The 125156-nt window shown below is 47.5% G+C and overlaps 3 protein-coding genes, 1 long non-coding RNA gene, 1 other non-coding gene and 1 pseudogene across 5 annotated transcripts; 3 read left to right on the forward strand and 3 right to left on the reverse strand.

Moving 5' to 3' along the window:
* The first annotated feature begins 20827 nt into the window (after positions 1 to 20827).
* On the forward strand, positions 20828 to 40005 carry Tns4 (tensin 4). The gene is made up of 12 exons (XM_021178333.2): positions 20828 to 21254; positions 26569 to 26944; positions 28233 to 28657; positions 31683 to 31769; positions 32063 to 32188; positions 33329 to 33421; positions 33755 to 33832; positions 35295 to 35366; positions 36079 to 36247; positions 36856 to 36924; positions 37149 to 37175; positions 39421 to 40005. Exons 1-12 carry the CDS (start codon positions 20828 to 20830, stop codon positions 39560 to 39562), a joined length of 2091 nt encoding a protein of 696 aa, XP_021033992.1. The 3' UTR covers positions 39563 to 40005.
* Positions 40006 to 55941: 15936 nt separating this feature from the next.
* Igfbp4 (insulin like growth factor binding protein 4) lies at positions 55942 to 67102 on the reverse strand. Its single transcript, XM_021175598.3, has 4 exons — positions 66491 to 67102; positions 60203 to 60348; positions 59348 to 59482; positions 55942 to 57163 (listed from the first exon to the last, which is right to left on the reverse strand). The coding sequence occupies exons 1-4, from the start codon at positions 66837 to 66839 to the stop codon at positions 57029 to 57031; spliced, it is 765 nt and encodes a 254-aa protein (XP_021031257.1). The 5' UTR covers positions 66840 to 67102; the 3' UTR covers positions 55942 to 57028.
* Positions 64354 to 66484, reverse strand: LOC147001400 (uncharacterized). The gene is made up of 2 exons (XR_015044959.1): positions 65957 to 66484; positions 64354 to 64837 (listed from the first exon to the last, which is right to left on the reverse strand). It is a non-coding gene; the product is annotated as an uncharacterized LOC147001400 (long non-coding RNA).
* An 18638-nt stretch (positions 67103 to 85740) lies between the features above and the next one.
* On the forward strand, positions 85741 to 115998 carry Top2a (DNA topoisomerase II alpha). Its single transcript, XM_085829578.1, has 35 exons — positions 85741 to 85886; positions 86263 to 86353; positions 87122 to 87185; positions 89883 to 90028; positions 92267 to 92364; positions 92549 to 92761; positions 93845 to 94018; positions 94118 to 94219; positions 94355 to 94492; positions 97276 to 97414; positions 98380 to 98537; positions 99015 to 99140; positions 99472 to 99582; positions 99712 to 99817; positions 99914 to 100023; positions 100254 to 100346; positions 101588 to 101702; positions 101802 to 101923; positions 102530 to 102678; positions 104466 to 104697; positions 104859 to 104993; positions 105112 to 105312; positions 105752 to 105947; positions 107497 to 107588; positions 107813 to 107971; positions 108077 to 108160; positions 109545 to 109730; positions 110738 to 110828; positions 111791 to 111937; positions 112621 to 112744; positions 112870 to 112913; positions 113347 to 113490; positions 114535 to 114734; positions 115020 to 115194; positions 115536 to 115998. The coding sequence occupies exons 1-34, from the start codon at positions 85749 to 85751 to the stop codon at positions 115152 to 115154; spliced, it is 4563 nt and encodes a 1520-aa protein (XP_085685704.1). The 5' UTR covers positions 85741 to 85748; the 3' UTR covers positions 115155 to 115194; positions 115536 to 115998.
* On the forward strand, positions 91654 to 91775 carry LOC115032665 (small nucleolar RNA SNORA32). The gene has a single exon (XR_003838296.1). It is a non-coding gene; the product is annotated as a small nucleolar RNA SNORA32 (small nucleolar RNA).
* Positions 109281 to 109383, reverse strand: LOC115032658 (small nucleolar RNA SNORA42/SNORA80 family; annotated as a pseudogene).
* Positions 115999 to 125156: the final 9158 nt, after the last annotated feature.

Here is a 125156-nt window from a genome sequence, read left to right on the forward strand (position 1 = left end):
TCCAGCAAAGCTCTCCCACTCCCTAGGGCAGACACCTGAGGGTGCCCACTGACAACATGACCTCCAGACAAAAATCATGTGCCTAGAGCTCCTCCTCCATCACCACCATCCTGCCTCTACTGCCTCTGAGCAGCTACAGCTTTGGATCTCCCTTTTCATTTGACCCTTCACCCTGTTGTCTGTTAGCCACGCAGGGCCTTTCAAAACACAGGGTCACATCAAGGCCTATTCAGATGTTCTGTGGCTTCTCACTGATCTAGGGATAAAGCCAAGTGTCTAGCCTGGTGCTCAGGGGCTAGCCCTAGGCTACCTCCTTAGCCTCATTTCACCATTTGTGAGGTAGGTTACACTAAGTGTTCGTTCAGCTCTTAAGAGGCTACCACTTCTCCTACCTACCCCAGGACCTTTGCACATGAGGTTGCTACCACCTGCACACTCCTCCATATCTCTCTTTGCAGAGCTAACACCTACTGTCTTCGGGGTTTCTTGTTTGTTGGTTGGTCTGTTTTGGTTAGTCTGGGGGACTCCTCCCTGATATTCCAAAGTCTGAAATGTAACTTTCTCTCCAAGCTCCAAGCTCCATCACAGTGTGAGATTGTACACATTCCTGGTTGTTCTGTCTCCATCAGACCTCTATCCCTAACACCCTCCTGCAGGATGTGGATCAATACCCAGCCCCAGTCCTGACCTCTGCCTGCCAGGAGGCTTAGAGCCAGCCCCCCGGAAGGCCTTGTACCTAGCTAATCATCTCTCTCTTGTCCCAGAGACACTGAAAGGAAGAACTAGAGGTGTGGGGGCATGGGGGGGGGCTGAGAGAGGGGGGCCCACCTAGAAGGAGTCACCTAGAAAGAGAAAGCCAAGGATCATTTGCTGGAGAGAGAGATAAGATGGTCAGAAAACAGGAAATGGTAAGCTAGAGCTGTTGGCTGGGGCGGGACAGTTGAGAATCAGGGCTTCAGATCAAAGCCACAGGAAATGGTGGTTTTCTCAGAAACGGAAGAACCTGATCAAAGCCACACTTTCCCATCTGGGTGGGGTAGGCAATTCATTCACCGATTCTCTTAATCATTTGGTATTTGAAAGTATGAGAGAGCTGTTAAACAAGCATTGATTGAGCAGGTCTGGGTGCCGGGCACTATGTTATGCCCGGAGGGCACAGCAGTTGTGTAAAGAGGATTGTCCGCTACGCCTCTGACTTCACAAGCATCAGAGTCTCAACAGTGCTATGCCTCTGACTTCACAAGCATCAGAGACTCAACAGTCTTCAAGCCTCCATCTGCAGCCCTGGCCGTGAGTGACTGCCTGCCAGCCTTTGTACACAGAACAGAAGCCAACAAAGCAGTGGCTCTCAACCTGTGGGTTGCAGCAGGGGTCTCGCATCAGACATCCTGCCTATCAGATATTTACCTTATGATTCATAACAGCAAAGTTACAACGGAATCATTTTATGCTTGGGGGGGTGGGGTGTGTGTCACCACAACATGACGATCAGCATTGGGAAGGCTGAGAACCACTGAGCTTCAGAGGCGGCTCAGGCGTTAAGACTATGTCCTGCTCTTAGGAAGGACCTGAGTTTGGTTCCCAGCACTCACTACTACTGTAACTCCACTCCAAGGGATAACGATGCTCTCTCTCTAGCCCTCCACAGGCACCTGCACTTAAATGTGCACAACCCAGCACAGACACACGCACACAATTTAGAATAAACTTTTTTCAATTTTCTTAAATTTTTTTATGTGTGTATATGTATTTCCCCTGCATATATGTCAGTGTGTCACATAGGTGCTGATGCCCTTGGAGGACAGCAGATGACATCAGATCCCCTAAGGCTGGAGTCATAGACCATGCCGGTGCTGGAGAGCTAGCTAGTGCTGTTAACCGCTGAGCCAAGTCTCTGGCCCTGTGACATTCTTTTTTTTTTTTTTAAATAATAATACTATCATTCTTTTTTTTTAAGATTTATTTATTATATGTAAGTACACTGTAGCTGTCTTCAGACACTCCAGAAGAGGGCATCAGATCTCATTACGGGTGGTTGTGAGCCACCATGTGGTTACTGGGATTTGAACTCGGGACCTTTGGAAGAGCAGTCAGTGCTCTTACCCGTTGAGCCATCTCGCCAGCCCGCCCTGTGACATTTTTAAAGCTACTATGTCTCAAACCCTTTACCCATCACTCCCCCAGCCGCCCCCTTCCCTAGCAGGCCAACTCCGATACAGCCTAGAAAAATGTTCCCAAACACGGGCAGGTATGGTGGTGTATACTTTTAATTCAACACTCGTGAGGCCGAGGCAGGCAGATCTCTATGGTCTACAGAGAGGAAGTTCTGGTCCGGCTAGGGCTACACGGACAAACCCTGACTTGGAAAACAAAACAAACAACAATTCCCCAAACACACATCTTGTTGTGTCCTGCCCAGCTTGAAATCCCTCAGGCCTCTCCACACCTCTGAGCGTAAAGCCCATGCTTCGTGAACACTGGGGTGGATGTGTGCTCTGCCAGCATGACTTAGGACAAATGGCTTTCTTTCTAAGACTGGGCGCTTTCCTCTATTAGTGGATGTCTTAATCCCAGGTCCATTTCATTTCAACCTCAGTATGACTCCGGCTGGGGAATCACAGCGTGCCCCATAATCCAGCTAATTGACAGGTGGGTGGAGAATTGAAGATTCAAAGCCAGTGTAGACAACTTAGCAAGATTCATCTTTTCTTTTTTTTAAAAAAAAAAAATCATTTTTGTAAAGGCCTAAGGCTGTTGCTAAGTGCTTCTCTGGCTCAGCCTGTGGAGCCTGGAGGCTAGCAAATCCTACCCCACCCCACTCCTGACCCCCGTACCCCCAGTTGTGGTTCTTCTCTCCTGTCCAAGGTCAAGTCCCTCACATGGGTCTGTCAGAGACCCGGATTGGCCGGGAGAGTGTGGTCAGTCACAGAGGTGACCACCTAAGACCCCATGACCAGAGTGACAGAGCTTACATCAACGCCAAGGTCCGTGGACACCGAAATCCAAATGCCCTTGTCACAAAACAACACATGGGTCCATTCACTGTCCAGCCACATCCTCCTGTTGTCCCCAGGTGACCTGCTTGCATGCCTGTGGTTTGGGGTTTGTTGGAGTTGGTAGCAGTGACTGGAGCCTTGGCACTCTCCCACTGGTGAGTGGGGAGGGAGGGGGGGTCTGGGGACAAATTCTCCTTCAAATAAAATGCCAATGGTTTCCTCAGTTGAGGCGTCTGCAGAGTGGAGAACAAACAGTGTGAGATTAAGTTTCTCTGAAAGAAGTGAACTCCTCGGGTGAAGGTCTAAGTTGCTCTTGGGGCCTTCTGCCTTCCTTGGCGCCAAGCCGGACTCCCTTCTACCTTCCAGACACAGCAATGAGGCAACCCCAACTCCCAAGGCCATGTCCTCTTCCCCCTGACACCCTCTGTGACCTCAAAACTGTCACAAGAGGTTGTGTCTTTTCCTGAAATCAACTGCAACACCCTGACCAGAGAGAACTAGGAAATAGACCCTGGAACCTCCCGGGACAGGTCTACACCAGTCTTGTCTAGTAGCTAGGCAGGATTCAGGGTCAGGTTGCAGAGACCAGGAGACTTCGTGAGACTGGCTGTTTCCTGGGGTCCCCAGGTTTCAGTAGCATATTCTACTGGGACAGGTACCAAAATGAACAGAGCAGAAAGGGACAAAGAGGTAGAGTTTAGAGCTAACTGGTTTCTCCTCACACACACCCCTTACCCCCCTTGCAGCCCAGCACCATCTAAGATGCTACCGGGATCTAGCTATATTATCTTTGGTCACTCAGTCACAATGCAGGATTCACGCTAGGAGAACAGTTCTAGACAGAAAAGGCCACAGGCTGTAGATTCCATTTAGAATCAATATCCAGAATAGGTAAAGCCACAAAGACAGGGCACAGATTGCTGGTTGCCTAGACCTGGGGTAGAGGGAGAGAACTGGCTGTTTAATGGAGTTAGAGCATTTGGAGCGGGGGAAAAAAAATGTTCCACAACTAGATAGAAAATAGTGTTCACGCGATATTGTGAATGTGCTAAATGTCATCTGTGGGGGTTATGGGATACGCAGTTAACATAATAAACGGAATCATGTATTTACGGCCGTCGGCTGTAAAGGGGCCGACAACTCTGGGGGATGAGGAGTCTGTGGGTCCAAGTGGACATGCTCACCAGAGCTGTGGTCTCCTCTCACACACATTCCTCCCAATCAGGCAGGAACCCAAAGCAAGCCACACCCTGCTCCCAGGGGCCAGCCCATTGGAAGGGAGCGAATGGAATTTGGCTTCTCTGGGGTGGGCTATCCACACCTTCGAGTCCAAGATGGAAACAAGAATGAGATAAGAAAAATGAGACTTTAGGCAAGGCGTGCGCTCCAAGGGGCCAGCTGCCTCCTGGAGCAGAACTCCAGATTATCAGAGAACTAGGACCGTGACCCTAGCCTTCGAGGTTATTGTGAAGATGCATGTCATAATACATACTTTTAACAGTGATTGAGTTTGACGTAGGACTTTTGAATATTTGAACTTATGGATTGGATTCATCCTCTGTGACTTTGTAACAACAAACAAACAAACAAACAAAAACCCCATCAATTTAGTGACTTAAACCAATGCCCGAGTTGGGTAGTGGTGGCTCACGCCTTTAATCCCAGCACTTGAGAGGCCGAGGCAGGCGGATTTCTGAGTTCGAGGCCAGCCTGGTCTACAAAGTGAGTGCCAGGACAGCCAGGGCTACACAGAGAAACCCTGTCTCAAAAAAAAAAAAAACCCAAAAAAACAAACATAAAAACCCAATACCCGTTTGTGTTTGAACACATGTGTGTGTGTGAGTGCATGTGTATAAGCATGTTCATGTATGTGTGCATACGCATGTATATTCATGCGTATGCACATGTTTGAGCATGTTCAAGTGTGCATGCATGTATGAGCATGCTCACGTCTGTGTGCACGTGTGTGAGCATGTTTGTGCATCTATGCATATGTGTGAGCATGTTCATGCATCTGTGATATGTGTGAGCATGTTCATGTGCATACACTCACGTGACTGAGCTTCATTCATGTGCATGTTACACACGTGTGCAAGCATGCTAGAGGACAGCATGGCTGTCACTGGTTACTCAGGAGCCTCCATCCTTCGTGTTCACTGAGAGGGTTCTCTCACTGGCCTGGAGCCTGTGAGTACACTAGACCCTCTGGATGGAAGACCATGCTGGGAGCCACCTGGCTCCGCCTCCTCAGAGCTGGGATCACGGATGCTCAGCACCATGCCCAGATTGGCTGGCTGCTTGGTTTGTTCATTTGTTTTGGTTTTATAAAAGATATTTTGATCATGTTTTCTCCTCCCCTGCCTTCTCCCAGATCCCTCCCCACCCAACTTTCTGTTCTCTCTCTCTTAAAAAAAGAAAGAAATCAAAACAAACAAACAAACCAAATACAGACCAAAAAAATGCCAAAATGAAACACACAAGCAAAATGGAATCCATTTGGGGTTGGAGAACTCTTCCTGGGCACAGGGGCTGTCCTGGTACGGGGGCTGCCCTGGCATGTGGTTGATATACCCAGTGGCACTCCACGGAGAAGAACGATTTCCCCTTTGCTGGCAGGTATCAATTACAGATAGCTTCTTGGTTAAGGGTTTTGTGGTTTTGTTTTTTGTTTTGCTTTTAGTTTTTTGAGACAGGGTTTCTCGTGGAACTCTGGCTGTCCTGGTATTCTCTCTGTAAACCAGGCTGGTTTCTACCTGCCTCTGTCTCCTGAGTGCTGGGATTAAAGGCGTGGGTGGCCACCTCTACCTGACTCTTTGTTTTGTTTCTAACATGGGTTCTGGGGAGTCAAACTTGGGTGGGACCTCAAACTTGCAAGGCAAGCATTTTACCAGCTGCGCTGTCTCCCCGGTCTCCCCCCACGTGTGCTAGATCACATCTGCACAGGACAGAGGTCTAGCTGAGGTCACTGAGTTCCTCCATTGGCGCCTCACAAAGTTAAAAGTTGGGTGTTAGCCAGGCTGGACTCTTCTTTCGAGACTGTGAGGAAGACTCCACTCCCAGGGTCATTCAAGCTGTGTCATTCTTCCAGTCAGATGGGCTGACTCCACACCTGCAGTCCCCTCACTCAGGGTGCTGAGGCAGGAGAATCAAGTTTGAGTCCAGCCTGGACTGACAGAGCAGGAGCATGTCTTAATTAGATTAATCGATTAATCGATTTATCAGTTGACTTTTTTTTTAAGTCATTCATATCTGCTAGGCGCACAGGGAGCCAATCCCCTTCCACCCCAGCACAGCTAGGGCCTTGGCATCAGTCCTCTTCTGGATCTTCCCCAACTGGCTGGGAAGCAGGAAAGAGAGCCAGGCAAGACAGATTTTTTTCTAGAACCAAACCAGAATATAGCATGGCTTAGAGCCCTTGGATCTCATTCTCCTGGCCATAACTCAGTCCATGATCTCACCTACTGCAGAGGAAGCTGAGAAAGGAAATTTGAGTCTGAGAAGGACACAGCATGCTGGCTACCACGTTCATTGCCTACTATTACGGTTTAGATGGTTGAGAGCCACCACATGGTTTCTGGGAATTGAACTCAGGACCTCTGGAAGAGGAGGCAGTGCTCTTAACCGCTGAGCCATCTCTCCAGCCCTGTTTTTTGCTTTTTTGAAAAAAAAAAAAAAAAAGGTGGGGGGAGCATTTCTCTGTATAACCCTGCCTGTCCTTAAATTCTCTATAGAGCAGGCTGCCCTCGAACTCAGAGATCTGCCTGCCTCTGCCTCCCAAGTGCTGGGATTAAAAATAAGTGCTAACACACCCACCAGAGTTCTCTGAGTACTTATCTCTTACCTATTGTTATTGCCGTTACTGGTGTTGTGTGTGCCCACGCCTATGAGTACAGACACGTGCATGCTATGACACATAGGTGGAGGTCAGACGATAACTTTCCACTGAGCATTGCGGGGAATGACCTCAAGGCATCTGGCTTGTGCAGCAATCACTTTTACCCACTGAACCTTCTCACTTGCCTTATAGGGTTTTTCCCCCTCCAGTCCGTTCTCTTAGTCAGTGGCAGCTCAGCAGGAAGAGCTGCTCATCCGATGGGCCTAGGGCTGTGCAGGATGGCTCACAAACTGGCTAAGGACACCCGTCTGCTTCTGGCCACCACTAGGCAGACAATTCAGCTGCTTAGACCATTGCTGCACCTAACCAGGGATAGGACACAGGTCCAGATCCCTTCAAGATCGTCCCTACGCTTCCCTCAGGGAGGCTGAGGAGCCCCAGCAAGGCAGGCCTGAGGGTGACAGTTACGTATCCCTATTCCCCATCCTCACTGGTCTTTTTGTAGACACAGTGCCTGGTTTTCTTTTAAAATCTAACTCTTGGATTTAAGGATCAGAAAATTAGGTCCCAAAGCCAAGTACAAATACCCTGGTCCAGAGAGCATCTGAGCTACGCTGAGGCTGTGATTCTTGCCTGCTGTCTCAAGGCAGCAAGGATCTGGGGATGGAAAGTGTGGGCAAGCAGAACCAAGGACATACCCATCCACTCTCAGACCCACCCAGTGCTGCCCCCAGAGAACACAGCAGAGATGTCAGGGTTCTAGCCCTGGCCCCAGAACATAGCATGATTATAACCCTTTGGCCAGGTTCCTGAAGTCACAGAACTATATGCAGTGTGGGTGACATAGAGAAGAGAGGATTATAGGAATCTCACCACCTACCTGCCCCACATCCCCACACAGTGGCAAGGACCATAGAAGGCCATGGCCTGAGCACAGTTTGCCTCTGTCACTCAGGCGCCAAGGGGCCTCCAAGCAGTGTTGAACAGAATGTGGGAAAGAAAGTTAGAGTTTAATATATATGAATTTCTATCCAAAAGCAAGACATTCAGGACTTGTAACATTTGGCATATAGCCTGACCCCTGTCTTCTCCCTCTGATGGTTGGCCTGTCAACCCCCCTGCATGAGTCAGTTTCTGGAAGGAGTGAGAATGTTCCATTAGGCAGAGGACTTGACAGGCCTACCCTCCCTCTGAAGCATACTTTTAATGTACTGTGGCGTGCTGATGCTTACACATGCCCAGTTCCAACGAGATCACAGCTGCCAGTGCCTGATTAAACGAAATTAATACTCCTTCAAAAGTAAGGTTTGTAGGGTGTGGTGGTTCATGCCTGAAATGTCAGCACTCAAGAGGCTGAGGCAGGAGGCCCACTCTCAAGTTCAAAGTTAGTCTGGCCTATATTGTGAGTTTCAGGTCAGCCTGGATTGGAGAGAGAAACTTTACACACACACACACACACACACACACACACACATTTCACACACTTACTTGAATGGAGGCAAATGGCCGAAAGAGATTTCTTGTAACCAGACAGTAAGAAAAATAATGTCTCCTGCAATGGGAAGACTTGGTTTCATATCACAGGGAAAATTAAGATTGCCTATCAAGCAGGCTGTAGATTTCTCAAGTGGCATCTCTGCCAGGATAAAGATGCAGTTAGAAGATTCTCCAGTAAAGCTGCTGGGAGAGGGACCTAATACATCAGGGAATTTGAAGACAGAGTTTAAAAGCATTCTCATGAACCCACGGTTTTGGTGGCTGAAAATCACATGCATTCCCAAGATCTTTCATATCTGTCCTTCAAACCAGGAACAAAAAAGAAAAGAAAATTTTAATTTGCTTTTAAAAAAAAAGCCCTTCTAAATGAAGAGTCTGAGTGGGTTTAAAATCCATTTGCTGAAAGTATTAAAATGCAGCATTATTCCTGTTTCTTCCTAAGAGCCACTGATTGACACGAGAGAAGACGAGAATTTGCAAGCCAATTTTGAGCAAAACCTTGCCATAATTGGTGGATGGAATTGAAAATTAATGTCACGATTTCCTGAGCTGAGCCCCACAATGCACCTCGTCCGTCTGGATCTAGGTGTCTCCGTGAGGCCTGTTTTTCATCCCTGGCAGCCATTAAAAACTGAACTTTGAAATAAACCAGATTTAAAATGAGACATTCAGATCCTGGCCCTGCAAAGTGTAAAACCAAGATTTTTTTTTTTTTCAAAAATAAACAAGCATATTCTATCACACTGTTCTCATCGTGAGAGCGGAAAAACAGATTTCAGCTAAAATGAAACACCATGAAATGATTCTAAGATATTGCTCTTTTTTTTTAATTTATCGTAGTAGTCTATACAGTTTTATGATGTGCATAAAATCCTGTATGAACTTACATGTTGCATGTATGCTTTATAATACACATGTTTTTATAATGTAAATGCTTATATACATTCACATGTGTAGCTTCTGTATACTTCTATAAAGTTCTACGTATGCACATTACAAACAGACAGGAGCTGCCGTGACTACTCCACATCTTTTATTGAACAATAAACTCTGAATTGAAGGATGTTGGCAGTGCCCAAGTCCCCTCCAGTCCTGGCACCAGACTACATGGGGCCTAGCCCTGCCCTGGGTGTGGATACACATCATAAAAATGTCCCTAGATTGGGCCTGGCCTACCCTGTAAGGGCAAGGGGTCAACTAAAGGCTTCAGGCATGTGTGTTTTTATAGGTAAGAAGGTACAGGCCTAAAGGAATCAACCGAGGGCAAGAGCTGCTCATTGTAAAGCATGTGATCTCCTCCTCTAGGAAAAGAAGAGCCTGCCTTGAGGTGGCAGGCAGCTCACAGCTTTATTCCCTGCACTCGGGAGGCAGAGGCGCAGGGATCTCTGTGAGTTCGAGGACAGCCTGGTCTACAGAGGACAGCCAGGGCTACACAGAAAAACCCTGTCTCAAAAAAACAAACAAACAAACAAACAAACAAACAAAAAACCAAAGAAGAGGAGGATGAGAAGGAAAGGAGGGGAAAGACAAGAAAAAGAAAACCTGTTACTTCTCTTCCTCCCTCTCCCCCTCAAGGAGAAAGAGCTAAAGTCTGCTGGCTCAGAGGTCCTTCGAAGGACCCAAAAAATCACTGTCTTTTTTGGCACAGCGCAGCTAACTGGCAATGGAGGAGGTATGAATTCAGACAGCTTGAGACTGGGCCTGTGGCTTTTTACTGCTCTGCTGTCTGGACCTTAATGTGGAGTCGGGTCCTTGGTTACCAAGATGATCACAACAGTCTCTGCTATGAATTTCAGATGGGCATGCTGCAAATTAAGCCTCAAATGTTCAAAAGGTTAAACACCCAGGTCAGCTACAAGGACCTCTTCCCGATCTTTTAGGTCTGTCACAAGCCAGGCATAATGGTATATTGATGTTATTTCTCCTCGCTGGTGAAATGAGCCAATTCAAGCCAGACTAGGTTATATTAAAGGCAGGTTTATTGGGAAGCTGCACGGGGGGTGGGGGTGGGGGGACTCAGGGAGTGTTCACTGGCTCGAAGGACCAAGGGCAGGGGAGTTGCCATGGGAAATGGGGGTGGGTGGTAGGGGAGGGAAGAGAGAGACAGAGGAAGGGGTGTGCTCACAGAGAGAGAAGAGAAGAGAGCAAGAGAGAACAAAATGTTTGGATTATCTAGAGAGGAGACTCTGAGGGAAGGGCAGCCCAGCCCCTGGGCTTCAAAGTTCAAGGAGGGGGGCAGGGCATGCCAGGTGGGGACTGAGGGATGCTGGGAGAACCTGGAGGCCAGGTCTGCTTTGGTATGTAAACTATGTACCACAGTCTCTTGATCTGGAGTCCAAAGGGGAGGCTAAATGGAGAAGATTGCAAATTTGAGGCCAACCTGGGCTACATGAGAACCTTGTCTCAAAAACAGACAGACAGACAGACAATCAGACAGACAGACTGCACTTTTGCTGCCTATGGAGCTGCTCAGCCTCCCCTGAAGCAACATGACTTTCCTGAGGCATGGCTGAGGCATTTGTCTCCTCCCTGTGCTTTTCCTGTCTCTTGACTTTCTCAGTACTTTCATTGTTCACAGCAGAAAATCCAGGCTGCCTAGGCCAACCTATAACGGCCCATTGTTCTCTATTCCCAACCCACTGAATTCATCACCTACACAGAAAGGGGTTGTGGTGGTTTGAATATGAATAACCCTGATAGGCTCTTAGTATCTTTGAATGCTTGGTCCCCAGTTGGTGGAACTGTTTGGGAAGGATTAGGAGGTGTGGCCTGCTTGGGAGAGGTGTGTCACAGGATGGGCTTTGAGGTTGCAAAAGCTTGAGCCATTCCCAGTTGGCTGTCTCTGCCTCAAGACTGTGTCTCAAGATGTAAGCTCTCAGCTACTGCGCCAGTGCCCTGTCTGCCTGCTGCTGTGCTCCCCACCACGAGGGTCATGAACTCACCCTTTGAAATTGTAAGCCTCAGATAAACTCTTTTCTAAGCCGCCTTGGTCATGGTGTCTTATTGTGTAAAAGTAACTGAGACAGGCCGTTCCAGCTCATTTGAACAGCAAGAAGCTTTTTAAAGGTTTATTTATGTATTTTATGTATATGAACACTCTGTTTGCATGTATGCCCTCATGCCAGAAGAGAACATCAGACAGAACAGGGCTTCATATCCATTACAGATGGTTGTGAGCCACTGTGTGGTTGCTGGGAATTGAACTCAGGACCTCTGGGAGAGCAGTCAGTGCTCTTCACCACTGAGCCATCTCTCCAGCCCCGAATAGAAAGACCTTTATGCTGTTATCCTTTGCTAGAAAACTCACTGGATCCAGGTGGTGGTGGTACATATCTTTACTCCTAGCAGTCAGGAAAGAAGGACAGTCAGATCTCTCTCTCTCTCTCTCTCTCTCTCTCTCTCTAAAGAATTATTTATTTATTATATGTAAGTACACTGTAGCTGTCCTCCTCAGACACCCCAGAAAAGGGTGTCAGATCTCATTACAGATGGTTGTGAGTCATCATGTGGTTGCTGGGATTTGAACTCAGGACCTCCTGAAGAACAGTCAGTGCTCTTAACTGCTGAGCCATCTCTCCAGCTCCAACAGTCAGATTTCTAAGTTCAAAGCCAGCCTGATCTTCAGTGTGAGTTCCAGGGCTACACAGAGAAACCCTGTCTTGAAAAACAAAAGCAGAAAAAGAAAAGAAGAAAAAGGGGGGTGGGGGGAGAGATAGAAAACTCATTGGGAAGGCAGCTGCACCTGAAGCAGATCTCAGAGGAACGTGCTTGAAAGATTCACCAGGGAAGCCGCACCTCTCTGGTACTATGAGGACGCTTTCTTAAAAAAAAAAAAAAATGAGGAACTACTCAGGGACCATTGACTTCCAGAATCGTGCTCATAACTGATCAGGGGATCCAAAATCCATTTCAACAACTTTTTAGCCACCAAAAGCTGTGGCAGCCCTGTCTTCCCTTCCGACAGACTGTGACCTGGAAGAAGCAGAGGCTTCCACTCTACTAAGAGGCTTTTGGTCAGCTGAACATTCCAGCGCCCTCCCCCAGGCTGACCAATAGCAGCAATCTGCAAGGCAGAAGGAACACACTACCTCTCCCAAATTCTTACCCCCAAGTCTGTCCAGTGCATGTCACTGACTACCATAGTGGGATCCTAACAGCAAAAGAGTCTGAGAAATGCGGTGTCTAGCACATGTGAGTAGAAGGGCTCAGCAGAAGGTTAGGTGGGCACCACGTCAGGCACACATTCCCTCTGGATTACTCCCTCAGCGATTTTGGCCAGGCTTACCTGAGTTATTATACACAATAAATAAATAAATAAATAAATAAATAAATATCCAAGGCATCCCTAGAAATACCCCTCCAGTTCCAAATTCCACCTGCCCTTTTTGAACCTATGACACTTCCCATAGGTTACCCTGGGTTGAAGTTGCTCCACAGAAAATACGGTGCAAGCCACACCCAGAGTAGGCTGAATAACAAGCATCCAAAGATATCAAGCAAATCGGTCCTATCCGCCAGAGCCTTGAAATATTAATTAAATGGTGATTAAATTATGGGAGATGGAGGAGAAGGACTTCAAGGCGAGAAGAGTCATTCTGGTTTATCCACATGGTCCCAAGAAGCCAGAGCAAGCAGCCTTGTACAAGGTGGACGGAAGGGGACTAGGCTGGCAAAGAGGAGAGGAGCGGAGAAGACAAAGGCACGGGTGAAAGCGATGCAGACACAACTCACGGACTCCAGAACAGCCCCTGAAGCTGCAAAAGGCAGAGAATGAATCCTTCCCTCTGGCTTCCAAAAGCAGTATGTCCTGGTCAGCTTTGGGGCTCATGACTGTGAGGCAGTGTGCTTGGGTTGTTTAAAGTCCCTGGGTTGGTGGTGATTTGACACAGATGAAATTAATTCTGATCATCTATTTATTTTAACCCGAGAGCCACAAAGCATCGTCATTTCAACACAACACTGAGATAAAACACTGAGTCAGAGTGAAGATGGCTCTGAAGAGGGGGAAGACCCTGGCTGCCAAGCCAACGACCTGAGTCTGATCTTAGGAACTCTATGGGATAGAAGGAAAAGAACTGACTTCTGCAAACTGTCTTCTGACCTCCACATGCATGTCATGACACATTGCCCCGTCCCACCTCGCACAAGAAATAAATACACTTTTAATTATGAATAATATAGGTTGCATCGTTCACGCTAAGCCATTAACATCTGAATTACAGTTTACTCCAAACACATCTCAGTGCGGAGTAGCCCAATAGCCGTACCTGACGGATGCCTGGCATATAGGATAGTGGAGTTCTGGTCTTTTGCAGACTAGCACCAGGCTAGTCTTTCCCCTTTATGGACAGTGAGTTCCTTGGAGTCAGTAACCTTGCCCCCTTGCTTCTGTCTCCCAGTGCCTAAAGGCGGAAGTGCTTGATGGATGATAATGAGTTTAATAACGAAGTTCACTAAGACTCGGTAGATAACTCAGTAAAGCGCTTGCCCTGAAAGCAGCATGAGACCAAATTCTAACGCCCACTTTAAAACCAGTGCAGAGGCGTGACCTTATAATCTGTGCCACAGGCACAAAACCACACAGACACACACACAGACACACACACAAATACACACACAGACACAGACACAAATATACACACAGACACAAATACACACACAGACACAAATACACACTCAATACACAAACACACACACACACACACACACACACACACACACACACCTGTTCTAGTTCGCTTTCTGTCACTGTGACAAACCATTCTGACCAAAAGCCTCTTAGTGGAGGAAAGGTCCTTCACCTCCAGGTCACAGTCTGTCAGAAAGGAGGTCAAGGCAGGACCTTAAATAGAAAACACAAAGAACTGCTTCTCGCTGGCTAGCTCTCTGCCTCCCTCACAGGCCATGAGCTCAGCTCAGCTCAGCTCAGCTCAGCTCAGCTCAGCTCAGCTCAGCTCAGTTCAGCTTAGGTCCTGCCCAGGGAATGGCACCACCCACAGTGGGCTGGGCCTTTTTAAAGACACTATCTCACAGTCTTGTTCACAAATCAACAAGATAAAGACTTGAGTTGAGACTTGTCTTGTTTTGTTTTTTTCCATGTGACTCTAGCCTGTGTCAAATTGACAGTTACTAACTAGGACACACCCACACAGAGACAAGCACACAAAATGGAGTTCCTACAAGAAAAAAAAAATATAAGAAATAACAATTCTTACTTATTTAATCAAATTTCCCCCTCTTCTTTCATGTGAGGAGTGCTGGCAACATTGAAAAGAATCAGGGCTTTTTTTTTTTTTAATGTATCTTTAAACATTCTGCTTGGGATAGAAGGATAAATACAAGACAACAGCTTGAGAAATAATATGTTCAAGATTGAAAAAGAAAAGCCACGAATCAGAACATGTTGGTTGATTGACATCTATAATCCCAGCATTCAGGAGGCTGAGGCAGGAGACTGCGAGTTTCAGTTCAACCTGGTCTATGTAATAAGATCAGTTAAAGAAAGAAAGAGAAGGGGGAGGGAGAAAAGAGAGCAGAAAGAAGAGAAAAGGCTGTGAATATGTATTAAAGAAATACCACCACCATGCCTCTCAGTCTCTCTGTACCCTCAGGGAATCGGTTGGCCATAGGACCCCTCCCCTTCCATATCCAGTTTTGCATGTGTTCAAGTCCCTTATATAAAATGGTATATTCCTATAGGACCTACATATATCTTCTCACATAAATAACTGATTTGTAGATGACTTATATCAAATATAATGTAGTTGTTATGCTTAGGAGATAATGAAAGGAGTCTGTAGAGACAGTTTTGTCTAACCCTCATTATGTTGATTCTATGAGTGTGGAATCCAGGGATCAGAATTGGGCAACTGTAATTATCTCCCAAAGCAGAAGCAATGGGACGGTTCACTGCAGAACGAGGGGTAAAATAGTTCGGGATGAAAGCACACCAGTTCCCTACACTGACTTTCAGAAAACAGGCATAAGACGGTCCCTTCTGCCAGGCGTGGTGGCGCACGCCTTTAATCCCAGCACTCGAGAGGCAGAGGCAGGCGGATTTCTGAGTTCGAGGCCAGCCTGGTCTATAGAGTGAGTTCCAGGACAGCCAGGGCTACACAGAGAAACCCTGTCTCAAAAAACCAAAAAAAAAAAAAAAAAAGGCGGTCCCTTCCTGACTGTCCATGAGGCTGGCGTTACCCTAATGCCCAAGCCAAAAGTATAACAAGGATAAGACAGTTGCACACCGATAACCCTCATGAGCACAAGGAACCAACTTCTTCCCCAAAATATTATCCAATCCCAAAAAGATGAAGCAGTATAAGGAGATCTACCCCAGGCATGCAGATGCAAGACGGGAACCCATCACGGTGACGGCTTCGGACTGAGGAAGACAGTCCTACCAAACATAGACAGATACGTCATCCTGTTGGCAATACTGGCTGCGTCCAAAAGGGGGAGTGGGGAGAAGAGGTGGGCAGCTGAAACTGAAATCAGTGTTCTGGGCTAGTTAAGCTGGAGGAAGTGGCTAAGTGTGAACCAAAAATGGTTAACTGCAGAGAGAGAAAAAATTTTTTTAAAAAAATCAAATCTAGGGCTTCCTACACGCTGGGCAAGCAACAACGGAGCTACAACGGCAGAGCCATTTCTCCTCCGTGTAGCCCACCCTTCCACCCAAGAAATTCAGCAGTCTTCCCTCCTATCCGCCCATGAAGCTAAAGCCTACAGACCATGTCCACGTTAGCTTGCCACAGCTAGCCAGTTTCTTCCTTCAAGGATACATTAGGTATTCGTCAAGTCTGGCATCTGCTGCATCATATGGATACCGGAGGACGCCTTTCAATGTTACCTGTACCTCTTTACCCTAGCTTCCTCCTGTGGCAGGCACACTGGCGCATCATGGGTCTTCGGAAACAATCCAGAAAATAGACTGCAGAGCCCAACGGAGATGCTAAGCCACCCACTCTCAAGATCAGGCTGAAAACACTTTCCTCCAACCTGCTCAGATGTGGGTCCGAGTGTCCCTCACCCTGGCTGGACATTCCCTAACAGCATCCTAAGGAACCCCTGGCAGGGAGGAAGTTGTAGACGTGGAAATAGGAGAGGATGCTTAGCAGAGCTTCCTAGGAGGGTGAATCATTGAGAAGCAGGATATCAGGCCCTAGGCAGAGCCCTCCAGGGCCTTCCACTTCTTCCCTTAGGCCAGAAGCCTTGTTCCCAGGCTGGAGGTGGCCTTGCAACAGGACAGAAGGAAGAAAAGACTACGAATGAGAGCCGGGCGTGGTGGTGCACGCCTTTAATCCCAGCACTTGGGAGGCAGAGGCAGGTGGATTTCTGAGTTCGAGGCCAGCCTGGTCTACAAAGTGAGTTCCAGGACAGCCAGGGCTATACAGAGAAACCCTGTCTCGAAAAACCAAAAAAAAAAAAAAAAAAAGACTACGAGTGAGCCTTACAGAGGCATCCAGAACCATAGCATAGGTCTGGGGAAAGGTTTCCTACCCACTAGCATCCTTTACCAAGACCCAAGCTCTCCCTTCTCACTGTCTCTGCCAACCTACTGTTTCCTCCTTCCTACATGGGGTGAGAGGGAGTCCAGCGGCAGCACAACTCAGTCTAGGCATCACAGTACACGGGAGGGCCAAGCTAGGAGCTTGGGGCCCCTACACACACACACACACACACACACACACACACACACACTCACCTAACACACACCTCTCCCAGCCTATACCTGCCCCACCTGAGCGGTTAGGACACCTCTGGGGCGGGGCCAGCTGCTGTCAAGGCCACGTGTAGGGCCATAGGGGAGAAGCGGGGCGGGCAGAAGGCAGGCTATTTTTAAGGCGAGTAAGGTTTGCTGGCTCCTCCTCTTGCAGTTTACCTGGCCTCAGCACAGTTCAATCCTGAGAGTCTTGAGTGGAGCAGCGGCGACGAGCAGGTAGGTGTTTTACTCACTGGGTGGGGGTGGGGGAACCTAGTTCTGTCTGAGCTTAAACTAGAGTAAGTCTGCACCCGGGTGCACAGCTAATAGAATCCAAGGCCGTGAGAGAAAAAGCTGGCCTTGGGATCTTGGACATCAGATTAGAGCCTGGATAGACTCAGGTCTCCTGACTCCTAGACAGAGCACTAAGCCAGTCTAGGAGGCTGTCCTCTGCCTGCTGCCCTAGGTGAGGCCACATGGCTCCTAGGGAGGCAAGGGACAATGAGGAAGGAGTAGGCTCAAATGATGGGGATCCTGGGCTTGTGTGGTGGGGGAGACTGGGACTCCATCCTCTGCCTTCTCTACCTGGGCTCCTACAAGGTAAACCAGGATGACCATGAGGGCTTTCCAGCTGCCCCAGGAGTTCCCTGCCCCCCCCCCCCCCAGAGTTTTGAGGAGGGAAAGAGAAAGGAACAAGAATTAGAATCTGAAGAAGAGAAGGTAGGAGGGAGCTGTAAATAGGACAGAGATAACTGGAATCCTTCCTAAGACACACACACAATCTGAGCCCAGGCACTTCTCTCTAAGACGTAGAGCAGGGCTGGGAGGCTCTGGAGTGTATAGCCACAGCTCAGAGGAGCAGACAGAGTCTGAGCCTGAGCCCAGGGGTGACTTGGGAAGATCAAATGAGAAGGTGCAGAACGGTTTCCTGTTCTCAGCATCTCTCCCTGAAGTTCAGTATCCGCTGGGTCCAGACAGAGAATACAGGGTGATCCTGTGGGATGTTTAGAGACAAGAGTACCTCCCATGAGATTCAGGGCATACACTTGTAGCCTGGGCAAGACCCTCAGCCCTGTCAGCACTCCCCCGTCAGAACTGTTGGGAAAAAGAGTGAGGGTCTGTTAATTATCAAGTCACCATCAGACGGATAAAACCTCTGAGATCTGCTCAGAGAAGGACATATCCTTATGCACAAAGGGAGCGAGCGGCTGGGCCACCTTGAGTCCTGGTCATGGGGAATGCTCAGCTTCCAGTACACCCTGCTCGGAGTCCCCCAGCTTCCTCTGTAGGCCTGGCAGTGAATCCTGCCAGCTGTGACTGGCTCCTTGGACTCTTGGAGACTTTGTGGGAAAAGCTGTGTCTTGGGTTCTGTGTCCTCAGCTGCCCCCAAGGAAGGCGCTCAGAGGCCAGCACCATTCTACTGCCATTTGTAGATTTGATTCACCAGGCACTCCTCTCTAAGACGTAGAGCAGGGCTGGGAGGCTCTGGAGTGTATAGCCACATCTCAGAGGAGCAGACAGAATCTGAGCCTGAGCCCAGGGGTGACTTGGGAAGATCAAATGAGAAGGTGCAGAAGGGTTTCCTGTTCTCAGCATCTCTCCCTGAAGTTCAGTATCCGCTGGGTCCAGACAGAGAATAGAGGGTGATCCTGTGGAATGTCTTCTCCACACCAGCATGAGCGCCCCCTCCTCTTGTCCCCCCACCCCCTCCCCGCCCAACCCCCACCCCTGCTTCCAGGACCCAGCCAAGAAGTTGATAACAAAGCCATAGGCACCTGGGGCGGGGCCGGAGGGGAGTTCCAAACACGCCTGTTTTTTTGTCATTAGGCATACCATGGCCCTATCTCTGTGTCCCCTCTGCCTTTAAACTCCGTGTAGCTGAAGGAGTTAAGATTACAAAGATCCAAGGCCTAGATTTGAATCTCAAATATGAAGCCTCTTGGGGTTTTGTGGGTTATTTGATTGCTTGGTTGGGGTCTGAGGGATGGGGGAATTGAGACAGGGACTTATCTATCTCAAGGTGGCCTTGAACTCGCTATGTAGCTCCTCCTCCTGCCTGTACATCTCTAGTGCTGCGATTACAGGTGTGTGCACCACCCCCAACCCCTGGTGCTTTCTTGACTTCTGTGAGTCTGGGTATCTTCAGGGGCAAAATGGACCGAGACCAACCAGAGGCTAGGGCCTTGAGAAGGTTGATTTACCAGGCATTGTTGACCAGTGCCTGGCACTTGGATAGGTGCTTGGTACCTGGAACATCCCTAATGAGGAGGCCATACTCCATGAGCCCCAATTTCTTTTTTTTTTTTTTAAAGATTTATTTATTTATTATATATAAGTACACTGCAGCTGTCTTCAGACACTCCAGAAGAGGGCGCCAGATCTCGTTACGTATGGTTGTGAGCCACCATGTGGTTGCTGGGATTTGAACTCTTGTCCTTCGGAAGAGCAGTCGGGTGCTCTTACCCACTGAGCCATCTCACCAGCCCGAGCCCCAATTTCTAACTCAACTCCAGAACTGTCTAATGGTTCCTCACGCAGCACATTGTAGCTTCATGCTCTGACACGGTAGGCAGACAGACAGCAAAGCTCACAGCTTCCAGAAGGACTGGGGTTAGCGTGTCCCTATTCCACCCAGCTTTCTCATTAGGCTGTCCCAGGACCTTTTACCTCCTCCCCAACACCAATCCATGAGAAACAAGTATGTGGCATCAAGGTTGGACAATAGGAAGAACTTTCCACATAGAGAAGATTAAAGAGTTAGGACGTTTCTTTCTCTTTCTGGATGAGCCCCCAGGGGAGTGACTGTCAGTGGATAATGACACTACCCAGTTCAAAACACTCTTGTGTCTCGCTCTTACCTCTAGAATTTGACTTGTCTGTCTGCTGAGCCTGTGAGTCTTGGCAGAGCCTAGCTAGCCCACTGGCTCCACCCTATCCCTCCATCCCAAGTGCCTGTTTCCTGGAAACCTTTGACGTCCCATCTGGCCACTGGGCCTTTGTACATGCCACACTACTGCTTGAACACTTCCTTGCCTCCTCATTCTTACCCACCTTGCCCTGCTAGCTCCTTCTTTTCCACTTTTGCATGTCCCCTTCTCCACGAAGTCCTCCCTGTCGTCACCCCAACCAGTGCCACAGAATCTCTTCCTGAGTCTCCTGTGATTTTACTCACACCTGCTCTCCTGCTTGCTGATCCATTTCACCGACTGGCCTCAGAACAGGAGGTCAGACCGAAGGCGGCCTAGAGTCCAGTTCTCTTCTGACATTGGTTGCCTATGTGACGCTTGAGCCATTCTTTTTATTGCCAAATGGGATAATGTTGGTTCCTACCCCATAGGGTTGTTATAAGGACTTGAAAGGGCTTCATGAACCTGGTAGTTCCTCGTAAACAACTGGCTAACATTCGCCTAGAACTACGTGCATGACATCGTAAGGGATTACTAATCATCTCTTTAAGTCACCTAACCATCCCTTTCAGAGGCTCGGCTATCCCAGGCATTGTCCTCAGCATATGATTAGGGTTCGTTCATTGTTTAAATGAGGAAACTAAGTTGGGGAAAACTTAATTTGTTTGTCCAAACTTACACAGCCAGTGAGTGTCAAAGCCAGGAAGCCAGCGGGGACTCTAACTGAATGAGCCCATTTGTCCTTCGCTGAGGACCTAGGCAGGGGTTTCACCTCCAGAGGTCACTTCGCTCCTTCTCTCACGTTTCAGGTCCTTGGAGCCCTTGTGAGCAGGATCTAGACAGAAGTGAGGCTGCTTGGAAGCCTGGAGTAAAGCCCTGGGCTCACTGCCCCATCATGTCCAGCTCTCTGCTGGCTGGAGGTCACGTGGTCAGCTTGACTCCCTGTGAGGAATCCAAGATGGCCCTGCACCCAACCCCCAGCCCTGGCCTCCCAGCCCTGTGTCCTTACTACACCACAGAGAGCTGGGGAACCCAGCCTCTGATGGCCCCCACACTCCGCAAAGGCAGCTCCGACAGGCTCCAGCAGGCCCAGCAGGCTGAGGCCAGAGCTCACTGCCTCCTTCAGGGCCCTGGGGAGCAGGCCTCGGGAGCCTCGCAGGATCTGGAATCTTGTATTGACTTCTCCCTGGAGGCCCTCCACCAGATGATCCTAGAGATCGACCCGACTTTCCAGTTGCTTCCCTCTGGGACTGCTGGTCCCCAGGCTGAGTCTACCAACAGCATCACATCAAGGAACAAGAAGGAGGAATCTGAAGCCTTAGGTAAGGATCTGGGGCACAATCAAGAGGGGAGCTAGGTGGGAGACAGATCTCAACCAAATAAGAGCTCTTCTACAGACTCTGGGGCACAGGTGGCCCTGTCCCATGGGGAGTACTATGCAGCCCCAAACAAGCTTCTGACCTTTCTGATTTCTCTGTTGCACAAAAAATATAAATACAAATTTCTCTCACTATACAATTCTGTCTGGGTCCTGAGTTTGGAAACTGGTAGAGTCCCGTTTCGTGTTGTTTGTTTGTTTGTTTGTTTGTTTGTTTTGTTTGTTTTATGAGAACTTAAATATGCTTGCCCAGGTTAGCAGTTTCCATAATACATAGTGAGGGCTTCCTGATTGCAGAGTCCTTGGGCCTTACTTACTTACTTCTTGCTGTTTCTCTTTACAGTCTAAGTTTGGTCCCCTGAAGTTATCATAGGAGTTCTAGGTGGTCCTAACCCCTGTTTAGGGGAACATCTCTTGAGAAAGATCGAAGCTGGAAATAGTGGGGAGGGAGAGACATAGAACTCAAGAGAAAAGATGCTGACTCACTGTTGGGGAGGCTGAAGCCCTGCTTTGACGCATCTGCCAATTCCCATGGTCTAAAGTCTCCCATCCCTGGCCAGTCCCAAGCTACTAAGAAAATCAATCTCACTGTACTAATACAATAGCCATATAAACTCAAAGCATACAGAATGGTGAACTAATGGGAATGGACGTATTTTGAATGTGTCTGCTTTTGTTTTTAAAGGTTGGTTTTTTTGTTTATGGTGTTTTGGTGTTTTGGTTTTGTTTTGTTTTTCAAGACCAGAGTCTCTGTGTAGCCCAGACTAGTCTTAAAACTCCATCTCCTCTCTTGAACACTGCACCTGGTCAGTTTTGTGGGTTTTTTGTTTTGTTTTTGTTTTTGTTTTTTATTTTGAATCTAAGTTATTTCACTATGAGTTTGCAGAAAGTAATTGTTAGTAATGGCTGTGTTCAGCAACCAGCTAGACAACATCTTGAAATCTGCCGTCTTTAGCCTTAACAAGCTGATACAAGCCGACACCAGTCCACTCAGTCCAAGGAAATCTGGAAAGCCCTGGGTGCCAATTCAGTTTCCCATGCCTAGAAAATCTCAAGTATTCTGAGAATGATGGTCAGCTATCGGCAGACCTATGGGGCAAACCGACAGGTCAGGCCTCCAGGGGTCGGATAGCAGGAGCCAGGCGTCGCGGTTGGGATCTAGGACAACGTTCACTGACTGAGCCTTTACTGCATGCCAGGCCCTGTCCCTATGTTTAGTACCTTCCACAGAATCTTTTTTTAAAGACTGCATCTCATGTAGCCCAGGCTGGCCTCAGTCATCCTAAGTAGCTCCTCCTCCTCTCCCTCCTCCTCCTCTCCCTCCTCCTCCTCCTTCTTTCCTCCTCTCCCTCCTCCTCCTCCTTCTTTCCTTCTCTTCTTCCTCCTCCTCTCCCTCCTCCTCCTCTTTCTCCTCCTCCTCTCCTTCCTCCTCCTCTCCCTCCTCCTCCTCTTTCTCCTCCTCCTCTTCTTCCTCCTCTTTCTCCTCCTCCTCTTCTTCCTCCTCTTTCTCCTCCTCTTCCTGCCTTCTCCTCCTAAGCGCTAGGATTAGGAATCTTCAGTCCTCCAATTCTACCTCACTGAGATGAGAATTTGACCCCTCTTTACAGATGAACAACTAAGTTAACATGGGCTTGAATAAGGAACCCGTGTAACCTAACCACTGGGCTCAGGAGAACCTTACAATGTAAGCTGTTGACATTGCTTCTGTAGCTTGTTTCTCATCTATGAAATGAACAAAATAAGAGCTCTTAACCTGAAAGAATGTTTGTCACAAGTCTTGGTGCACTGAGCCATGGTAGCGTTGGGATTGCCGATACGGCCAGCCCCAAGTCAGTGTAGACTCTGAGATAGAAGCCAGCACAGCACCCAGGCCCTCCTGCACCCAGCAGGGCATCCTGGCCTCCGCACCGCTTCCCCTAGTCCTGCCAAGCCTATGAAAGGAGCTGCCTTCTTCCCCAACAGCCTTCTGCTGCTGAAGGCCAGTCATGGGCACATCGCTGCAGGGAAGCGCTTTAGACCTAATTACCACTGGCAGGAGCCAGCCCAGGGTTTTAATGTTCAAGCCCCAGGGCAGGGATTCCACCAGGCCAAAACCAGTTGGGGCAAGAACGGTATTAGGAGTCCACATGCATAGGGTGGGGTGTGGGGTAGACACCCAACCAATGTCCTCCTCCACTGAAGGGAACAATGGTAAGCAAATGGCAGAGGGGTCCCCATCCTCGGTTTTTTTCGGGTACAGCCTGTCACTATAAGCATGGGTCGGTCCATCCAACTCTGGGGAACAAGGAGTATAAAAAAAAAAAAAAAAAAAAAAAAACTGGCAGTGGCCAGAAAGCCCTGATAGTCCTCTGCCCTGACCCCTTCTCCCTCTTTTAAAAACAAAGTCTTGCTCTGTAGCCCAGGCTATCCAGCAACCAGGCTACCTCCAACCCATCTCTGGAGTGCTGGACTAGAGGCAGACCCATCTCCCTTGTTCTTTTTGTTAGGTGGTAAACAATCCTTGCCCCTCAAACCTCAGAGCTCCTTCCTCCTAAGACAGTGAGACTACAATCAGCTCCCCTTCAGGACCTGGTCTTCCCCCTCACCAAGAATGGCAGGTGCCTGCGCCAAAGGCCTGCTATGCCCTTCTCAGCCTCCCCAGACCCTCTTGTGGGCCACTGTTGCTGGTGAGAAAAAAGGCAACCCCAGGCCCAGGGCACACAATTCTGGGTGAGATTCCTTCCGTCTTCACGTCCTCGACCCCACCCCATGCACGTCCCATCCATCCTCCTTTGAGGGACCCTGTCCTCAGGAACCAGCAGAGGCTCCCAGTCCTGCTTCTCCTCCTGGTTGCTGGATAGCCTGGGCTACAGAGCTCAACTGTCATCATCCTCGAGCTTGGTCATCCTCTCTAGACTTCCTTTTGTGAGGATTAGCCCCTGTGATGTGTGTCCCTGCGGCTGAGGGAAATCACAGTGATCTCATTTTACAGATGTGTTAACTGAGGTCGAGGAGGGAAGCCGCGGTCCTCGGTCACCCCCTACTGAGTGGCAGGTCAGGCTATTTCTAATCCTTAAAGCCCTTGTTCCTGTCTCTCTCCCTAAACTGGAATTTGCTGAGAGGGCAACCTACAGACTTCTCTGAAACTCAGCTCACCCCAGAACTTGGTCAGCAGCCCCCCGCCCCATCCTTCCCTCCTCTTCACCTTTCTTTATACTTGTCCTTCAGGGTCGCCATCCCAGAGGGCTCCTGGCTCCTAGACCCAAACACCATCTCCCTTATCCTCTCTACGACCTCCCACCCCATCCTTGGAACAGGTCCCCACATCTCATTTTCCAGCAGTTTCTGCCAGGCAAGGCTGTTTGCCAGGCCCAAGGGCAGGCTGTTTAATAACTGCCTCTCCTCCCCCCACCCACATGCCCCCCCTTCACCGGCCAGGCCTGCGGCTGGCGCCTACATCCACCCTACACTGCTGGGACTTGCCCCACAGGCCTGTAAACAGCGGCTGCACCCAGGGATGGGGTGGGAGCCTCCACCTCCCCAGCCATCTACCATCAGGACAAGGGGGGGGTGTGACTCACAGCATAGAGCCTCCCCCCTCCCCGCCCCCTACCCCGCCCTACTCGGCTCCCATACAAGATCTTAGATACTTTTATGACCCAGGAAGTCGGGGGTGGGGGGGGGCTAGTAATTTCATCAGGCTAAGAGACCCACACTGGGGTCTTAAAATGGGATCTCAAAGAGTTCCTCTTTGTCCAAGAAAAAAACCCTAATACAGCTCAAGGGCAGAAACTGGAGTTTCTTCCATTCCTTCGGATGCGTGGCATTGGCATTGGCATTGGCGAGCTCACTTAACCTAGCCAAGCCTTGAGATCTTCTTTGTTACTTAGGGATTATAGCGTTTGAATGGAGCTGCGGTTACAGCACAGGTAGCAACTATGTTGCGTGCTAGAAATTGCCTATCTTTGGTAAAAGTTATGCAAGAGACCTCAACTCCCACACAATCTCCAGTCACTGATTGCCTCTGTAAAAACAATGTCTGGCCTGCCCAAGGACCAGTGAGAGGGTCAGAGGTGGTTATGGGTATAAAGTCTTTCTAAAAATAGAAGTTGGGGCTAGGGATGCAGCTTAGTAAAGGGCTGGCCAGACGTGCATAAAGCCCTGGGTTCTATCCCCAGTGCTCTAGGTACCACATAAAACTAGAAGTGGTAACTCAGACCTGTGATCCCAGCACTGAAGAGGTAGAGGCGGGATTATCAGAAGACCAAGGTTATCTTTGGCTTTAAGGAGTTTGGGGATAGATTGTGTCTTAAAAGTAGGGGTGTGTGTGTGTGTGTGTGTGTGAACTGTACTTGCCAGCCTCCTGGAAGAATCCCTCACTCTCAGATCTCTCTCAGAGCACAGTATAGTTCCCTAAATCATGTTACTTCATCCTCGTCAGCCAAAGATACCCACTGTGAGCCAGGGAGGGGGCTCCCTTTGGACTACCACGGGCAGCTGGTGAGGAATGTTCCTTAAGAGGTCCACCATGAGCCAGGCTCTCTTCATCCTGCTCCTCTGCACCACCCTAGGAGGCTGGGACTGGATCAAGGCTTTGCAGATAAGGAAACTGAGGCCGAGAGAGGTCTGGAAAGTTACTCAGTGCCTCCTGGCTAGAAAGCACTGACGTCAGGCTTCACACCCAAGTTCCTGTGACTGCAGAGCCGGGCTGTTTCTACATCGCCGGAACCAGCTAGCCCAAGTCAGCCCATGAGCCCCGTGTGCCCAACCTAATGCCTACTCTCACCCAGGCTGTGAGGAAGGGAGCCTGAAGACCCCAGGGCAGGCTGGGCTACACAGTTTTGAATAGAGGAGGTGATGAGACATCTTAGTAAACTGAGTGCTCTCTGGGGCTCTACCCTGGTTTCCGTCCTGGGAAGCCACGGAAAAGGATTTGTGGCCCTCTAGAGAAGGGGCAGCTTGTGCACTCTCCAGTTTTCACCACTCGTGCCAGACAGTGCTCCACCCCTGGTCTGGAGAGTGAGCACCAATTCTCTACTAGGATTCAGCAGTGTTTGGTTTTTTTTGTTTGATTTTTGTTTTGTTTTGTTTGGTTTGGTTTGGTTTGGTTTTTTGAATCAGGGTTTCTGGCTGTCCTGGAACTTACTTTGTAGACCAGGCTGGCCTCGAACTCAGAAATCTGCCTGCCTCTGCCTCCCAAGTGCTGGGATTAAAGGCGTGCGCCACCACCACCCGACTCCAGCAGTGTTTTCTTTCTTCTCCCCCCACCCCCCATCAAGATATAAAGTACATCGAAGTGACCTCCACCAGATCAAGATGCCTTGACGGTCCCCAACGCTGCTCCAGCCCGTGTGCAACCCCACCATTTGGCTCCCCGCGCAATGGCAGCCTCTTCCTCTCCAGGGACATCCCCCGAGAGACCCGCAGCAGCAGCAGCGAGAGCCTCATCTTCTCTGGGAACCAGGGCAGGGGTCCCTCTCCTTCCACCCCTTCTTCCCTTAGCAATGCCATCCCTTGCCACGAAAGCAGGGCCTCGGGCTCTCCACTGGCAACTCCTCCAGGTTGGGAGAAAGGGCTCAGGGCCCCACAGCGGAGCAGCAGGGTCTCTATACTGTCAGCCAGCCCTGTATCGGATGTCAGCTATGTGTTTGGAAGGTATGTTCTGTCTGTGGGCAGACCGCAATTGCATGCATGGCAGCGTGTGTGCATACACACACACATACACACACAAACACACTAGAGGGGCACCCTGTTCTGTGAGCGAAATACATGGGCATGAAGAGAAAAACCATGCACATGGTCTTTTCTAGGACCACGGGCATCTCTATCTCAAGTTCCCCTCAAAGCATTTAGAATATAATTCAGTGTGTGCTCAACTCTTGGCTTCCATTGACCTTTTGAGAATTGAGTGCTTACATTAACGAGACTCGCTTACTTGCTTTCCAGCCCTCACATGACCCATCTGGAGGAAGGACTTTGAAAACTTAGGGGTGGGAGCTGAAGAGATAGCGCAATGGTTAAGAGCACTCCTTCTCTGGTTCAGTTCCCAGCACCCATATGGCAGCTAACAAGCATCTGTCACTCTAGTTCCAGGGGATCCAGTGTCCTCCTCTGACCTCCACTGGCATGACCCTCACATGCATAAAACAAATAACTTTGAACGATAAGTGCATCTCAGAGTATAACACAGACTTGGGGGCCTGAAGTGAAGCATCTAGGAATGAAAGCCGTCTCCTTCATCTCCCCCTTATCTCCCCCTGGCCCCCTCCACCCTGGTACTGACAAAGCCTAGTTAGGAGGGACCAACCCCCTGGACCTTATTTACAACTGTCTCAGTTCACTGTTCTTAAGCCTCACAATAGAAATGCACAACAGCTCATCCAGCTGCAGGACGGCTGAACCACTGGACCTACATGCTAACTAGTCCCACACACTATCTCCAAAGGCAATGGCCAAAGCCGTCCTTGGCAAAGAAGCCAGAGATCCCACCACTGTAACTGCTGGCCTAGTAGAGGTGACCTCCTCCAGATGGAACATGTCCCCCCTGGATCAGCCCAAGACATGTCCAGTATAGCCTGTCCCCACAGGGCTCCTGAAAGTAATAGGTAGTGGAGTTACTGCTGTCTGTGACAATTCCATCAGAGCAGCCTGGTTGGGAAAGCAGAAAATGCAGGCCAGGCTAACCTGCTGGAGGTTAATTCCATTGGCTAGTTTAAATGACAAGAGATCCTCTAGGCCAAGAGAGGTTCTGTACCCTGGTGCAGCCCTTAGAATTCAGATGAGGGTTCTCTTTGCTCTGAATTTTTTGGTAAGGGGATAGGCAATGTTCTGATTGACCCAAGATAGGGCCCCCAGATGGCTCGATTCTAGAACCTAGCTCTGACCCCAAGTCACTGTCACCCAACAAACACCCTAATACTCTTTTGTGTGCTTTTTCCTGCAGCAATCAGTCCCTCCCCCACTCAAGCCTCTCCAGCTATCTGTCATCTTCTAGATCCTTGGGAAGCCCAGCCAGCTCATCTTCCAGCCTCCACAGCCTGGACCGAGGGTCCCAGTGTGGGAGACCTAGTGATGCCCAGGCTCCTAGTAACCCCATACTGGGCATGGGGCAGCCCCAATCAGTGCAGTCTACTCCAGTGGCTAAGGAGCAGGCCAGTAGCTGCCCCACATCTGTCACCAACTCCATGGTGGACATACCCATAGTGCTCATCAATGGGAGCCCAGAACCACAGTCTCCCCCAGCCCAGCGGACACCAGGACACCAGGACTCTGTCCAGTCTGGGGCTACATCTCCCAGCCACCTCTGTCAAGCCATTAAGAGCCCCAGCAAGACTCTGCCAGATGTTCCTCTCACTGCATCTCCAGAAGGTATGTTGTAATTCAATACCTCCAGCATTGCACTGTTTAGTTAAGGGGGCTAGTCAAAGTCCAAGGGGGACAACGGGGCTGGAAACAGCCACTTCACACTTTTCTTGACTACCCACTGTATGCCGAGCCTTGTGAGGACACACAGATGAACACAAACTAGAAAGAGTGGCCCAAGCCAAGGCTTACCGGAGAGTAGTGTCATCACAGAGGTAGAGACGCTTCGTGGGTGACAGTTGAAGAATGTACTTGCGAGCACCTGCAAAGCTCAGGTAGACAGCCTGGAAAACGAGCGATGGGATGGGATTTTGGTTTCTTTAAAAAACACACACACACACACACACACACACAGAAATAGTATAAGAAAGTCTGTTTTAATCCCAGGAGTGGGGTATGAATAGTATAACACACACAGAAATAGTATAAGAAAGTCTGTTTTAATCCCAGGAGTGGGGTATGAATAGTATAACACACACAGAAATAGTATAAGAAAGTCTGTTTTAATCCCAGGAGTGGGGTATGAGGCTGCTTTGGATTGTCTGCAGCAGCTGACTGTGATTTGCCTCTTGCTCTGGCAAGGCTACAATTTTGCCAGCTGCGAATAGTTTCTGCAGTGGTGTGGCTTTGGAATTCTGGGAACTTTTCAGTGGGTTTATAAATGCTAGAGCCCTGGGAGGAGAGCTGAGGTTGGTGGATGATGGTCAGTCAGGGTGTGGCTTGTTAGTAGTCTCGTGCTCAAAAAAAAAAAAAAAAGAAAGAAAGAAAGAAACAAAAGAGCCAGGCAGTAGTGGCACACTACTTGAGAGGCAGAGGCAAGCAAATCTCTGAGTTCAAGGCCGGCCTGGTCTACAGAGTAAGCTCCAGGACAGCTGAGACTACACAGAGAGACCCTGTCTGGAAAAAACAAACAAACAAAACAAACAAACAAACTAACAAACAAACAAAAAAAAAAGGAAAGAAATTAGATTCAGGGATCTCTTTCTTTCTCTCTTTCCCTCTCCCTCCCTTCTTCTCTCTCTCCCTCTCTCTCCCTCCTCCCCTCCCTCCCTCCTTCTCCTCTCTCATCTCTAATCTTTCTTTCTCTTCTATCTAGTACTAGGAGGTAAAACCTGGGAGATAAAGGGTGGGAAAAAGAAGAACCCACCAAGTAGCAAAGACCAGCTACAGGCATTCCTTGCAGAGACAACTGGGACCTCATAGCTAGAACCATGAGCCCACACAGTATGCACAGTAAGGAAACTTCTAGAATGTTAGGTGCAGGTCAATGAGAATAGTAGCAGATTGTATGAGTCCTCAAATGTCTAACTAAAAAGTGGATTTCCTTCTTGGGACAATAGGGCCATTAGGAAGTAAATCAGGGAAGATGTGTGGTCAGCAGTACAGGCAGAATGATTGACCCCGGAAGCTTGGCAGAAGGGTTGCAGGGCTAGAATCAGGGCTGGGCAATTGAGGTAAAGGGAGCCAGGCAACCCTCAGGTTATCTGAGCAAGAGGCTTGGTGACTAACTGGCTGATCCAAGGAGAGCCAGAGGGTGCATCAGTCCTCACTCTGACGTTCACTCATGGATGATGCTGACGATAACATAGAGGGGGCAAACAGAATGGAGACAATACATTCCAACACAGATGGCTGAAAACCACAAAACAGCAAACACCCTCCTTCCCGGAGCCTGTGACTACAGACTTCCAAAGAATCCGAAACAGTAAACACAGGCTGAGCCGAAGCATTCTCTGGGCACATACCTCCCATGCACAGAGACCCGAGGACATTGTCCCAGACACTCCCCGCTCAGCCATCTGCAAGCAGAGCCTGGCTCCTCCTTGGGCTTCCCAAGATGTGTGTATGAGCTACTCACTTGTAGTCCCAGATGAGTCACTCCCATAAAAGCAACATAAACAGAAGAAAATGGCACCTCAAGTATGCCTTTAAAGAAGCAACAGAAAACTTTTATCATTGTTGCCAGGGTGGGGCAGATGCCACAGGACACACGTGGAAGTCAAACAATGATTTTTTTTTTTTTTTTTTTTTTTTTTTTGGTTTTTCAAGACAGGGTTTCTCTGTGTAGCCTTGGCTGTCCTGGAACTCACTCTGTAGGCCAGGCTGGCCTCGAACTCAGAAATCCGCCTGCCTCTGCCTCCCGAGTGCTGGGATTAAAGGTGTGCGCCACCACACCGGGCTACCAATGATTTTTTTAAAGTGGGTTTAGGGGGGCTGGAGAGATGGCTCAGTGGTTAAGAGCACTGACTGCTCTTCCAGAGGTCCTGAGTTCAATTCCCAGCAACCACATGGTGGCTCACAACCATCTGTAATGTGATCCAATGCCTTCTTCTGGTGTGTCTGAAGACAGCTACAGTGTATTCATAAAAATAAAATAGGGCTGGAGAGATGGCTCAGCTGTTAAGAGCACCAACTGCTCTTCCAGAGGTCCTGAATTCAGTTCCCAGCAACCACATGGTGGCTCACAGCCATCTGAAATGGGCATCTGATGCCGTCTTCTGCTGTGTCTGAAGACAGTGACAATGTACCCACATATATGAAATAAATATGGCCGGAGCGAGCAAGTGGGGTAAAAAAAAAAAGAGGGTTCAGGGGATCAAACTCAGGTTGTCAGACCTGCATCACAACAGCTATTCCCCACGGAGCCATCTTGCCAGGACTGTTGTCAGCTTTTGTGATAGGGTCTCATTCTGTAGTCAAACTGGCTTTGTGCCCAATGCTGTCCCCTGCCTTGGCTTCCCAAACACTGGGATCAGAGCCTTGCACCACCAGTTCTGGTTTTATGTTGTGTTAGGAGTCAAACCCAGGGCCTTGTATATGCTAGGCAAGCACTCTGCGCAGTGAGCTCCAGCTCCAGCTGGATTTCCCTGCATGAGCTACTTGGAGAGACCCGGGAGATCTTCATGGGCTCAGGAAGGATGAGTGGAATGGGATCCCTGGGAAGAGGATCAGGGCGGAGCTCCTGCACTTTCTATAGTCTCCTAGCAACCCTTTCTCCAGCCTACAGCGCCTCTTCTCTGCCTGTCTCCAGGTCCTGCCAAGGACATGCAGCCCACCATGAAGTTCGTGATGGACACATCAAAGTATTGGTTTAAGCCAAGCATCACTCGAGAGCAAGGTAAAGCCAGGACTGTATCCCAGAGGACAGGCCACTCAGTAATCATATCAACTCAGTAACCATGCACAGCAGGCAGATGGGGCCCCAGGTCATGGTTTAAAAAAAGCAGGTGACAAACAGCAGGCAGCGGAAGTGTGGGTGACCTGCTGGCCTCATTAGGAAATAACCAAAACATGCAGAAAGTACACTGGAGAAAGACTTCCTGGGGACAAATGGTTGTGTGACATCCCTACGCGGATGGGATTAGAGAGTGGGAGAGTAGATGATGGCTTTCTAACTGAAGACTGTTCCAGCAATCAGTCTGCTGAGGACGGAGAAGCCGGGTGCCTTTGTCATCAGGGACAGTTCCTCCTACCGAGGCTCCTTCGGCCTTGCCCTGAAGGTACAGGAGACTTCCGCATCTGCTCCAAACCAACCAGGTATGTATGTACATATCTTTTGCTTGATCACCTTGGAGCCACCACCATGGTTGACTCTGTCCCAGCTTGACAGTGACTATCAGGGTGACTCCAGGGAGGACAGTCTACCTCTCAGCTCTCCCAGCCCACCCTCTAGCACCTAGGCACCATGGAGACCAACTCTGAAAGCCTGAGATGCCCCTGCCTCCCCAGATTCCCTATTCCACCCTTGAAAAAAGGTCCCAGTCTCTCCTCAAGCTACTGTCTTCTGGGCACCTCTGTCTAGCCTGGACTCATCTCCAGGAATCTAATATGACTAATGTATTTGTGGGCTTATCACACGCCCGAGAGTTTATCATTCATAAAATAATTTGCCATGTGTTCAATAGCTCATCCTGTGTGAGAGAGCTTAACATGTGTGTAATGGCCCACCTATAACCTCACGTGGTCACCTGGTAACTCAGCACACATGTCTTGAGGGATCTAGCAGATCTATACCAGGCCCTGTGTAAGGAACCAGGCATGTGTATAGAGGCCTCGCGCACAGAAACTACCTTAATGGGGAGGCGGATGAGAATACATCATGCCAGTACTACAAAGTCCCAGGGTAATAGTCCCCTCATTTAACCCAACTAGGAGTGAGTCTCGGGGAGTGAATGACCTCCAAGGAATTTAAGGCGTAGAATGAGGGTAGACCCCCCCCAACCTTGTGCTGTTAGCAGGGATTTGGGGAGTTGGCTCAGAGGTAGAGGTATTGCCTAACATGGGTTGTAGCCACAGCATAATGTTGGGAGTGGGGGATTCAGCAACTTCTGGGGCAGGCATCGGTTTTCAAGGAAGCCTTGCAAGAGGCAATGAGCCCAGATGAAGGAGTAAGCTGTGGTGGGTGGGGTCAGAGCCAGCTCTGCTCCAGCAGGGATGAGCTGATAGGAAATAATGGCACCTGGAATGGGTGGGTGAGTTTCGAAATACAGACCCCTCTGTGCAAACGTGCTAGCACCTTGGAGTCCATGAAAACAGGTTTCCTATCTGCACCTCCACGGGGAGACAGAGGCTATCATGACAGCCTGGGATGGACCTGGGAGAAGTGGGCAGGGCCAAGCTGGCCAGGGTCTGGCTAACACAAGGATCTGAAACAAAACTCCTTCCTTCTTTGTCTAGGCGAGGACAGCAGTGACCTTATCCGTCACTTCCTGATTGAATCTTCGGCCAAAGGAGTACATCTGAAAGGAGCAGATGAGGAGCCCTACTTTGGTAAGCCTCCTCAGCCACCAGCAGCCTCCCCAGCTTCCAGTATCCTCCCCAGCCTCCAGTATCCTCCCCAGCCTCCAGCAGCCTCCCCAGCCACCCCAGCCACCCCAGCCTCCCCAGCCACCAGCAGCCTCCCCAGCCTCCAGTATCCTCCCCAGCCACCCCAGCCACCCCAGCCACCCCAGCCTCCCCAGCCACCAGCAGCCTCCCCAGCCTACAGCAGCCTCCCCAGCCTACAGCAGCCTCCCCAGCCTCCATGCCTCTGGGCTTGGCCTCCTGCACTGTGAAGGGGTCTGAGAAAGCTCTACTCACTCAGAGTTCCCTTCCCCCTTGCAGGGAGCCTCTCTTCCTTCGTGTGCCAGCACTCCATCATGGCCCTGGCCCTGCCCTGCAAACTCATCATCCCACAGAAAGGTAGGTCAGAGCCGCTGGTCCCACTAAAAAGGCTTCCCATGGCCACTTCAACCTTGTTTATGAATTTTATTAGGGCCAGTGTGACATGCGCTTGCTCTGGAACAGGTCTGTGTGGTCCTCCACTTCCCACCTGTGAGAATTTAGGATGTTTATACTTCTGAGCCTCGGTGCCACTGCCATGCCATGCCATGCCATTCCTCCCCCCTCCCCCTATACACAAATAAGAACAACCATCGACCAGATTCAGTGAGATTTTTCAGGCCAGGCTTACTGCACAGTGCCTGGTTCAGAGGAGACCTTAGGGTAGTGTCTCAACCTGTTTTGGTTAAGGGTTGAGCCACCCTTTCACAGGGGTCTCTATCAGATACCTTGTGTATCAGATGTTTACATTACAATTCATAACAGTAGCACACTTACAATTACGAAGTAGCAATGAAAGTAATTTTATGGTGTGGGTCACCACAGCATGAGGAACTGTATTAAAGGGTCGAAGCCTTAGAAAGGTTGAGAACTGCTGCCTTAGAGAGTCAGCAGCCTTCTTTGAAAGGATAAAAGAGCCTAAATCCAACAGTTGACGAACACATCTGATGTTATTCCCCAAACGTACGCCACTACCACCCCCTGTATAACTCTTGCCTACTGCCCCATTTCATTGGTAAGAAATGAGGTTGTAGCCTTTGCCTATAATCCCAGCAGGATGACCAGGAACTTAAGGCTACAGAGTGAGTTCTAGTTCAGTCAGCACAATATAATAAGACTGATAAAAAATAATAATTAAAAAGAAAATGTCTGGCAGGGGTGCTACCAGCACTCAGGAGGCAGAGCCTGGTGGGTCTCTGTGAGTTCAAGGCCAGCCTGGTGTACAGAGAGAAAGCCTGTCTTGTGGGCAGGGATGGAGGTGGGGAATGGGGGTAGAGGGGACGCTAAAGACTGATAAAAAGAAGGCAGAAAGGAAGAAAGGGAAGAAGGAACAAATAAATAAGACTCTAGGCTTAAGCAGCTGATCCACCAGCCCACAACTCCAAGCCCAGGTCAGCAGCCTCATCCACTGGAGCTTCCGGACCAAGGGGTCATCTCAGTTGTGCAGGAATGAAGGTGAAGAGGGGACAGGAAGAGCCAGCCCTAAACAAGCGATGGAATCAGCATCCCTACTCTTGAAAGAAGGGGCTAGGATGGGGTCCAAAAGAAGAGGTCTAGAGCTTGTGAGGACATGGTCTGAGCAGCAGGGCCAGGACCTGGGAGGCTGGGGATAGAGGTAGGAAGGGATCAAAGGCTTGCAAGCCAGGTAAGGTTGTCCTTGTTTCCCTAATTGAGGCAATCGCACCTGGCTTCCCAGCCTGTCATCCCTGGCAGCAGGGAGGGCTGTGGGAGATGTTCAAAGGGATTCTTGAGGGCTGCTCCCCTGAGAGAAGTCCGCTCACTCCACCCTCTCCCCTGGGCATTTCCCTTTGCCTCTGCTCAGAACTGGGAGGTGCAGAGCCAGCATCGGATTCCCCCACACACAGCCAGACCTCTTGCCTGAAGATATCAGCCGGTAAGTGGTATGGGGAGGCGCCAGGCTCACTGCAACCCTGGAGACCACTCCCCAGCCCTACACACACACACACACACACACACACAGGCCCACACATGCTTTCCATTACTGCTTTGTTTCTACAGCCTTAACAACCCGCTGTCCCCCTCCTCTGCTCCATAAACCCAAAGATGAGAGGTTGCTGCTGTGGGCCAGTGGGAGGGAAGAAGAGTGTGGGGGACAGGGGGTGGGTAAGCTGAAAGCCAACACCCTTGCACACACTGTACACATATCTATACTAGGGTCTTTCTGTGTTTAAGATTCCTGCCCTGGGGGTGGTCTCCAGGTCTGGTTCCTAGGTGGGGGATGAGGTCTGAGTCATATGGATTTCAAAGCCCTAGTCCTCTCCCCACTTCAGAGGCTAAACATCCATCAATACTCAGTGACAGCTCCTATTTTGTGCCCTACTCCCCAGATCACAAAGGCTGCCCTCCTTTCTCTCTCTATGCTCGCTGTGGGGGTAGGGTAGCCCTAGGTAGAGGAAAAGCAGTTTTGGTCACCCTTGTACTCCAAGTCTTTTTGGTGGCTCTAAAAGAATCCCATGGATTCCTGTTGCAGAAAGGCATTTCTTCCCCCATCCCTGTCCCCAGGCAAAGGAAGGACCAGAATCCAGGGATCCACACACACTCTAAGACCCTGGCTACAGATCCCATTTCCTATCTGTACCCCACAGGTTGCCACACGCTGTACCTGAGCTCTGTGAGTGTGGAGACCCTGAGCGGAGCCCTGGCTGTGCAGAAGGCTATCTCAGTCACCTTGGAGAGGGATGTCCTCCCCACACCCACTGTCGTCCACTTCAAAGTCACTGAACAGGGCATTACTCTGACAGACGTCCAAAGGAAGTAAGAGCCTCTCCTAGCTCCTGGGCTGTGAGGCTAACTTAGGAGCAGGGCTGGAAGGAAGGTCAAAGACAGACAGAGGGTCAGGGCCCTGGATCCAGAAGGGGTGGTAAATGCTGGGTGACACCAGATGAGTCCCCTACCTTCTCTGGGCCTCCTGCATTGGTCCTAACAGGCACAAAGTTCAGTGGTTTTCATTGGGTGCCAACTAAGTCTAGGCAGGCCAGACACTAATGACTCCTAGACAGTGTGGAATGACCACACCTCCTCCCAGGACTCAATCTAGCCAGAGCCTTCTGTAATTTAACCAGGAAGGCAAGGGTAGACCAAGATGTAACTTCTGCCTTCAAAAAAAAAAAAAAAAAAGAATGGCATTGGCGGGGGGGACGTGTCCAAAGACCCCAATATAAAAGCATAAGGCAGATGTATTCCGTGGGAGGAGAAAGACACAGCCTGTGTGTCCAGTTCCAGCAGTAAGAAACCATGACAGGTCATGAGAATCCTACTAGGACAGGATGTGTGAGCTTTGGGGAAGCCAGAAATGCTGAGATGGGGGCATGGCACAGGAATAAACCCTCACCAGCCCGGCTCTTCTCCCTGCATCTACTCAGGGTGTTCTTCCGACGGCACTACCCACTCAGCGCCCTCCGCTTCTGTGGAATGGACCCCGAGCAACGGAAGTAAGTTGCTGATCCAAGCTAAGAAGGCTGCTCCAGGCCTAGCTGCCCTTCATAGCATCTGCTGACTCTGGTACTGCAATAGCAGAGACAGCCTGTGAACACTAAGAGGTCAGGGACCAGGCAAGGTGGGGCATGGCAGACATCGTGCCTCGGTTCCCACTGTTTGTCAGGGTCCTGAAGAACAGAGCCCCATCACTCACTCCTGTCCTGTCCCTTTCTTTCAGGTGGCAGAAGTACTGCAAGCCTTCCAGGTAAGCTCCTCTTACCACTCAGTGGCTCTAAGAGGTGGCCCTGTGCCAAGGCCCCAATGGGGGAAGCCTGGGTGTGATAACATACACTTGTAATTCCAGCATGCAGGAGGCAGAGGCAGGAAGATCACTGTAAATTTGAGGTCAGCTTGGTCTATATAGTTAGTTCCAGGCAGGCCTTGTCTATGTAGTCAGTTCAAGGCTAGCTAGCTAAGGCTACATAGTGAGAGATAGAGAGGGAGGAGGGAGGGGGAGAGAGAAGCAAGGAAGTGAGTGAGGAAGGAAGGAAGGAAGGAAGGAAGGAAGGAAGGAAGGAAGGAAGGAAGGAAGGAAGGAAGGAAGGAAGGATGTGGGGCCATGGGTGTGGGGGAAAGAGGGGAGAGAACTCGCGTCCCGTCAGAGTTCCGGTGCTCTGGGCAGGCGGAGGCTGGAGGACTGCCGCGTGCTTTCCACGCGGCCTGGGTGGGTGTCTGGCTGTGTGAAGCTACTGACCCCAGCTCAGCGGGTGGTGGACAAGTGGCAGTCCTAGGCACCAGGTTCCCAGCCTCCGGCATCCTACACTGAATACCACAGAAAAGCTGAGAACAAATGGGGGCCCTGGGCGGCTGGGTCAGCTCCGGGGCTGAAGGGAGGAGAGGGTAAGGGGAGAGGGTGCTTGATGGTTCCCACACTGGCGAGAGTCCTTGGTCCAGTCTGTGGATGGAGCGCAGGAAGGTCTTCCAGCGTGAGGTTAGACAGGGCTCGTTAGGGGAAAGCCTATCCCATCATTTAAGTACAGCGGGCCTTTATGAGCAGAGACAGTCTATGGTTTTAGAGCTTTATTGTAGAAAGGCAGGGGGAAGGAGAGAAGGTAGAAAGAGAGAGGCCGGCTATGGCCACATTGAGGGTGGGGGGGAAGAGAGAGAGAGAGAGAGAGAGAGAGAGAGAGAGAGAGAGAGAGAGAGAGAGAGAGAGAGAGAAAGCCAGGCCAAGCAGTCCCTTTTATAGTGGGCTGGGCTATCTTGCTGTTGCCAGGTAACTGTGGGGAGGAGCATACCTGGCTATAGTCAGGTAACTGTAGGGGTGGAGTCTAGCCAGAATGCCAGAAGCGTGGGACATTGTCTGTGTGACTGATAGTCACAGAATTATAGAGTTGGGGGCCCTGAGGTGTCAGGCACCTGGCTCTGGGAACATGGCTCGCTTTTCTGTCCCTTGTAGAGTTCTCTACTGGGTCGCTGGAGTAAGCCTCATTCAACCAAAATAGGCTGTCTATCACAGTCCCACAGAAGGAAGGAAGGAAGGGAGGGAGGGAGGAAGGAAGGAAGGGAGGGAGGGAGGGAGGGAGGGAGGGAGGGAGGGAGGGAGGGAGGGAGGGAAGGAAGGAAGGAAGGAAGGAAGGAAGGAAGGAAGGAAGGAAGGAAGGAAGGAAGGAAGGAAGGAAGGAGGTTTCCATTTTGAGTTTAACAGCCAGTGTGGAACAGCAGCACTTAAGAGACTCCCCAGTCTTCTCCCTAGGAGTCATGCCAGAGGCACAGGTTGTATCTCAAAGCTGTGGGGATGAAAGCCAAGGACATGGTGCCTTAATGACGCTTCCAAGTCTTGTCCCCAGGAAGCCTCTTTCAAAATGAAGGAAACCCAGAGCCTTAAAGAACTGCTTTCCCTGTCTGACAGGGGTGGGGGTGGGGTGGGGTGCAGGAGTGGAGGGGCACCTTCTTCCTTTAGCTCCGCATTATAAGGAGGAACTGAACATGCTGGGGAGGTGGCTCTCTGAGTATAGTGCTTGCCACTCAAGCACAGGATACGAGGTTGGATCCCCAGAACCCATGTAGCAAGCCAGATGCAATGTGTCTGGGGAGGCAGAGATGAGCAGATCCCTGGTGCTCATTGGCTAGCCAATTGGTAAGCTCTTAGATTGAGTGAGATGCCTTGTCTCAAAACGTAGTACAGAGCAATTGAGGAGGAAACGTAATTGAGGAAGACACCCAGCCTGCACGCTCACACACAGACACATGCTAACTCCACACAAACATGTGCGTCTCACACATACATACATACACACACACATACATACATACACACACACATACATACATACATACATATACACATACGCACACACACACACACACACACACACACACGAGACACTGAAGCCAGTTGGCTTGGAGAGCGGTAGTTAGGTTCAGGCTGAGTGCCCTCCCCATCCAACCCTCCCCTTAGCATGATGTCATTCGAACCCACATCCCCTCAGACTGTCTTCTTTCACCAGGATCTTTGGGTTTGTGGCCAAGAGCCAGACAGAACCACAAGAGAACGTGTGCCACCTCTTCGCAGAGTACGACGCGGTCCAGCCAGCTTCCCAGGTCATCAGCCTAGTGACTGCTCTGCTTCAGGACACAGAAAGAATGTAGGAGAAGGGTGCCATCTGTGTGCCTTTTCTGACATCTCAAGGGACTTGCCTGGGACATGGAACTGTGACCTCGTTGACAAACCTATCTTTTGGACTCAAGTTGGATTGATCAAGTTGAACCCTTTGAACATGCTGTGACTTCAGCAATAACCCTCACCTGACTCTGGAGCCTCCGTTTCTTCGATTATAAAGACACCCGTCCTTAAGACAGCCGCTCCTTGGACACTCAGCTGGGAGTCTTTAGTGTGTTCCTCCATGCTACTGAAGCCCACCCCCATCCAAGATCCCCTATGTAAAAACTGTCTGCAAGGACCATCTGGCTTCATTTCCCTGAGCACTCCCTACATGGTAGGTTGTACCAGAGACCTATGACCCCTGCCTTGTGGTAAACAGCAGGTGTTGGATCAGAACCATCAGTTTCCTGGCGGGCACCTGGTGTTGATTCGCGGAGTTTGGGGACAGATTCTATTTCCCCACACCTGTTCCTTTCCTTGGTTTGCTGAGGGCCTTTTGGATCCACTGGCCCAGAGATTTAAAAGTTTGGGGCTGAGGCTGTATGTAGCTCTCAGTTGGCAGACTGATTGCCCAACATGAACGGGACTGGGTTTGATCACCAGCCCCACAAACCATACTCAATGGTGAATGGTTGTAATCCCAGCACTAGAAGGCAGGAAGATCAGAAGTTCAGGGTCACTCTTAGTTACATAATGAGTTTAAGGCAGTCTAAGCTACACGAGACCCTGATGAGAGAAAGAGACAGAGAGGCATGCACGCACACACACACACACACACACACACAATGGGAGTGGGATTAAGGTTTTCATAAATCTCAGCCAATGGTCTTCAAAGCCTTTACCTGAAGAGACCACACTCCAACACGGAGCTGGGGGCATTGCTCCACAAAGACCTACAAGGTTCAGTCTATGATGGAGAGGGGACCAGGTCAAGGACCTCAGCCAGAGCAGACCAGGCTGTCACAGAGCATACACCTTATAATACAGCCCACTTCAGCTTGCTTTGGGGAGAGGGGCATCAAATGCAGCTGGCCCCAAGGTTGTCAGAGTCAAGCCTGGGAACAGAAAAGGAGGGAGTTTTCACATTCCTGCATCTTCTGCTTTGTAATGAAGGTTCTGTCAGTGAGGCCTTCTCTAATGCAGTATTCACAATGTTCTCCCATCTTGACATCTAGCTGTTGTAGTTTGTTCAACTCCTGTCTGGTGGAACATCCTGGATTTCTTGAATTTTTAGGTGTAATTTGCCAAGGTCTTGGAATCTTTTTCCCAAGAGCATGATAGAAAGATCCCTGAACTCTGCTGTTACAAGCGTGGACTCTTGTCTAACCTCATCAATTATCCTGTGATGTTGAATCAGGATTCAAAAGACTAGCTTTGGCTGGGGCCTGTTATGCTAGCTCAGTAGAAGACCCTTGTCCCCATGATCAGAAAAGACTCAGCAGGGCCAGGCAGAGATGGTGCACACCTTTAATCCCAACACTTGGGAGGCAGGCAGAGGCAGATGGATTTCTGAGTTCAAGGCCAGCCTGGTCTACAGAGTGAGTTCCAGGACAGCTAGAGCTACACAGAGAAACCCTGTCTCGTAAAAAAAAAAAAAAAAAAAAAAAAGACTCAGCAATGTTCACATTCTTCATATCTAATCCCTCCTTGCCCACCCATTGCAAATGAATCAACAGCTGTCTGGCAATGCTCAAAGAATTCGCATCTGGTGGGTAGGAGAAGAGAGACCCTGTTGCTATAGTACAGATATAAGTGTGTCTTTGCCCCAGCTCCAGTCTTGCTGGGTCCTCCTCCAGCCCCAACACACACACACACACACACACACACACACACACACACACACACACACAACTCATAACCATGTGGCATCCCCAACCTTACAACCACAAGGGGGAAGCAGAGAGTCAAGAATGCAGAGAGGCAGCTTTCCCAGCTGGTTAAAGACGCTGGGCCCTTTTCCTCCCACACCCTGCCAGCCTTGCATAAGCCATTTGTTGCAGCATTTGTTGCTCTTGGTCCAGTCCGCCTGCCTCCTTAGGAGACCGTTCCATGACATGCAAGGGGAAGTTCACAGAAGAAGCCCTCTGTAACTCAGTGTGAAGCAAGTGTTTGCCCCTGCCCGCCATCAGCCTACAGAGCATCATTGTCATTGGCCAAGGTCAGGCCCGAGAGATGATGATTTCAACGCAGGAAAAGCAAATCAGAACCAGGGTGGGGATGGGGGGATGCTGGGTCAGTGGTACAGGCCACGACCAGCCTTCCCAGTGTGGGATCAGGCTCTGTGCCACCGCTGGGGTCTGCAGGGTGTTAGCAAAGTTTTCCCAGTTAGTAGTGCCCAGTTCTAGGCTGAGTGGGAGAGTCCTCCACAATTCCCTTTGTACCTCATGGAAAATAAAGTTTCTTTGCACCATAGCTGGTTCTGGATATTCAGAGCTGTCTCCTGAGTCCTGAGCAGAGAAGGGACCCAACAGAGCAGAGAGTAACATACCAGGACACACCATGTGCATTTTGCATTGACCACAGAGGCCAGAAGAGGGCGTTAGAGCACCCCCGGAGTCACAGACAGTTGTGAGTCACTGTGTGGTGCTGGGAATTGAACCCATGTCATCTTGAAGAGCAGTCAGTGCTGTCAACCACTGAGCCCCATGGTAGTGTGTGTGTGTGTGTGTGTGTGTGTGTGTGTGTGTGTGTGTGTGTGTGTGTACATGCATGTTACAGTGTATGTGTGGAGGTCAGAGGGCACCTTCTACCCTGTTTGAGACAGGGTCTATTGTCCACTGTGTGTACATCAGGTGAGCTGTCTATGAGTTTCCAGAGATTCTCCTGTCTATGTTTCCCATCTCCCCATCGGCATTTTGGGATTACAGATGCGTACTACTACTGGCTTTATATGGGTCTGGGGATCCAAGTTCTAATCTTCAATAGTGCACAGTGAGGGCTCTACCCACTGAGCCACCTCCCTGTTGTTTCAGTTTTTGTTTTGGAGGCAGGTTAGTCTGAAACTCAAGTCAATCTCCCTGCCTCAGCGTTCTGCATGCTATGATTAAAGGCATGAGCCACCATGCCCAGCTGTGAGGAGCCATTTTTTACCAGAAGGGCTCCTAAGTGTTCACTACGATGAGGAGTGACTCTTTTATTTGAGCCCATTCTTCAGATTAGGAAACTGAGGCGCGGGGCGGGGGGGGAGGTCACTAGCATAGTAAGCGGTGGGGAAACTACATTTCTGGTCCATGCCAGCCCTACCTCTCCGGCATTCTTAGACAAGTAAAAAAAAGTGTGTGTATGAAGCAGGGGTATGAAAACATGTGTTACATTCAATGTGGCTACATAAGAAAACGTGCTGCATTCAGCATGATTACATGAGAAAACATGTATTGTGTTCAATGTGTCTATATATAAAGTTCACCAAGGAGCAGATGAAAGAAGTCCAGGGCCATCAGGACCTTCGGTACCTGGTCAGGAATGTCTAGAGAATGTTCTTTGTTTGTTTATTTGTTCATTTATTTGTTTTCCTTTTACAAAATGGCTCAGCAATTAACATTAGCTATTCCTTTAGCAGAGGGTGGTGTTATATTTTTGGTTTTCGAGACAGGGTTTTTCTGTGTAGCCCTGGATGTCCTGGAGACCAGGCTGGCCTCAAAATCAAAGATTCACCTGCCTTTGCCTCCCAAGTACTGGAATTAAAGGCGTCCACTACCACTGCCCAACAAGCTCTGGCTGTTCTTGCAGAAAACCCAAGTTTTATACCCAACATCCAGGTGGCAGCTTATTAAGACCATGTATAACGCCAGTTCCAGGGCATCTGACACCGTCTTCTGACCTCCAAAGGAACTAGACACACATGCAGGACATTCATATACACACAAGCCAAAATTAAAAATAATAATAATAAAATAAATGAAGTTAGCTTCAGGACCACTGTGTACTGGTGAACTGGTTGTGCAATGCACAGCTATCAAGATAACTCACTTGGACTTCACTCTAGAGGTAATGACGGTGGCGAGACTTCAAAGGGCTTTTCCACTAAGAGGAATTGGTCAGATCTGGGCTTTTGAAGTATGGTTGTGGGGCAGGAGATGAGATCTGAGCCTGGGGCTAGGAGGAATGTGAGGGGTGAGGAATCTGAGGACTTGGAGTTCAGAGCAGGACAAGAAACACCTCAGCAGAGAGGGGCTGTAACCCTGCTTGATCTGGGTCCCTGCTTCTCTAGGAATCTAAGAGGACCATGTGGAAAAAAAGCCAGACTGGAGATCCCATCTCCTTCAGCACAGGTTCGTGTAACAAATACCGCACTGTGGGACCTCAGAGATTAGATACTTACTTCCCATAACGCTAGGTGAAGAGATCAGGGCACAGCATGGCCAGGCCCTGCTGGAAGCACTCTCTGCCTCACAGACAGCCATGGCCTCCCTGGGTGCTCACACAGGTTTACCCCAGAGATTGCATGGTGGGGAGAAAATTCCCCACTTCTTAGAAAGCATCAATCCAGGCAGGCGGTTCACACTGAGAGGCAGGAACAGGAGGATCAACCCAGTTCATGGCCAGCCAGGAATGCATAGTGAGAGGCTGCAGCTCACAGCCCAAAAGATACAATGTGCTGAACTATCGTATAAGGAGTGGAAAAAAGAAAAAAAAAACCGGGAACCCTGGGGACCCTTCTCCGTCTCCAGCCTGGAGCTGATCAGGACACTGGGGAAACACACCCCTTCTATTTCTGGTGCACCTCCCCCTCCGCAAGCTGCTCTAGGAGCTACACAAACTGTTATTCCTTGTCGGAACACATGAACACACACCCTCCCATCACACTCTCCTTAAGACCCAGCAGGGGGGCTGGAGAGATGGCTCAGTGGTTAAGAGCACTGATTGCTCTTCCGGAGGTCCTGAGTTCAAATCCCAGCAACCACGTTGTGGCTCACAACCATCTGTGACATGATCTGACTCCCTCTTCTGGAGTGTCTGAAGACAGCTACAGTGTACTTCTATATATTAAATAAATAAATCTTTAAAAAAAAAAAAAAAAGACCCAGCAGGGCCCAGGACAGGAGTATACAGGAGAAGGAACCTCCCTCCCTGCCCGCCCCCCCCCCCCCGCCCCGTCCTGCTGTCTTACCTGCCCACAGTACTCTGTTTGCTCAGCTGTCGCCTTTGTTGTTCATTTATTCATTCAGCAAACATTTACTGAGTATTTACTGTGTGCCAGGCTCAGGACACCCAAAGGGAAACAAATAAGAGCTCACAAGTTGTAGAGAAACAGAAAAGTAAATATTTGAAAAAAAAAATCCCAGAAGACGGGGTGGTGGCACATAACTTTAATCCCAGCACTCAGGAGGCAGAGGCAGGCAGATTTCTGAGTTGGAGGCCAGCCTAGTCAACAGAGCAAGTTCAAGGACAGCCAGGGCTATACAGAGAACTGCTGTCTGAGAAAACAAAACAAAACAAAACAAGCAAACAAAATGGAGAAGGCTGCACGTGGGTGGTGGCCGGTGCCTAGAATCAACACTCAGGAGTTCAAAGAGAGGGTTACCTTAACTAGTTAAAGGTCAGCCTGGGCTACATGATAAGTTCCAGACTAGCCTGAGCTACTGAGACCTTGTCAAAAGAAGAAAGGAGGGAACAAAACAAAAAGAAAAGAAATAGAAGAAAAGGTGAGGGAAGATACTGTACACGGACGGGCGGGGGAGCTGCCAAAGGAGGTGCCACTGGCCTGAAGGTTGATGTGCTGATGATTAAAGAAGAGATTCGGGTTGAGGGAGCAGCATGTGCCAAGGCCCTGGGGCTGGCATGAGTGGTAGTACTAAAGAGGCTGGAGAAATGGGTATGGGAAACCCAGAACAATCAGTGGGCGGCTGCTGAGGATGGAAAGCAAGGGCAGAGGTAATTCTCTCTCCCCTCCGCCCCCAACTTCCCTCCTCTGCTCCTGAGCCTAGAATGTCACAGCCTGGCCCCAGGGACCACCCAGGTGCTCACACATCCAAGTCTCTCACTTGGGGTCACGGGCTCTTCTACATGCCTCTCCATCCATCTTCCCAAGTGACTATCCCAACATCTTTGTCTCTCAAATGCCTGAGTGTCCCTGTTTATCCAGGTGCCTGAAGATTCCCCTCTCCAACCTCAAGGTGAATTGTTGGGGTAAGAACACTGTCCTCATTCGTCACGTGCTTCTGCCTGTGGCTCAGACAAGCAGGTGTCACGTCAAGGCCTGCCCGTACCCCACCTTCATGCGTCTTTGCACGTAGGCTGCTCCCAGACCTGGTCTTCTTGGCTACCCACCCAGCCAGAGCTGGCCCTGCTCTACCTACCCACGCTCAGCTGTCTCTTCTCTGATGTGACACAGCCCCTCTCTCCCCAAAGTTGCTGTGTTCCCCACAACTCCATCATCTGTACGGAGTAGGGTTGGAAGTGACCCTGCCTCAGCCTGCCAGGCCTTTTTCTTTCTTAGAGCCCCAGGGACAGTCCCCATGAAAAAGGACAAGGGCTGTTTGCATTCTGGTGGGCAAACTTGCCTGACCACTCACTGTCAGGGGTGGGTGGGAGCATCTTCAGTACTTTCTTTCTTTTTTAAATATTTCTTCATTCTCTCTTTTTTTAAATTTATTTATTTTATGTATGTGAGTACACTGTCACTGCCTCAGACACACCAGAAGAGGGCATCAGATCCCATGATACATGGTTGTGAGCCATCATGTATTTCTGGGAATTGAACTCAGGACCTCTGGAAGAGCAGGCAGTGTGCTTAACCGCTGAGCCATCTCTCCAGCCCTCTTCAGTATTTTCAAGGCCCCAACGTATATACATTTTTATTTGTTTGTTTTTGTTTTTCCAGATAGGGTCTCACTAATGTAGCCCTGGCTGTCCTGGAACTTGCTATGTAGACCAGGCTGGTCTCAAACTCACAGATATCCTCCTGCTTCTGTCTTCTGAGTGCTGGGACTAAAGGCTTACACCAACATGTAAGCCCCTATGTGCCTAGCATTTAAGAGTCACCAGCTCCTAAGTTCATTCTCTCTTTTAGGGACAAGCAGCTGGGGCAGGCTACAGAGGCTCCTACAGACCCCACTGTAGGACTCTTGAGAAAGAGATGGTCACAGACCCAGGGAGCATGGGTTCCAGCTGGCCTGGCCTGACCCCTGGCACAACTGCAGACCAGGCCAGGGTCACCAAGCAGTCACATGTCACATTGAATGAGAAGCCTTCAGCTATGGCTGAGAAATGAAGTCGGAAAACAAGTCGGCCAAAAGCGATTGGACTTCTTTCTTTATTTAAAAAAAAAAAAAAAAAGTTTTGAAGGGGGGAAAAATACCCTATTGTCCAACTAACCTTCCACGATGCTGGAAAATTGTATTGATTTCCTGAGCAGTCTGGTCTAATTTCCCCTGGGTGGAGAAAGGCCCCCTGCTCCCCTCTCTCCCATCTCCTCTAGCTTGGAAAGTCTGGCTCAAACACCAGGAGGAAGAAACAACCAAAGGTTCCCCCACCTGACCCCTGACTGCGCATGCCTGCCTGCCTGCCAGCACCCAAGCCTGCCTTGGGCAGCCCCCAGCAGCTGCTGTGGGCCAGGCCAGCAGTTCTGCAACCTCACCTCACTCTCCCAGCCAGCAACCTGTGTGTGTGGGTTGAGCAGCTTGCCTTAGCTTGTTCACACCCAGCTGGGTCACCTCAGTCTCAGGGCCCAAGGACAAGCGGATAGATGGAAGCAACCCCTCTAAAGCATTCGTTGGTGTAGCTGCCAGGCTTCTGAGGCAGCCCTCTGCAGCTGGAGAAGCTTCCAGGCCCCAGTGTCCTGCGTAAGAACCTCTCTGCCAAAGCCAAGGCAGTCAAAGTTAAGGAGGATGATCTTGAAGCCACACCAAGGAACCAGAGAACAGGCGTGGTCAGTCCTTACGTAGCAACCTGCAGCAGAGCTGTGCCTTAGGGGTGGGGTGTGTGGTGCTGCTCCTGGAAAGGAAGGACTGACTGCTCCTTCAAGCCTCCAAAGATGTTCACAACTGCACCTCTTGCACCTAATACTGCTGTCTACCAGCTAACAGAAACACTTCTGGGTCACCAGGGAAAGCCCTTCTGACTCCCTGCCCCAACTTCCCTTAGGTGTCTCCTGCCATTCCTGGGTTTGGAGCACTGACTTTTCAGACAGGTCTCCAATCACCGTGACAAATGGTGACAACAGGAAGAGCAGGTTCCCAGGCCCCAGAGGAACACAAGTAAGGAGGTTGGAGATGGGAAACCTAATAGGGAAGTTAAGATTCCCTTCTTGGGGGTTCTTAGTCTCCTTGATAAAAGAATTTGGGAATGGACTCAAACAGAAGCTCAAGGACAATTTTATAAGCAATTCCAAAGAAAAATGTCCAGGGCTGACAAGCTGTAAACTTCAACAGCTGCCCAGGGAATGGAGGAGAGAAGGGGGGAAAAGCCATGCCCTTTAAGCTAGCCCTGGAGGTCAGACACACGGCAGACACGCAGGCTCAGGGTGAGAATGGAGACTTCAGAGGAAGAGTAAAGAAGCCCAAAAGTAAGCCGGGCGTGGTGGCGCACGCCTTTAATCCCAGCACTCGGGAGGCAGAGGCAGGCGGATTTCTGAGTTCGAGGCCAGCCTGGTCTACAAAGTGAGTGCCAGGACAGCCAGGGCTACACAGAGAAACCCTGTCTGGAAAAACCAAAAAAAAAAAAAAAAAAAAGATTCTCTGAAGACAATTGCTGATCAACCAGCCATTTTGTTCTCTGTTTGTCCCATGATGTGAGACACTAGGACAACACCGCCCAGGACAAGTGAAATACCTAACCTCGGTTGCTTAAAGTGATCCTAAAGGATCACTCCTCAGCTTCTGTTACTTACCGTCCCCCAACCTGGGATCAAAATCCCCACACTATGTTTCTATAGAACGCTTCAGACACCTATATGTTTTTACGACACAACTACCAGCTGAAGACAACAGCTAGTTACACATCTTTTCAAAAACACAACCAACAAGGGGCTGGAGAGATGGCTCCATGGTTCAGAGCACCAACTGTTCCTCCGGAGGACCCAGGTTTAAGTCTTAGCACCCACAAGGTGACCTAGGTTCAATTCCCAGCATCCATAAGATGGCTCATAACCGCTACTAACCCTAGTTCCAGGCCTTTGTAGGTTCCAGGGACTTCAATAGTGCTCAGACGTACATGCAGGGAAGACACACACGTACATAAAACAAGAGAGAAGAAGAAGGAGGAGGAGGAGGAGGAGGAGAAGGAAAGAAAGAAGAAGAAAGAAGAAGGAGAAGGAGGAGAAGAAGGAAGAAGAAGGAGAAGAAGAAGAAGAAGAAGAAGAAGAAGAAGAAGAAGAAGAAGAAGAAGAAGGAGGAGGAGGAGGAGGAGGAGGAGGAGGAGGAGGAGGAGGAGGAGGAGGAGGAGGAGGAGAAGGAGAAGGAGAAGGAAAGAAAGAAGAAGAAAGAAGAAGGAGAAGGAGGAGAAGAAGGAAGAAGAAGGAGAAGAAGAAGAAGAAGAAGGAGGAGGAGGAGGAGGAGGAGGAGGAGGAGAAGGAGGAGGAGGAGAAGGAGAAGGAGAAGGAAAGAAAGAAGAAGAAAGAAGAAGGAGAAGGAGGAGAAGAAGGAAGAAGAAGGAGAAGAAGAAGAAGAAGAAGAAGAAGAAGAAGAAGAAGAAGAAGAAGAAGAAGAAGAAGAAGAAGAAGAAGAAGGAGGAGGAGGAGGAGGAGGAGGAGGAAGAGGAGGAGGAGGAGGAGGAGGAGGAGGAGAAGGAGGAGGAGAAGAAGAAGAAGAAGAAGAAGGAGGAGGAGGAGGAGGAGGAGGAGGAAGAAGAAGAAGAAGAAGAGGAAGAGGAAGAGGAAGAGGAAGAAGAGGAAGAAGAAGAAGAAGAAGAAGAAGAAGAAGAAGAAGAAGAAGAAGAAGAAGAAGAAGAAGAAGAAGAAGAAACTATTTTGAAAATTAAGTAACTATGAGGATTTACAAGCATCTAATACCTATCACTCCTTAGAGGGCTTACATAGTTGTGGGTTTGTTTGTTTGTTTGTTTGTTTGTTTGTTTGTTTGTTTGTTTGTTTTAAACAGGGTTTCTCTGTGTGGTGTTGTCTAGAACTCCCTATGTAGACCAGGCTGGCCTCAAACTCACAGAGATCCATTTGAACGCTTACATAGTCTAAGAGGTATCTGTACACAGAGTCAATGTCAGCAACAGTTAGCTTCATGGCTATGTACAAAACATATATAGAAGTTACTTCTTTTGCAGAGGATGGGGAGTGGGGTCTCATTTTGTAGTCCTGGCTGTCCTGCAACTCATTATGTAAACCAGACTGGACTTGAACTCACAGAGATCTCCCTGCTTCTGCTAGAATTAAAGGCACACAGCACCACTCCCTGCCAGAAGCAATTTCTAAAGTAAAATTTAGAGTCTTTGGCTTAGAAGAACAAGTCTATAGCTCTGTCTTATTATTGTGATGAAACACCATGACCAAAGTCACTTGGGGAATAAATGGTTTATTTGGCTTATTCTTCACATCACACAGTTCATCATCAAAGAAGTCAGGACCAGAACTCAAGCAGGGCAGGAACATGGAGTCAGGAGCTGATGTAGAGACCATGAAGTTTGCTGGCTTGCTCCCCGGGCTTGTCAGCCATCTTTCTTTTTTTTTTTTATTAGGTATTTTCCTCATTTACATTTCCAATGCTATCCAAAAAGTCCCCAATACACTCCCCCCCAATCTCCTATCCACCCACTCCCCCTTTTTGGCCCTGGCGTTCCCCTGTACTGGGGCATATAAAGTTTGCAAGTCCAATGGGCCTCTCTTTCCAGTGATGGCCGACTAGGCCATCTTTTGATACATATGCAGCTAGAGTCAAGAGCTCTGGGGTACTGGTTAGTTCATAATGTTGTTCCACCTATAGGGTTGCAGATCCCTTTAGCTCCTTGGGTACTTTCTCTAGCTTCTCCATTGGGGGCCCTGTGATCCATCCAATAGCTGACTGTGAGCATCCACTTCTGTGTTTGCTAGGCCCCGTAAGCCATCTTTCTTATAGAATCCAGGACTACTAACCTAGGAATGGCCCCACCCATAACAATCTGGGCCCTCCTCCACCAATCACAATGCTCTACGGCTTGCCTACAATCTGATTTTATAGAGGTATTTTCTCAATTGAGGTTCTCTTCTCTCTGATGCCTCTAGCTTGTGTCAGGTTGACATAAAACTAGCCAGCACACATGCCAACCATCAAATTCTGAATTCCCTTACAAACTTAGGGAATGCTGCTAGCTATTGTAAATAGGCTGTACACAAGTGTGTCTTCTATGTGCAATAGCAAAATGTTTGTTTTGCCAGGGTAAACAGGTAAAAGACAGCCGATGGCCCTGAAGAGGACAGAGGAGACAGTGTCCCTGGACTAGAGGGACTCCAGAAGCTGATGGGAACTTCCATCTTGACTCCCGCCCCCGGACCCAGCCCCCTTCAAGTAGGCACCGCAAAATTATGTCTCTGTCCCTTTGTGGTTGCCAAACTTGGGGTCACAACTTGTGCTGTGGTCACCTATCCTCCATAAGCCAGTTACAAGAGCCAGGAAAAGGAACAAAGAGATGCTGAGAACTCCCCCAAGTCTGTCTTCCAAGGACCTCAAGTGAGATTACAGTTTAAGTAGAGAGCCAAAGATAGGCACGTGTAAGCATTCCTGGCCAGGGTGTGGTTCTGCCCACCAGTAAGTGATTCTTGTTGGGGCTTCAGTCTCTTTCTGTAAGGAGGTCTGACAAGTCCTTAGAACTGTGTGAAGTCTCTCTCCAAAAGTCAAGTTCCCTCTCTGGGTGGAACCTTTCCCTTTTTCCCAGCAGAATGTTTCTGGAGAACATTCTATTGCTTTGGAGTCCATTGTCCAATTAAGAGACAGAAGTATCTTTTTTAGAATATCTTCATTTCTGCTAGATTTGTTACAAAAGGTCTCACCAGACCAACCTCTCAGGGGTATTGAGTGTGGTGGTTTGAATATGCTTGGCCCAAGGAGTGGCACTATTGGGAGGTGTGGCCTTGTCAAAGGAAGTATATCACTCTGGAGATGGGCTTTGAGACCCTCCTCCTAGCCATGTGGGAGTCAGTCTTCTGTTTACCTTGGAACAACATGTAGAACCCTCAGATCCTCCAGCACCGTGCCTGGCTAGATGCTGCCGTGCTCCCACCTTGACGATAATGGACTAAACCTCAGAGCTTGTAAGCCAGACCCAATGAAATGCTGTCCTTATAGGAGTTGCCTTGGTCATGGTGTCTGTTCACAGCAGTAAAACCCTAACCAAAACAGTGAATAACCTGGTCTGTCTGATTCCGGAGTCTGACTCCAAAGCTGTCCCCAGAAAGTCACCAAAGGTCAGTTTTGGTTTCCAACCCTCACTACACAGCCCCAACTTCTCTCTAGGCCCAGGATCCAATGATATCAGCTTAGGAGGATGAGGGGAGCAACAATGGAACATCTGTGGTCATGGCTGGGTGCCAAGATCCTAATCCTAGCATCTGGGCCTCAACTTTCCCATCCATAGAGCCCGGGCCGTCTCTAACTGAGTTGAACAGTGGTACAGTGATTTCCCAACCTCCTGTTTCTGTCATCCTGAGTGCATCTAGAGCCTCTCCCCTTTGGCTTGGGTGGTCTTTAGGAAGAGGGTTCTGGCCCCAGTTTCAGAATTTAGAGTTGGGAAAGGGACCAAGAGAATGAGGGGATGGAGCCAGCTGTGGAAGCCACTAATCTCCATTCTTTTTCCCCCCAGCTCCACCCCAGGGGACCACACTGCCGCCTCCGCTGAAAGCAATTTGTCATGCCCTGAATTAAGTGATTCCAACAAGGGCTTAATTTCAGTTTAATGGCTCTGTTTTTATGTGTAATTAAATACCATTGCATGGTGAAAATATGTTGTTTGCACTTTAGAGACTGTGTAAGGGCCTGGGAAGCCAGACCCTTGGAGTTTAGACTCACAGGCTCCTGCAGCCTGGCTGGGATTGTCTACATGGGGGTTGAGAGGTGACCTCAAGACCCCAGGAAAGAAGGAAAGGGGAGTGGTGGTCTTTCTGGCGCCTGCCACTCAGGGGAGTGTGTTTCTAATTATCTGCATAACCCCCTCCCCTTCTACCCTCTGACCTCAACCCTCCCCAACCCCTGGGGCCTCAGACAGAATGGGCAGGATCTAATTAGATCCCTGGCTGATGACTGAGGTGCTCTCAGTCCCCCACAATGTGTGTGCCCAAAGGCTGGTAGCTTTTCCTCCCTCCTGTGCTTACAACTGCCCCTCCCCTCTCACCTTCCTCTCAGCCTTCAATCCACATCCCTACCCTCTCCTCCATCAGAGGTGGCATTATCTATCACAAGGGCCTGAAACACGGTGGGAATTTCTTTAGCTAGGAATGTTTGTTTTTTTTGGGGGGGGAGGGGGCGGGGGGTCATTTGCCAAACAACCACATGCCTTCCAGGAAGGGGAATTTTGTTGGTGCCCAAGTCCTTTCACAGGTCATGACAATCCTGGAGCAGCTTGGTGGCAGAGGGCCAAAGGGCTGGGATGATAGGCTTTTTCTGGAAGGAGCTAGGGAACGGCAGAAGCTAAACCTCAGGGCTTTTCTAGATGGTAAGGCAGAAGGCTGACCCACCCTCAGCAGACCAGGGTTTGATGTCCACTGAGTGATGGGAACAGGAACTAAATGCCAGCGCATGGATGAGCTAAGAGACCCCCACCCCCGTAGAAGGAAATAACTTTTTTGCATATATTTTTATGTGTTTGTGTGTATAAGCGAGAGACAGAGATTGGGACTGTAGTGTGTGGGCGTGCATACACCACTGTGTGCCTGTGGAGATCAGAAGACAACTTGCAGGAGTTGATACTCTCCCTCTGCCATGTCGATCCCGGGAAGTGAACTCCGGTCTTCAGGCTTGGTGGCAAGTGCCCTTACCCACTGAGCCACTTTGCTAGTCCAGAAAGAATAAATTTCTTGTGGTGGCAGAACAGAGCAGAGAAGACAGGACCTCAGTTCTCAAGGTGCAGTGACCCCACAAGGATATACAAGTCTGGTCCTTGCCATCTCCCTCCTAAGCTGCCAGTCCTAGGACCATAGGGACAGTCAGGGACATGTGGAGGCCAGGACAGGAGGGCACCTCTGACTCTGGGAATGTCATGCAAATGCAGTGTTGCTTTTATTTTCTTTGACATAAGTCAACCTACACAGGAGAGGAAGGGTGTTTGTGTGAAATGTGAAACCCCTCCAAAGCACGCTGTTACCTGGCGCTGGACAGCTTTCTTCAAAGCCTACGGTTTACTCCCTAAAATAAAGATCCACTCATGTGGGCTGGAGAGATGGCTCAGCAGTTAACCACACTGCCTGCTCTTCCAGAGGTCCTGAGTTCAATTCCCAGCAACCACATGGTGGCTCACAACCATCTCTAATGGGTTCTGATGTCTTCTTCTGATGTGTCTGAAGACAGCAACAGTGTACTCACATAAATAAAATCTGCCAGGCAGTGGTGGTGCACATCTTTAATCCCAGCACTCGGGAGGCAGACGCAGGTGGATTTCAGAGTTTGAAGCCAGCCTGGTCTACAGAGTGAGTTCCAGGCCAGCCAGGGCTACACAGAGAAACCGTCTCGAAAAACAAAAAACAAAAAGCCCATACTCCACAGTTTAGGAATCACTAAGCCACAATCACACACACACACACACACACACACACACACACACACACACACAGAGAGAGAGAGAGAGAGAGAGAGAGAGAGAGAGAGAGAGAGAGTACATACAGACATGAGCCTCTGTATGTGTTAATAAGCTTGGCTCTGCTTTTTTTTTTTCCAGAGGGGCTAAAGAAGCAGGGGTCCGAAGATGTGCCTTAGGGAAAGATATATGCCCTTGGCCAAGAAACCCGAAAGTTAATCTTGAGGCTACACCACCCCACTACCTCAACATGCCTTGGCCTGGGCCCCAAAAGGAGCCAGCCAGGGGCTGAAGGGACCATTCTCAACCTTATTCTCTCCTGCTGCAGGCAACAGCCAAGCTAGAGGCCTCCGTAGAAAGTCCAGGTAAGTAAGGAAGTTGGGAGCCAGTGAAGTCAGGAGCCTGGGAGTCTCTGGATCAGAGAGGGGACTGGAGGACAAGGACAGGGACAAGCCACTATTCCTCAAGGGGCAAGAGACTCAACACAGAGTCTCCAGGCCACTTTTGACCTCCAGGGAGGGACTTCCATCTGATATCAGCACACACACAAACACACACACACACACACACACACACACACACACACACACGCAAACTAGACCAGAGAGAGAGAGAGAGAGAGAAGGGGAGGGGAGGGGAGGGGAGAGGGGGAGAGGGAGAGGGAGGAGGAGAGGAGGAGGAAGAGAAGAGAAGAGGAGAGGAGAGGAGAGGAGAGGAGAGGAGAGGAGAGGAGAGGAGAGGAGAGGAGAGGAGAGGAGAGGAGAGGAGAGGAGAGGAGAGGAGAGGAGAGGAGGAGAGGAGGAGAGGAGGAGAGGAGGAGAGGAGGAGAGGAGGAGAGGAGGAGAGGAGGAGAGGAGGAGAGGAGGAGAGGAGGAGAGGAGGAGAGAGGAGGGGAGAGGAGGGGAGAGGAGAGGAGGGGAGAGGAGAAGAGAGGAGAAGAGAAGAGAAGAGAAGAGAAGAGAAGAGAAGAGAAGAGAAGAGAAGAGAAGAGAAGAGAAGAGAAGAGAAGAGAAGAGAAGAGAAGAGAAGAGACAGGGAGAAGGAGAAGGAGAAGGAGAAGGAGAAGGAGAAGGAGAAGGAGAAGGAGAAGGAGAGAGAGAGAGCACCAGTGAGCGCCAGGTGACACATGCACACGTGCCTGCCCACCCGTGTGGAAGCAGAAGCCATGGAAACATGTCTATGAATCCACGAAGGAACAAGTCCCAAAGTGCAGGCTGATACTGAGAGCTTAAGGTCAAAGGTTCTCATCCTCCCAGGCTCTCAGAATTCAGCGTTGGTGCATGCCCATCCCCCAGTCAAGAACAAGAACACTGGCGCTGTGGGGCTTGCTGCGCTTAACACCATCTTACCACCACTCTCCAGTCCCCCAAGTGCAGAGTACCCTCTCCATCCCCATCCGAATAAACCAAACTGATCTCTGAACTCATCCTGTGCAAACTCTAGGCTGTGTCCCAGCTCTGCCGTGTCCCCGATTCAGAAGCCAATGCCGCTGCTGCATGAGGCTTCCTTGGCCTCCAAAACCACAGGACCCCACTCCACTGGGGCAAGGGAACTGCAGGCTGGGGTGGGGGTGGGGTCCTCGGGGAGATGACTCGGGGAGAGGGCTTTTGGTTTGCAGCAGTCCCTCACCAAGCAGAAAGGTCCCACCTCCCTCCACCCCTGATTCATCCCCATCTCTAACCGTAAATAAATCAACCAAACACAATGATCTGGACACTTTTTGGGTTTGTTCTGATTTTTTTAAAAAAGGAAGAAGAAAGAATGAAAAGACATTATAGCCAACAAGCAGGTCTCTAAATCTATCCAGGCAAGCCAGAAAATGCCCAGGGGGGTAGAGAGGGCAGGACAGGAGGTGTAAGGGAAGGGAAATATGGGGATGGAGGCAAAGCCACAGGTGGTGGGCAACTAGAAAGATAGAGTCATCCTGGTGACTTCATGACCAGTAACCACAAATAGGGACCAGAATGGGGCCATTCTTCAGACACACACAATCCAATCTCACATTCTTTCCTCTCTCCTGCAGTCTCAGAGTGATGAGCCCACTTCTCTGCCCCGTCCTTCAGGCCTTCCTCACCCCATTCCTTTCCCACAGCGGAGATCTACCTGCAAGGCATTGTCGGATGACGGAATACCCAAACCAAAGATGGGCCCTGTCCCTCAAGCTTGTGCCCTGGAGGCCCCGAGGAGAGAGCTCTACGCAGCAGCACAGAGCAGAGGTGGGTCTCATGAGCCATGAGCCTCTACTCCACACCTTCTCACGCTCTGGCCAAGATGGAGAGGGAGGGTGTTCAATGTTCACCACTTTCTTTCTCTCTCACTCCAAGAATGAGGTTTCTCTTCTCCCTCGGGCCTTGAGTTGGGAACACCTTGTCGCATGCTACAATCGAAGGAAATCACAACGAGGCTTCCCGGGGCTGAAAACTAAAGCTGGCACATAGTATGTTTTCAATACGTGTTTTCAGATGGATGAATGAATGAATGAATTCCAGATTGATTTGAAAGGACACTGGGAATTCCTATTGCTACACTCAGACCTCTTGGGGGTATCTAAGCCCATGGTGGGCACGCGAAGGCTCAGGCTTATCCTGTAGGGCACATCCTATAAACACACACACACATACACACACACACACACACACACACACACACACGCACGCGCGCACATACACACAAAGGGAAATTTTGGGCAGGGCCAGAGGCAGACAGCCAGGACTCAGACGAAGACTCCATGCCAGGTCAACTCTACAACCCCAGAGCATAGGGGCCTAGTAGGGGGCACTGAGTCCCCCACCTGCTGGCAGGTCTCACTCTTGGAAGCTGTCAGCCAGCTGGTGGCAGTCCAGCTCCCCCTTGGGTTCCAAACCCCCAGGAAGCTTCACCCCTGTCTTCCGATCCACACACCAGCACTTGCCGCGCTGTCCGTCCAGGGCGGGGTGACACTGCCAAGACAAGGGTATGAGGTCAGATCCCAGGCAGACAAAGAGACCAGGTAGTCCACACCACCTCCAGCCTAGGCCCCAGGTCAGACAGTTGTTCCTTCAAGATGATAGCTGAAGGCAAGAGCTCTTTTTGAGCACCAGTTCCCGGAGCTCACTGGAGTAGGGAGACTCGTTCAAGAAAGAGATCTACAGAGTTCCCAGAGGCAGGACCTAAGAAGGCTTAAACTGAAAGGCATAGATGTAAGGTCTGGGTTCACTGGAGATGTTTCAGCTTGTTGTGGCTGGGCTGGGACTTGAAGCATGGGATTACAGTTGACAGCAGAGGCAGCATCAGGACCACAGATGAAGATAGGTTAGGGATATGGTTAAAACACGAGCCAGGTGACATTGAGAGCCCAAGTCAGAAGCAGTTGGATTAGATGTGGTGGCACAATGCCTGGAACCCTGATACTCAGGAAGCAGAGGCAGGAGGATTGTTGCAAGCTTAAATCAGAATAAAGACAGAAGTCAAGGTCAGAAGAATTGAAGTCAGTATTAGACTGAGGGTGGGCATGGGCAGGGCACAAAAGTATATTTCTAAGCCAGACTCAAAGTCAGAATGAAGGTTGGCTCAAGACGCAGAATTTGTTTTGAGAGAAAGGGTCAAGGGTCATAGTCTCTGGTTTTGTTTTTTATTTTTTCCAGGCAAAAATCTCTGTGTAGTTCTGGCTATCCTGGACTTGTTTTGTAGACCAGGCTGGCCTTGAACTCACAGAGATTCACCTGCCTCTGCCTCCCAAGCTCTGGGACTAAAGACGTGCGCCACCACCACATCAGCCCAGCAGGTGTCATAGTTTTTGTTGCAATAAAAATTAGGGGTAGGGGCTGGAGAGATGGCTCAGCGGTTAAGAACACTGACTGATCTTCTGAAGGTCCTGAGTTCAAATCCCAGCAACCACATGGTGGCTCACAACTATCCACAAGAGATCTGATGCCCTCTTCTGGTGTGTCTGAAGACAGCTACAGTATACTTAGATATATAAATAAATCTTTAAAAAAATTAGGGGTAAAAAAAATACATGTAACATGATATAACAGGAAAAATAAATCCTGGTATAAATGTTGGACTTTAATCAATAATCAAGTGCATCCAATACACTCCAGCACGGTGTGAGTCATGAAATAAACTGCAACGCAGGCGGGGGGGACATAATTATCCTGCACCTTCTCCTCGTTTTTCCACAAACCCAGCAGTCAGGTCTTTGGGTTTTGCTTGTTTCATTAAGGGCAAGGGGTATCAAGAATTGAGACATGAAATGTGTGTTAGGATGAAGGCTGACGATAGGCCAGGCACTGGTTCTAAGGAGCCTCCATTCCTCCACACCTTCAAACAACTCCACACCTTCATCTTGCCCCGTCCAGACCTAGGACAGTTGTGTCATCCTCCTGACAAGGCCCCTGCTGCTTCGTTGGCAGCTCACTATGAGGATGTGCCCGTAGCTCGAGAGCAATATTCCTGTCTATGCTCCCCTAACCTAGAGGAAAAGCAGGACAAGGCTCCCCAGGCCACATTCAGCACAAGGCATTCCAACGCCAGCTCCCTGCCTGGATCTGCCACCCTCCTGATGGGTCAGAAATGAGATGGAACGGGCTGCCCCTGCAGTACACACCAGCCAGCATGCTGGATGGTCTCAGTCAGTGAGGGAGTGGGACATGCTACCTGCTGTCTTCTCTCCTGACCCCTCTTTCCACGTGACAGTCTCAGGTCGGCAGACCTGCGTCTGAACTCAACTGCAGAAGGGTGGGCTATTTTCTCCTTGACATCTCATAACTTGGGATTCTCTCAACCCAGATGAAGCTTCAGATGGTTAGAAATGGGGAGCACTACTTTGAGGAAAGGGGAAGGGGAAACACAGGGAACAGGGTCTACACCATCAGTGGCGGGGATCCTGAGAAGATGCAAAGGGCCCTGGGAGGAAATCAAGTTCTGCCGGGAATTCACTCTGCGGCGTGGGCTGGCCAGGATCCTTTCGTCCTTTCGGAGTCTGTCTCTCATCTCCAAAAGGAACGAGGTGGACAGACCGTGCTGAGAGTAGAACAGAGCTTAGCGAGACCCAAATGGTTGGGTTGGATTTGGAGAGCTTCCTTTTGGGAGCATCCTTCGGAGAGCTAGGAGTTCCCCAGGCTGAGGCCAGGGAGACCCACCTGTTTGGGGTGGAAGTTGCCGTTGCGGTCACAGTTTGGAATGGGGATGATGAAGAGGTCTTCGTGGGTACGGCTCTGTGAGGCGGCCAGCCGCTCCAGGGCCCGGTGCAGCTCGCTCTGGCAGGAACCCTGGGGCTGGGGACAGAAGTGCACATTGCTCAGCACATGAGAAAGGCAGGAAGATCAAGACCTGGGTGCTGGACAGGGGCTCAAGAAGTGTAACCAGAACTCAGACTCAGGCATCAACAGTGGACATCCAGGAGGAGGTTTTGACACTCAGCACTCCCAAAGAGGCAGGAGGTGGGGGCACACGTCTGCAATACCCGCCCTCTGGAAGCAGAAGCAGGAGAACTGTCCCAAGTTCAAGGCTAGCCTGGTATATTTAGGAAGTTCTAGGCCAACCTGGACTGCAAAGGGAAACCCTGTCTTACAATAAATAACCATTAAACAAAACAAAAAATAGGCTGGGGTGATGTGTGCCTTTAATCCCAGTACTAGGGGAAGCAGAGGCAATCCGGTCTCTGAATTCAAAGCAAGCCTGGTCTACAGAGCGAGTTCCAGGACAGCTAGGGCTACACAGAGAAACTGGTCTTGAAAAACCAAACCAACTAACCAAACAAAAAGGACCAAGAAACACTAGGGAGCTTGGGCCCTGCTTTATCTACTTGCTGTGCCAATATTATTCATGTGCAGAACACAAAAGGAATCACAGAGAGAAATAAGGACTCCTTCCAGGGTACCGATGAGGTCCTGTTACACACAGGGAGCGTCAGTGTTTGCTGAGTGAACATAGCCCAGGTCTAGTCATTGTGGCATATCTATAAGCATGCACATCTGTGGGTCAGCGGTGCTCACCACAGGACGGGGTTCCTCCCGAGGTGTCCCCACGATCTTCATCTTGCTCCGATCTCTAAGTTTGGCCATATGCTTCTGCAAGCACCTGTGATCATGGGCACTGCAGGGGTTGAAGCTGTTGTTGGGATGTTCGCTCTCATCCTTGTCTGTAGGCAGAGGTCAGCATCAGAACAGAGGTTTACCCTCCTCCAGCACAGAGCCCCCAGGTTCCTCCTCCGCTGGGAGTCTCCACTGCACGGCTGAGTCTCGCTGAGTCTCAGGGCGGGAAGTAAGGAATAGGAGCCCCCCCCCCACCTCCACCCCACTCCTCTGGATCTCTTTGGGAGCATATTCCTCTTGAAGTCCTTGGCTTGTTCCTCTCCCCACCCAGGTCACCATGATGAATCACCAGCTGTAACTGCCCAGATGGCAGGGGGGGAGGGTCCCTTGGGCCCTGCAGGGAGGTCTGAGGCAGGCAATGGGAGGGGGGCACTACTGAATCTTCTCCCTCTCTGTTCAACTCCTCCCACCATCTCCCTCTCCATCTGCTCACTCTTCCTGTCTCCTTCTCTGCTCTTTCAGCATCTGGCTGAGCCTGCCGGGGATCCCTAGGGCTAAAATCATATTTTCCATGAGCAAGGAGTCTGGCCCCAAAGGTTTTCCCACTGTCTGCATCTGTGAGTGTGTATGTCTGCATTAGAGAGAGAGACAGAGACAAAGACAGAGACAGACAGAGAGACCAAGAAGGACCCTGTGTAGCCCCAGAACAAAGAAAACAACCACACACATTTCTCCAGCCTCTACCTTTAAGCCTCACAACCTTAAACTTGAGCCCCCATTCAGTGTCCATGGGAGTCAACCAGAAGCAGGCAATGGGCTATCTGGAGATGCAAATTAGGAGGGCAGACCCCCCTCCCCTTGCAGGCTCTATGTGAGCTGCCCCATCCAGAAGGCCCTGCAGTGTGACCTGCTGCTCACTCTTGCTTGCCAGGGCCAGAACGCAGGGCTGAGCTGGAGAAAGAGGCTGGGAGGCTTCTCGAAAGCACATCAGAGCCACCTCTGAAATCCTCAGACTTGGCAGCTCAATGCGGGCCCAAGTGCAGAGGCCCTGCCAGCATTCCAGATGTTGGCAGGCGGACAGGAGGTTACATCTGGTTTGCGTCAGGACTTTTTTTTTTTTTTCCTGAGGATTGAGCAGGTTCCTCCATACATGGCAACAGTCCCAGAGCTGCCTCTGGGTCAAATGGTATTTCTCTGCCTAGCCAAAGCTGGGGAGTTGGTTTTTGTTTTAATCTTCTAGTTTGAGGGACAAGGGAAGAGAGGCACATAAACGAAGGGACACCGGGCAAGAAGGGATCTAAACCATCCAAAAAAAAACATAACAAAACAAACAAAGAAACAAACAAACTTCCGTTAAGTTCCATACTGATTCACTATGGACAAATTTTGTGTTGAGTGAAGTGCTAGTGTCGAATTAAAGAACAGGAATAGACGGAGCAGATAGATACCACCAGCCTTTTGCTTATGTGATGAACGGATAGTCCCAGGGAGGCCCCAGAGCCGCCCCAAGCTTGGGAAAGTCAGCTAAATTGGATAGAGGAGATCACTGGGACTCACATAACACATCTCAGGACTGACTTTAGGCATACCATTCCCATCAATTTATTCTCTCTGATTTGCTGTCTTTTCAGCCAGAATGGCTTTGCCAGTCTTGGGTTCTTCTCCGTAAACAAGAAGAGTTTTCGGCAGTAAAGAAGAATTCGAGGCTAGGCAAACATTCTACCCCTAAGCTACTATCCCAGCCCTAATAGCTCTTTTCTTTCTCTTTTGTTTTGAGACAGGGTCTCACATAGCTTAGGCTGGCCTCAAACTTTCTATGTAGCTGAGACTGGCCTCTAATACCCCCTCCTCCTAGCTTTGCCACCAAAGTACTAGGTTATAGGCAAACGTCACCACATCTGGCTCCTAGCTCTCAAATTATTTCTTAGTTTTGTTTTAGGAGTTTTTAAAGAAAGAGGTTGCCTCGGAAGATAGAGAGCGCCTTCCCCTCCACCCTACAGTCTCAGAGCTATGAATTTGTATGAGCCCTCAAGAGCCCAGACAAATATGGCCCAGAGACTTGACCACAACACGGCTTCCCAATGCGGCATTTCTGTGAATAGAAGCCAACAATAGGAGTCCTTAGGGCTTATTCATGGGTATTTAAGATGGTCACCATTAACGAGAACAACTGAATAGATTGATGAAACCTAGAACAGCGTAGGACACAGAGCAAGCCCAGAAACATAGCTTATGCTGATGTCAGAATTAAATGGCCCCATAATGAAGAGGGCCTTAACTGGGCACAGCTGCACCAGCAGCCTGCCAGTCTCTGAGTGTGCCTAGTCTTCCCAGAGAACCCTAGTTTGAATCTACACTTAGGGGAAAAAAAAAAAAACACCATCTTGGAAGAACAGCTTCTTATTCACCTGGGGTCATAAGATAGATTAAGTCCACATCCACCCACAGACGCAGAATCACAAATGTTTACGAATAATCACATGTCCAGACACATGCTCATCCAGGTGTGCCTGTCTACACCCCCTCATGTACTCTGACCCTGCCCTGGTCAGAAACACAGACCAAGCCAGGACACACTAACATCCGGGTCTCTCTCACCATGGTTTGTTGACTCTCCATTTAATCTGTAACTTCTCCCCCATCCATCCGTGCTCACCTGGCTAAGGACTCATTCTGGAATCCATCTCTAGGTACTGAGCTTCAGTGGGGGAGGGGTGTAACACTGAGCCTCTCAAAAACATTAACTTCCTAGCACTGTTTCAGCTTCTAATGCCCTCTACCAAAGTCCCGATGACCCCGAGGCAGGAGCTAGGGGTGGGGAGGTGAGGTGGGGGTGGGGAGCAGACCCTTCGTCCTCTTGCTAGGTCTCCAAGAGCTTGTCTAGAAGGTGGAGTTGCTGATGTGAAGCAGGTCTTCCCATCTAGTTCTTGCTTAGAGCTGGGCAGACTGCCACCCAGCCATGGCAGAAGTCTTGCTCTTCACTCCATTGCAGAGAAGGACAAGGAGCCCCTGGGGAGAAGCTGTGTACAGCTCTGGCCCCAGTAGAGGCAAAGTTCCCACTGCCTACTTTCCACGCCTATGATTTCTCTTCAAGACCCCTCTATAAGACACCCAGGCTAAGAACTGAGTCGATCCTGACAGACTCAGAAGTGTCAGCCATGCTCCAGAGAGTCACCTAACTGCCCACAAAAAAAAAAAAAAAAAAAAAAAAAAAAGCCTCTCTCTTCCTTCATCCCCAAGACCCTAGCTGGAGAATACAGGACAGATGTCAGGCTGTTTCTTTGAGATTTTGCTCACGGGGTGCGTACCCCTCATGGTTGTTCCTCACTGCTGGCTTCTAATGTGACAAGAGATCTTTGCAAAGCCAAAGAACCCCTCTCCTCTCCTGTGACTCTCCTCAACTTTGCTCTCTTACCCTATGGCCTCCAAAGTCCCAGCCTCAGCTCCTTCATCTCCGCCTTCACCACCACGACCATCTAGGAACCTTATAGATACACTCTATGTCAAACACCTCAGAACCGTGAGACACTTGACAGAGGAGGACACTGTGGTTGCCTACGTGGAGAAGAGGAAGGGAGATGTGTCTTTGGCCACTTGAGCCACCAATAGTTTAGGCTATGTCAATATATTAAAGAAAAACTCTAGGCAGCCATGTTCTTCCACCCCTCTCCCCTAAAGCACAGTTTCCATGACATGACTAGATTCCCAGTACTGAAGGAGGGAACATATTTGCTATGTTGACTAAAAATTAACCCAGCCTGCCTGTTCCTTAACCCTGTCCCGGGGGGACCTAGAGCCTGGTTTAGGAACTCCCTGTCCCAAGCTTGACCTCCCCATTGAACACCCTCTCGGATTTCAAAAGTCCATGATGTGAAACTGTAGACTTCTTTCTGATGCATACGCCCATCCCCACCTCTGGTGGCCTTGGTTGTACAGATCGCCAACCTGTCAGAGGGGAGAGCAAGGCAGGCTGGAAAGAGAAGGGATAGCCTACCCCTAGGGAAAAAAAAATAACGAGAGCTGTACCAAAGGGCAATTCACCTAAAGGGTCAGCTGAAGCTCAGCGCCAAGAGGAAAGAACAGAAAGAATAGACTTATGTGCCCTTTACTAGTTATTATTGAAGAAAATAATGCCCTTTATTTCCGATCCCAAACCTGAAGACCTAAAAGGGACAAAGTTCTACTGACAGTGTAAGGTATGGGCTGAGCCCCGGCTCAGTAATTCACCAGCGATCCTGCAAGGCTGGTACCGTTCTATAGGTACTCTTCCCATGATGCAAAGGTTCCAGGCCTCGCTCAAGAAGGACGTACTCCTCTGATGACTAGAAAGCACGGGCCATAGCTTGCCAATCAAGTGACTAAGGTCTGCCCTCTTGTGACCAAATTTGCCTTCCTCAAACAGTTGTGTCCACTGTGTTCGTAGAAGACAAGGTCAAGAAGTGGGAGGGGAATTAGCGTCTTGAGATCTGAATTCCAAGACAGACGCATTGGCACCCTATTCCTAGACACCTCTTGAAGCTGGCTAACCTCACATCCACCGAGCAATCAGAAACTGTGCCAGGCCTTCCAGTTCTCCTCCACACGGCAGGGATGCTCCTATGCAACCAGAAGAGAAGACTCTTGTTGAGCTCTTCTGGCTTGGGCTCAAGTTGGGGAGAGGGGAAGGACTACCCACCATCTCCACCTGGGGCTAGATGCCCACCAGCTGGAAGGGAGCAAAGACTCAAAGCGGGCATCTTAAAAATGCAACCCTCTCTCCAGGTCTCACTGCCCCCCCCCCCGACCCTCCTCTTCCTCCAGCAAAGCTGGTTGCCAGGCTGGCATTTCTCCCAGAATATTTTCTGCTGACCCACCTCTCCTTGCCCCAGGAGCAGGAAGGGCAGAGAGGCACCCCTGGGGTCCATCTCCTTCCTGTTTTCCCTGCATCCTGCTTTCCTCAGACTAACAAGCTGTTGAGGATTGAGGAAGTGGAGTGGCCCGGGACCCAGAGCAGGAAGCTTGGGGCTCAAGTCCCAGCATCCGGACTGCAACAATGGAGGATTCAAATATCAGGAAAGAGAGAAGCCCCGCGGTGGTTCAGAGAGCCTGGCTGTCAGAGGAGGGACAATAACCAGAGTCAGGGAGACAGAGAAAGGCAGAACACGCAGAAGGAGTCACTGTCAGAGACATCAAAAGAGCGAGAGCGTCTGAGATGGAAGTGGGAGGACTGCAGAAAACCAAACGAAGACAGAGCAAGAGAAGGAAACTAGTCAGGCTCAAGGAGACGGAGAAAAAGAGAACTCGGGGCTGTTTGGTGAAACTGGAAGTTGAGAGGCACAGCAGGAAATAGCAGAAGGACAAGAGAAAGGTTCCAAGAAGAAACGGAGAAAGGCCCACCGACAAGTGGACAAAGGAGAAGGAATAAATGCAAGATCTGTCTGTCTAGCCCTCCTCTCTTCTCAGTCCCATATACCCAAGGGGTCTGCAACTCAAGACCAGCAACCAGCATTTCCCTCCAACCCCCTCAGATGGCACCTGCCAGGAGGAAGGAGCAGGAAACCTGGATGTGCCAACCTGGCAGAAAGAGCCCTGCCTTCTCTTCCTTTGCTTTCTGAGCCTTTGGGGGAAGTTCAAGTCTCATGTTCTTTACCCCAGAGGTTCTTCTGAATTGTATGTCCCACTTCACCCCAGGGTGATGAGTGAAAGGCCCAGCCCCTGGCTCCTCACACCTCTCACCTGAGACTGATCAGGAACAGAAAGGAACTGTCCCAACACACACACACACACACACACACACACACTGCCTCCCACGCGAATACACATACCATCCTTATCACACAAACATGCACACACACACCATCCTTATCCCCCCCCCCAGACACATGCACACACGTATGCACACACGCATGTACACACACACACTCCTTATCATCGCAGTCTTCTAACTCTAGATGACAAATGTAACTGAATCAGGTCATTTAACTTACCGCAGGAGCCAGGCTTACCACTGAGGCCAAGGCCCCTCTTCCCAAAGAAGTACCTAGGAGGTTTGAGATGAAGAGGTGGGGTAGGTTTCCCTCGACCAGTGGCAACTGGTGCTGGGATTAAATGCCAGCATTCTTGGCTGTTTCTAAGCTCTGCCACGTACCTCCCTTCTCCTCAACTCACAGGGGGCATGGACGGGCCTTCCAGACCAGCCAGAATGGGAACTAAGTTGCAGGGAGGAGGATGTTTGGGAAATGTGGCAGAGGGAAGGTAGGTGTACCTTACCAGAGGTCTGCAGGCTTTCCTGGATGGCTTCGATTTCCGACAGCTCCGTGCACACGCCTTGCCCGTGCATCAATGTACGCAGGGGCTTCTCCACCCCCCGGGGAGGGTAGCAGCGCATGCCTGAGCCACAGCGTGGGGTGTACACCCCGCAGGGCATCCCCAAGCCCAGGGCGCAAGTGGCGCAACAACCGCAGCCTGGCTCCCGCACCAACTCCTCGCAACCCACGGGGGGGCGGCAGCGCGCCAGCTTCTCCTCGGAGCAAGGGGGGCAGTGGATGGCTTCGTCGCCCAGGCTCGGCCGAGGCCCTGCGGCCAGCAGCAGGGCGGCCACGAGGCCGAAGGGCAGCATGGCGAGGACGAGGGTGGGGCGCAGGAGGGGAGCGCGGGCTCGCGAGCGGGCTGCAAGGGACCCGGAGGCAGCGCCCAGAGAGCTTAGAGAACCAGACCCGGAGGGCGCAGGGACACGGGGCGACCCCGGCAGGCAGAGACGGAGCCGGGGAAGTTAGCAAGCACGCTGGAGCAGAGCGAGCTTGGCCACCGAGGCGCTGCGCTGCATCCTCGGCCGGCCCAGCAGGCGGCGGGGGGCAGGGGGCTGAGCGGCTGCCCGGGACCGGCTCCCGGGACTTTATACCGGCCCCCTGGCCACACCCCCAGCGCCGTCCCCGAGGTGGGAGAGCAGGGGAGGGCGAGGGGGAACTGGAGCAATGAAGCGGGAGAAGAGGCCGTTAGGGGGGAGGGGGCGCTGGCCTGAGTCGCCGCCACCGCTACAACATCTGAAAGTCCTTTGCCCCGCCGAAGAAAGCAACGCAGTTTGGAAGCGGTGGCCCGCGCGCGAAGAGCCTCTGAGCTGGACCCTGAAGAGGAAGCAGGGCGAGGGGAAACGAAGGGGATGTTGCTTGGTCCCCTCCCTCGACCTCGAAGGAGTCCTTCCCAGACACCTAGGAGATCCTCGTGCTGCCACAGAAAACCTGACCTCATAGCGGACTCAAGATTCTCTTTTCAGTCCCCATCCCTGGCCAGAGTCCTCCAGCCACCCCCACCCACCTCCCGGGTATGTCCAGTCAACCTCTAGAGACCGCGCTAAAGTGGGACAAGGCGACTAAGCACTCTGCAAAGGGTCCAGGAGAGTTCTGGCCTCAAGGTGCTAATAGGCAGTCTTCTCACTTGCCCCTGAATCCCTGCCGCTTGACCCCCGCCCCAGGTTCCATTTGGGCCTTGCTGCACTCTGCTTTCAGAACTCCAGAACAAAGTGCCAAGCCTCTTCCTCCTTCCTAGATGTTGTTCCCTCTACCGCCCTGCTTAGATTCTGGAAGGAGACTGCCATTGGCTTTGTACAAGATGTGAGTCGAACAACTCCAGGGGGCTCCACTTCTTGTACTCATTGTGTATTTGCATAGTTACTGCAACAGTTTCCCAGTAGATGGCAGTCAAAGATTTCCAGAAAGAGAAGCCGCCTTTTAATTTTCCCGACGCCACTTTGCCCCTGGGTGATAAAGGGATATTGATAAACATATCCCTTCCCCTCGCAGCAATTCTGTTGGAAACGGGAATTGATCTAGAGTCGCGTTTGGAGGAGAGACCCACCTCCTACCACCTTCCTTTTCGTTTCTCCCTACGCCTCCTCATCCTCCCCAACCAAGGAGTTCGCTTCAGTGTCTGTCCAGGCACAGTCGGAGGACCGAAGGATTTTGCGGGTGGATGGGGTCGAGAGGGATTGGGCTAAACATCCGAGGAGCAACCAACCTAAAGATTTCCTAGACCTCTTCCGGTTCTTTGTCCCAGAGTCGGGGTCTTTCAGCCTCCGGGGAATTAGGCCACCTCCCACTTTCTGCACCGCAGACTGTTGGCGCGGTTGGAGGGAGAAAGGCACCAAGACCCGGACCTGGAAGACGGATCAAAAAGTTGCGAACTGACGGCACCTACTGGCAATCTCTAATATTGCAGGAGGGTTGAAGTGATAGGACTCCTTCCCTCAGTCCCATCGCAAGGATAAAGTTGGATCTCTCCTGTCTCATCTGCCATAGAGAAAAGTGAACGGACCGGGTTCTTGAAGCTCCTGGGGGGGGGGGGGGGGAAGACAGCGGGTTTTTTGTTTTTGCTTCTGTTTTGTTTTGTTTTTGATTCGGAAGCCAGTCCCTGCCCCCATTCTCGTCCTTAAACCCAGTCAGCCTTATACTTAATGCACCAAGTTGAAGTTGGTGTCTAGCTAAAAGGAAGACTATGCCACTTCTTGGAGCTCCTGTGGGAACAAGAAGGACCAATAAGGACAGTTCTGAAGCCCAGCACTCAACTTGCCGGCCAGACAGCAAACCCAAGATGAATAGACGCGCGTGCTGATGAAAGTGGGTGTTCTCTAAAGGTCTCTAGATGAGACAGAGGCCCCCATCCTACAACCCCAACACCTCCTCTGCCCCCAAACCTTCCTCTGGTGTCTCTCCCCCCCATTCCTGGAAAGTCAGAGCTCAAGCATGGCTCTCCACATAAGGTACATTCACTAAGCACTTATTATTCCAGGACTTTTGCCTCAAGGAGAGAGAAGACAAGTGTGTACTGAAATTAGTTTTCTAAGACATGGACAGGTGCTCTAGGAGATATTTATATGGGACACATGGGGACCCAGAGGCACTCGAAGCCACCTCTACCTCCGGGGCATGAGAAATATTCACTGCTGATGTGACCTGAAGCCAAGTTTCCTGTGCTTAAGAATAAAATAAAACTGGTATCAGCATGGTCAGACTAGATTATTGTCCAGCCTTGTCACTTCATCCTCATTAGGGATGCTGAAGCTCTCTGGGCCTTCAGGACCTGTCAAGCAAAAGGGGCTTTATAAGCATCTCTGGGAAGTGCCTAGAAGGTGATAGGCACCAAGCATTTTGTCCTTCCTAGGCCTCCCCTGCTAGGAACTCATCCCAGATTACAGGAGCTCTTCTGATGGTGCGACCTGTGTCTCCCCCACCGAACTGGAGACTCTCTTGGTTTAGTGTGCCTCTCAGCAGTAGAAGCTGCTCAAGGAGATAGGAGGAACAGTAGTCAGAGCCAGGGCTCTGAGTGTTAAGTTGTAGCAGAGCCTTTTAAAGTTATAGATCTGCTACTTAACATCTTTTTTAAAAAATTATTGATATTTATTTTGAGACGGGGGGGGGTCTCATTATGTAACCTTTGCTGGCCTAGAAGTCACTATGTGGGCCAGGCTAGCCTTGAACTCTTTTTTTTTTTTTTTAAGATTTATTTATTATTATATCTAAGTACACTGTAGCTGTCTTCAGATGCACCAGAAGAGGGCATCAGATCTCACCACAGATGGTTGTGAGCCACCATGTGGTTGATGGGATTTGAACTCCGGACTTCAGAAGAGCAGTCGGTGCTCTTAACCACTGAGCCATCTCTCCAGCCCTAGCCTTGAACTCTTGAAGCTCCACTTACCTCTGGTTCTTGAGTGCTAGCATTGAAGACAGGCTACCAAGCCATAGTGGTTTTCTTAAAGATTGATTGATTGATTTTATATGCGCACACCATTGCTGTCTTCAGACACACCAAAAGAGGGCATCAGATCCCTTTACAAAGTGGTGTGAGCCACCATGTGGTTGCTGGGAATTGAACTCAGGACCTTCAGAAGAGCAGTCAGTGCTCTTAACCGCTGAGCCATCTCTCCAGCCTGCCCTAGTATTTTTTGATTATGTGTATAAGTGTGTGTCTGTTAAGTGGATGTGTATGTGAGTGCAGGAACCCACAGAGGCAGAGAGGCCAGAGACATCAGATCTCTTGGAGCTGGGGTTATAGGCACTGTAAGCCACCTGAGATCTGCTGGGACCTGAACTGGAGTTCTCTGGAAGCTGAGCCATCTGTCTTCAGGTCCCCATTTAACATATGAATGGGTAATTTTTATCATTGAAGAAATGAAAGAAGGGAGGTAAAAAGGAAGTGGGAAGGGGCAAAATTCATGGGCTCAACCATGGAGAATGGTTAGAAGAAAACATGAGGTGATAATGACAGGCAGGGGTTCTGAGAACTGGAGATATATATAGCTTACTTGTAGAGTACTTACCTAGCACGCATGAAGTCCTAGGTTCAAATCTCTGTAGCCCCTGAAGGTCATTTTACCCAGGCATGGTTGCCCAGGCCTATACTCCCAGTACTTAGGAGAGGCCAGCCTGGGCCATACAGTGACTCTGTCACAAACAATCAAGAAGAAAGGGAGGAGTCTGAAATCCACGGGCAGAGTTACTGGTACAGGCTGGTCCCTCCACCTGGCTCCGCCTCCTGTGGGCTGGAATCCTCTGGGAAGCAGTAATCCTCTGGGAAGCAGAATCCTATTTCCCTGCTCTTGCCTGGGAGGGAGCATGGACAGTTTTATCAGTCCCTGCTTCCTGGGACCTGGGAAGACACTCTACCTGATGCACAGATGAGGACACTCTTCCCCCACCGTTCATCCAGCCCCTTCCTGCCCATCCTCTCTCTGACTTGTTGATCAGCCAGTCTCATTAGCTGCCTTCCTGGGACAATTCCAGACTTCTGCTGACCTCAGAAAACAGATTGCAAGTAGGGGTTGGGGCTCTCAAAGCCAATAAAGAGAGAGTTGTGACTGGGCATGGTGGTGCATATATTTCATTCCAGCACAGGCAGAGGCAGGAGGAGCTCTGTGAGTTGGAGACCAGCCTGGTCTATATAGTGAGTTCCAGGATATAGTGAGACCTTCCATAAATAAATAAATAAATAAACAAACAAACAAATACATTCTGTTCTCAGGGAACACCCAATCTGATAAGCTTGCCCTCGGGGGCATCTTGTCTGATGGGATAGACAAAAATATATAATTATGAGAATTAACCCTTTAACTCCCATTGACCGTGTCACAGGGAGCTTCATGGAGTCAGCGTTATCAGTGTTGTCTTTTTAAGACAGGAAAAGCGAGGCACATAAGGATTACATAACTTACTCAAAGTCACATAGCAGGTCGAGGGACAAAGATGTGAGCCTAAGCTGTCTGGCTCCTGTCTGTACAATTAGCTCTTATGCCTCACTGTCCCTTGAGTCAGCCATCGGAAAGACTCTACACGGAAATCAAGGGCAGAAGTCTGTGACACAGAGTTTACACGGAGCACGGGGAGTCAGTATCAGTATGGGACTATGCCTCAGGCCTTTTGCTTTGTTTTTGTTTTTGTTTTTGTTTTTGTTTTTCGAGACAGGGTTTCTCTGTATAGCCCTGGCTGACCTGGAACTCACTTTGTAGACCAGGCTGGCCTCAAACTCAGAAATCTGCCTGCCTCTGCCTCCTGAGTGCTGGGATTAAAGGTGTGCGCCACCACGCCCGGCTTTGCCTCAGGCCTCTTTATAAACTTGCTTTCCAGCCCACTCCTGACTGCCCTGGACTTCACTGTGTCTACACTAATCCCCTTCCTATCCGCCGACATCCAAGTACTGATAGGACAACCCCAAAGTTGCCCCCACGCGTGGGCCAAGCAAAACCATATCAGGACGGCCTGCCTACCAGGGCTTCATACTTGCACTGATGTAATCAGGGAAGCCAGGATCTTCAGAGAGGCCCCACAATGCAGAGAGAACGCCTGTCCAGCCTATCTCTAGAGTCCAGGCTCTTGCCTCAGGACAGGCCAAGACTCCGGGGCAGGGGAGGAGGCACAAAGAGGGTAGTCAGTCTATCTGCACTGGGGCTGGTGGGCATCCTGATTCTTATCTTTCTTCAGATCAGTCACTTTCCAGCTCTGTGACCACTTCTCTTCCTCACTACAGTCTTACTCTTTGTACAGGGGGTTGGGAGAACCCATTGAATTTGGAAGCCCTGTCCACCTCTGGCAATCTTGGAATATTAGAATTCTGGAGGGCTTTATTTGTTTGCTTCTGCCCTTTGTTTTTGTTTTTTGTTTGTTTGAGACAGGGTTTCTCTGTGTAGCCCTGCCTTGAACTCAAGAGTTCCACTTGCCTCTGCTTCCCAAGTGCTGGGATTAAAGGCACGTGCCACCACCACCACCACCACCACCAGACTTCGGGAGCTCTTTTGTGGAAATACAAAGCACCCTCTGACAAAGCTCCCAACCCTCCAGCGTCTGCCTTGTCTCCAGGCCAGTGGGCAGCAATGAACTCTCTTTCTCACTGACAGAAGCCTATACCAAAGACAAGCCAAGTGAACAAGGCTGGACTCCCGTGAAAGTGCTGTCACCACCCCAAAAAAGACAAGGCTCACCCAAAGGCAAGCAGATAGCAAAGGATCCAGCAAGTCCTGTGTGTAATAGATCAACGTGCTGTGCACACACCTGCCTCTGTGCAGGAGCTGTTACCACACATTCAGAACTCAGGGGAGGATGGAAGGGAGAGAAGACAGTGCAATCTAGAAGATTCTGCAGACTCTCCGCAGACAGAGCCAGGTGCTGCTGGCTTAGAGAGAACACTTGTTTTGTCTTCCCTGATCCCTTTGGTCAGAAACCCAGAATCAATGTGAGATCTCTGCCCTTTCTCCTCTATACACTAGAGGGCTCCCAGGCCCTGCCCAGCTCTGGGGAACAAAGTGCTTGTTACTTACCCACTAAAGAAACTCTTCACCAAGGGTCCGCTGAGCCAAAAAGAGAACCCCAAAAGGGCTCTAAGCTTAGAGTGCCTCCACAGAGGGTCATTGGAGTTAGCAAACCCCAGAGAATAGGTTGAGATGAAGAGAAATCGCAACACCTGTACACACCCGTATATCCTTTCTCCCACAGCTGTATGGCTTCTCTTTTCTCTAGTAGCACTGGGAGTCTGCACGCTGCCCTCTGCTGACTTCCACACCTCTTCTGTGGAATCATCGGTCCCTGTCAAGAGACCCATAGTCACCAAGGTGGTAAAAACTCTGAATCCGGACAATAGCAGGTCGTAGAGGAAAAGGGCCTTCAGCTCATACTGATAGTAAGAAGATAAATATGTACAATGGACTGGAAGCAACCTGCAATTCCGCCCCTAGATGTACATTCCCAATACAAAGGTGTGTGTTCTAAAATGTGTTCGAGTGCCGTTCACGAGGTGCTGTTTAAAATACTCACTGCTGGTACAGGAGGGATGACTCAGTGGTTAAGAACACCGGCTGCTCTTCTGTATAAGTTTCCATTCCTAGCACTCACGTAATAACTCAAAACTGTCAGTTACTCCAGTTCTAGGGGATCCAAGACCCTCTTCTGGCCCCCAGGGCACCAGGCACACATGTGGCTCACCAGACATACATGTGGGCAAACCACTCACACACATAACATTTTAGATAATATAGTTACTAGTGAGTTAATGTGGTGCCTCACAGGTAGGGGCACCTGCCATGCAATCCTGACAAACTAGAACCTACAATGGAAGGACCCCCAAAAGTCTTCTGACCTCCACAGACATATATGCAGACAAAATACCCATACACATAAATTTTTTTAAAAAAATTTAATGGTAGCCGGGCGGTGGTGGCACACGCCTTTAATCCCAGCACTTGGGAGGCAGAGGCAGGTGGATTTCTGAGTTCGAGGCCAGCCTGGTCTACAAAGTGAGTTCCAGGACAGCCAGGGCTACACAGAGAAACCCTGTCTCGAAACCTCCCCACCTCAAAAAAATTTAATGGTAAAAATTACTGAAGTGGAAACCTAAGGGTTCTTTGAAGAGTCAGTTGTGTTGGATGATGTTTTGCTGAGGTAAGACCTGTGCTTAGGCAAGACATGTGGAGAACACGTAATGTTTGGAGAGTATAAATAGGACTCCAAGGAGTGATGGAGGGAGAGCTTGGGTTGCTGTGCAATGCTTGTGGGTCTTGTGTCTTCGCTGATCTTTGCTTCCCTGAGAGAGGCACAGCAGAGAACGTCTCCTGGTGCTCCTGTTGGTCCCTCCTGCTGACTTGAACCAAGGCTGAGACCTGGCTCTCTCTGCTAGGTCATGTCACTGCTGTTGCTAACCCGACTCCACTGAACTACATGCACTACTGGTGTGTCAGTGAGGTATCTGAGAGTGGATCGAGCTGCCGCTGCTGCCAACCCGTGAACTGAACTGCCAATTGCCAGTCAAAGAACCTTTCTAAACAGCTCCACTTCCTGAGAATCCTTTCCATTCAACTACCTCTGGTGGGCAGTGGACTGAAGGGAGGTGAAAGCATTTAAGAACCATCATTAAAAATAGGATTTGAGCCGGGCAATGGTGGTGAATGCCTTTAATCCCAGCACTTGGGAGGCAGAGGCAGGTTGATTTCTGAGTTCGAGGCCTCCCTGGTCTACAAAGTGAGTTCCAGGACAGCCAGGGCTACACAGAGAAACCCTGTCTCGAAAAACAAAAAAAAGGATTTGAAAATAATTAAAGTTACAAATTACCTTCAGGAAAAAGAATGGGGACAAACATGGAATATATAACAATTATCAGTTATTTATCTGGTACATACAGTCATTATAGGAATATTCATTGAGCTAAACATTTTTTCATTTCTGCACACTTATCCGTACATAGACTATGTCAGAACATGGTCAGAGAAATTATGCACGGTGAGCAATGCCTTGGGGAACTGCAAAAGAGGCTCCAGGAGAAAAGGCAGAGGGCCTTTACCTCAAGTGCATTTTGTTCCCTGAATTGTTCTTGGATGTGATTTTTGTGCTCCTGCGACAAACATTTCCACTCAATTTACAAGACATGTTTATTCTTGTTGGGTGTCGGAACATAGCTATCGAACGCAATCTGGTGAAAGGGCTGAGCTGAGCCCTGTCCTCAGTGTGCCCTGGATCTGGATCTGGCCTTCTGCCTTGCTTCATGCTTTCCCAGAAAGAATCTCTAGCACGTGCCAGGTAATTGTGTTTAGATTGGTCTGCCCTGAGAACGTTCTGGGAATGGGCTGCTCTGTTGATATTTAGTATGTGCCTACTGGCATTTAGCTATGTGATTCTTCTGAACTCAGCCTTCCTTGGATCACTACTCTCTTTGTCCCACTCCTCTATAAAGGCACACTGGAACTGAAGTAAAGTTGTCTATAGCATTAGATGGTAGTCTGCCACATTCTTTAAGATCCTCAAATCCCAGGTCTCACAGACACAGATCTGCATAGGTTGATGAAAGCCGACAGTGCTATATTTTAATGGTTTGGTGTATACATGGGTGTAGCATATGTGTATCTGTGATTGCAGTTGCATGTGTGTGTGTGTGTGTGTGTGCAGCACTCTGCTGAAAAGGTGCATGTTGTTTAAGAGCGTGCAAAAGCAGAGGCTGGCATCAGCTGTCTTCCTCCATCACTACCCATCCTAGCTTTTGAGACAGGGTCTCACCCTGAACCTGGTACTTACTGATGGCTAAACTGGATGCTAGTGTGGTCAGGAGATCAGCCTGCCTGCCCACTGTCCATACCACCTAAGGATAGAGGTGCAGTTGACCACACCCAGCTTTTACATCAGTGCTGTAGAATCCTAACGTGCCCTCATGTCTGTGCTTCAGGTACTTCACCCACTGAGCTAGCCCCTCAAACCCTATACTTCATTAAAAAGAAGAAGAAGAAGGAGGAGGAGGAGGAGGAGGAGGAGGAGAAGAAGAAGAAGAAGAAGAAGAAGAAGAAGAAGAAGAAGAAGAAGAAGAAGAAGAAGAAGAAGAAGAAGAAGAAGAAGCTAAAAGACAGCACAGTTGGTAAAGGTGCTTGCTGACAAGCATGAAGACTTGAGTTCCATCACCCAAAACCTGCCTGGGGAAGGAAGAGAACAGATTCCTGAAAGTTGTCTTCTGACATCCCTATTCATACACACACACACATACATACACACATACACACACACATACACACACACACATACACACACACACATACACACACACACATATACATACACACATACACACACATACACACACACATACACATACACACACACACATACACACATACACACACATATACACACATACACACATATACACACACACATACACACACACATACACACACACACACACATATACACACACACACACATATACACACACACTCACTCACCTACCTAAATAAATAAAGTGTTTTGAAAATTACATCTTTTGTTTGTTGTTTTGTAGTGATGACTTTTAAGTCAGCCTTACTGTATTCCTGTCAACAGAGTCCAGATGTTAGCCAGTGCCTAAGTGTCTCTCTCTTTCTTTCTTTCTTTCTTTCTTTCTTTCTTTCTTTCTTTCTTTCTTTCTTTCTTTCTTTTAAATATTTATTTTATGTGTTGTGTGTGTACACTGCAGCTGTCTTCAGATCCCATTACAGATGGTTGTGAGCCACCATGTGGTTGCTGGGAATTGAACTCAGGACCTTTGGAAGAGCAGTCAGCTTTTAACCACTGAACCATCTCTCCAGACCATCCCTATCTTTCATAGGAAGTGAATGTCACCTAGGGTGTCCAAGATGATTAAATTAAAAGAAAAAAAAAAAAAAGCCTGGGCATGGTGGTGATGCATGCCTTTAATCCCAGCACTTGGGAGGCAGAAGCAGATAGATCTCTGTGAGTTCAAGGTCAGCCTGATCTACAAAGTGAGTCCCAGGAGAAAGGAAGAGAGAGAGAGAGAGAGAGAGAGAGAGAGAGAGAGAGAGAAGGGAGGGAGGGAGGGAGGGAGGGAGGGAGGGAGGGAGGGAGGAAGGAAGGAAGGAAGGAAGGAAGGAAGGAAGGAAGGAAAGAAAGAAAGAAAGAAAGAAAGAAAGAAAGAAAGAAAGAAAGAAAGAAAGAAAGAAAGAAAGAAAGAAAGAGAAAACCCTTGATAAAATACTTAAACTGGTACCCAATACATAGTAAGTGTCCAGTGATATTAACCATGACTGGCCAAAAGAGTTAGAAGCCAAAATGCCTAATGTGGTCCTGGATTTGCTGTTGACTGGCTTTGAGATTTATCAAAGTGATACCTTCTCTCTATCTTCGAATGCCCTCGGTTATAACTGAGGGATAGTGTCAGCCCAGCCTGAGAGGACTGGGCAAAACTGCAGGGATGACACTGTGTCTGGGAGGGTTGGTGTCAGTACATTAGCCATTGTGATCATAGTTACCATGGTAACCATATAAACGCACACCAGGCAGTAAAAAGACTGGCCTAAGGTCACTGCAACTAAATGTGAGTTAACCTATTTGTGAGACAATGGAGCTTAAACTCCATTCATACCCAGCCTTCAACACATGCACACATATGAGCACATACACATACATACATACACATGCACATGCATGCATATAGACAATGGAGCTTAAACTCCATTCACACTCAGCCTTCAACACATGCACACATAAGAGCACATACACATACATACATGCACATGCACATGCACATGCATGCATATAGACACATAAGCAGAGATTTGTATGCACATGGACATGTGCACACATACATACACATTCACACACATGCAGATGCATACACATGGACATACACACACACATCCATACACACACAGAGGTACCATAGCCTTGTGTTTCCTCAAACCTAGCAGTGTCTCTTCCATCATTGGGCAATGCTGTCAGTACTGAGCCCCTGACCCTCGAACTTCAATGACCAAGGTCCCTGTGTCCGAGGCTGATGTGTCTTCCCCATGAGCCAGCTATAGAGCCAACCTGATAGTTCTGATACTCTCAGTCAGGGTGCTGAAGACACAGCCCTGGAACCCCAGATCTAAGCCGAACTGTGGGGAGGCAGTCTCTCAGAGAGAAACCCAATACTTTCCCCACCTCACACACCAGGAATCTCTTCTGCTGCAGTCTTGTCCTTGGCCTAACAGAAGGAGCCATACTCTGAAGGTGGGAACTGGAGGGTTGAGGGCAGAGGGACAAGACTATGTGGCCCCAGAAACAAGGCCTATTGTACGTGAAGCTTGACCACACTCGCTGCCTTAGTTAGCCTGCTGTGTCTCCAGAGACTTGATGTTTGGGGATAGCAAATTTCCAGATCTGTGCAGTCAGAGTCTCATTCTACCAAATCACGGTGCCAGAGGAGCATCAGAAACTGGGCCCTATGCTAGAGGGAACCCAGAGGGCCAATGACAGAGAAGACTGCTGCTCCCAGACTTGTATGCACCAGCTGTAAAATTGAGAACCTTGGTGTCCCACTGTCAGAGCCAGGGTTGCGAGGCCAGCTCCATCCTTATCAGCTATGCCCTGTGAGCTCCCCTCTTCAGTATGGCTGACCTCAATTTTGACATCTATAAAACAATGATTCTGGACCCTAATTCACTCTGTAAGACTGTTGAGAAGGATCAGGTGGAGGCTGATAGGGGAGGAGGAGGAAGAGGTGGGGGAGGAGGCGGAAGAGGAGGAGGGAGAGGAGGAGGGAGAGGAAGAGGAGGAAGAGGAGGGGGAGGAGGGGAGAGGAGAGGAGGAGGAGGAGGAGTTAGTTGTTACTTAGAGACCAATACCCCCCACCCCAAAATCCCTGAAAGCAGCTCAGGCAACCCCTAAAAGGGAGACAAATGGGGCCAACTCATCCCTCTTCTATCCACCCTGGGCCGTGTTTTTAGGATTCAGAACTAAAACAGCTGGACTGACTCCTTCTTTGCATTGATTAACTTCTCTGTTTCACCAGCTCAGACCAGTTTGACAACCTTCAGGACCAGTCGGAATCCTTGACTGCCTCTGTGTTCCACAATGGAAAGGGACTAGCTCTGAGTGCTGCCACAGATAGGACCTGTGCCTTCCTCCACTATCAATGCTGCTTCCATGCTGACTAATCCTAACTGGTTTGAGATGGAGCCTAAAGACACCGGGACCAGACAAAATGCTTCTGGTTCCCTCCCACTCAGGCTCCTCCTCCTGTGGGTCATTCGACCTCTTTATCCTCATATTGGTGTTTTTACTCTGTCTTTTAAACTTCACCCTATACCCAAACAAAATGTCCCAGGCACGTTGCCCCAATAATTCTCATCCTACAACAATTTTCTTCTCATATGTCTGCAAAAAGACTTTTTAGATGCTATGGAGAAACTGATGAAATGGGGCCTTCCTCCCTTCATCCTGGGCCAGCAATAATTCTTTGCATGAGTCCTCTATTTTCTTCTGTTCCCTTCCTTTGATGCTGTAGTTCCCTGCCACTGCTGTTAGTTCACTTCAGTGTCATAGTAGTCCTGGTAATGTCACAGTCACTGTCACCCTGAATCACCCACTCTCCCCATTTCTCCTGCCTCTGTTCCTCCCTCATCCCCAGTCTTCTCGGAAAAATCTCTGCTTTTACTCTGTAACCAAATTATATCTAGCCTCTGTGGTGGCTTAAATAGGTATGGCCCTCATAGATCCAAGTGTTTGGATGCTTGGCCATAGGAAGTGGCATTATTAGGAGGCATGGTCTTATTGGAAGAGGTGTGGCCCTGTTAGAGGAAGTGTGTCGCTGTGAAGGTGGGAATTTGAGGTCTTAAATGCTCGAACTAAGCCCAGTGTGAAACACATCCAGTCTCCTCCTTCCTGCTTTCAGATCAAGATATAGAACCGTCAGCTCCTCCAGCACCATGTCTGCCTGGATGCTGCCGTGCTTCCCACCATGATGATAATGGACTGAATGACTGTAAGCCAGCCTCAGTTAAATGTTTTCTTTATAATATTCGCCTTGGCCATGGCATCTCTTTACAGCACCTAAGACAGCTCTTTAATAACTATTTTTCATTATCTTCAAGAATACAGGATGGTAATTCACCTCGCCTGCCCATCGCAGCCAATCAAGTTTTGGGTTGTTTTGTTCTTTTTGTGGTTTTTGGCTTGTTTGTTTTCCAAGACAGGATTTCTCTCTGCAGCCCTGGCTGTCCTGGAACTCTGTAGAACAGGCTGGCCTTGAACTTACAGAGATCTATGTGCCTCTGCCTACTGAGTCCTGGGATTAAAGGAGTATGCCACCACCACCTGGCTGTAGCCGATCAAGTTGAGACTCTTCCATGACCAGAGGATGCCCCTCTTCAATGAACTCAGAACTGCCCTCTCTGACAAACACCCTCCAGCAGAAAACAGCTTATAACACCCCTGCCCTGCATTTTTTTTATCTCCTCTCAGTGTTAAGAATGCTTGCTCCCTGCTGAAAGACTACACTTCCCAGCTTCCCTTGTGGCCTTCGGAACTCATTTCTGCCCCCAGAAGGAGCCACATTTTCCCCCATGGATGTCTTTTTTTTTTTTTTTTTTTTTTTTTTTTTTGTCGAGACAGGGTTTCTCTGTATAGCCCTGGCTGTCCTGGAACTCACTCTGTAGACAGGCTGGCCTTGAACTCAGAAATCCGCCTGCCTCTGCCTCCCGAGTGCTGGGATTAAAGGCATGCGCCACCACGCCCGGCTTCCGGTGGACATCTTGACTATCCACACATGTGGGTGATAGCGACACCCCGTCACTGTGGCTATGAATAAACACGATCCCACCTAAGCTTTGCATCTCCTTCCTTCTACTTTCTCTCTCCCTACAGCTGTTTTAATAATCTAACACAAACAAAAAACACTGTACAACTCAGCACACTATGGGATCTCATTCGTGATTCCTAGACACTAAGTTGTTGAGTATATACATCCTGCCAGAGGGAACTTCTCAGTAGATTGAGGGCTAATGGTCCAGAGTCACTTCCCTGTGGAAATTCCCTTAGTCTTCTCCAAGGTATGTGGTCCTCTATCTCCCTTTGGAGCAGGCCTCCCAGAGACTGAGCTCTGTAGGAGATCTGGGGACCCAACTCCTGGGTCTCAGTCAATGGGAGATAGGAGGATACACAGAGAGAGAGGCAGGCAGAGAGAAATAGAGGGGCAAAAGAGTCCAAAGCTCCCACTCAGTCGGCCAGTTAGTGTCATTGATGGGAGGAGAAAGACCACCAACCCAAATCATCATGATCAAATTCATTAAGGCGAACTTTTTATTTGTATACGTGGGCATGCAGGGTTTGAGGGGTCAGCCTTGTATGTGAGGGAGACAAGGTTTTTATAGCTCATGGGTAGGGGGTTTCCAAATGGGGGATTTGGTGGGCAAAATAGGTGGGGTTACAGGAGCAGAACAGAAGCACAGCAAGTGAGTCATATTGACTTCCTGGAACCAAGGCACGATCGCAAGGTGGATGAATCACAGGCAGTCACAGCAAGGCAGCCATAACAACCCTTTTGAAACAAAGGTAGGGTCGCAAGATGGTTATTAACTTTTTATTAACTTTTTTTTTTTTTTTTGGTTTTTCGAGACAGGGTTTCTCTTTATAGCTCTGGCTGTCCTGGAGCTCACTTTGTAGACCAGACTGGCCTCGAACTCAGAAATCCGCCTGCCTCTGCCTCCCGAGTGCTGGGATTAAAGGCGTGCGCCACCACGCCCGGCTTTTATTAACTTTTTAAATTTATTATGTGTAAGTACACTGCAGCCATCCTCAAACACTCCACAGAGGGCGTCAGATCTCATTATGGATGGTTGTGAGCCACCATGTAGTTGCTGGGACTTGAACTCAGGACCTTCAGAAGAGCAGTCAGTGCTCTTAACTGCTGAGCCATCTCTCCAGCCCCCCGCGCCCCCCCCCCCCCCGTTATTAACTTTTTGAAATGAAAACATGATTGCCATTCTTGGAACAGGCAGTGCAAAACCATTTGTAAAGGTTACAGGTGGCGGACAGCCCAATCCTTGAGAAACACAAGTTTCATCATAAAAAGGAATGAGCCTAGTTTGTCTTTATTGTAAATGGGCTTTAAAGCCTAAGATGGAGGCAGGCTGGTTCTGCACAACCCCCTACAGTTAGGAAAGGTAGCTCCTCCTCCAGGAGTGCCCCAGATTGATAACAGAGACATGTACACCTACTTCCACCCTCAGTGGATCCTGCAAGTCCTGTAAAAGACCCTAAAGGACTCCTAGGAGGTGGAAGTTCTGGCAGGGGAAAAAAAAAAAAAAAAAAAAAAAAAAAGCTGTGTGTGCAGAAGAGAAGAAGGGGCGGGTCAGAGAAAACGCTAGGTTTAATATCTAACACTAAGCCAGCACTTGGGAGATAAAAACAGGGGATCTGAGTTCAAGGCAGATCTGAGTTCTGGCTGATCTTGAGTTCAAGGCCAGCCTGATTTACTGAGTAAGTTCCTGGAGCTCAGGCCTGGAACCCCAGAGGCCTAGTGGACGGTGACTTCCGCCTTCATGGGAGGGTAGTTTGGCCACACGTCCTGAGCCCCTGGCTCCTGTCGCAGCTGCAGCCCCCCACAGCCTCCTGCAGAGAGTGGCCATCGGGTCACTGCTGGTAATGCCCCATGCTCCTGGTATTCACTCAAGACTCCACCCCCACAGTTACCTGGCAACAACAAGGTAGCCCAGCCCACTATAAAAAGAGCTGCTTTTCCCTCCCCCCACCCCTTGCTCTCTTAACTCTTATTCTCTTGCTCTCTTACTCCCTCTCCCTCTCTCTCTGACTTCCCTTCCGTAGCATGCCTGGCTTCTCAACATCAAGGAAAGCTGCAGAGAGTGACACACTGGTTCTGGCACCCATAACCTGGTCAGTCTTCTGACTGGACAGAAGTCCTAGGCCAGGCAGTGGTGGTGCACGCCTTTAATCCAGCACTTAGGAGGCAGAGGCAGACGGATTTCTGAGTTCGAGGCCAGCCTGGTCTACAGAGTGAGTTCCAGGACAGCCAGGACTACACAGAGAAACCCTGTCTTAAAACAACCCACCTCCACCCTACCCACCCCCAAAAAAACACCAAAAAAAAAAGTCCTAATTGCTGTGTCCCTAGTGGCCCTGAGCACTGAAATCACCCTCCTTTATTAACACACGGGACAAGGCTAAAAACACTGAAGACAGGATCAGAATAAGGTTAAAACTCTACTCCTTTGGTTTTCCCACAGCCAGGCCACATTTCTTCATTGGCCTTCTCTTTCACGTTGCCAGCAGAGTCGTTGGACACGTGAAGTTATTTAATAATGGTTGATCTTGGGCGCCTTTTGGAAAGGAAAAATGTTTAAATTTACCAAATTCCTTGCTGATAATAGCTAGCGCTTTTTTTAGGGTGGTGGTGGGGTTAGAGAATGGGTTTCTCTGTGTAGCCCTGGCTGCTCTGGAACTTGCTCTGTAGACCAGGCTGGCCATAAATTCCAAGATCCACCTGCTTCTGCCTCCCAAGTGCTGGGATTAAAGGGGTGGTGTCGTCACACACAACCAGCTTATATCTATCATTTTTACTTTTAGCACAAGAAAGTGAAGCTTCCTCCATCGAGAACCCACCAAGCCCCCACCTCTTATGTCAAATTGAACGGTGCTCTAGACTGCATTATGCATGGAGGGCAAATATAAAGAGCTCTTGTAGATTCCCTCAGCAGCTGACTGAGGGAGAAGTTCGCGTCTCATGAGGGCCTCTCAGCTCCACCGAAGAAGCATGAATGAACCTTTGTATCAGGGGTGATCCACAGGGAGTGTTAGCGCTGCTTGCGATTTTGCTGGCGTCTCTATGCTCTTCGTGTGTGGAAGCCTAAGACCGTAAGCGGAAGAACTTGCCAGAACTTTGCCAGCACTAACCCAGTGCTTCTCAACTTCCTAAGGTTGCGACCCTTCAACATAGCGCCTCATGTTGTGGTGCCCTGCTACCATAATTATTCCATTGCTACTTCATAACTGTAATTTTTTGCTGCTATTATGAGTTGTAAGGTAAACTATCTGATATGCGACCCCCAAAAGGGTCACGACCCACAGGCTGAGAACCGCTGCCTTAGCCAGCCTTGAGGGAGGGATGGCGTTGTTTCTTCGGTCAGAAAAAAAAAAAAAAGGAAAACTCATCGCAGGGTTAAGACTCTCTGTAATCTCAACAGATCTGAAATAAAGAATGAGCATCCGTTTCTAGTTTTATTCAGAAGGACGGCTTAGTCAACCACTTTGCACTTCCAAAATGCCTTCCCTCTCTTCAGAGTGCCTCTCAGAGCACATGGACCTTCCTCATTGGTCAGATTTCCTGTCAGTCCCACCAACAATTGCCATTGGTCCATTTTGAAGATTCTTCCGCCTTCCTTTACCTAATTGGTTCATTCGAAAAGGCGGTCTTTTATTCGAATAAAAGACTATCTACGATTGGTTACTGCAAACAGAGCCAATGAGAGCGAGTCGGTGATTGGTTCCTCTGATTTGGGCGGGCTAGATAAAGATTCAAATGAAACTAGGGAAGCTCTCCTAACCGACAAGCGTCTGTGAGGGGAACGTCCAGGTCGCGGGTCGCGGGTCGCCTAGCGTTTCCCACTGGTTTTGTCGCTTTCAGGATTCTCGAGCCCCTTCCGGACTGTCACCATGGAGTTGTCACCGCTGCAGGTACAGTTCGCGGTTGGGGCCGGGTGGCAGAGCCCTTACGTGGCCTCTGCGTTCACGGCTGGCGGCGAGAGTTGAGGTTCTTAGGCCGAGCGCTGGCCGGCGACCGGCTGGATCCGGTCAGCCCCATCTTCTGGGCCTTGAGGGGTCGTGGACTGGGTGAAGCTGTTTCCGAAATGATATCTATAATCTAATCTGGGTTCTTGAGTGTTGTGTTTTTATTGTTTGTGGGAGCAGGTTCAACTGGTCCCGCGATCGGTCTGTAGTCTAATGGCTTGTGTGTGACTTCCAGCCGGCTTATACTCGAATTCAGTGGCCCTCTTAACTTCCCTGGGTGATTTGAATAACTCATCACGGACTGTGCAGAGCATGGCAGTTCCCATTGAGGAGCTGGCCGACCGAGTGGCTCAAGAAAAAAAAGTCCAGTTTCGGGATGTGAATGGAGCCAAGGGTTTGCATTGCTAGTATCCCAACTGCTACGGGTGGATACCACCATCTGTAACCCGCACGAGCCTCTGTCGGCACTCAGTAAATAGTTTCCCATTAGATGGAAGAAGTTGAGTGTAGTTTATCGATGACATAAAAAATATTACTCAAGGCAGAAATGTCCATATTTGCTGAACTAAAATACCTATTTAAACGGGCATCTGTAGCCAGACCTAGTGGGGCAGGCCTGAAATGGCCGCTGCTCCAGAGACTGAGGCAGGAGGATGACTTAAGCTATTTAATGGGACTCTCAAAAACAGCAATAGGGGGTGAAAAAACGGTCTGGGGATTTTGCTCAGTGGTCAGAGCATTTGCCTAGCATGTGCATGCAAAGCGGGCCTTGGGTTCCATCCCCAGCATCACGAATACTCAAACCACAGAACCTAATCACAAGGATTTTAATTGACTTCTTTGTTCAAAACTATGTAAACTCTACCAGTACCTACAAGCAGGGTAGGTGATATAGTGTATTGACTTTTATCATTGTTGCAGATATTTTGTTGACCACTTCTGATAAACTTGTGGCTAAAATTAAGTTTATTTTTACTTTCCCTAATGCCTAGCCTGTAAATGAAAATATGCTAATGAACAAAAAGAAGAATGAAGATGGCAAGAAAAGATTGTCTATTGAAAGAATCTATCAGAAAAAAACACAACTGGAACATATCCTACTCCGCCCAGATACCTACATTGGCTCTGTGGAGTTAGTGACCCAGGTAAAACCAAACTAGCTAAGTGCGCTTGCTTGCTTTATTGCCATGGCATATTCTGTCAGGTTAATTTTTTTTTTTAACTTATTTACTGTCATTGGAACTAATCCATCATTCATGTATATACTGCAGACTGTGTGTGTGTTTCAACATTTATTCTAGAAGACTTCACTCCTGGTTGTGTTGGTGCACGCCTTTAATCCCAACACTCAGGAGTCAGAGGCAGGTGGATCTCTGAGGCCAGTCTGGTCTGTGTAGCCAGTTTCTGGCCAGTCAGTGCTACATAGTGAGACACTGTCTCAAAAAAGAAAAGGCTAAGAGTGTTAATGACAAAACAATAAACAGATAGATAGATAAAAATAACTTTCTTTGCCTTTTCTAGCAAATGTGGGTTTACGATGAAGATGTTGGCATTAACTACAGGGAAGTCACTTTTGTTCCTGGTTTGTATAAAATCTTTGATGAGATTCTAGGTAAGTAAATATTTTGATATAAAGATCTACTGGTTAAGTCCTAGGTATCGCTGGGCGTGGTGGCGCACGCCTTTAATCCCAGCACTTGGGAGGCAGAGGCAGGCGGATTTCTGAGTTCGAGGCCAGCCTGGTCTACAAAGTGAGTTCCAGGACAGCCAGGACTACACAGAGAAACCCTGTCTCGGAAAAAAAAAAAAAAAAGTCCTAGGTATCATTCATAGCAAACCTTCTGTAGACATAGCGGCTGTCATTTCAAGTAGTTAGTGGTTAGAAGTGAGGTAGTGGGGGCGGGGGGGGTTGGGCTGCACGTGGCAGCTCACACCTTTAATCCCTGCACAGGTGGGTAAGTGTCTGGATTGAAAGTTGGCTTGATCTACATAGTGAGTTCTGGGGCAGTTATACCCTACCTCAAAAAGAAAGAAGAAAAAGAAAAAAAAGAAGCAGTCCAATAAAGTCCAGAAAATTCACTTTTGCTCTGGAAATAGTACTGTGAACAGAAGTTGCTTTAATAAGCCAGCAAGGTGTTAATTCCGATGCTGAGGAGATAGATGCAGGAAGATCAAGAGCTCAAGGTTGTTCTTTGCCATGTAGCAAGTTCAAAGTCAGCATGAAATGCTTGTGGTTCTGTCTCAATAGACTGCTGTAAACTAAGGCCTTGTTAATGGCATATTTTCTTTTGTTACTTGTGAGTGTGTTTTCTTTATTATAGAGCTAATGTGTTTTAAAGCACTTGAATGTCTTCTAAGTGTGTATTTTATTTTCTTACAGTTAATGCTGCTGATAACAAACAAAGGGACCCAAAAATGTCTTGTATTAAAGTCACAATTGATCCGTAAGTGGAAGCTGTCTGTTTGCTGAAGCTCATATTTATTGTTGTACTTGCTTTGATTACTAGTGAAGATAGCTTCTTTTAAATTAAGGTTTCCTGCTGGTCATGGTAGCACACACTTTTAATTTCAGCAGTTTTGGGAGGCAGAGGCAGGCTGATCTCCTGAGTTCAAGGCCAACTTGCTCTATAAAGCTAAGTCCAGGGAAGCCAGGGTGTCTCAAAAAACAAAGTTTGAATGAAGTTTGAATCAGTGCAGAAAGACTGGAGTCTAAGATGAGTAGCCTGTGGGTGCCCAACAATTACACCTAGTATTGGTGCTTTTCCTTGGAATGACGTATTTATTTGCTCATTTGTTTGTTAGTTGGTAGACAGGGTCTCACTGTAGCTCTAGCGATGTAGAACTTGCTATGTAGCTGGAGAATGCTGGCCAAACTCAGGGCTCTGCATGCCTCTGCTATGGTTAAAGGTCAGCACTACCACACCTAATCAAGTTTTCTAGTTGGGTCTGGTGGTATAGGCCTGTAATCCTAACTGCTTGGGTTGAGGCAGGAATATGACAAGCTGAGAGCCAGCCTGAGCAATGTACTGAGACCATGTCCCAAAATAAAAGTTTTATATTAAAAAAAGGACTGAGAGGTCTGGAGAGGTGGCTCAGCAGTTAAGAGCACTGACTGCTCTTCCAGAGGTCCTGAGTTCAAGCCCCAGCAACCACATAGTGGCTGATGATCCCAAATAAGATCTGGTGCCCTCTTCTGGTCTGCAGGCAAACATGGATGCAAAATACTATACATATATATACATGTTTTTGTTTTTTTAAAAAAGGGCTGGAGAGATAGCTCATCAGTTAAGAGCACTGACTCCTCTTCCAGAGGTCCTGAGTTCAAATCCCAGCAACCACATGGTGGCTCACAACCACCCGTAATGAGATCAGATGCCCTCCTCTGGTGTGTCTGAAAACAGCTACAATGTACTTCATAAAATAAATAAATAAATCCTTTTAAAAAGACTGAGAGTGTAGCTTGGTGGTAGCATATGTGCAGTCCAGACACAGGACTACAAAAACACAAAACTTAGCAGATGTGGTGAGTGGCATACACACTTCATCCCATCAGTCAGAGGCAGATAGATCTTTGTGAGTTCCCAGGCCAATTAGAATTATGTGGTGAGACCCTATCTCAAAACGCTTAATCATGCAGTCATGGTTGATAAAGTGCAGGACGTCAGCCAGCATTTGCAGTAATTGTCCTGGTCATCAGAAAGATGTTATTTCTTTTTTGATGATGCTATTGGGGGGGGGGGGTTTGTTCGAGACAGGGTTTCTCTGGCTGTCCTGGAACTCACTCTGTAAACCAGACTGGCCTCAAACTTAGAGCTCTTCCTGCCTCTGCCTCCCAAGTGCTGGAATTAAAGGCATGCGCCACCACTGTCTGGCTTGATGATGCTGTTGAAACAGCAAGCCAGCAGCCAGTAGTAGAGAGTAATTTGGGTTTATATTTCTGGTTTTAAATGTTAGTGTTCATTTGTGGGTAGCAGGATGCCTGGTTCACATTTTTTATTACCTTGATCAGTGCTGATGCAAACTGTTTAAGGCTCCTGTAGGGTGTATGTAATTGATGAATGCACATACAGATTGAAAACAATCTTTTCAAGAATGCTGACCTAGCCGGGTGTGGTGGCGCACGCCTTTAATCCCAGCACTCGGGAGGCAGAGGCAGGTGGATTTCTGAGTTCGAGGCCAGCCTGGTCTACAAAGTGAGTTCCAGGACAGCCAGGGCTACACAGAGAAACCCTGCCTCAAAAAACCAAAAAAAAAAAAAAAAAAAGAATGCTGACCTAGTTTTTTAACTGATAGTTTTTGTTTTGTTTTTATTTCTTACAGATAATATTAAGCCAGTATTATTTGTATTCTGAGAATTAACCCAAAATAACTAAGTCCTAGTAACGGGCTGAGCACATGACTCAGTTTAGAGAACGTGGTGTTCTTGTACAGGCACCTGAGTGTGGCTGCCAGCACTCACATTGGGATTGGGGAGTCCAATGCCTCTAAGCGATGTGGGCACTTGTACTCATGTGCAAATAGGTACATACACCTATAGGCAAGTAAAAATAAAAAAAGTCTGAGTGACTTTAACATTTAGTTAGTAAGCAGGAAAGTTTGTTTATTATGGGGGATATTTTTCCTTTTTATTGCTTTTCCATGTGCTTTATTGAATGGAAACACAAAGGAAGTAGGAGCATACAGGTGATTGATCTTCTTGGTATTATTTTCCTTATTTTTGTCCTTTCCGGTAGTATAATTTTCTTTTGTTTTGTTTTGTTTTGTTTTGTTTTGTTGTTTTTCGAGACAGGGTTTCTCTGTGTAGCCCTGGCTGTCCTGGAACTCACTCTGTAGACCAGGCTGGCCTCGAACTCAGAAATCCGCCTGCCTCTGCGTCCGGAGTGCTGAGATCAAAGGCGTGTGCCACCACGCCCTGCTTATTCTAATATTTTTAAATTTCATGTTTTGTTCAGCGTTATCAGTGTCTACTCAGGTGTTAGAAAAGGGTTTCTGTTCCCAACCCTGCATGGTGGAAAAGACTGATCTAGCTAGCTTCAGAGGGAGTCACGGTGAAAGACTCTTGTAGATTTATGTAGTTTATTTTAATTATTAAGCATTAACTTAACATTTGTTGTATAATGCAACTTTGTATCTTTTCTCAGAGAAAATAATGTAATTAGCATCTGGAATAATGGGAAAGGAATCCCTGTTGTTGAACACAAAGTTGAGAAAATATATGTCCCGGCTCTCATATTTGGACAACTCCTGACCTCCAGTAACTATGACGACGATGAGAAGAAAGTGACAGGTAGAGGACTGGGAGAAAGGAATACTTGTGGTTCAGAAAAAAACACATCCTTTAAGCTGGGCGTGGTGGCACATGCATTTAATCCCAGCACTTGGAAGGCAGAGGCAGGTGGATTTCTGAGTTTGTGAGGACAGCCTGGTCTACAGAGTGAGTTCCAGAACAGCCAGGGCTATACAGAGAAACCCTGTTCGGAAACAAAAAAGAAATCCTTTAAATCACTCTCTGAGGTGTGAGGATTACAGATATGGGATTGGGGGCTAGAGAGATGGCTCAGTGATTAAGAGAATTGGCTCCACCCCAAGAGGACTCTGGTTCAACTGTGAGCATCTTAGACTTATAACTACATCTGATGTCTTCTTCTAACCTCTGTGGGACTAGGCATGCATATGGTGCACTAACATACATACAGACAAAACACTCAATTAAAATTTAATACAGATTTTAATATAGGGATAAGCTAAATATAGTGATCAGGAGGCAAGGGTTCACTGTGTAGCTCTAGCTGGCCTAGAATTCTACTATGTAGATTAGGCTGCTCTTGGTTTCAACACAGCCAGAGCTACACAAAGAAACCCTGTCTTGAAAAACCTAAGGAAAAAGACAGGTGTCTTAGGGTTTTACTGCTGTAAACAGACAGCATGACCAAGACAATTCTTACAAGGACACCATTTAATTGGGGCTGGCTTACAGGATCAGAGGTTCTGTTCTCCATTGGTGGGAGCATGGCAGCATCCAGGCAGGCATGGTACAGGAAGAGCTGAGAGTTCTGCTTCTTCATCTGAAGGCTGCTAACAGAATACTGACTTCCAGGCAGTTAGGATGATGGTCTTAAAGCCCACACCCACAGTGACACACATACCCCAACAAGGCCATACCTCCTAATAGTCCCCTTCCCTGGGCCAAGCATTTATAAACCATCACAAGGAGATAGACAGGAGTAAATCTACCACAGAGATGTTCCTGCCTCTGTCTCCCAACTACTAAGATCAAAGGTGTGCACCACCACTCTCAACAAAGGAAAGAACTTTCTTAAAAAAAAACTTAATTTTTTTGTAAAGATTTAAGTGTTTTATTTTATGTATGTGGGGTCGAGACCAGACAAGGGCTACATAATGAGACTGACTCAAAATGAGAGAGAAGGCTGGGTGTGATGATATACACCTTTAGTCACTTTAAGCACTTGTGAGGCAGAGGCAGGTGGCACCGTGAAAAGCCAACCTGGTCTATAGAGCAAGTCTTAAGACAGCCAGGACTGACTATACAGAGGAAACCCTGTCTCAAAAACCAAGGAGAAAATTGATTAGTAAATAAAGTATATTTAATAGCTTTGCCAGCAATAAAGAAAATTGAAGAACTTGGAGAAATGACTCTGCACTTAGCATTTGCCAGATTCAATTTCCAGTACCCAGATGCTGCTTCACAACTATGTGTGACTCCGGTCCTAGCAGATCAGACACCCTTTCTGTGGTCTGCATATGCAGACAACACACACACACACCTCAAAATATTAAAGCTGTGTCAGCTCAGGAACTACAGCTCAGTAGTAGATTGCTGGCCTGCCATGGGCAAAGCCATGTTCCCATTCTACTATTCAAAAAGAAAATAAACAAGGAAAAAAATTTAAATGGTCATTACCAAGGCTTTTAGAATGCAGTTTCTCATTTGCTGTGGACATGACCATAAAGAAAAATACCCATGAGGTTTTTCATATGCTACTTGACTAGCAGTTAACCTGTTGGGAACACGTGTTGATGAACAGCACATCTTTACCCAGTTACTAATGATATGTAGATGGTTCTAGAATGCTCATCTGGTTCCTCGCATGTTCTTATGCAGGGCTGGATGACATTTGAGAACGGTAACATGGATGGACAGCAAAGGAATCAAATCCTTTAAATAAGAATTTATTTGACTTAATTTTTAAAAATAAATAATTACATACAGTTAAAAAAAGAACCTTTTATAGTGTTTGTATGAAGTCAGCATGTATTTGGGGTCTGGAGTTTCTAGTTTATTATTTCAATTTGTACTTCCTTGAATGAAGGGCTAGCTCCTGCTCTCCTTCCTCTTCTCTTTCCTGTTTCACCCCAGCTAACTATCTGTGTAACCTGTAAGAGAGATTTGTGGGATTAGGCTGCTGTATGTAGCAAAATAATAAAAGCAAGTGAATGAAAAAAAAAAAAGAAAAAAAATTTAGTTGAGTAATAATAAAATAGTGTTATATACTTACTTGCCTAGGTGGTCGAAATGGCTATGGAGCTAAACTGTGTAACATATTCAGCACCAAATTTACTGTGGAAACAGCCAGTAGAGAGTACAAGAAAATGTTCAAACAGGTAAAGTAAAGCTTGTGGTTTGCTAAATGGTAGAATCGTCATTTATAATATCATTAATGTTTGGCTAAATTGAACAATTTTTAAGCTACATAAAATTATTTTCTGATCCCTACATACTTACATGATTTTCCTCTAGTTTGTGAAATGAATTGTCTTTCATTTTTCCTGTTCTTTACTGCCATAGACATGGATGGATAACATGGGGAGAGCTGGTGACATGGAACTCAAGCCCTTTAGTGGAGAAGATTATACATGCATCACCTTCCAGCCTGACTTATCTAAGTTTAAAATGCAAAGCCTGGACAAAGATATTGTTGCACTGATGGTCAGAAGAGCATATGATATCGCTGGCTCCACTAAAGATGTCAAAGTCTTTCTTAATGGAAATAGTCTGCCAGTGAGTATTTTTCTGGGAATATGGGCTGCAAAGGAATTCATGATCATCACTGTCAACTGCACAATTTGTTTTCCACCCACATTTTTCTTATAAGTTCCTGGGGGGCGGGGAAAAAAAGACTATCTCATTTTAATCTTAGTGAAGGGAATCTGTTTTGTTTTTTAGATAGGCTGTCACTGTATAGCTCTGATTAACCTAGAGTTCCACTATGTAGATCTTGGTTTTTTTTGTTGTTGTTGTTGTTGTTTTTTTTTTTTTGGTTTTTCGAGACAGGGGTTCTCTTTATAGCCCTGGCTGTCCTGGAACTCACTTTGTAGACCAGGCTGACCTCAAACTCAGAAATCCGCCTGCCTGTTACACAGGGTTTCTCTGTGTAGTCCTGGCTGTCCTGGAACTCCCTCTGTAGACCAGGCTGGCCTCGAACTCAGAAATCCGCCTGCCTCTGTCTCCCGAGTGCTGGGATTAAAGGTGTGAGCTACCACTTCCCAGCATGAGACTTTTTTATAAATTTATGTGTATGTACATGTGACAGCACATACTACATGCCATAGCAAGTGTGTGGAGGTCGGGACAGTTTTGTACACATCAGTCCTCTACATGTGGATCCCAGGGATTGAACCTGACCACCTGAGTTCCAGTCTCTGGAACACATATTGGTAGGAATGACTGAATCCTGAAATTTCTTCACCTCTGTGCATGCATGGCACATCCGTACCCTCTTTTCTTCTCCCTGCATTCCCTCTTTCACATACACAGAAGCTAAAGTTTCAAAAAAAATTACAACCTCTTCTCTTTATTTTATATGTGTGAATATAAACTCAAAATTGACTTGCACATATGTATGTGCATTCCATGAGAATGCTTGGTGCCCAAGAAGGTCAGAAGAAGTCATGAGATTCCTACTTGTAGTCTTCTGTATGGGTGAGGACACCTAAATACTGGTCCTATTCAAGACTAACAAGTACTTTTCAAACCATCTCTTCAGTCACCTCACAGTTGATTATTGATCTTATTTTCCATTGTTTGTTTGCTTAAGTTTCCCATTAATTTATTTACACACTCCCTTCTTTAATTTCTGTACAGGTGAAAGGGTTCCGCAGTTACGTGGATTTGTATTTGAAGGATAAGGTAGATGAAACTGGGAACGCACTGAAGGTGATCCATGAGCAGGTCAATCCCCGGTGGGAAGTGTGCTTGACAATGAGCGAGAGAGGCTTCCAGCAGATTAGCTTCGTCAACAGCATTGCGACTTCTAAGGTAAGTCTTAAGACATCTTACTAGGTTTTTTTTTTTACTATATAGTATAAAATGGTTTAGACCTTTGTCTAAATTATGTTATGATCTTTTTTTCTTTAGGGCGGCAGACATGTTGATTACGTAGCTGATCAGATTGTGAGCAAACTCGTTGATGTGGTGAAAAAGAAGAACAAGGGCGGGGTTGCAGTGAAGGCTCATCAGGTGTGCACCTATCAACTTTCCCTTTTCTAAACTTGAGAAGGTGAAAGGGGTTGCATGTAGCTTAGTATAGGAACTTGCTTCACATACGCAAGGACATAAAAGATATTTCCGTGACTATCTCGTCTTTTATTACAGGTGAAAAATCACATGTGGATTTTTGTAAATGCCTTAATCGAAAACCCAACCTTTGACTCTCAAACAAAAGAAAACATGACTTTACAAGCCAAGAGCTTTGGATCAACATGTCAATTAAGTGAGAAGTTCATCAAAGCTGTGAGTACTTACATGGGAGTTAAAATACATACAAGTGCCTTGTTTCATTCTCCTCTGCCCTATAGAAGCAAAGATTTCCTGCTGAAGTAGACTTCTTCAGAACTTCTTAGTTTGTTATTGCTGTGAAGAGACACCACAACCACAGTAACTTTTCCTCCAAAAAACCATGACAGTCAGGCCTGTCACAGGAATTCCGTGCTCCTGGTACTAACTTGTCCTAGTTAGGTTTCTGGTGCTCTGACAAAACACCATGACCAAAAAGCAAGTCGGGGAGGAAAGGGTTAATTCGGCTCACACTTCCAGGTCATAGTGAAATCACAGGGTCTAGCTTCGAAGCCCATACTGCACTCTAACTCAAAGTTCTCCTACCTTGGACCCCACTATGCCTATGCCTGATCTGACAGGTTCAGCAATCTTAACCCAGCTTGCCTGCAGTCCCCCAAAACACAAACTAGTTATCCAATACTCATTCTCTTCAAGGAACCCTACTCTTCATCAAACAAAACTGATAGTTTATAGGAGCACTGTCTCCTTTTCCAAAGGTCCTGAGTTCAATTCCCAGCAACCACATGGTGGCTCACAACCATCTGTTATGGGGCCCAATGACCTCTTCTAGTGTGTCTGAAGACAGCAACAGTGTACTCAAATATATAAAATAAATTTTTTTTAAAAAGTCTTACTCTAGATTTTTGGGTCTGCAGAGATGGCTCAGCAGTTAAGAGCACTGACTGCTCTTCTAGCAGTCCTGAGTTCAATTCCCAGCAATTACATGGTGGCTCACAACTATCTGTATGATGCCCTCTTCTGGTGTCTGAAAACAGCGACAGTGTATTCACATAGTAGAATAAATCTGTTTAAAAAAAAAAAAAAAAAAAAGCACTGATAAAAACGTAAGAGCTTCTTCCTCTTGGTTTCCTTCCCTCCACTCTAGCCGGGAAGGAGCATCTGTGCCAAGTCTCTTTAGCGTCCCACTATTAACCTCTTCTTCAGATTACTGTAACAGCTTCTTAGCCTTCCTGTTGCTACCAGACTTCCCCCACGAGGCTCTTGAATGACATTTCTGGTTTTATCCTTGAAATGCTTCAATGTCAGCCAGGCGTGGTGGCGCATGCCTTTAATGCCAGCACTCGAGAGGCAGAGGCAGGCGGATTTCTGAGTTCAGGGCCAGCTTGGTCTATAAAGTGAGTTCCAGGTCAACCAGGGCTACACAGAGAAACCCTGTCTCGAAAAACCAAAAAAAAAAAAAAAAGAAAAGAAAAGAAAACAACTGCTTCAATGTCTTCCACTCAGGAAAAGTCCAACTTCCCTGCTTATTGAAGGTCTTTACATTCTCCCTTCTTTCAGGTGAATGAGTTCCAGTATAATATTGAACTTATTTTATTACTACATAGCAAACTTCTCAATCGTAACTCATCACAATTGTGATTTCTTAGTATTTTTTATTGTTTCGTTCCCCGCCCACCCAGGCAGGGTTTCTCTGTCTAGCCTTGGCTGTTCTGGAACTTGCTCTATAGGCCAGAGGCTGGCCTTATAAGCACAGAAGTCTTCCTGCCTCTGCCTCCCAGGAGCTGGGGTTAAAGGCGTGCAGCACTTGTAGTTTCTTATCTTCCATGTTATACCTTCAAACACATGAAGACACAGACATGGATTGTTTGCTTCTCTGTTTTCATGTGCATGTAGTGTGCATATGTGTGTACATGTTTTGTTTCTTTAGGCACATACATGTATGTGAGAGATGTGCATGGATGTGGACACCTGGGACTTGGGACTTATTCTGGACCACTCTTCCACATAATTCATGAGGCAGGGTCTCTCAGTCAAACTTTGAGCTGGCCAATGTGGCTAGTGTCACAGTTGGCACTGGAGATCGACTGTCTCCTTTCCCAAGGCTGGGATCAGAGGTAGACTGCCATACCTCTCTGGTATTTACTTGGATTCTATACAGTAAACCCTTATACTTATATCCACAAGCTATATCCTCTGTCCTAATTTAACCACTGTGTCACCAACAAGTAACTCAGTGCCAGACCACAGCATAAGGTCATTGGAAATACTGAGTGAGCCGAGAGGAACCAGTTTCCTTATGGTAACAGCTGAAATGGAAAGAGCCATGGCTGCTTATAGCACACACACCACACCCAGTCTAGAAATGCTGCAGTTTTTTTTTTTTTTTTTTTTTTTTTTGGTTTTTCGAGACAGGGTTTCTCTGTGTAGCCCTGGCTGTCCTGGAACTCACTCTGTAGACCAGGCTGGCCTCGAACTCAGAAATCCGCCTGCCTCTGCCTCCCAAGTGCTGGGATTAAAGGCGTGCGCCACCACGCCCGGCCATGCTGCAGTTTTTTGAGTTTTGTTTTGCTTTGTGGTTTGGTTGTTTTTTTGGTTTTTCGAGACAGGGTTTCTCTGTGTAACCTGGCTGTCCTGGAACTCACTTTGTAGACCAGGCTGGCCTCTAACTTAGAAATCCGCCTGCCTCTGCCTCCCGAGTGTTGGGATTAAAGGTGTGCGCCACCACGCCCGGCTTGGTTGTTTTTGAAATATGATATTTATTGTATATGAGTACACTATCATTGTCTTCAGACACACCAGAAGAGGGCATCAGATCTCATTACAGATGCTTGTGAGCCACCATGTGGTTGCTGGGAATTAAACTCAGGACTGCTAGAAGAGCAATCAGTACTCTTAACCGCTGAGCCATCTCCAGCCCCCTTTTAGGTATCTTGCTTTCCTGTGGACTTATGTATTCTGTATTTGACTGAATTAATGTGAATGTTTCTGTTTTGAAGGCAATTGGTTGTGGTATTGTCGAAAGCATACTAAACTGGGTGAAGTTTAAGGCTCAAATCCAACTGAACAAGAAGTGTTCAGCTGTAAAACATACCAAAATCAAGGGAATCCCCAAACTTGATGATGCCAATGATGCAGGTACGCACTTAACATGGTTTTCAATAACTACAGCATACGTTTTCTCTTTACACAATGTTTGACAGAATAGTTTCCTTTTAAAAAAAAAACAATTAAACAATTTCTAATTGAATATTTAGGTTACTTTAAATTTGTGGCATTTTAAGTAATATTGAGAAGATTTTATAGAGAATACAGTGATCTACCTAACAGGTATTTATAATATATTAAATGAATATCCAACAGCAGCATAAATATTATGAGGCATTAGTTTAAAACATTAAGATGTTAGGCCCGAGGGTGGTGGAAGTGCACGCCTTTAATCCTGACACTTGGGAGGCAGAGGCAGGTGGATCTCTGAGTTCAAGGCCAGCCTGGTCTACAGAGTGAGTTCCAGGACAGCCAGGGCTACACAGAGAAACCCTGTCTCTGGGGTGGGAAATGACGTTACAATACCCCATTATTTGTATGGGGATGTATTCCTAAAGCCTCGGTGAATTCCAGAAACTATGGATAATACCAACCCCTATTTTACCATGTTTTTCTTATACTTATGATAAAAGCACGGTGATTGCAGCTGATAGAATAGTTAAAGCAATGTGCACTATAATAACCGTGAGTCTTTCTGTACTATACTCACCGAAAGAAGGAAGATTCTGGGAATGCTATATCATGAGAAAGATTAAGTTCATACATGGTATTATATGCTTTTCTCCCCAGCACAGCCAGGCAGATCTCTGTGTTCTAGGCCAGCCACAGCTACATAATAAGAGAGATGAATAACATAAGCATTGTGACGTTATATTTATTTACTAAATTAATGATTACTTGAATTTGCATTCAAGTACTGTGGTGCCACGATAAATGATTGGATGTGGATCCTCTTCCAAGATAATTTGTTATATATTATTTTGCTTTATTATAGTTTTTGACAGTGTTTAAATGATTATGTTTGAAATTGAGTTAAATGTGCAAAATTATTTTAGGGAGCCGAAACTCTACTGAATGCACACTTATCCTGACTGAGGGAGACTCAGCAAAAACTCTGGCCGTTTCAGGCCTTGGAGTGGTTGGAAGAGACAAATATGGGGTGTTCCCTCTTAGAGGAAAGATACTCAATGTGCGAGAAGCCTCTCATAAACAGGTAGGTGATTACACTGTTCTTAGCATCTGAATCTAGAGCACACCGAGAGTGTAACTCGTGGTGCAGCACTTGTCTGGATGCATGAGGCCCTGTGAATAATCCACAGCACTACAAAAGTGCAGGTTCAGGGAACAGAATCTAAAGCTAGTTTATAGTGCAGGCTCCGTACTTCTGTTATTTCCTCACTCACTGGCATCTTTTTTTTTTTTTGGTTTTTCGAGACAGGGTTTCTCTGTGTAGCCCTGGCTGTCCTGGCACTCACTTTGTAGACCAGGCTGGCCTCGAACTCAGAAATCCGCCTGCCTCTGCCTCCCAAGTGCTGGGATTAAAGGTGTGCGCCACCACGCCCGGCTACTCACTGGCATCTTAGCAGACCTGATTTATTAAAGTCTAAAGTAATGATTCAAAATAGTAAGACTTATAAACACTCAAGCAAAACATGATTATATCTCTTTATTCCTTTTCCACGTGTTTCAGATCATGGAAAATGCTGAAATTAACAATATCATCAAGATTGTGGGTCTTCAGTACAAGAAAAACTATGAAGATGAAGATTCACTGAAAACGCTTCGTTACGGGAAGATCATGATTATGACAGATCAGGTCAGATTGTCAGATTTTAAACTGTGTCAAATGTGTGGGCTTAGCTATGCACCTCCCACAGCCCACAGAGCGGCGGGAACTACAAGCAGGTCTTACTATGACACTAGTTCCCTGCCGTGGAAAGATCACTAGAAGCTTTGCCTGTTATCTCTAGCAAACATCCAGTCAGAAAAGCTGACATCATAATATATCACATGTACAAGATAAGCAAGTTTACTTTTGAGTAGTCTTTGTTTTTAATTTGCATAGAAGAATTTTTGAGAAATTGCCCATCAGTGATAATTTTATTTCTAAACAGTTCTTTGTGCTTTGGCTTTTGAAATATTTGTAGGACCAAGATGGTTCTCACATCAAAGGCTTGCTGATCAATTTTATCCATCACAATTGGCCATCTCTTCTGCGACATCGTTTTCTAGAAGAATTTATCACTCCCATTGTAAAGGTATAAATGTTCAAGATGCAAAAAGATTCTAAGGCTCATGCTCATTGCTGGGTGTGCCTGAAACTCTGGCTATGCTATGTCAGGGAGTGGACAATGTGCAAAGCCACAGAGATGTGTTCTTTACCATAGGTGTCCAAAAATAAGCAAGAAATAGCATTCTATAGTCTTCCCGAGTTTGAAGAATGGAAAAGTTCAACTCCAAATCACAAAAAATGGAAAGTCAAATACTACAAAGGTTTGTAATGAAACCCACATAGAAATTTTCAGCTTTTTATTATGTAAGGCTCTATTGGGGAACTAATCTGTTTTGTATGTTTGTTTACTTCTATAGGTTTGGGCACCAGCACATCAAAGGAAGCTAAGGAATATTTTGCAGATATGAAGCGACATCGTATTCAATTCAAATACTCTGGCCCTGAAGATGATGCTGCGATCAGCCTGGTAAGTGAGAGTCGTATTGTACATGTGCATTCTTCTTTCAGAAGTCACTCTCAGTGTGCTCAGTTACAGCAGTTAAGTTCCCATAGAGGAGTTCTTTGTGAAATAGAATTTTTCTGGTAAGCATATCCTAGTGACAGAACTAGATACTTTAGAAAACAGGACTTCTGATGTTTCTCTTTTGCTAAAACCAGTAAGTATCAGTGATGTCTTTCCCACCTTCTAATTTGTAGGCCTTTAGTAAAAAACAAGTTGATGATCGAAAGGAATGGTTAACTAATTTTATGGAAGACAGAAGACAGCGGAAGTTACTTGGCCTTCCTGAGGTAAAAGTTGTAAATATACTCCATAAAATATGCTTTTTGGGGGGAGGAGTTGGGTTTTTGGTTTGGTTTGGGTTTTTTTGTTGTGGTTTGGTTTGGTTTGGTTTGGTTTTTTTCAAGACAGGGTTTCTCTGTGTAGCCCTGGCTGTCCTGGAACTCACTCTGTAGACCAGGCTGGCCTCGAACTCAGAAATCTGCCTCCCGAGCGCTGGGATTAAAGGTGTGCACCACCACAACACCCTGCAGGTTTAATTCTTAATACTACTCCTCTTCCCAGCCAAAATGTTTAATGTTTTACACACTGCAATGACTGCAGTGTTAGGCAGCAGCAACCTCATATACCTATTGTTTTTAATTTTTGATCATTTGTTTATTTCTATCTTTGTTTTTATCTGTTTGTTCCTGGCTGTTCTAAAACTTGCTCTGTAGACCTTGTAGGCCTTGAACTCAGAGAGAAGAGATCTACCTGTCTTCTGCCTCCCAAGCACTGGGATTAAAGGTGTATGCCACCACTTTCTGGCTCACCTTTTTTTTTGTTTTTAATTATGGAATATAAACTAGTGCAATAAAGAATGTGTTCAATGTAAATAAGCAAATGCAATTCATACATACAATATACTAAATAGAATTCAAATCAATTAAGATAGAAACAGAGGAGATAGAATGGTCTCAGTTACAAAAAGACAGAAGAGGCTGGGCGTGGTGGCGCACGGGAGGCAGAGGCAGGCGGATTTCTGAGTTCGAGGCCAGCCTGGTCTGCAAAGTGAGTTCCAGGACAGCCAGGGCTACACAGAGAAACCCTGTCTCAAAAAAAAAAAAAGACAGAAGGAAGCATCAACTCAGATGCTTCTCTCAATTTATTCTTGAAGGTTTGAGTATTTTGTGGAGGAATTCACTTATTTCTGTACAGATGTAATTTAAGCCAAGTTCTAACAAATCCTGGCAGCATTTTGAAAAGGAGTTGTCAAAAGAATACTCAAACAACAAATGAAGGAAGAAATATGTTATAGGGGTTCTAATCTCTAATGAATGAAAAAAATTATGCACAGGTAGCTAAATGGGCGGATCGAGAGGAGACTTCAGACAACCTACTGCAATTGTCCCTTCTGCCGAACACTATGGCATTTAATGGTTTTGTGCCAGCTCAAGGACAGAAGAAATCATTCTGGCAAATGATAGTTGTGAGTGTTTGACTTGGTAGTTTATTTCCCACCAGATCCTGTAATACTGCCTTTGATCCCTAGGATTATTTGTATGGACAAAGCACTTCGTACCTCACCTATAATGACTTCATAAACAAGGAACTCATCCTCTTCTCCAACTCTGATAACGAAAGGTCTATCCCATCCATGGTAGACGGTACGTGCCGATGGTGTAGTCTGTTTTTATCGTAGAATGGTGACTTATGCCAAAAATTGCTAAATTGAAAATGTTAATGATTGTTCTTTCATTTTAAAGGTTTGAAACCAGGTCAGAGAAAGGTTTTGTTTACTTGTTTCAAACGGAATGACAAGCGAGAAGTGAAGGTTGCCCAGTTAGCTGGGTCAGTGGCCGAAATGTCCTCTTATCACCATGGTGAGGTAAACCCACAATCTTTAATCAGAATGCCTTAGAGCAGAAGTAATTGAAAGTTATTCTTGAAACACATTTGGTACAAGTGTAAGCTGCTATATCCATCGTAGAAAACAGATTGGTAAAAGTCTTTGAAAACTAAAATATGATTACCCTTTGACCAATAGTTCTATTTCTAAAATTAGCATCCTATTAGGATACTTGTCTACCAAGTTATGTTCATAGATTTTTTTTTTTTAAATACAAGTACACAGTAGCTGTCTTCAGACACACCAGAAGAGGGCATTGGACTCCATTAAGATAGTTGTGAGCCACCATGTGGTTGCTGGGTCCTGAGACCTTCGGAAGAGCAGTCAGTGCTCCTAACCTGAGCTATCTCTCCAGCCCCATGTTCATAGATTTTTAGTAAGATTTAGTATTACTATATGATGTAAAAGTTTAGATACCTTGAAGTCTTATGTTTGAGAACCCTTTCTGCCATCTATTTATCTTGGAAAGGTCACCTTACAGTAACCTTATAAGATTGTGTAACCTAACTGAAGCAGTGAAGACGCACACAGAGACACGCTTGCTTTGTCTTTGGTCAGAGTGATGATTGTTCTTTCCCTCCACAGATGTCACTGATGATGACCATTATCAATTTGGCTCAGAATTTTGTGGGCAGCAATAATTTGAACCTTTTACAGCCCATCGGTCAGTTTGGAACCAGGCTGCATGGTGGCAAGGACTCAGCTAGTCCTAGGTACATCTTTACAATGCTCAGGTAAGTTTGCTTTTAGTGGCTTGAAGCAATATGAAATCAAAGGATAAAATGTTCATTGTTAAAAATAGTCAGTTTTCGATAGAGAGATGGATGGCTCAGTGGTTAAGAGCACTGACTGCTCTCTCAGAGGTCCTGAGTTCAACCACATGGTGGCTCACAACCATCTGTAATGAGATCCGATGCCCTCTTCTGATGTCTGAAGATAGTGACAGTGTACTCACACACATAAATAAATTTTCTTGTTTTTTCGAGACAGGGTTTCTCTGTGTAGCCCTGGCTGTCCTCAAACTCAGAAATCTGCTTGCCTCTAAAAACAAAAACAAAATCCATGCACACCTTTTAATTTTTTAGGCTAAAAAACTTCAAGTTACCCCTTACTCTTAACACTTTATTCAAATTATTAGCAAGTGCTGTGATTTCTGCCCTGGAAAAATAGTAAGCACTCAGCTCACTGCCTTCCCAGTCAGCATCTCAGCAGCAGCCATGGCTCCTGCAGAAGGAAGGCGCTTGCCAGCAAGCAAGGACGACCTGCATTCTGAGTCCCAAAACCCATGTAAAAGCTGGGTGCCGTAAATCCCGGTGCTCTGGTGGCATGGAAGGAGGAGGCAAGAGAATCCCTATAAGCTTGAGGGGGTGGGGTAGGGGGATGACAAGAACAAGGTAACCTGGCATCACAATAACAAACGAGACCCTGTCTTGAAAAAGTGTAAACCAAGGACTGACATCCAGGACTGTCCTTGCACCTCCACGTGTGTGTCGACATTTACACTCCACACACATAATACATATTACATACACATACTCAACATATATACACAGAGAGATAGAAGTGAGATGGGAAGGAAACCCTATGTCTCCCAGGTTGAACTAACTCCTGGCCTTAAGTAATCCATTTGTACCAACTTTGCACAGGCACACACCTCATACTTCATAGTTCTATACTGTTGTTTTATAAGTTCTTACCCACGTTAGCATTCTTTTGTGTTCATAAATGCATGTCTGGGTGACCTTGGGTGCCATCGACCCCTTTAAGGCAGCACCTCTCCTGACCTAGAACTTGGTGAGCTAGCTAGCCCACCTGTTTCCACTTGCCTAGCAAGGGTTATAACTGAATATGAGTTGTTCTGGGGTTAACACTTGAGTTAGCCTTGTGCTAGCATATGGACTGAGCTGTCTACCCAGCCCCAGCACCCACTTTATTTGCATTTTGATTTTTGTTTTGATTTTTCTTTTTATTTATTATTATAAGTACACTGTAGTTGTCTTCAGACGCGCCAGAGGGTCTCATTATGGGTGGTCGTGAGCCACCATGTGGTTTCTGGGATTTGAACTCAGGACCTTCAGAAAAGCAGTCAGTGCTTTTACCCGCTGAGTCATCTCTCCAGCCCCTTGATTTGGGTTTTTTGAAGCAATCTTAATACATATCCAAGGTAAGCCTTAAATTCAAAATCCTTCTTAGACTGCATCTTCAGGTCACAGGATTATAAACATGTTTCTGCGGCACTCATTTCTTAGCACCCTAAGTAATCTCTGGCTTCATCTTCCCCTTTAGCATTCTGTCTGCCCCACTGAACGAACACATGTTCATTACCTGTACTAAAGCTTGAACTTGAGAGGGTTTCTTGTTTGGTGTTGAAGCAAGATCTCACTATGTTCCCTGACTGGTCTAGAAGTCAGAGAGCTGCCTGTCATTGTCCACCAAGTGCAGGCTTGTACAGCCACCATGCCCAGCTGTGTGTGAAAAGTGTCAGGGTCATTTTCTAAATGATGTTCTTTGCTTTCTTTAGCCCTTTGGCTCGGTTGTTGTTTCCTCCAAAAGATGATCACACATTACGGTTTCTATATGATGACAACCAACGCGTTGAGCCTGAATGGTACATTCCTATAATACCCATGGTGCTGATAAATGGTGCTGAGGGAATTGGTACTGGGTGGTCCTGCAAAATCCCCAACTTTGATGTGCGTGAAGTTGTGAATAATATCAGACGGCTTCTGGATGGAGAGGAGCCCCTGCCCATGGTAAGTGCTCTGGGTTGGAACTGTTTCTCGTCAGGCACGGCTGAGTAGATTGGACGCTAAGATAGGGTACAAGGACGAGATTTATTTCAGAGTTTAGATTTGTTTGTTTGTTTAACATATTTGAGATGTAATATTTAGAAAGGTTTTTCTTACTAATTTAGCTCCCAAGTTATAAGAATTTCAAAGGTACTATTGAAGAACTGGCTTCAAATCAGTATGTGATTAATGGAGAAGTAGCTATTCTGGACTCTACAACCATTGAGATCTCAGAGCTTCCCATCCGAACATGGACTCAGGTAAGTAACTATTGACTTCTTAGTTTTTCAAGAGAAAAATATTGTTTTTGTTGTTGACTGTTTAAGAGACTCCTTGCCAAAGGATTATTGTGTTTTGGTTTTTGTTCTTGTTTTTTAGACATATAAAGAACAGGTTCTAGAACCCATGTTGAATGGCACTGAGAAGACACCCTCTCTAATAACAGACTATAGGGAATACCATACAGATACCACTGTGAAGTTTGTCATAAAGATGACTGAAGAAAAATTGGCAGAGGCAGAGAGAGTCGGCCTACACAAAGTCTTCAAACTCCAGTCTAGTCTCACTTGCAACTCTATGGTATGTATTACTTTGTAAGAGATAATATTTCAAAACTGTTATTATCATAATCCTAGCACTTGGGAGACAGAGATGGGGAGATCCTTATGAATTCCAAGGTTATTCTGGGCTATGTAGTCAGACCCTGTCTCAAAAGGAAAGGCTGGGGAGCTGGCTTACACTTGTACATTGATCAATGTACAAGAGCCCTTACACTTGTACATTGGATCTGTGTTCAGTTCTCAGCACCCACATGGCAGGTCACAACTGTCTCACTCAGTTGAGATTCAAGATGTCTTCTTCTGGCCTCCATGGGCTAGTGCTACACACACATGAGGCACATATATACATGCAGGCAAACATCCAGATACATAAAAAAAATTTCAAGTATCAATTTTAAAGGGTATATCAGGCAACCCAATTGATTGATCATAGCTTGAATGTTGCTTTTCTTTTCCAGGTGCTTTTTGACCATGTAGGTTGCTTAAAGAAATATGACACTGTGTTGGATATTCTAAGAGACTTCTTTGAGCTCAGGCTTAAATATTATGGATTAAGAAAAGAATGGCTTCTAGGAATGCTTGGTGCAGAATCTTCTAAACTGAATAATCAAGCTCGCTTTATATTAGAGAAAATAGATGGCAAAATAGTCATTGGTATGTAAAGATCTACTAAATGCCTAAATGCTTGAGATAGCTTTTCCTGGATTGTTTATTGTTATTTGAAAGGTTTTATTGGTACTGGAGTTTAATTACAGGGCCTTGTACTTGCTAAGCATGTATAATGCATTAGCTTCATCCCCCTAGATTGAGCATCTAAAGAAATTAACACAGCTAATATTTACACAGGAAGAAGCTAGAGAATTAAAAGACTTTGTGCGGGTCTGGGGTGTAGCTCTCACGGTGGTAGAATGCTTCCCTGATATCCACAGATCCTAGGTCTAACCTATTAGCCACTCTATTTCCCAGATGATTTTGTTTCATTCGACAAGAAGATGAATGATACCGGGGGGGCGGGGGAGAGTTATTTGGCTAGCAGGAATTAGGAAATATCAGGATGGCCCAATCTTCTTACAGAGTAAATGTCAAGGGTATGAAAGTGTAATCCAGGGAGTTGGAGGGATGGCTCTTATTGCTCTTATAAAGAGCCCAAGTTCAATTCCCAGCACCTACATGGTGGTTCGATATCATGCGTAACTCCAGTCCCAGGGGATCTGATGCCCTCTTATGGCCTGCATAGGCACCAGACACACGTGTGCCCATATGTAAATGTAGGCAAAACACTCATACTAGGTGGTGCTGTCACGTGCCTTTAGTTCCAGAACTCAGAAGGCAAAGGCAGAGCTCTGAATTTGAGGCCAGCCTAGTCTTGCGATCAAGTATCAAAACAGCCAGGGCTGCACAGAGAAACCCTGTCGCAAACAAAGAAAATAATAATAAGAGGGTGGCACTCCACAACTTTATTGCTGGTGATTTTAACTGTCTTTGAAAGCATGGTTGTCTGCAACAGATACTGAAAGCAGAGAACTAGAGAAAGGGAGCAGACACATATCCTGTCCTTCTGTAATTCAGAGAATGAAGCTGTGAGCAGCTGTCCTAGAGCCTAGCCCAACGATGTGCTGCTGAAATCAGTCAGACACGGGATCGAGTCCCAGGCTCTTCACAAGTGGAGGCTCTCATTCTATTTTGAGAATTATGTAGATTACAGCCTAGCCTATGGTCTGTCTCCTGGTAATTCCTTCGTCCTGGCTTACAGAAATTTGTCTGATCTGGGCAGGTATAGGCAAAACATAGACAGCTGAATTTCCCTTTTGCAGGGAGGAGGGTTGGGTAGGGGAATTGTTGGTTTGTTTTTCTTTTCTTTTTTTTTAAAGATTTATTTATTTATTATATGTAAGTACACTGTAGCTGTCTTCAGACACTCCAGAAGAGGGCGCCAGATCTCGTTACAGTTGGTTTGTTTTTCATGACGGGGTTTCTCCGTGTACCCTGGCTGTCCTGGAACTCACTCTGTAGACCAGGCTGGCCTCAAACTCAGAAATCTGCCTGCCCCTGCCACCTGACTGCTGGGATTAAATGTGTGTGGCCACCACCTGGCTCAAATTTTCCAGTTTTAATCTTTTGACTTAATGTAGAAATAACTTGTTTTTCTAAATCTTTCTCAAAGCTTATCTCTTTCTCTTTCTCTCTCTATTTTTTTAAATAGAAAATAAACCTAAAAAAGAATTAATTAAAGTTCTGATTCAGAGAGGATACGATTCTGACCCTGTGAAAGCCTGGAAAGAAGCTCAGCAGAAGGTAGTTTTTTCCTTAGCCACTTGCTAAGCTCCACGTGTGTTCATCCTACTCAGTTACCTCTTGCTCTGACACTCATGCAGGCAGAGCACCACACACAGAATGAAGATGAAAAAAATTAGTTAAAAATGTAGAATTTATTTTCTAACATTTCTAGACATCACAAGTAGAAAATGAAGGAGGCTGCATGTTTGTACTTCATGGTCTGAATTTAATTCCCCCTTTAGGTTCCAGATGAAGAAGAAAATGAAGAAAGTGACACTGAAACCAGCACCAGTGACTCTGCAGCAGAGGCTGGCCCGACCTTCAACTACCTTCTCGACATGCCCCTGTGGTATCTGACCAAGGAGAAGAAGGACGAGCTGTGCAAACAAAGAAACGAGAAGGTGAGCTTCAGAGATGGGGAGGTCCTGGTGGGAAAACTAACTGTTCTGCTTGAAAACACTCCTTGTTCATATTTGCTAACCCCATTTTTTGGTAATCTTGTGAAGGAACAAGAGCTCAACACGTTAAAGCAAAAGAGTCCATCAGATCTGTGGAAGGAAGATCTGGCTGTTTTTATTGAAGAACTGGAGGTATGCATTTTGTAAAGCCTATATTAATATTTATAGCCTAGCAACATGCCCTTTCTTATTTTACTTATAATTATGTATGTGGGGGCGGAGGGCGAGTAAGTGCAGGTGCCCACAGAAACCAAAGGTGCCAATCTCCTGGACTTTTAGGAGTCACCAGGGTGGGTGCTAAGAGCCATAACTCATCCTCCCCAAGAGCAGTAAGGGCTCCTAACCACTGAGCCACCCGTCCAGCACAGCAACATACCTTCTTATGAAAAAATATAGGAAGAGAAAGAATATATGACAAAATATGTAAAAATAATGAAAAGGCTGGCTTTGGTAGCCACGTAGACAGTCAGCCCTCAGACTAAGGTAGGGACATCACAAGTCTGAGGAGCCTAGGCTACCCAGTAAGTTCAAGGTCAGACTAAACTATAATAGTAAGACCATGTCAAAAACGAAGGACTAGGAGATAATGTAGTAGAGCACTTTCCATACAGGTATAAACCTTTGCCCTCTATGCTTAGCACGTCAAAAAATAACATAGTGTATGGCTGGGTTAACATGAGAGAACCCTGGCTGAGGTAGCACACGCCTTTAATCCCATCACTTGGGAAGCAGAGGCAGGTGGATTTCTGAGTTCGAGGCCAGCCTGGTCTACACAGTGAGTTCCAGGACAGCCAGGACTACACAGAGAAACCCTGTCTCGAAAAAAAAAAAAAACAAAAAAGAAAAGGAAAAGGAAAAAAAAAAAAAGAACAAAAGCAGAGAGGACAGTCAGAGTAGTACAGCCTGTAACTTGAGTTCAATCCTCAGAACCCAGGTAAGGTGGCAGGAGAAAGGCGACTCACAAAGTGATCCTCTGGTTTCTATGTGCTTGCTGTGGTGTGTACATGACCATGCACACATCCATCCAGTAATGATAATGTACTTTTAAAGAGAGAAGGAAAAAATTGAGTTATTAATTAGTATGAAGCAAATGATGGCAAGAAATAAACTAAATTTAATATCGGGAATACACACACACATTTATCTGATTTAGCTTAAAGCACAGCTTTCTCTTTGTTTCAGAAAGGCTAAGTGAGAAATTAGACATGCACTCCGTTCTTCTGTTTCTGCCTTTGCTTCTTTCTTTCTTTTTTACTGTGTTGACCCACTTACTACAGACAGGGCCACGGGTTGCTCTAGCACAGAATACTATGAGAGACCCAGGGGAACGGCCTGCCATAAATCCAAACCCATGCACTGTTTCTGCCTTTTCAAAGTAAGCCCGTATTGTATCTCCACCGAGGCCGATCACCAAATTACCTTAAGTTGTATAAAGTTCTCAAGCTTGCGTAACTGTTGCTTTTCAGGTGTTGTGTTTTCTCCACTGCACATGTGCTCTCACTCTTCCCTTTCATAGGTTGTCGAAGCCAAGGAAAAACAGGATGAACAAGTAGGCCTTCCTGGAAAGGCGGGGAAAGGAAAGGGGAAGAAAGCACAGATGTGTGCTGACGTCTTGCCTTCTCCTCGGGGAAAAAGAGTCATCCCCCAAGTGACTGTAGAGATGAAAGCTGAGGCAGAGAAGAAAATTAGGAGGAAAATTAAGGTAATACTTTCAAAATTGAACAAATTAGGACCAGTCAAATGGCTCAGGTACAGATTTCAGTCCCTGGAACCACATGGTGGAAGAAAAGAGCTGACCTCAGACCATAAATTTTTTTTTTTATGTATATGAGTGCACTGTATAGCTGTCTTCACACACACCAGAAGAGGGCATCAGGTCATTACAGATGGTTGTGAGCCACCATGTGATTGCTGAGAATTATGAAACTCAGGAGATCTGGAAGAGCAACCAGTGCTCTTAATCTCAGAGCCATTTCTCCAGCCTCCATAATACCATTTTGTTTGTCGTTTGTTTGTTTTATTTTTCAAGACAGGGTTTCTCTGTATAGCCCTGGCTGTCCTGGAACTCACTCTGTAGACCAGGCTGGCCTTGAACTCAGAAATCCGCCTGCCTCTGCCTCCCAAATGCTGGGATTAAAGGCGTGCCCACCACACCCGGCTTCATAATACCATTTTTTAATGGTGAAAATTACATCTAAATTTCTAACCCTATTGTTTTTATGTCTATGGATATTTGCCTGCCTTGCATTCAGTGTACATAGAATCCAAACGAAGATAGTGGATGCCAAGGAACTGGAGTTACAGACAATAGTGAACCTCCATGTGGTTCTGAGAACTGAACCCTGGTGCTCCGGAAGAGCAGCTGGTGATCTTAACCACTGAGCCATCTCTCCAGCCCGACTTCTTTTTTTGTTTGTTTTGTTTTGTCTCCAGACAGAGTCTCACTATATAGCTCTGGCTGTCCTGGAGCTTACTATATAGAACCAGGCTGGTCGTGAACTCTGCCCTCCTGGTGCTGAGATTAAAGGCCGGCTTATTTTAGATTGCTTAACCAAAACCCAATGAGAAATATATTCTTTCACAGTATATTTGTGTCTGTGTCAATCTATATATGTGAATATTTGACTTTGTTATTCCAAATCACAGGACAGAACTGAGTGGTTTGGTCTTACTGAGTGTTGTTATTTCCTCCATGTTGCTGTCTTCTAGAGTGAAAACGTTGAGGGTACCCCTGCTGAGGATGGTGTGGAAACAGGAAGCCTCCGGCAACGAATAGAGAAGAAGCAGAAGAGAGAGCCAGGTACTGCAGTGGTGGGCAAGGTGGTATCAACTCATGTTTGCATTGTTAATATAGTCTACATAGATAGTCAGTGTTTCTCTACAGTCGAACTAAGTATTGTAAAGGAAGGTGGCACATGAATTATATTTGGAGCTTATGTTGCCCTTGGTGTTTGATTTATTTTAGAAGAGACTCATAATTATTAATTTACTTGAATTCCTTAGTTGAAATCTAAAATAGCTCCCCTCCCCTTTCCAGGAAGTCCTGCTTGGTTTTCCTTGGCTTCAACAGCCTACAGAAGAGAGATAGGAGTAAACTGATAACTATGACCGAGACTGCCTTTACAGTCTGAGCAAACATGGGCAACAGAAAGAGCCCAGAAGGATCTTCTAGTGACCCAGACCTTAGCTCAGACATGTGTTCTCAGGGAACTGATGTTTAGACATTTGTATCACATTATTTACTGGAAATACGTCATACACTTGTGGAATGGAATAACCAAACCATACTATGTAGGGCATGAACTGCATCGCTTCCTACTCGTGCTGCTGTGCCTCAGCCCCTTTACAGTCTGTGAGGAATGAGGAGGAAGCCAGAGGATAGCAGTCTAGTTCGTTTCTGATTGAGTGCTATGACTTAGCGTGTGCAGGACCTTGCCATTAAGCCTAACAACCTGAGTTTGACTTCCCCACCACCATCACCACCACCACCCATATGGCAGAAAGAGAGAACCAACTCCCTTAAGCTGTCTTCTGACCTCCACTCAGTGTAATAATATAAAACTTTTCTGCTGGGCATGGTGGCGCACGCCTTTAATCCCAGCACTTGGGAGGCAGAGGCAGGCGAATTTCTGAGTTCGAGACCAGCCTGGTCTACAGAGTAAGTTCCAGGACAGCCAGGGCTACACAGAGAAACCCTGTCTCGAAAAAAACCAAAAAAAGAAAAAAACTTTTCTAAAGAGTAAATTCCTATCTCCCTTTTAGGTGCAAAGAAGCAAACGACATTGCCATTTAAGCCTATCAAAAAAGGGAAAAAGAAAAACCCCTGGTCTGATTCTGAGTCAGATATGAGCAGTAATGAAAGTAATTTTGATGTCCCTCCTCGAGAAAAAGAGCAAAGAAGTGCTGCAGGTAAGGAGAACTACAGAAGCCCATGGTAGCGTGCTTTAAGATTTGGGTGGCCGAGCGACAACCAGGGCTACACAGAGAAAACCTGTCTTGAAAAACAAAAAAAAACAAAAAAAAACAAAAAATTGGGTGGCCATTGGGCTGTGGTAGCGCATGCCTTTAATCCCAGCACTTGGGAGTCAAATGCAGGCAAATCTCTGTGAGTTTGAGGCCAACCTGGTCTACAGAGTGCAATCCAGGACAGCCAGAGCTACACAGAGAGGCCCTGTCTTGAAATAATAAAGAAGAGGAAAAAAGAATATAGTATACATATTCCTAAAATATAAAGTTGGGGGCTGGAGAGATTGATTGCTCAGTGGTTAACAGCACTGGTTGCACTTGGCAGTAGTGGTGTGTTCCTTTAATCCCAGCACTTAAGCACTGGTTGATCTCCAGAGTACCTTGGTTCCATTCCCAGCACCCTCGTGACAGCTCACTACCAACTGTAACTTCCAGTCTTGGGGATCTAATTCTCTCTTCTGGCCTCCACTGGAATCAGGCATCCACATAGTACGCAGACATACATGCAGGCAAGACACTCAAGCACATAAAGTAACATGAGCGCTGTGGTAATTAATACACACAAAACGAATAGCCTATGCTTAAGGTCTGTGCCCTCTTTGCTTATTCGTGTATGTATTCAACAGCAAAAGCCAAATTCACAGTGGATTTAGACTCCCATGAAGATTTCTCAGGTGCGGATGAAAAGGATGAGGATGAAGATTTCTTCCCATTAGATGCTACTCCACCTAAGACCAAAATCCCCCCCAAGTAAGTGTTTTATCTAATCATAACTATCTGAATTGTTATTGGTCTAGTTATTGATGATTGATGTTTTACACATATGGAGTTGGTTGGAGGGATGTCTTCTCAGTGGTTTTGTTTTGTTCTTTTAGAAATACTAAAAAAGCACTGAAGGCCCAGAAAAGCTCCATGTTTGGTATGTATTTAGGTAGAGTTAGCAGGTGCGTGGGAGATGCTCAGTCAGTCCAGCCCACAGCACCTGCATAAACCCATAGACTTTAGCGCTCAGGACTTAGAGGCAGGAGGTTTGTGAGTTCAAAGCCAATCTGTGCAAAGCTCTGTGCCTCAGAAAGTAGAAATTTTAAATTCAATTTATTATTTAAAATAGTCTAAGAAATTGAAAGTGGAAATACTGGGGGGGTGGGTATGGGGGACTTTTGGGATAGCATTGAAAATGTAAACGAGGAAAATACCTAATAAAAAAAAATGTAACTAAAAAAAAAATTATCCATAAAAAAACAAAAAAAAAAAGAAAGAAAGAAAGTGGAAATACATATCAGGGACAGACCAGCAGGGGAATGTTTTCAATTGCTATCATGACTGACCATTTTCCTTCCTGTTTGAAATAGCTGATCTTGAAAGAGATGTTAAGGACAGTGTGCCAGCTTCTTCAGGCGTTCCTGCTGCTTCTGCTACTGACTTCCCAGCGGAAACTGAACAGTCAAAGCCATCCTCCAAAAAGACCGTGGGAGTGAAGAGGACAGCAACCAAAAGTAAGCCTGGAAACTCCTAGCATTGACATTGACGGACTTTCTCAAGTCAGGCTTGGCTTTGCTTGCTTTGCTTTGCTTGCTTTCTTTTTTTTTTTTTTTTTGAGATTTAATGTATATGAGTACACTGGAGCTGTCTTCAGACACACCAGAAGAGGGCATCGGATCCCATTACAGATGGTTGTGAGCCACCATGTGGTTGCTGGGAATTGAACTCAGGACCTCTGGAAGAGCAGTCGGTGCTCTTAACCACTAAGCCGGCTCTCCAGCCTTCCAAGTCAGTCTTAATTTTTTATTCTGGAAATGTCTGTTGACCATGGAGAAAAACATTATCCAAATGGGAGTGGTATCTTTTACATCTTTATTTTAAAATAAAATATAAAAAAAAAAAAAAATGGTGGGTGCTGGAGAGATAACTCCATTGGTAAGAACTCCGCCTACTCTTCCAGAGGACCTGGGTTCAATTCCCAGCCCCCACCTGGCAGCTCACAACCTTCTGTAATTCCAGTTCCAAGGGATCTGACACCCTCATACAGATATCATGTAGGCACAACACCAGTGCACTGAAATAAATACAAGTAAATTACTTTAAAAAACAAAATTCTAAGCCGGGCGTGGTGGCGCACGCCTTTAATCCCAGCACTCGGGAGGCAGAAGTAGGCGGATTTCTGAGTTCGAGGCCAGCCTGGTCTACAAAGTGAGTGCCAGGACAGCCAGGGCTACACAGAGAAACCCTGTCTCGAAAAACCAAAAAAAAAAAAAAAAAAAAAAAAAATTCTGTTTCAAATTAGCACACGACTTAGAGTCTAGCTCATTTCTATAAGTAAGGAAAGAATTTATAAGCTGCTGGAAGTAATCCATATAAGATAACTTAGAAGTCAAGGCTGGTGATGTGGCTCGGTTGAGGGATTGCTGGCCTAGAATCTATGAAGACTTTGAATCGCTCTCCAGCCCAGCTTAAACCAGGCATAGTGGTATAGTGGCATGTGACTCAACAATGAGAAATCTCACCAGACGGTGATGACTGATAACCATGCTGACTTACAGGCCAGTCTTCAGTCTCCACTGCTGGTACCAAAAAGAGAGCTGCGCCAAAGGGAACCAAATCAGATTCAGCCTTGAATGCTCGTGTCTCTGAAAAACCTGCTCCTGCCAAAGCCAAGAACAGTCGCAAAAGGAAGCCATCTTCTTCTGATAGCTCTGACTCTGATTTTGAGAAGACAATTTCTAAAGGTGCCACGAGCAAGGTATTTATCACTGTTTGACTCATGTGCTCTGGAATGTTGTAGCATCCACTTAGGCTGTGCTCTTAGTTTGCATATTTTTAAGGAAGTAAATTTAAACCTGAGTTCATCGTTCCTTTGCCCCATGTGTAATTTCACTGTCGGAAACTTTGATCTGTCAGTCTGTGCGACTCCTGCTTTGGGCCTTTTTCTTACTACTAAGTAGAAGAAGGTGAGGAGAGCTCTGGAGGTATAGAACTACCCTATTGCATTAATAATATGCAAATTACTTGGATCTTCTCTGTTTAGAAACCAAAGGGAGAGGAAGAGGATTTCCCTGTGGACTTAGAAGACACTATAGCTCCTCGAGCCAAATCTGAACGAGCAAGGAAGCCAATTAAGTACTTGGAGGAGTCGGATGACGACGACGACGACCTCTTCTGAGGCGGAAGAGATTGGTTTAGGGATCGTTTTCCTGAGCCAGGTTAGTTTTAAAGTCCTTCCTCCTCTGAATTTGATTTTTCACTAAGACTATCCAAGTGAGTAGAACCGTGTGGCCTTGAGCTTTGCTCTCTGTAACATACTGTCGAAGTGGCCATCTCCTGGGCGATTGTCTTCTCTGATTTGTCTGTTTTGTGTGTGTTGACTTTGGTCTCTAAAATCTGCCTCAAAGTTGTTCTGGATCTCACAGGATTGTGTGCTTGCTGTAGCACAACAGTGTTTATCATCGACCGTCTGTTAAACTACAGTGGGATGTTTTCAGAAGCACTGCTGCTGCCTCTCCTGTTCCCACAAAATAGGAAGTGACATGGTCCTTATTTTCAGTTTTCTAGGTAGAATTCGGTCATACAGAACTGGTGAGTTCTAGTACAGATACAGTGCTCAACCTATGACGGGATGCATTTTGTTTAAGCCATGAGAAGTTGCTCATACCTTTTGAACATCATTGAAGGCTGGAGGAAGTCATCTGGACTGTGTCTTTATGACTTAGCACAAGCAGCAAGGTGAGGAAAGTTAGGCCAGTTACGTGGAGTACTGACTACTCGGGGATGCCTTCCCAACACGAGATCCCTGGGAGGAGGCAGGACTGCTCACGGTTACATCTCCACGATCAACCAGGAAGTGGGATCCATTGCAGATCTCCATAATTCCAACTTGTGACTGCCAAGACCTTCTGTGCTGTTGTCTCTTATTTAAGTGCTGTTATCAATGTCTTTTGTAAATATTTAATATGTCTGTCTGTTCAGCTAATTCCAACTATTTTGTACTTTAATAAATCTTCTAAACATTGCAAGCCATCCATTCCTCTTATTTTAACCCATCTGACATCATCTCCTGTAGTCAGGACTTGTTATAGCCATAGTCTTGTCTGCTAAGACGGTCAGCCTTTGGCAGCTGCGGGATCCAAAAGAGAGGCACTGTGACCTAGATGGGTCCAGTGTTACTTAGAATCTCACACATGGCTGCTGAGGTGTCCGTGTCCTTGGGGAGGTATCAGGCTAGAGATGTAGCTCCATTGGTAGAGAGCTTGCTGAGCATGCCTGAGGCCTGGATTCAGCTCCCAGCTCTACATAGATAATGGTATGGCAGCATCCATCTGTAATCCCAGCACAAGGGAAGTGGAAGCAACAGGTTCAAGAGTTCAAGGTCACACTCTTATGTTTATACTCTGTGTGTGTTTGTGTGTGTGTGTTTTCAAGACAGGGTTTCTCTGTGTAGCAGTACCTCTTCTGGAACTAGTACTATAAACCAACCAGGTTAGCCTCAAACTAAAAGGTCCACCAGCCTTTGGGTCCCAAGTGTTAGGATTAAAGTCATGTGCTAGGCCACCTTGGGATACATGAGACTTTCTCAAAAAACATAACAAAAAGAAAGCATGTATCTTTAAAAAGATGTCTACTTCCATTTTGATAGCTTAGTCAACTACTTGATGGACTCAGTAAAGTTATATTGGAGCAACCTGCTTGATCCCTCTAGATAAAATGGTGAATCCAATTCCTTTCTTTTTTTTTTTTTTTAAAGATTTATTTATTTATTATATGTAAGTACACTGTAGCTGTCCTCAGACACTCCAGAAGAGGGCGCCAGATCTCGTTACGGATGGTTGTGAGCCACCATGTGGTTGCTGGGATTTGAACTCTGGACCTCTGGAAGAGCAGTCGGGTGCTCTTACCCACTGAGCCATCTCACCAGCCCCCAATTCCTTTCTTAATATTACACAAAATTCAGTCCAAATACACAGTTTTGTTTTTTATGCTGGGGATCAAGTCTGGGCCTGGTATATAGTCTAGGTAGTGTACCAAAGCTACCACCCACCCAAGACTAAATAGGTAAATGTCAAAGATTAGAAACTGTTTCAAGTGGGCTGAGGTGGCTTCCTGGGTAAAGATGGTTGTCAGCAAAGCCTGACCCCTGAGTTTGATCTCCAGGACCCACGTGGTGAAAGGGCAGAGCTGATGCCCACGAGCTGTCCTTTGGCTACGACCCAAGCTAATGCCCTCTTCCCCTCCCCTCCAACACACACATAAGTAGATAAATAAATTTTTGACTTATTGGGGGAAGCGCTGAGGCTATGCTCAGTGGTTAAGAAGAAGCAGAGTCAATTCCCTGTACCCACATGAAGGCTCACCTCCGTCTAACTCCAGTTCCAGGGAAGCTGTCCCCTGGCCTCCTCAGGCAGTGTACACATGGGTTCACAGACTTACATTCAGACAAAACACCTACACATAAAAAATCTTAAAAACAGAGCTGGCAAGATGACTCAGTGGTTAAGAGCACTAGACTACTCTTCCAAAGGCCCAAAGTTCAAATCCCAGCTACCACAGGGTGGCTCACAACCATCTGTACAGCTACAGTGTACTCACATACATAAAATAGATAAATCTTAAAAACAGCACATGAGGGCTGGTGAGATGGCTCAGTGGGTAAGAGCACCCGACTGCTCTTCCGAAGGTCCAGAGTTCAAATCCCAGCAACCACATGGTGGCTCACAACCATCCGTAACGAGATCTGGCTCCCTCTTCTGGAGTGTCTGAAGACAGCTACAGTGTACTTACATATAATAAATAAATAAATCTTTAAAAAAAAAAAAAAAAAAACAGCACATGAATCTATCAGTGCCATACAGCTCTGCTGTACCTCTTGACATGTTGGACCTTGCTGAATGAGAGAAGTTAGTAACGTGACTATTCATTCTTCCTCATGTTGCTAACATTCAAGGACATTTTTTTTTTTTTTTTTGGTTTTTCGAGACAGGGTTTCTCTGTAGCCCTGGCTGGCCTGGCACTCACTCTGTAGACCAGGCTGGCCTCGAACTCAGAAATCGGCCTGCCTCTGCATCCCGAGTGCTGGGATTAAAGGCGTGCGCCACCCAGCTTCAAGGACATTTTTAAAAAGAAAAGCTACTTGATAGTTATAGACATTTAGACTCTTTTTAGAGAACTTGTTAGCAGTTATGGAGAGAAGAGACTCGAAGCCTGTATTAAGGGGCAGAGTGCATGCTGAGTTAGGATTCCAGCCCTCCCTAGGGGCTCAGCACTGTCGGGAGAGAGAGACCTGGCCAGCCAGGGGACTCACTGGCCAGCCAGTCTAGCTGCCACTGGCTCCAGGTTAGAGAGTTTACTGCAGTAGAGAGTAAAAGCTAGGCCGGAGAATGATAAAATGACCCAGCATTGACTTCTGGCCTCTCCACAGGTGGATGTACCCATGCAAACACAGACACATATAACATACCCAACAAAACTAGTGATAATGAGCTGTTCAGACCTACCCATATCTAAACCTCCATAGTGCCATTTTGGTTGAACAAGGGCTGGGTGTGGTGGTGCGTGGTCCCAGCACTTTTTTTTTTTTTTAAGATTTATTTATTTATTTATTTATTGCCAGGCATGGTGGTGCACGCCTTTAATTCCAGCACTCGGGAGGCAGAGGCAGGCGGATTTCTGAGTTCGAGGCCAGCCTGGTCTACAAAGTGAGTGCCAGGACAGCCAGAGCTATACAGAGAAACCCTGTCTCAAAAAACCAAACAAAAAAAAAAAGATTTATTTATTATTATAACTACACTGTAGCTGTCTTCAGATGCACCAGAAGGGGCATCAGATCTCATTTCATTACAGATGGTTGTGAGCCATCATGTGGTTGCTGGGATTTGAACTTAGGGCCTTCTGAAGAACAGTCAGTGCTCTTAGCCTCTGAGCCATCTCACCAACTCCCACTTTTTTTTTTTAAGATTTTTTTTTTTATTTTATTTAATGTATATGAGTACACTGTAGCTGAACAGATGGTTGTGAGCCACTATGTGGTTGCTGGGATTTGAACTCAGGACCTTCAGAAGAGCAGTGTTCTTACCCGCTGAGCCATCTTGTCAGCCTTCTTTTTAATTATTATTTGTTTCTCATTTTGGGTGTTTGTAAGCCACTATGTGGTTGCTGGGATTTGAACTCATGACCTCTGAAAGAGCAGTCAGTGCTCTTAACCACTGAGCCATCTCACCAGCCCCAGCATCTCACCAGCCCCCCAGCGCTTCTTAAGAAGTACCAAGAGGCTGAATCTAGCCTGTCTCAAAAGTAAACAGATAAACAACAGTGCTAGAGGTGGCTCAGCAGTTAAGAGTTTAAGTCTCAGGGACTGGAGAGATGGAGGAAAGAACTGACTCCACAGAAATGTCCTCCGACCTCCACGTTCTCCATGGGGCGTGTATCCCTAGCCCACAATAATGATTTGTAGAACTAAGCATTAGGACGCTGGAGAGATGGCTTAGTGGTTGGGAACACTTGTTGCTCTTGCAGAGGACCAGGGTTCAGATCCCAGCACCCACATGGTGCTTCGAATCTATCTGTAACTCCAGTTCCCAGGGATCTTATACTTTCTGTGACCTCCTCAGGGGATAAGCTCTCATGGAGGCACAAAGACATACGTGCAGGCAAATCACTCATCCATAAAATACAAAATAAAGCCAGGCAGGGGGACACACACCTTTAACCGCAGCACTTGGGGAGCAGAGGCAGGTGGATCTCTGAATTTGAGGCCAGCCTGATCTACATAGCAAGCACCAGGAGATGTGTGTGTGTGTGTGTGTGTGTGTATACATATACATGCGTGTGTTTGTATATATATTCATACATATATATGAAGAAATGAACAAGCACAGTGAATGCAAAGCCTTTAAAATAAAAATGTTAAATAGAATTTAAAGTGTCCCTAAATTGCATGTATCAGTGGTTTCTTTTTCAAAACAGACAAAAATCAATTCTTTTTATTATTGCTGAGTATTATTCCACTGCCACGGGTTTGTTTATCCATTCACCTGTTGATGGATGTTTGGATTGTTTCCAGGTTGGGCCTATTATGAGTAAAGCTGTTATGAACTGTATAGAATGTATCCATTTCACACTTTTTTTTCTTTCACCATGGGTGGAATTTGTGGCACTGGGGCCTCTGGGTCCCTTGATTAACTTTATAAACTGAAGAGCTGTCTTTCCAAACACCAGTTTTATTTACACTCCCTCTTACATTTTTCCTTGAAAATGAGATGTGTCTCTTTGGTGTAAAATGTCACAGTCACTCACCTCAGGTTTCCCCAATATATCCTCAAATCAGAAGATGTACCAGAAAATGTCATTTTAGCTGGAGGAGAGGAAGCCCAGTCTACAGGTGAACTTTCTTTTTTTTTGGGGGGGGGGAGCGGGGGAGGGGGTGTTTGTTTGTTTTTTTGTTTTTTGGTTTTTTTTTTTTTGGTTTTTCAAGACAGGATTTCTCTGTGTAGCCCTGGCTGTCCTGGAACTCACTCTGTAGACCAGGCTGGCCTCCCAACTCAGATATCGGCCTGCCTCTGCCTCCCAAGTGCTGGGATTAAAGGCGTGCACCACCATGCCCGGCTTACAGGTGAACTTTCTAAGACCCATCTCAGGCTTGGCCCTTTGGATGGAGAAACCCTGCCAGGGAAGATGTAGATGTGGCTGTGGTCCTCTGGTGCCTTGGTTTCAGTTGGAGCTGATTTCAGCCTTGCCCGAATCATCTTCCTCAGCAGATGCTGCAAAAGACCTCAGAGTGTTCTCAGGACCACACCAACGACAGGAAATTAAGTCTTGGGTAATGACAGCTAGGACCAGGCAGTGTGCAGCAATGCAGCTGCTTGTATATACACACACAGAGATGCAGGGGCTTGTTGTTGTTTGTTTTGAGACACAGTCTTGCTCTGTAGTTCAGGATAGCCTTGAACCTACCTCCTATTTTAACATCCAGAGTATAGGACTTACCAATTTGTCCTACCACCTGCAGCCTGTATCTTAAGTTCATAAACACCAGCCATTCTGAGCTTTGGGGAGAGCGACTCTGAAAAAGAAATTTTTAAGGATTTTCATTACTTTTTAAGTTTATGGGTATTTAACCTGCATGTATGTAATGTACACCACATACGTACCTGGTGCCTGAGGAGGACAAAAGGTAGCCTTGGATCCCTGGTTCTGGGGTTATAGATGGTTGTAAGCTGCCGTGTGGGCACTGGTAACCAGCCCTGCCTTCTATAAACTCACTGAGTTGTGTCTCCAGCCCCGAAAGATGCTTCCTTTATTTTGTTTTGTTTTTCGAGACAGGTTTTCTCTGTGCAGCCCTGGCTGTCCTGGCACTCACTTTGCAGACCAGGTTGGCCTCGAACTCAGAAATCCACCTGCGTCTGCCTCCCAAGTGCTGGGATTAAAGGCGTGCGCCACCACTGCCCGGCCGAAAGATGCTTCTTGAAGAGTCAAGCACAGGCTCAATACAGGTTACTGGATTAGTGTCCCCTCAGTATGCACAAGGCCCTAAACTCAGCCCCTAATAACAGCACACACATACACTCAGTGCCACTTGGTCCTGTAGGAAGAGGACTGTCATGAGTTCAAGACCAGTCCAGGCTTACAAGATGAGCTGGACATAACGGCACACACCTTTAATCCCAGCCCTTGGGAGGCAGACACAGGAGGAGCTCTGCTAGTTTGAGCCCAGTCTGGTCTACATGGTGAGTTTTAGAAACGATCAGCACTATGTAAAGAGAGCTTGTCTCAAAAAAAAAAAAAACAAAAAACCAAAGAAGATAAAATAATAAATTTTTAAAAGATAAAGCCTAGGAAGTGAGATTGTTCAGTCTGATGGCCTGACCCCAGTGCCCGGGACTCACATGCTGCAAGGAGAGAAATAAGTTGTTCTGTGATTTCCACATGCATGCTGTGGCCTCCCCCCACCCTACCACACACACACACACACACACACACACACGGAGAGGAGCACACATGCGTGTAAACACATTCACGCACAAATCTATAAACCTAGAAACAAACCTTTTGAAGAGGGCCTGTTGGGCTGGAGAGATGGCTCAGTGGGTAAGAGCACCCGACTGTTCTTCTGAAGGTCCGGAGTTCAAATCCCAGTAACCACATGGTGGCTCACAACCATCCATAACGAAGAAGACAGCTACAGTGTACTTACATATAATAAATACATAAATCTTTAAAAAAAAAAAAAAAGAAGAGGGCCTATCAGCAAGATGTCTCAGGTGTGAGAGTGCTTGCTACACAGGCCTTCTGTGGACCCTGAAGTCTCCGGAGACATCACGTGGAGCGGGGTTTTGGCAATGACCCTATGGTGTCTACTGCACGATGGCGCAGTCCTTTGTCCTTCTTTGTGAGGAAGACACTACCTTTTGGTTAATTAAGCCACTAGTTGGTATTCTTGCTACTACAGCCAAACCAAACAATGAAGAATTCCAGAGCCAAAGCGGGTATCCAAGCAGACGGAGATGAGTTCTAACTGTGAGAACTGCAGCATACAAGAGTAGAGAAGCCAAGGCCCTGCCATGGCGAGGTGTCCCGGGATGATGGGGACATACGGCCATGGGAAAGGTTCAAAGGCTCAGGTGTTAGTGGCTTTTAAATAAGTGTTTGTTACAGTTTTCCTCTTAACCCAACTAGCTCTCAAATGATTAAGACTGGATTATTATATTTAACAAGCTTGAAGGGCACAACAACTGAGCAGTGGTACTCCACTTTAATCCTCTAAGCTAATCTGTACCTCCCAGCCAGAATCCCAGCTCTCTGGGCTCCAAGGGTTTTCTCATGGTGTCGCTGAGACTCTCTCTCCCCTTGTCCAGTCCCCACTTCCTTCTCTGTCCCTCCTCTCCAGGGAAGTTCAGCCCTTTTGGCTGATCAGCTCTTATTGACAAGTCAGAGAATAAATGGGAAGACACAACATTGAGGCAGGAGAATAAGCATTCCAGTGCCCGGACTGCATTGCAACCAGACACGGAGGCAGAGAAATCGGCATTTGAATATAAAGATAATTTTTACAGAGTATGCACATAACATTGTGCCTATACTCAGGAGCCGCGCAGGTTTGACTATGGCTACAGAAGGACCGGAAATGCTGGAGGACTCCCCCCACACACACACTTCCCCACCCAAGCCCCTGACCCCACTCGGGAGCTGGCCCTTCTGCCCAGGCCTGTACATTTTGCATGGTACTCTCATACTGAATGGGACACTTACTGGACAGAGTCCAGGAGAGCAGGGAGAGCAGGCGGCAGGGAACTGGGACGCTCTGACTGTGCCACCCTCTCGCTCACTGCCTTTTAGCCAACCAACGGATATTTCAGTGTCTAGTGTGGCTCCAAGTGTTCTAGGTGCTGGGGGTGACATAGAAGGGAGCGCCCAATGTCCCACCACTAACCTCGCTTATATGTTTAGCTGAACAGACAAAATCTCTAATGATCAGTACAGACGAGAAAGGCAGGAAGGAATAGAAAGCAGGAATTACGTTCAAAAATAGCAATACTACTGAGCAGGCTGGGAGTGATTCCATCCGGCCTTGGGGTTTTTTGTTGTTGTTGTTGTTGTTTTTCTGTTTTGTTTTTGCTTATTTGTTTCATTTTCAAAAAATGCTGTCATGTGTCAATTACGGTACCGTTATGAACTTATTAGATACGAACACGTCCACGCCCCTGTGTATGTCCACCTGTGACTGATGCGGGACTATGGCTCCACAGCCAGACTGAGGTGTCTGGGACACAGAGGAACCCTCTCAGCCCAGACCTTCTTCAAGCAGGGCCAAGAAGGGCCAATGCCACCAGCTCTGGGTATTGTCAGCAACACCTCCCAGGCTGCCCACGGCTATCTGGGAAGGGGACTGGGTCCTAGAGATTGTAGACTCTCCTCTGGCATGGGGAGCTAGGTGGGGGACAAGGCAGAGTGACAGTGGCTCTACATCTGCTGCCCCACCCTAGCCGTCTCTGTGGCACGATCCCACTCCCTGCAGAGCCACACAGGGTGGGGTCGGGTGAGCTCAGGTGGGGTGGGGTCTGGTGGGCTTTTTCCAGCCTGACGAAGCAGGAGCAATGGGAGCTGGGGCTGGGACCATTCCTGGATAGGTAGGAAAGAAGAGATGTGACCCTGAGCCTCCATAGCTGAGGACAGGGTGCAGACGGCAGCTCGGCCGGAAGTGAGTGGCAGGGGTCGCCGGTGCTCCACCTCACATCCTGTTTTCAGAATGTGGGGTTCCAGCACGTGCTATTCTCTTGGATTTTATCCAGGGTAGCGCCCCCACACCCAGGCCTATTTCTAAGGGACCCTGCAGGAGGATGGAAACGTTCAGGGGCACACCCAAGCTGGAGTTAACAAAAAGTTTTTCCAGGCTGGGCTAGACCCCTGACTGAGCCAATCAGTAGAGAACACATTTCCCATTAGGGGACCCACTGTTAACAGACACCCATGCAGATCTTTGTACTGACTGGGAGAGAAAATATCACGGAGTACATGAGGACTAATGACCTATCCCTTCACAGGAGTACGCACAGCCCACCTCAGTGCTGGGACCCTCAGCCCCACGCAAGACCCCACCCAGGTAAAGAGAGGGCGAGCATGCACTCCAGAACCATTGAGGCCAAGTGTGAGTTCATGGTCTGCCTTTCACTGACTGCGCATGTGTGACTCTCTAAGCCTCGGTTTCCCTGGCTGTAAGGATGTAAATAGTGCCGGGGTAGCTGAAGACTGAATGAGTTGGTGACTGAGGTAGACAGAAGGGAGAAAAACACCATCTTAAATCGGGAGTCCCTCTTCCTGGCCCACTAGGGTCCCCGTGGATTGTCTATCATGGTCCCGCATCTCCCCGCACCTAGACCGGCTCCATATTAGAAAATCCTTGGCGGAAGCTTTTCTGACTGCTGTTGACCTTATGAGGTGCCACACACCTCACGGTAAACCTAGACTTTGCTGAGAAGGAAAGACTAGTTAAGCTTTGGCTTAACCACGATAGCCAGCTATCTCCACATCTTCCCAATGTCCTCACGGAGTATTTCCAAGCACTGCGTTTGGGGTTTCTGTAACACAGCTGAGACATGGTCATTAAGATGGGCGACTATGACGGGTGTGGTGGTGCATACTTAATGTCCTGCACTTGGGAGGCTGAGGCAGGAGGATC

The sequence above is a fragment of the Mus caroli genome, unplaced genomic scaffold (assembly GCF_978045245.1).
Source record: "Mus caroli unplaced genomic scaffold, Mus_caroli_1 scaffold_13, whole genome shotgun sequence".
NCBI classification, from domain to species: Eukaryota; Metazoa; Chordata; class Mammalia; order Rodentia; family Muridae; genus Mus; species Mus caroli.

Coding starts and splice junctions, on each gene's coding strand:
- Igfbp4 (XM_021175598.3), bottom strand. CDS start 66,839: ATGCTGCCCTTCGGCCTCGTGGCCGCCCTGCTGCTGGCCGCAGGGCCT. Junction 59,483..60,202: donor GGGAGGAACCCCGTCCTGTG/GTGAGCACCGCT, acceptor TTCTGTCCCCAG/CCCCAGGGTTCCTGCCAGAG. Junction 57,164..59,347: donor GCAACTTCCACCCCAAACAG/GTGGGTCTCCCT, acceptor TTGTCTTGGCAG/TGTCACCCCGCCCTGGACGG.
- Tns4 (XM_021178333.2), top strand. CDS start 20,828: ATGTCCAGCTCTCTGCTGGCTGGAGGTCACGTGGTCAGCTTGACTCCC. Junction 26,945..28,232: donor GTCAGCTATGTGTTTGGAAG/GTATGTTCTGTC, acceptor TTTTTCCTGCAG/CAATCAGTCCCTCCCCCACT. Junction 33,833..35,294: donor ACTCATCATCCCACAGAAAG/GTAGGTCAGAGC, acceptor GCCTCTGCTCAG/AACTGGGAGGTGCAGAGCCA.
- Top2a (XM_085829578.1), top strand. CDS start 85,749: ATGCTAATGAACAAAAAGAAGAATGAAGATGGCAAGAAAAGATTGTCT. Junction 85,887..86,262: donor CTGTGGAGTTAGTGACCCAG/GTAAAACCAAAC, acceptor TGCCTTTTCTAG/CAAATGTGGGTTTACGATGA. Junction 112,745..112,869: donor AAGACCAAAATCCCCCCCAA/GTAAGTGTTTTA, acceptor TTGTTCTTTTAG/AAATACTAAAAAAGCACTGA.